This window comes from Cyanistes caeruleus, chromosome 4, assembly GCF_971803275.1.
Source record: "Cyanistes caeruleus chromosome 4, bCyaCae1.hap1.1, whole genome shotgun sequence".
Taxonomy (NCBI): domain Eukaryota; kingdom Metazoa; phylum Chordata; class Aves; order Passeriformes; family Paridae; genus Cyanistes; species Cyanistes caeruleus.
This window is the reverse complement of record NC_141704.1, coordinates 3,992,639-4,136,817: the sequence shown is the minus strand read 5'-3', so window position 1 is coordinate 4,136,817 and position 144,179 is coordinate 3,992,639. Positions and strand designations below refer to the sequence as shown.

The window sequence follows — 144,179 nt, the reverse complement described above, 5'->3', positions numbered from 1 at the left end:
TGTAGCAAGCAGCCAGCCTGAAGAAGAAATAAAATGAGGGAGCAAGATAATTTGGAACAAAATGTAAAAGACACACAAATCATTTAATAAAGGTTTTCCCTGGAGGAAACTTTCCAAGCAGCTGAACACCAGGACAGCTGAGAGAAATGAGGTCAATTGTGTTTAGACACAATGTGTACGTTTTATTTTTTAAAATGATCATCATTTGTCAAACTTTATGGGCCAGGTTCTTTCCTCAGATTAGGTGATACTGGAATTTAACTCATTACAATAAGGTTTTGTCTTTAGTAGACAGGAAGGTGGAGAGAGTGATTTATTTCAAGGAAACTGTAAAATATTCACTGAGGTAGAATGGTATTGTCTAGAACTGGGAAATAGAATTGGAGTGTAAACAGGCAGCAGGATGGAACAGCTCTGCTTTCCCAAGGAGAGCAGCAAACAAGCAGCAAATACCTGTAATTTTTAAGCAGGAGCCTGGATTAAAGAACTCTCTTGCACAGGTTCAGCATTACATATTTTACATTCCTCTCATTGAACTAATAAATCTATGTCCAGACACACATAATAGAAGCATTGGAGTCCAGAGGTACAAGAGGTTAAAGGAACAAATGCCCTCATTCTCAGAATGAAAATGCCTTTTCCATTTGCAGTGGAAATGCAGAATTTCAATTCTTGCTTTTATACAATGCTTTTATATTGCATTAACCTAATAATAAACTCTGATTAAGGAAAAAACCCCAACAACCAGAGCTAGAGTTTATTCACCCTCTCTGAAGCTGATATAACACAGTCTGCAGCAGAAAGCACAGTGGTATTCATAAGACAGCTCTGCTGTGAGATTCCAGCATGATTTTATCCTTTCTGGTGTGCATCCTCCTCAATTGCCCCTCCTCTACAATGAAAACAAATCAAATTAATTTTTGCCATCCAGAATATGGGGGATTATATCCATACTCATGCACTGCAACAATTATAGAATGTCCTTGTTCTGAAGGGACCTTGAAAATCATCCAGTTCTGCCCCCTGCCATGGGCAGGGACACCTTCCACTATCCCAGGTTGCCCCAAGCCCCATCCAACCTGGCCCTGGACACTTCCAGGGATTCAGGGACAGCCACAGCTTCTCTGGACACCTGTTCTAGGGCCTCCCCACCCTCACAGGGAAGAAATTCTTTGGTCTTGGCAAGAGACACTTGAGAAGTTTATGATATGGATATATGGATGGACTGGACCCCTCAACACCTATGAGAGGAATCAGGCCCTACAGTGGGATCTGCCCTTCCCAGCAGTAACCTGTCCCTGCACAAGTAGAGACATTTCAGCAAGGGAGTCCTCATGTCCCTGGAAATTGTTCAGCAGAGAGAGGAAAAGCTGTGAAATACAGAGCAGACAAAGCCAAAGCATGGCTGGGACTCATTTGCTGCAAGTTTTCCTCTTTTCTGGGCCACCAGGAAACAGCCAGTGAGAGTCACGTTAATTAAAGAGGCTTTGCTGGCCATAAATCACATGGACATTCCTGGGAAGGGAAAAACTCCTTAAGCAACCAAACCATGGTTTCTCCTGTCTCCTCTTGGAGCTGCATGGCCAAAGTGACATCAAGGTGAGTCTCTGTTTGGCAGAGGGTGAACTCTGATGGAAATCCATGGAGAAGGGAAGGGAAGAAACAAAACCAAACAGCATCACTCCAAACCCACATCCTCATGTTATCCTCTTGCCCACTGCCTTGTTGAACACATTGTGTGTGCATTTGTTTCCTCTTTGAGGCCCATTTTTATTTAATGCCACAAAGATGTGCTGCTTGGAGAGAGCACGAATCCTTTGAACTTTTAATTAGGGGTGAGGGAGGCACTCTTTCCCTCTGCCCGCAGACTCTCAGCTCACATCTGGGTGTGCCAGCTTCCCCAGGCACTGGGGGAAATAAGGATACCCTTGAGACTGTGAAATGAAAGCAAAGCAATCCAGGCAGCCTCAGATCTGCACCCACACCAAGCTCTGAGAAACAGCAGTTTAGCTATGCCAATTTTTTTTTTTTTTTTTTTTTTAATTGACACAGCCCTAGATCCTTTGATCTTTGAAGGGCATGTTTATCCAACATTGTTCAGTGCAGCTATACTGCTTCTGGTTACAAATTGTGAGAGTCATGTTCTGTTTCAGTGAAACAATAGGATTTAATTATTAGCAGCCTTCAAAGACAAATGCAGGGCTCAGTCTTCTCTGATTACAAGGTCAGAGCAGCAGAGCAGTGGTTGGGACCAACAGAGTTAACAGTATTGTTTACATTATTCTGGGAGAAAAGGCTTCACTTCCTAATTTTACATTCACTTTTCAAATTTTCTGTATTTGTAAAAACAAACAAACAAAAAAAATAATCAACACATAAATCTGAATCTTGATTAAATTTCACTTAAAGGTGAAATTTATTATAGGTTGGTTGTCCTTATGAAATGTAGTTCATTCAGTGACATAGAGTTTGGGTGCTAAATACAGGAATAGAGGGGACAGCTGCTGTGTTTTGCTCACAAGGTGAGCAAAATATTTATTCTGGGCTTTAAAGGTGGGGAAAATATTAGTTAAAAACTTGAGAAATTCTGCTTAAAGGGGAACATACTGACACGCTATATTCAGAGGAGTAATACACCACAAAATTATTGTAGGTATAAAGACACCACATGTGATGGATTCTCCATTACTGAAATTTTTAAGAACAGGTAAGGTAAAGATCTTCCAGGAGCAGTTTTGTAAGGGATCCCTCTACTGTGGGTGTGTGGGTAGAGATTTCTGCAGTGAAGCTTGGCTCAGGTTCCCCAACATAAACAGATTTTGCATGTCATGATAACCCAAGGAATATCAGCTTTTACTGCTAATAATTGTAGATCCTAATCATTTAAGCATATGTGTCATTCCAAGCACAAGATGTGCTCAGTTTATGGCCCAGTGAGACATTCAATTAAAGATAAATCATCTTAGACATCAGTCTCTGGAGAAGTATGTGTTTTCCCTGTGTCTGAGGCTATTAAAGATAGAGGTAGTCTAGAGTAAAATTCACTAAAGAAAGTGAAATGAATCTGAAACTTAGCTTTCAAATTGCTGCTTCCAACTAATTTTTGGCTTGAAAGTTTTCACAAATAATCTGTTAATTGCCTTTCATTTATTTTCTTTTTTTCTCTTAATGAAACAAGGCCTGAAGACACCAAACAAGGAGTGCAGAATATGAGATAAAGCACAGAAAGTAAACAAACAAAAAAAAATAAAAGTTCCTTAATTCAGAAAAAGGGCTATTTTAGATTAATATTTTACTTAATTTGAGTTATTGGAATAATTAATTTTGTACTTTGACCATCCTGCTGTGATAATAACACAGGGTAAGGGGAGAGAGGTGTCCTCTCCAGATATCAGAGTTCATCATCCTCATCACAGATCCCAGCAAGGATTTTGTCCATTGGTTCAGGAACCCCATACTAACCTGATTTTCACCACTGAGTGGCACCCAATACTACTCCTTAAAGGATAAGAGAAAAGCAAGACAAGAAACTTGCCTGGATAAAGCTGATGTAGAGTGTAATCAAAATGGGAAAAATAAGAAAAAAATGAGCAGAGTTATGGAGATCAAAGAATTTGCACCTTGTGCAAACCTAAGTTTCTGCACTGGTGACACCAAAGGTGTAAAGAATGGCAAGCATCAGGGAGAGGAAGGTGATAAAGCTTTGAAGTTCATGTGGTCAACTGAGAATTACTGTGTGTTTACACAGTTAGCTGAATTGTGTTCTCTCTTTATGAAGTTTGGACTTGATGATGAAGGTTAAACTTGATCTTAGAGGACTTTTCCAACTTTAATGATTCAATGGGTCTATGAAATTTTTGGTTTTGTTTTTTTGGTTGGTTTTGTTTGGTTTGTTTTTTGGGTTTTTTCTGTTTGTGGTTTTTTGTTTTGGTTTTTTGTTTGGCTGGTTTTGGGGGGGTTGTGTTTTGTTTTTGTGGTTTTGTTTTTGTTTTGTGTTATTGTGCTTTTGTTTTTGATTTTAATTTCTAGCTGAGAGAAATGAGAAATTGTTGATCTTGCTGCTTTTTTAGTTTGAATGAGAGCATGAACAGAGGTCTGGGCGTGAAAGTATTTGGAAGGAACAAGATCTGGTGTATCTTTGGGTCCTCAGGCTGGTAAGTAGCTAGCAAGATGTTATTTCTGTATTATCATATCAGGCAAGAGTGTCTAATTTCCACTGAGACAAGCACCTTTCCCCACTTCCTTCCTCATCTCTGGAAATCTTTGTACCTGTTTGAAGATATCACATAGCAGAGTGTCTTGTTCTGGGATTAGTCCCACTGACCTGCTGGGTTAGAGGAAATCAGGTTAAAGTAAATCAGGTAATTAAGACCCCAATCCACTGAGATTCTTTATTCATTAGCTGCCCAAAGCCTGGTCCAGCAATTAACATTGTATTCCCAATACATACACCAGAGCAAGCCATGCCAGGGATTTTATTTTAACACACTGAGACGGTTCTGCTGGCACACCCAACATCCACATTTCTGTTTCAGGAGGTGAAGTCCTCAAATCAGTATTCATGGCTTGGGCTGCAATTCTGTGGCAGAAGACAGGATAAAACTTGGAGATAAAGCAAAATCCCCAATCGTATTTATTGCCGTGAAACCACAGCTGGACAATGTCTGGCTTTTGCTTGGTCAGGCTTTTCTTTATTGTGTGTTTTGTCTTAGTGGAGTCCTGTGACACAAACCAGCCTCATTCCACAGAGCATTTCTCATAATCCCAGTCCCCAGAGACATTATCATAGTGGAGATTACAGCAACAGGCAGTGTTGCTGTTTCAAACGCTTCCAGTCACTTTCCCACCGTGACTTTTGATGCCTGTTGTTTGTGCTGGGATTGCTCTGTGTGTGTCAGGCTGTGGAATCTCACAGCAGGAATGATTATTCTTAGCTGATTACACCAGTTTACAGATCTGTGTTCAGCTCCTATCACATATTTGCCAAAAAGATCATGGGCACATGGATCAACTCTGTTGGCTTTTTCTTTTCAGTTACGTAGGTTCCTAAATCTCATTAATTTCAGTGCTCAAAAATCTTGTAAAATTTGGGTTTGGGGCACAAAGCACCCTATGGAATTTTAAGCACCTACCTGAGGATATTATTTCTGAAAATCCATGTCTGCTCCTGGAGAAAGCAGGTATTTTCAGAGGGCAGTGCAAACTGCCCAAGAGATCACTGCTCTCTTGGTCTGTGAGTGCACTTTGCACACCAGATATGCACCTACAGACTCATAAATAAAGTTAAATGGAAAGAAAATGTGGGTTTTTTCCTCAGAATTCATCCTACTTTTAGATTTCTGAAGGTTCTGGAGCACCAGGAGCAGGTGAGGGAGCTGGGGAAGGGGCTCAGCCTGGAGGAAAGGAGGCTCAGGGCGGACCTTGTGTCTCTGCACAACTCCCTGACAGGAGGGGACAGCCAGGGGTGTTGGGCTCTGCTCCCAAGAACAGGGACAGGAGGAGAGGGAATGGCCTCAACTAGTGCCAAGGAGGTTGGGATGGGATATTAGGAAGAAATTCTTCACTGAAAGAGTTTCCAAGCATTGGAACTGGCTGTTCAGGGAAGTGGTGGAGTCTCCATCCCTGGAGAATTGGTGCTTAGATATCTGGATTAGTGGTGGGTTTGGCAGTGCTGGGGAATGGTTGGACTTGAGGGTATTAGATGTTTTTTCCAATCTCAATGATTCTACGATTCTGTGAAATGGGAAGGCTGAGACATCACTGATGCCTCTTGCAGTCACTGAGAATGTGGAGGGGAGCTCAGCTCAGCTTGGACACTCATCCCCAACTCCTTTCAGGCAGTGAAGAGAACCCAACCACATGGCAATTAGTGCTTTAATTAGGATCAGCCCGATCAAATACTTAGGCAAAATACACTGCTCTGCCTGAAAGGCTTCAATCTGAGTTGGCATCAATATCAGTGTGCAGAATTGTTTGTGCTGGATCACGGACAAAGTTATCAAGAAGCCAAATTCAAAGGAATGAATGAAGCTGGGCTGGGAGCAGGAAGAAGGCAGTGAGTATTTTTGCAGGATAAAGAGGATTGCTTTAATTATACCCACTCACAAAAAAAAATAAAAAAAATAGAAACGTTGCTGAGAAACACTCTCTTTCAGGCTTCTGTTTTCCAAACCTAAATAATGATTTTTATATTCATTGACAAGCTTCATTAGCTGGAATTAGAGCCTGTTTCTTACACATTCTCCCATTACCCCATCCCCAGTACATGGTCCATCAAGAAACAAGGGGAGAGAGATGTTTGAGATTCCTGTGTCAGAATCTCAACAGGGGAAACAGAAGCGTGTTTTTCCTGGAGAATGAAAACCATGACAATAACTTACAGAAAAGAATAGCAAACACCCAGTAAAATGAACTAGAGAGAAGAAAGGAATATCCTGATATAATTTGATGCGGGGTGAGTTTAACTCAACAGCAGGAAAAAAAATGACTAATACCTTTGTCATAACAACGAAATGTGCACTGTGTCTAATTACAGCAACTTTGGGGTTTTTTTAAGGGGCTTTTTAGCCGGCATCCATCCCCTCGTGCTGACGACAGTTCACACTATCCCAGCAGCATCTATTTGTGGCAGGGAAGGGATTGCGATGCCAAACGCTGAGTAAAAGTCTGCTGCCCTCCTGTGTACATCCTCAAAAAGACACGAGGCCAGGATGCCCTGGATTTGTCTCCCGTGCGGCTCCCGGGGGAGCGGCTGCTGTGTATTTACCCCTGGTCTGTGCCCCTGATTCAGCCAAGAGTTGATGCAGATTCCTGCTAAAGGATGCTGGTCCTCGCTCTGCCAGCATCTGCTCGCTGTGTCCGCCGCTGTGTTTGGATGCCATTTGTTGCTCCATGTGTGCAGTGGGGAAAAAGGGCTGAGAGTGGGAGGAAAGCTGCTCTGGATTGTGTTCTGGGAGAGGGTGGGCTTGGGGCAGCCTCCAGTTGTGCAGAGGGGCTTTTCCCCGGGGGAATGGCCAGCATTTTCCATCAGGAGACTGACAAAGCACAGAAATCACCTACCCAAGGCAGTTTTGGCCGCTCCACTGCTGGAAATAAAGCACCTCAAGTCACATTTTCAGGAACCGCTTAAACAGAACTCGGACTTCCCTGGGGAAGCAGGTAGCTCACAGCATCACTGCCCCTCAGCCCTGTTCCCTGAGATTTGTCTGGGATTTACTTGCAACACAATTAAATGGAACCTGAGTGTTCTGTGTGCTCATTTCTGACTGCAAAAACCCTCCACAAAGCTCCCTCCTTACCTAAGCACGGTTCAGGGTTTAGGGTGAGTGCTTTGATGGTTACCATTTGGCATATTACTCTTACCACTGGCTGGCAGTAAGAGGATAATATGATGTCCAGAAATACTATGCCTTTTAATTTTTAAACTACAATGCCTTTTAAACCTTATTTTATATATTAATTTTCTGCATCCTTCCAGTGCTTAAATGGGGCTTATGAAAAAGAGAGACAGTGAATTTTGACATGGACAGATATAGGGGGAAGTAAAAGAGGAGAGATTTAGATTAGAAATTAGGAAGAAATTCTTCCCTGTGAGGGTGGTGAGGACTTGGAAGAGGCTGCCCAGAGAAGCTGTGGCTGCCCCTGGATCCCTGGAAGTGTCCAAGGCCAGGCTGGACGGGGCTTGGAGCAACCTGGGATAGTGGGAGGTGTCCCAGCCCATGGAAATTGGATAGAATTGGGTGATATTTAAAGGTATTTTCAACCCAAGTCATTCCATGATTCCATGATTTTTCTCAGGATAAACACACATACACTAAAAAAAAGTTTCATTACACTATGCCAAAGAAATTTCTTTGCTCCTTAATGTTTCCCAAACATGGGGGAAATTTATTTTATTCAAGACACCTCTGCATGGTTTCACCTTTGGAAGGTGAGCAGGTTTTGAAGAGTTAATTATAAACCTCCTGTTTGAGAAGTGTGAGAACAAATCTTGTTCTTAGATGGGCTAACCCCATTGGTTTCAACTGAATGGTTTCAATAGGAAATCCAGTCATGCAGGTGTAATCATGGAAAAGAAAAGCACAGCCTATAGGGTTCAACAGTCCTAAAATATCCTTAAAAATTATGGCAGGTAAAAAAAAAAAATCCCAAACCAATAAACCTGGGAACCTAGATTTTCCTGTTTGATACTGTGTGATTGAGATATATTCAAGTGTTTAATCACAAATACATCTAAAATGAAAATAAAACAAAACTTGCACTTTTATTTTACTTTACTTTGGTATCAAAATTTGTGGATTAGAGGGATTTCTTTTATAGAATTCATTTACATGGCAGAGCTCTGCAAAACACTGAGACCTGGCAGTTTGATCCATGAATTTCCTGAGCTGAAAAGCTTCCCTGTGGAATAAGATCAGGACAGAACAGCATGACATTACACAACTGTCTTGTAGAGTTAAATAAACAGTGTGGGGATTAAATGCCATTTCTCAGATAGGACTAAGCTGTAATGGTTCTGGCTGCTTTCATGTAGGGTTTTTTATGAGTTGTTGGATGGAGAACCCAGCTGACAAGGACAAGTTTCCAGCTCCATCCCATTTCCTATTCAGCTGCTTTGGCTGAGGGAGTGTGCAGGGCTCTGCTGGGGCAGAGTTATGGAGCTGACACTTTCTTGGCTCCATGTCCCTGCAGAAGGAAGGAAAAAAGAAATCAGTTCTGTGCCAAGACTTTGCAATCTTGTCACATCCAACTGGCACTTCTGCCAAGGGTGTCAGGGAGGAGAGGGGTGAATGGAGGGACCAAGGGAAGGCATGGCAGTGCCTGTCCATCTCCTCCAAGAGCTCACCCAGGCTCTGTGATCTCCATGCCCAAGCTGGGGGGTGAGGAGGAACTGTGAAAAGCCTTGAATAAAGCCCCCACAATTGAGGGAGGTAAAAGGGCAGGTCAGCTCCTCACACTGGCTACAACGCTTGGTCCCTAGAATGTCCTCAGAAGATAAAGTGACACTGCTTTGAGCTCAGAAAGGCACAGGGATTGCCTCTACCTCAGAAGATCTCTGCCTTGGTTTTTTAGGGGGTTTGGTGGAACTGGCTGACAAGGGTCAATATATCCTTCTAGCAGAATCTGCCTGTGTTGAACTTAGAATGCAACTGGGTGAAGCAAGCCTGGAATCTCCAATTTCTTCCTTCCTGCAGCAGTGCTCAAATTGAAATTCTGCTTTGAGGGAATCCATCCTGAAGGAAAATTCTTCTGTGGTCAATGTGCAGACTTGTACAAGGGAAGAATTAAAGTATTGCTTTTCTTCTCCCAAGTATACAAAAATGTCCATAGGGAGTTTTCCATGGAAAATAGCAGTAAGTGAACTCTAGGGAGTAAAATACTGAATTCAATGGGCCAGCATTTGTCATAAAAACCAAAGTTTTCATCAAGACATTAGATGTGGTGGCACTTGACCCTCTTCTCTATTTTTCAACCAATTTGAGATAATTCTGAATCAGAATGAGGGGAGTCACATGAGGAATTTGTTAAATGGCTCCAAACTGTTGATATGGCTACAGAAATAAGAAGGCTGTGTGGATTTCAGAAGGATTAAATTCTACTTATTTATCTCCTGCCTCCTCAGGAATGAAACATTTTGGTTCTGTTGTCTTCTCCTGCTCACTCACTGGTCCACTCTTTACTGGAAGGACCTTCCTATTACTTTTGGGTGTAGTTTAACATCTGCCACATAAAGGACCTCAATCAATATTTCAGGCAAGATTCTACCACCTTGGAAGGGAAGGAGCAAGGACAGGACAGGCTCTTCCACTCAGGGAAGTAGAAGGAGGAGTTGAAAACAGAAATACAGACCCAGGATGAATCCTAAAGAAATGAGTGGCTTCTCTCCTTGTCATGGGCATGATGATTGTTACTGTGGGTGGCCACACTTAAGCAATGGTCACCAGCCCAAAAGTCCTGGCTGTGCCTTCAGCAGTGGCTGCTTTCCTACCTACCTCATCCTAAACAAGTCCTTTTGTCACTTCTGGTTGCCTTTATTTCTGTTGGAGCTGGAAATACACGTATGGGATTCTATCACATCCACTGGGAACGTCCTGTGGGGGTAGGGTATAGCTGAACGCAATTCAGGTACTCAAAGGATGTTCCAGGCATGAAAATAATTCCACACATATGTTTTCTCAGGGTGACTCCTTCCTCTTCTCTCTCTGCTCTGGTTTGAATAAGAAAAACTTGCTGAACAGGCACCCCAGGGGGTTGATGTATTCCATGACCAATGGAAAACAATGCCAGAATCTTCCCAACAAATGCATTTTCCTGCACATGCAGCTTTTTCTTCCAGCCACTGGTTGCAAATAGGCTTTATTGCTCAATAGCTGGCTCAAGTAGACATTTAACAGGCTTTAATTCTTCATCAGGCTTCAGATTTTCCACCCAGGAAATCTTCCTCCTTTTTAGTGCCTCTCTTTTCTTTCCCTTTGTTAAAAACGGGACATGACAGCCTGCAGGGTGATGTCTATTGTTGTGAGTTGAAAGATCTAGCACACTCCAGAGTCTGAGAGCATGAATGAATTATTAACATCCTTCCCCACTGCTGTGGGTAATGTATGCAGCACTTGAAAACCTTTTCTTCCCGCTTAAAGCAGCGTAGATGTTTAGCAGCTATTCAAAACAGCCTGGCAGATGCTGTGTTAATATTGCTCAGCCAGGGCCTGACAGGGGTGAATTTTGGATCCTTCTTGCTGAACAGGAGAAGGACCATGGCCCAGGAGTAGAAGCAGCAGCATTCCAGCAATAATTAAACAGCTTGTCCCAACAGCCGTGCTAATTAGTGTGAGAGGAGGAAGGGCTGCACTACGCAGTTTTCAACCTTGGCTGCTGCTGTCCAACTTACCTCAGATGACCAGGACAGGTTAACCTACAGTCACCTGTAGATCACTCTGTGGTGAAAGTGGTGCTCATTTACAGAATCACAGAATCATGAAATGGTTTGGGTTGGGAGGGACCTTAAAAATCATCTTGTTCCATGGCAGGGACACCTTCCACTATCCCAGGTTGCTCCAAGTCCTATCCAACCTGGCCTTGGACAGTTCCAGCAGTGTGGCAGCCACAGCTTCTCTGGGCACTCTGTGCCAGGGCCTCTCCACCCTCTTAGCAAAGAGCTTCTTCCTCATAATTAATCTAAACCTACTCTTCTTCAGCTTAAAGCCATTCCCTCTTGTCCAGTCACAATATGCTGCTCTGCTTCCTGTAAGCCTCCTTTAGGTACTGGAAGGCAAATTAGCTCCAAAAAATTTGTATCATCCTCTAGTTTTATCTGCCCCTCTCCACTGAGAGGGAGTCTCATTGTCACAGCCTGCCTCCTCCTCCTTAGTGACCCTCTTGCACCACATCTCCAGCTCCTGCTCTGCTTGAACTGTGGGTGTCCCCTGTGATGCTCCTCTGCTGAGCACCCCTGCCTGTGGGGATGGTGATTCCAGGGAGCCTGAGCTGGGGACCTTTCCTGGAAGCAGTGGGATGAAAGCCAGCAGACTTAGGTTGGTTGATGTCCCTCCAATCAGGCTGCCATGCACAGCTGCAAGGTTGTCACGTCTCACGTGTTGAGGACAGAGGATTCCAAACATACTTAGAGCACTTTCTAGCACGTGTTTTGAAACCAAAACATGGCAATTGTCTCATACATCAAGAAGGGAAAAGGAAAAGGTTGACAAGTTTGTATTGCAAGGGATGAACACAAGTGTTATCCAGTAGGTAGCAAAAGAAAATACCATGAGAAAAATCGTCCCATGGGTTCTTTGTTCCTGAATTTCTAGGTAAATGTGAGATATAACAAAACAGCCATCATGATCTCTTCTGGCACAATATTCTGAATAAAGAAGTGTGATTTCTTGCAGTTTGGTGTCATTTCCCTCACATTCTCTCTTCCACAGTCAGCCCCATTTGCTGTCCAATCCTCTATAAACCTTCTTCTCCAAAAGTTTCTTGCCTACCCTCTGCTACCTTCATTTTCTTCCTGCATCACATTTTTCTCTGAAATACCTCAGCTCTCCTCATTTCCATGAGCTATTTAGTCATGGACTGTGAAGAGTGAGTGTGATGGTCAGGGGATGCAAACACAGTAGAAAAGCCAAAGTGTTTGTGTTCTTCTCTGTCCCCAGCTATGAATACCTACAGGACTGCTGAGGCTGCTGTCCTGGTGTTAAGATCAGTTCCACTGTGTTGGTGGTCTCAGAGTTATCAGAGAGGGATGGCAGCAGATATGTCCTTGACAGTCACTCTGCTCTCAACCACACCTCTGTCAGAGAGAGATTAAAGAAGTTGCATTTCACCCAGTTTGTCTCCCTGTGAGAGATGCTGTTAGCTGACCTGCTGGACCAGAAAGTTTTGTTCCTCAGACCTTCAACACTTCACTTAGCCGCCTGGTCAGAAGCATTTCTGCTCCCTGGGCTTTCCTTGTACATGGGAATAATTTAAACATTTTCTTGAGAGAAGAGGCTGGGAGTGGGAAAAGAAGAAATCACAAGCCAGAAACATCTGCATTTTTTTTCATGCTGTTTTTCATGCTGAAAACCAAATCCAGCTCTGCAGCAGCTGAGTGTTGACTTGGGCTGTGATTTCACCTTGAGGGCTGAATTTGTCAAGGCTCCATGAGGGTTTAAACCCCCAGGCTGAAAGCTCTTGTGGTAATGAAGGAGGATGGTGTCAGACAGCCCCTGAGCAGGTGATATCTAGAAGGTTTCCTATGTCCATGGTGCCATGAAAGAGGGTCTGGTCTGCACTGCCCTGTCCTCTCTCCTGTGGCACAATAAGAACAATCCAGTGTTTCTGGTCACAGACATGTGAGTCAGGAGTCACAGTGAGATGTGACACTCTCCATTTGTCCTGCTCCACACTTGATCCAGATCTCTGGTTTGAGAAGTACTGGGAGCCCCCCTCAACAAAACAAAGTTGGGCTCTCCAGTGCTTGCTCATGGCCAAGCAGGCAACCCCAACCCAGATATTCTTACACAGAATTGCTCTGGTCCCTTTCAATGTCCATGAAGGTGCAGTTGCTCTGTGCTGCAGGAGGGTGACACCTGGTGTCACCAGCTTCGTTGTGAGGGACAGTCTGGAGACACAAAGATAGACAGAGCTGGTGAGTGGGGACCCTGAAACACCTCCCTTTGGGAACCCTCTGCACACTCTGGAAGTTTGGACTCCATGCCTCACTGTGCAATGCCAAAAGTATTTCTTTCTCTTTCTAAAGAGGATTTAAAATACCCAGGATAATAGAGGGTTTTGTTCTTCAAACTTTCTAAGCCTTAAGTCCTTGTTGGATTATCACAAATTCTCCATCTCCGTACCCTGTGGACTTAAAGCTCATAACATGTATGAGTATCCACTTTGTTAACAAATATCCCATCCAGACTATGCAAATCATCAAGTTTCCTGAAGAAATTTGGATTTTTCCCTCTGCTTCAGGTCAAGGTAAAGCATTTGGTGGACACCAAGAAGGCTCTTTCAGAGTGCCCAGGCTGCATGAGATGGAGCAGCATGAAGCTGACTGAGACCAGAGTAAATATCTGCTTAACCAAGTTCTGCCTCCAGCAATGTCCAACAGAAAATGTATAAAGGAAGACCAAAAATATCCTGACATCAAGCAGCTCTGAGTCTTCAGCAGCTACCAAGATGGTAAGTCCTGAATTATGTTTTCTTGCCAGAATATATTGTATCACTTTTTGAAACCTTCTAGGTGTTCTTATTCCCTTGTCTTTTGGCAAAGTGCATCACAGCTGTACTTCAGCCTGCTACAAGAAATATGTCTTGTTTTTTCTGAACTCATCAGACAGCAATGCTATTTGATGCTCCCCTGGGGGTTAGTATTAGGAAAATTAGATACAAGTTCCTGTATTCATTTGTATCAGATGCCCCCTCAGCTACCTTTTTTTCAGACAAATAAGATCCTAGAGTTTGTAATTCTTCATTACAGAGAAACAATTCTATATTTTAACATTTTGTCACATTGACACTGTTTCCAGTCCCAGGATATTGTGCTCTCAGGTGGGGAGACAGGACAGTAACAAAAAATAACATAAGCTGAAGGCCATGGAAAGATTTATATAGTAGTGTAATGATGACTTCTGTTATTATTCTGTTAGCAAAGGCTGCATCACAATACAAAAATGGAATTTTCCTGATCACAAAATTTTGTCTTAGAACAAAACCCCAAATTACTCTCACATCCATCATGGACCTTGCAGAAGTGCCACAATTAGTGAGCAGGAGATGTGGTTGCCCATGAATTTCACTGGTCTATTTGAGAGTCCTCAGAACCCCAGATGGTTCATTCTCTGCCACAGCAAGAACTCTAGATGAATAGAAGTTCTCAGGCCAGTGCAGCTCTGGAGCCTGTCTTCCCTTCCTCCCAAAGCTAGTAAAAAATCTCTTTCTAATAAAAAAAAAAAAAAAAAAGGCATTTTTCATTAAAATACAAGCATCAAGCATGCTGAAGAGCATAGAATTAGAAATCCAGAGGACACATCTCAATACCTAGACACAGATATGCATAAGACAGTAATGATGTGACTCTATATTTTGTAAATCCCAAGAGCTTCATATTTTTCAGACAGTCCCATATTGTTCCTTTTGTCTGAAACCTCAACCTTGTGTCTCATCAGCTAAAATGGCTTCATTTTCAGAGACACTGGGGTAGAATTCATCCCACCTAATGTCATCTCTGTAGGTGTTAGTCACTCTTTCCCCACTTACAATTTAAGAAAAATATGGTCATTTTTAAAACATGATTCATCCATCCTGATTTCCACGTCTATGATTGTCTGAGTTTAATGTGTTCTGGAAGGGCTTGTCTTTCTCAGGATATAAACCCTGAGCTGCAGTGGATGCTGAGCACCCATCAAATTCATAGGCTGGCACTTGCATTCCAAATTTGAACATCTGCATCTCTCAGGGTTCCAAAAAGGGATGCATCATCTCCTTTTGCTCTCTGTATTATATCCATTTGCTTTTCCAGGTGGTTTCATCTTATTTCACCAAGATTTCTATGTGAGGGAAACAGTCTTCCCTGAAGCAAAAAAAAAAACAAACAACAAAAAATAAACCCAACTTCCCTCCAATGCCCAGACAGATTCCCTCAGTGCTAATGTGTGTTTTATGTCAGGCAGTAAAACTCTCGTGTGTCACTGTTTACACATCAACACAACGTACAGGATTAGGCTGTAAAAGGAACATGCTGATTTTGGCTCCTTTTGCCAACAGGGATAAATTACTCCATATGTCAAGTGGCAGTGAAGTCTTGGTGTAGAGCATTAGTGCAACTATCCTTTAATACCTGTGGGCCGTGGCCAGAAGAGGATAAACATTTGTTTCTTGATCGTCAGGCAGCAGCTGGGAATTAACAGAATTAATAGTGCTTGGAAAAAGAAATATTAAAGGAAATCACAGGGATAAAATGAACACAGGGATTTTAATGGTATTTTCAGCAATTTTTTTTAATTTTTTTTATGGTAGGATATAGAATCCAGAACAAATCCAAGCAGGAGCTGACATCAATCCCTCCCTGAGACAGCCACTGGCTCTTATCCAATGCCATTTATGCTCTGGTCTAGTTATGAGCCAGGACTAGTTAGGAGTGACTCAGACCCTCCCAGTACAAAGGTTTTTCAATAATTTTGAGCTACTGATGCATTACTCAGAGAACTGGGATAAACTACCACAAATTAGCTATGGTGGAAAATAAGATAAAAGCACAACTTCAACAATCACAGATCCAACATGTGGTTCTGGCTCCAGCATCACTGACATTCATGTTTGAAATTGTCCTTTTCCAATTTGCCAAAACTACAAGCCCACACCTCAGACTTATTTCCACTAGCCATTGGCTCCCAAACAGCCACAGAATTTCTTCTCAAAAATCTAGGAATAACTCTGGGAGCCCCTGTTGGGAAGGTTCATCCATCCAGATTGACATGAAGATGATAACCCAAAGGACAAAAAGCTTTGGAACAAAGTGTTCCTCTTGGCCTTCAGGAAAATCAGTCTAAAGGAAAGCAAACCACACACATTATTAGTATTCCTTTAAAAAGGAAAATAAAGCTGGCATGTTTTTGAGAAAATAAGCGACACCTAGGGAAGAACGTGTTCTCTTTTTCTCACTCTGAAGAGGAGGTGACTTCAGATTTTGATAGTACAATTTTCTGACCTGTGAAATGCAGCACATCAGATCTGTGGCACAGCTTTCCCTATCAAGTTCTCATTTTACAGGATGATCACTAACATTCCATCAGTTTGCTTGCATTGAAATTAAATATATGGCAATATAAGGTACATAACACCTTTAAACTTATCCCAGGCCATGCCTGAAGTGCAGACCTCTCTAGTTCATGTTATCTACTTTTGCTTTCATTTATAAAAGAAAATGTGACTGTGCATCAAGGAATTTACCTACATTGTCTTGATAAATACCAATTTTTTTATTTCTTTTGCTGAAACAGTGAGTGTCTGCAACAGAGTTGAATAGATGGACATAGATGGAGAAAAATCGAGAAGGTGGTCTTAAGAAATGAGTGTTGTGTAAGGAGAAAAACTGTTAATGCTCAGTTGAGCCCCACACTGGTATGAACTTCAAGCCTCCTTTTCTTTGGAGACATCACTGGGACATTGCAAGTACAGAGGTGTCCTGTGCGAGGGTAAAAGGAGATGATTCACTAGATCATGTTCTAAGAACGGGAATCTTGTACCCTGACAGCCAGAGAAGTGGCTCACACCACAACTACCCCCCCTGCAGACCTTCATCACCTCCTGGTGTATTTTTGGTTGGAGGCTGGGTCTGCTTTCTCTGTTCATGCCCTGCACTGATCAATCCACATCCCACACCAGTACCAGCCCAAGTATGCAGCCCCTGAGGCCAAAACTTCTTTAGGTAAATCGATTCCTGATGCACCTTTCCTCTCTTCTCTTCTCTTTGTGCCTCCCTGGCATCTCTGGGAATACAAATGCTTCAATTTGCCATGATCCTTTCATCTTTCAGCGGGTGAGGCCCTGCTATTACAACCCTCTGCATGTTGTGTAATTATTGTAACAGCTCCCTTCAGGCTCAAATCATTAGAGCTGTCATTTGATTAGGTTTTTGTCACGGGTCTTTTAAAGAATGGCTGTACCCTTCACATATAACATATGTTAATTTATTTCCACAAACATCGAAGTGTCTCTCCTCAGCTTGACAGTGACTTGATCAGATTTTGTGTTTCTTTTGCACATATTACTCTCTTTTAAATGCTGACCAGATGGAAAAGACAATCCCATGCTTGATCATATTTTTTGCTTATAATTTCATCTTATCAACAGATCCAACACATGAATTTAACTTACATATGTGAATCAGCATGGGTTCTTCAGACAGCTCTGTAATCATAAGATTAACATTTAACAACTAGTAATTTTCCTATAAAATTTTATTTGTAGGAAGAAGAAATTTCTCTTTCTCTTCTCTAAACTATGTCAGTGTGCTTTTACAGGATGTTTAAGTTTCCACTGGCTTCAGTAAGTGTTTAACTCTTTCAGCTGTGGCTGTCAGCGCTCTGGTGAATCCACACCTGAAACATCCGTAATCAAAACACACTCAGTTCCTACATTATCCTCTACCATGGCTGTTCTTGAAGAGCTCCATATGTTTGAGAAACGCTCATTTCTCTTATACCATCTGGGCAATTATTAACCTACTGCACTCTGACCACAATACTAGTCACTTAAAAGTTTTATAATATTCCTTTATCTGTGTTTGGACAATATTTGTTAGTAAGGTGGCAAATCCTTAAATATCTTGAATAGGATTTATGCTGTCCTGACCTGCAAACTCAAGTTATTTACCTGTGGGGAGAAATTGTTCCTATGTTCTGAGCTGTTGTGGTCATTCAATTTTATATAACTCTATTCAAGCAGCTGTTGCCCAAAACCAATTTGGATTAGTTTCTCAGTAGAAGAAAAATAAAAGGAACAGAACTAATACCCTCCAGCCATCACTGCTCAGCACCACGACCTTGTGACCATCACAGCCTGGTAAACAGCTAAACCAGATGGTTTGGGTGTCTGGTATCATTTTCACCTAAGGAAAATACAGGACCTTGCGACGTGACTGAGTGGCTCACAGGGTCAATAACTGTCCAGCCATTCAGAACCTGATGTTTCTGCACAAATGGACAGAATGGATTTGCCTGTTTTGGTGTTCTGCAGTGCCAGTGACAATGCCCAGTGTGACAAATACTCATAACTCAGGTGCATCTGCCTTTGGCTCCACGTTGTCCAAGCACACTGTATCAGAAACAGGGACATGCAGCAGGAATTTACAAAATGGTCCCCACTGAATCTTCAGGCCCCCAAAAGGGTTGAAGAAAAATGGTTCCTTTAACTTTTCTCACTGATGTGGATGGGTGAGGTGGCAGCACTGAGGGTTTTCGTGATCTGTTCAGCTGCAGAACAAAAATTGTGGTGGCTTCCTGTAAAGGAACTGTCTGCTGAGGCAGAACATGACAATCTGTGCCCACTTCAAACACCCTCTCTCCTGCAGTTTTTGTTCCAGACACCCAACAGCAAGTCAGGAGAAAATTTTAGGTTTTTGTTTTTTAAAAAGTGCTAATTTTATTTTCATTGACATATTTAGGAGAAACCCTTGCTGCATATCCATGATCTTAACCAATTATCACTGTTTGCTGTTGAAAGAAAACTTGAAGTATAGGACCCTTCTTCTGGGTCCTGAGTCATGTAGAGCCCCAATAAGGGAGCCAATTACAGGAAATAACTTAAAAGAGACCCCAGAAAGCCAGGACAGCATAAAAGCAAGGAATTATCAAGGTTGGAAAAGCCCTCTTAGGTCATCAATCCAACCATTAACTGCCAAGGCCACTATCAAACCACGGTGCCAAGAGCCACCCTAAGTGCCACACGTCCTTTGAACACTTCCAGGAATGGAAATTCCATCACTTCCTTGGCAGACTGTTCCAGTACAACTTGATGCCATTTCCTCTCTCCTCTCTCTGTTCCTGGGACCAGAGCCCGACACCCCCGGCTGTCCCCTCCTGTCAGGGAGTTGTGCAGGGCCAGAAATTCCCCCTGAGCCTCCTTTTCTCCAGACTGAGCCCCTTTTCCATCTCCCTCAGCTCCTCCTGGTGCTCCAGACCTTTCCCAGCTCTATTCCCTTCTCTGGACACTCTCCAGCCCCTCAGTGTCTTTCTTGTAGTGAGGGGCCCAGATCTGAACTGAACATACAGACCTGTACCTGTAGCAGCAAGAGAAACAGGTCAGGACACATTTTCTGCCCATTGGCACGGCCTGTCTGGTGTCTAAACCAAGCACACAAAGCCAGACCAACCCCTCAGGTGCTGGGACAGCACAGAGAACACCTGTTTGGGTTGGTGAACAGCTCTGCATGGAGGTGGAAGTTAAGGACCATGGTGGAAAGGATGTTCTTCTAGTCCATGTGCCAAAATAATTACAGACAGCTCATGCCTGTATCATGTAAACTGATTGTGTGCCAGACAGTGCTTATTTTTCTCAAACCTGCTTTGGTTTCACACATTAAAAAAAAAAAAAAAAAAAAAAAGAAAGACCAAACACTTCTTTTCCCTAAAAGCACAGTCAGAAAGTCTGATTTTTGGGAAGCTGCTTTGCTCCTGCTGTCTGCCCTGCTCCTCCAGCACCGTGGGCTGCACATCAAGGAGGAGAGATGCTTGAAACCCCCAAAGGTGGGAAAGTTTGCAAGTATCCCTCTTCAGGAGGCAAACAGCTGCTTTTGGGTGTTACATTTTTCCACCTCAAACCAGCCCTCGGTGGGCCAAGCAGATAAAGCTCCACCACAAGCTACAGTGCAGCTCATGTGACAGTTTTTTCTACTGAAGACTCGAAGGCAAACGTTTGACACATGTCTGGTTTTCTAACCACAGAGACAATATCTCCTTCCTCTGGGCTCCATGGGGAGGCAAGGGCTGGAGAGTTTCTCACTCTTCCCCCAAGTCCCCTGAATCATTCACCCTCAGAGATACCTGAGCAAGAGGAAAATAAACTCAAGAAGAAACCTCAGGGGCAGTTAGTTTGTAGTCTCCCATCCCAATCAGTCCCAGCTAAGTTCTGGGGCCTTGATCCATGGGACTCTGCAGTTTTCCCAGGTGCAGAAGTCCCAAATCCCAGTGAATCCACGGTATGGATCCATCTGCTGGTTTCCATCTTCCCCCTCACACCATCACCCCAGGGAATAGTAATGCAGTGCAGGAGAGGTTGTTGGGGTCTGGTAGGTGCTACTGAATCATCTTAAACAGGGTCCAAGAAGAACAATAAAAATGTGTGCCCATACTTCTTTTCTTTTGTTTTTACTTGCCACAGGAAATAGGCATCAAAGGGCTGCTCTGAGGAGGCAGAGTGAAAGCAGAACTGCTCTCGTAACAAAGGCCCTCTGTGATTCACAATCTTCTGCTTTTCCTAGAAGGAAAGTAATATATTATGGTACTTGTTTATGAAAAGTTAAAGAGGAATCACCCTTGTGGTGACCTGGTCAGAGGATTTGAACCCTGTGGAAAAGTCTGTGACTCAGGGTCTTCAGGCCCAAATTTGCCATAGTCCCACCGTGCCACCAGCTCTTTCATGGTCCCTGCACAAAAACATCAGGTCACATAATCTCAGAATATCCTGATTTTGAAGACATTTCACTTGGCTCTGGGAATTATACTCCTAAGGGAGTCTTGAAGAGTAAAGAATGGGAGATCATCATCTCAGGAGAGGCACTGACTCTTGGCCCCTGGACCAGGTCCCTCCAGACCTCTGCAGCCTCCAAGCCAGGTTGCACCAGTTCAGATTCATGATGAGTGGGACAAGAAGTGGTGACTGAGACTGATGGGGTGGGTTAACAAAAGATATGGAAATGGGCTCTGGCTGATGAGTGGGAGTGTGTGAGGAAGTAAACAAAAAAAGGGCAGGATTCAACAAAGAAACTCACCTCTAAAAAAGAGGAGTAGAAGTGTTACGATTTTGTATTTCTGCTTCTCTAAAAATGAAATGTTGGCACTCTGAGCAGCCTGTTTGCTCTGAGAAGTGGAGTTAACTGTGAACACAGACAGGGAGTTAAATACTGGGGAAATAAAAGAAACCACTGAACCTGGCAAGGAACAAAACATTTCAACCTGACTTAAAGAGACCTTCTCTGGGCGGCTTTGTTGATTTCCAAAGAACTCCCCTCAACAGCTTCCTTCTCTGAAATCACCTCTCACTCCCCACCTGTATTTTTATTTTATTAATTTCATTTACTAAGTCCAGACGTTTATGAGTGCCCTGCTTTTGTCCACATCTTAATTCAACTTGGGCTCCTATTTTTTGTCACTGGAGGGGCATCTGGGAGGTAAAAGCCCTTCTGCACCTCTTCAAAAAATACAATTCTGCATATATTCCTTTCCCAGACTCATATGTCCATAATACCAACAGAAGAATGACAAGAGTACCTATAGTCAGTACCAACAGAAAGCAGAACTTGGAGTGACCTCAGCTGGTTGTGGGGATTCATGATGTCAAGTTCAGGTGTCACAGTTATGGCTGTGTCTCCCAGCTTTTCCTTAATGTGTCCTAACCACACTGTCAAGGCTGAATTCTCAATCTGCCAATACTTTTTCTGATGTTTCAGTTCTTGATTACCACCACACTCTGAGCTCCTATCAAGGGACCTTGACTCCCACAAAACAAGAATTTCTCTTCAATTTTAGATAAGTCATAAAGTCTTCTGTGTTTTCGGCTTCTTTTGATAATAGCTGGTTTAAAGGATCACTCTCACATGTCTTGATGTGGAGTGCAACACTCCTCCCATCCCTGCTTCACACTTTTGTCGTTAATTTCCTCTGCCTGAGTTAGCTGAAAAACATTAAAAGAATGAAGTGTTTCACAGCCAGCTGCTGTCAGAAATGTTTTCCTTCCATGGCATGCTTACTTAGGTGATACAAAATTAAGCAGTCACTCTCCTCTCTCCCTGAAGATGCAGCTCATTTAGTGCTTATATCCAGGCTCATCTTCCAGGCACTGCATTACTCCTTTACATCACTTTAGTTAACTCCTTACACCATTAAATATTCATTAATCATGCTCAATGGCTGTGCCAGGACCCTGTTTTCTCCAGGGTCTGAGTTTCAGTTATTTCTCACTGTGGAACCAGGATGTTTTCACACTTGAGGATTACTGTACACCATCCTGTTACCATACATTAGCTGCTTCTGATTGATTGTTTGTGTTTCCACATTTTCCACTTATTGTGAGCTTGCCAAACCAGAGCTTTCCAAATGCAAGGCTCTTTGTTTCCTTTATTTAGAACCACTGAGCTGTCTTGCTCATACCTGGTGGTTTTTAGTTACTGTGATGTGGCTACATGTCCGTGTTCATCCTAGAATATTGATTCCAGGATAAGGGCTCTCATTGTTGGGAAAAACGTGTAAAACTCACTTGGTGTATTGATTGGCTCGTTACTGTCTTGTGAAATGAGATTCATGACCTGACTTCTGCTGCTGCATTCAATACACATGTGCATGAGACTGCTGCTGGAATAAAGTTTGAGCTGCCTGCCAGTCCTGTCAGACAATAAATCAAGGCCAGAAAAGATTTCAAAAGTTTGAAAACTTGAGAAGAGTTTCAGTCCTTCATTCCCAGTCCTTCAGTCCCTGCAGAGAATCCTCACAAGGACTCTCCTCCAGAACCTCTCCTAAGATCTGATAAGCTGCCAGTGTTTAGGGAAGCTTCATTTTTGGGTCCTCAGCAAAGACTTTTAAGAGAGCCTCGTTTTCAGGGCTTGATACTCAGCCTTTTTTGAAGCTTATCCCTATTATATACACAAAACCCCATCGGCAGCTTCAAAGTATTTCTGAAAGTCCTGTCCTAAGAGGACTGCTTGAGTTCCTACTTTTTGCTTTGACTTCCAGGACTGGAACTCTGGCTCTCCAGACATGTTCAGCAAGAATGAGTTTGACTCCAAGTGAACAAGTCTCTGACATTTCATGGTCAATCTATTTCAACGACAATTTCAGTGTGACCTTAGTGGTGCTGACCATGCCTGTTTAATGCTGCTGCTTCCTCTCTAGTGCCCATCTTTCTGAAACAGTACATCACTCATCATAATAAGATCAAAAAGGAGAAACTCTCCCTCATTGTCAGGAGAGAAACTTTATGAAGTTCAGAAAGTAAATGAGTCGTTTACATACTGCAGTAGATTTTTCATGCAGTGCTCCTTTGTCCCATTTAACTTTAGACAAGTTAAATATTACCAGTTTAAGGATTTTGAACTCAGGATTTACTGCTCACAAGCTAACAGCAAAATTATATTAATTGTAATTAAAACTTTTCTTAATTCACCATCCACATGTACTGGCAGTCTGCAAACATCTTTTATTTTCTGTGATGTTGTTTGGTCTGTAACTTGGATGCATAATTTCCATTAAATGTGATGTGGGTTGGAAACTTACGTTGCCCACTGAAACCCACTGAGGTTCCCATCTACAGTAATTGCTCTTATTTGTACTGTACACAAATATTTACAGAAAAATATAGATCCAAACTCAGGGGTGGTATGAGTGTGTTCAGAGAAATCACAGAATTGTAGTGAATTAGGATGTGAAGACATGATGTCTTCCTTCATCTGTCTCAGAGTGGGATTAACCCTACCTGTTCAGTTCTCTATAGCACAGAATCACAAAATGGGATGGGTTGGAAGGGACTTTAAAGACTCTCCAGCTCCACCACCTGCCATGGGCAGGGACAGCTTCCCATGTCCCAGGGTGCTCCAAGCCCCATCCAGCCTGGTCCTGGACACTTCCAGGGATGGGACATCCACAGCTTCTCTGGACAACTTGTGCCAGGGCCTTCCCACCCTTACAGCAAAGGATTTGTTTATGATATCTAATCTAAATCTCCCCTTTTCCACTCTGGAGGCATCCCCCCTTGTCCCAAGCCTGACCTTCCTTAATTCCCCATTGAAGGAAGTACATATTTCACCTCATTGAAGTTCTTGTTCACATGCAGGTTCACCTGACTTGTTCTTCAGACCTCAGGTGATGGTTCCTCCAACAAATCCAATGTCTGCCTTAATTCCCCTTTGCTGGAGCTTAAATCCATTACTGCCAGTCCTGTTCCTGTCATCGAAGCCAGTGAATGCAGCCCACAGCAAATGTCCTTTGGTGTTTTAGGGTAATAATTGCCTTAATGTGGGTCCTTTTTTACAAAAAAAAAATACATAACAAGGCACTATTTTTTTCTTCTTAAGCACTTGCTGTCAAAGAGAGATGGAAAGTGATACTCTGACAGCAAGGTGGTGTGTCATACATTACCCCATATGACTTCTTATTTAATTAATAGCTCCATCCTCCAAATATTTGCATAATTTTATTCCAGTAATCTTGTGGACACATAAATATTGGCAACATTAATTCAAAGAAACATCTTTCTTCATTTTTTAAAGATTATGTGCTGTTCATGCTGTTACAAATCAGGCCTGATTTGTAAGTCCAAACAGCTGAAGTCTGAACTGATCCTCATATTTCTGTAGAAGTTTGCTGTAAAACAGCCTTTCCTTGAATTATTGCATTAAAAAACAATTAAAAAGAAAAAGGAGAAGAATATACACACGTATACAAAACCCTACATGAATAATGGGTTACCAGGATGTGCCATTATCCAGTCAGTTTTAGAGATTGCATCATCTGTTTTATTTTGGCATGTCATGCTGTCAAACAATCTTCAAACTTTCACATTTGAGATCTATCTCAAACATAAATCCTCTTCAAGTGGTGCATTTCAAGAGTCTGTCAAAAACCCCCCAGGATTCAATGTATTTTATTGAAATTCAAAAGAAAGTACACATCCATACACATGCAAACACACATATATATGTATATGCATATAAATGTGTATATAGATATTTAATTTATGCAGTTTGAAATCCAGATTTAGCCATAAAAACTCAGTTCACTGTTCTTCTCTTTGTATGGGAAAAGATGAGTCAATCATCAACCCAGTGCTTGTGCCTGAATCTCTTCTCTCCAAATCTGGCTCAAACAGAAGTAACACAAATGAATTATTTGGAGCTATACCAACATGAAAGTATAGCAATGGTGGAAAGAATAATAACCCTCTGTGCATGAAGCTGAAGAGGTTTATTTTAGTTTCATTTATTCCCAGGCTTTTCAGCTGGGAGTGCTGGGGTTTTTTTAACTTCATATGGTGTAACTTGAGGCTGCTGTAAAAACTCCTTTATTCATTTAAATATTCTTTCTTCTTCCTTTGTAGCATCTATAACCCTCGACTGTCTCATGGAAAATGTGTCCCTCAAAGACTCCTCACAAAAGAGATGGATTCAAGGCTGGTTTCATCTTGACTGCATTTTGTAGGACAGGAAATATAAGCAACATTGACCTAATCCTCAGGTCATAACCTGAGGTATGAAAAAACAAATAAATTAAGGGGAAAGATTTGCATTTGGCTGTTTGCTCATGGGGTCAGTTTTAAGGAGTTAATGGCCCCACCTCCTGCAGGACCTTGGAGCAATATCTACACAACTTTTGCATAAGTCCAGGTCTGACTTATCCAGTTTGGATCTGATGCACCCAATGCAGATATCCAGAGCTCAGCTCACTCAGCACCCTGCTGTTACCTGGTTCATTAGCAAGTTCCAAAAAATACCCATCTCACTTTCCTCCACTTACATCCCAGCATTGTTTAAGGCCATTCCTGCAATTTCAGACCAAAATGTCTTGTCCTCAGCGGACACAGAGAAGGGATACGTCTCTTTCTTTGTTTCTATTGACTATTTTGAAAGAAGCTGGCGTATTATGCTTGCTACTCACTTCTCTTGACCTGAATATTGTTGCATAAATTGTAATTAAAGCCTTTCTTAATTCAACATCCAGATGTACAGGCAGTCTGCAAACATCTTTTCTGTGGTGTTGTTTTGTTCTTTTATGTTCTGTGGTGTTGTTTGGGATTAGGGTGTAGGGAACATGGCAGTGGAAGTAGATGGAAGTTATTCCATCTATTTCCATGGCCATGTTCCCTACACCCTAATCCCTGTTACCATCCTCTGGCCTCCTCAAAAAACACATTGGAGCCCACCTGGCACTCACTGCAGTCAAAGAGAAGATGACACCTAGATGGTCCAGTCTTTTAATACAGGTTTCCCAGCCTGCATTAAAACAGCAGTTTTTCCTTTCCATGGAGCCTGTTTCAGTGGGATTTGTCCATTACATCCAGCCTGGCTGGATTTTTACTGTTCAAGCTGCAAACTAATCTTTGGTTGGAAGTATTCCCCCAATATTTTGCTTTCCTCTTCTGTTCCTGATCCCTTCATTTATTTTGCTTAATTTACTATCTCAGGAAGATTCAGGAACTCAGAGGGGCCCAAGGGAATTCCAGCCACCACAACTGACGTGTTTCAGCAGCCCTGGAAGCAGCACAGAGCACCAAGCTGAGTGTTGTGCTGTGTTCCACATCCTGCCTTCTCTTCCTGCCTGTTGCTCTGTTTCCACCAGATATTCCCATCCCTGGGGCAGAGTTGGTGGAAGGAATGGCAGGACGGGTCCTTATCCTGTGACATCTGAAATGATGCCATCTATTCTAAAAATCTATTTAGTGAAAGCTGTGGGGTAGGATAGTAAAACCAGATGGAGTTTTTAACTTTTGAAAGGTTTATAATCATAGAATCACAGAAGGGCATGGGACCTTAAAGGCCATCTAGCTCAAAGCTCCTGCCATGGGCAGGGACATCTTCCACTAGACCAGGTTGCTTGAACCTGGTTGTTTTGATATAGCACACAGCTATAATTCATCTCAAACATCAGAAAAAAATGCCAAAGTGAAATCTCATTCCCAAGGAATGTGCACTTTAAGCAGATTCATACTCTGTGGATCTTTTTACTGTATTTTAAAATGACATTAATTTTATTTGCTTATCCTCTGACATGACATGCTTAGAGTGTGACATGCATTTATCTCATCACCACTTAATACTCATCAGTGCAGATCCACAGGTCCAAATTAGTCAGCATGAGGATTCTACTGTGTCACTGTTGAAGGTGCAAAGTGGAATCAACAGAGTAAAATCAGCACAAATTATGAAATGGACACTTATTTTTATGCAGGTACTCTCTGGCAGAGTAAATCCATGAGAAGAGGTTAATGACAACCCAAAATACATCAGCCTGTCAGTGAAAGACATGCACCATCCCAGCAGTTTGCATTGACATGAGTATGACGTTAATTAGCTTGGTAGCCAACAGCATTGCACAGCTTTTAACCTTTGCATTGAGCACCTTTTCTATGTGAAAAAAAAAAACAAAAACAAGCAACAACAACAAAAAAAATGTTGGGGAAAGATGTTAAATCTTGTATGGCTACAGCTAGTAACTGGAATATAGATAAGTTCATACTCACAAAAACCATTCTCAAAAGGGTTTTAAGCTGGTATGGTTTAATCTGGCAGGAAGCTGAACAGAGCTGCTCACTCACCCTCAGAGGCATGGGGGAGAGAATCAGAAAAAGGGTAAAATTATTGGTTAAGATAAAGACAGTTTAATAGCACAAAAAAGGGAGGAAAATTAATAAGAATAAGAATAAGAATAAGAATAAGAATAAGAATAAATACGAAACAAGTAAAGCACATTGCAACTGTCACCTCTTACTGACTGAGGCCCAGCAAGTGTTGGAGCAGCAGCTGCCACCCCCAGGACAATTCCCCCCTCTTCAGTTTTCCTGTTCAGAGAGATGCTGTATGGTCTGGAATATCCCTTTGGCCAGTTTGGGTCTCCTGTCCTGGCTTTGTCCCCTCCCACTTCCTTGTTCCCCCCAGACTCCTCACTGCCAGGACAGTATGAGAAGCTGAAAAGTCCTTGACTTAGTGGAAGCACTGCTCAACAACAGCTAAAACATCAATATGTTATTAACTCATCCTAAATCCAAAATCCAGCCCTGTACCAGCTACTAGAAAGGAAAACAACTCCATCCCACCATAACCCAAGAAATACATCCACAACTGGGTGGGTTTTTCACCTCTTTAAATCTATCCATTGCCCTAATAAAAACATTACCTCTCTCTACAAACCTCGTGTTACTGATATCCTCAGGACGTCAGGGCTACAGAAACACTTCTAGTAAAAAGTCAAATGAATAATACATTAAGGAGAATTTCTCTGTAAATATGTCTTTCAGGTCTTGTGTTTACTCACTTGTAAAAAAACATGAAAGAGAGAGCTTTCCTTTACAGCTCAAGAAAGGTGCAGAGAAAGATGACAAAGATGATAAAAAAATAACCTTGGACTCACTTCCAGACTGAGGAGGTGGCTGAGGAGTACAAGAAGGGTCTATCACACTTCTATCCCTCTCCTAAATGTTTTCCCTTGTTTGACATCAGACTGACACACTGCAAGGAGAACTCCCACAGCATCTCCCCTGGCCCTGCAGATGTTGCAAAAATGAAAGAGGGGCGGGGAAAAAGCTCAAGAATGGGCTGCTGCTTGCTAGCTTCATGCCCACCAATATATCCTCACAGCATATCCCAAGGGACAAAACCCTTGTTGACAGGTTCCTGCTGTGGAGTGTATCAGACTCCACTGTAGTCTGGTTGTTGTGATCTTGGCCTGAAAACAAGACCCTAAAGGGACATCTCAGAACCACAGGAACATAAGGCATGTGATGGAGATGAGCCAGACCCAGGTGCAATGCAGTGTGGACATAGCCAGGAGCATTCCCAGGACAGGCACATAGTGTCTGGTTTGGTTAGGTATTAATAAACATTTTTAGTGTTTCTGCACAGAGCAACAACCTCAGCTTCTGTCTGAGAAAGACCAGTTTCTGGCCAAAAAAAAAATACAAACCAACAACAAACAACATTCTACAGCAGAAAATACCTTTTATTCCCTTGCTTGTGGTCTGAAGACTCTGTTAGGTGCTGAAGTTGACTCCCAGCTCCTTCTTCCAAGACTCTGCTATTTCTTAAATGTTACTCTCCTGTGTTTCCAGACAATTCTATGTGTGCAACATTTTGGCCATGCAAACATTTTGCTTCCTTGAGACAGACCCATGGTCCTGGGCATCTGTTTTTTATTTCAGCTTCACAAGGGGACCTGTAATACTGCAGCAGTGGAAACAATTCATTACCACAATTAAATCAGTGTTTCATTTCTCAGTTTAATCTGATTTTTCCTGGCCTGCAAAGGCACCTCTGGGATTTATCTCAGTGTTGAACATGGCTGAGGAACATTTCTTTGCTGTGTCCCTGACTTACAGGGCAATAATTCCTCATACTTGAAGCCACACCTCAGCTGCATTCCATATAAAAATAGGGCTTGTAGAGCCATATCTTGTGTGTATACCTTGCTCCACACCTTTGGGTCAGTTTGAAGATCAGCCTGAGGGCTCTAAGAATTTCACACTTCACAGAAAGACACAGACAGTGGAAGATGGAGATCCATCCCTACCTACAAAGGTTGTAGCAGCAAACACAACCTTTATCAGATCTTGGAGAATCCACATAGACAAAACCTCTGTACTGCTCCTTGCACCTTGCAAGTGGGTGAAAGAAACAAGTTCCCTGCAGCAAATCCACAGGTAATTCATGGAATTACTTCTTCCCTCCTCAAACTGTCAGCTCTGAAATAACCCAGCCCACCAATGCATTCTACTTCTGTGGGAAAGGGGGAAATGGGAAAGAGGGAAACTGAGGCAAGGATCTTCCTTTGTGCTGTTGAAGGGAAGAAGACCCCAGATTTGCTGAGCTGCATGGTTTATCCCTCACCTCATCCTACTGTGCAACACCTTAGGCTGTACAATTGCCACCTCTTGCTTTTGTGGGACAGAGGAGCAGGGGGTGGTTACAGAGAACAGCCCCCAAAACGCCTTTTGGAAGATCTTGTGTCATCTGCCTGCACCAGGAGAGTCCTCAGCTTCCCCTGTCTGAAACAATTCCCCAGCAACATCAAATATTCATTTCCTTGAGCTGGGGGGAAGCCAGTTAACTTTTGTGGAGAGGAGGAAGGCAGTGCTTGGCTAGAATGTGGGAGAAGGCCAAATATGAAAGATCATGGTAGAAATTATGGGTGAAAGCTCAGAAGAAGACAGGATGTCATCTTCACCAGGTAAGGGCTTTGTCTGAATGTCAAAGAACTGGTCAATCTATTTCTTTGCCATCCAGGAAAATTGTGTGGCAGGATTTTGGTTTATACCTGAGAAAACAAACTGATTTCTAACTGCAGGTGTAAGAGTGTGAGGTGTGAGGAACATATGAACCCAAGTGATATCCTGCATATTCATGGAGCATCAGGGAGCCTTTCTGCCAGGGAGTTTGTGTCATTCCCTTCCAAGACTCTCTGAGGATCAGTGATGACAGGCTAGAATCAAAAAGTGTGGGGAAGCATCTGGAGGCTATAATTTCAATGAAGAACACGGATCATGCTTTAATTGCCTTTTTATTTCTATATTTCAGTGGAATGCTCCTAAAGCAATCACTGACAAATTGGATTCTCATGAGAAAGAGGCAGGGCCTTATTCACTGACCTAAACTTAGATGCCTGGAACCATCTGAGGATACCTGAGACATTCAGGTGAGGCTGGCTTCATCCAACCTGTGCCTTTTCAGAATTGGCACGCAGGCCCATCTGAAATTGCACCAGACACCAAAAAAAGAACAACAGTCTGGCACCCTTGGAGTCCAGGCCCCACAAAATCATCTCCATTTTCTGCTGAGGATGTGACATTTCAGTGCAATGCAGCAAGTGCTGAGCCTCTAAATGCCAAGGAAAGTTAAAGAGCAGTCTGGCACTTCACAGCCAGCCAGCAAATCCCTAAAGCAAAGTATTTTACTAACTTTCATTTTAAGCTTTTCTTTAGCAAACATAGCATGTCTGAATACAAATTATCACAAAGATCAAGATGTTCAGATCTGAAAATACCTCAAAACAACTGTCTGCTTTAACCTTTGCATATTTTACACATTTTTTCCTGATAATCAGATTCCGCCCACTAAAGGATTTCAGAAGCACTGGAAGGCAATGCTTCTATAGAGGGTATTTGCTGGGACATTATATCTCCTATAAAATGTAGCTGGGAATTATTAAATAGTATCCTGAAATAGATGTTCCTCATTAGACCTATGCTAATTTAGAGGAAGAGAGTTTAGAGAGAATATACCATTTTTAAACAAGATGGTATATTCAAATAACATCTGTCTCATCTCTAGAAAAAGGCTCCAAGCTTAAAAATTTGAGTCTGGATCTAGATATTACACCTCATGAGCTGTCAGGAGCTCCAGGCTTGGGATCTTGCTGAATAAAAGAAAAAAGAAATAGAGATAATATTAACACAGACACCCAAGGTCTCTGAAGAGCCCTGCAAGCAAGGCAGATGTGGAGTCACAGGTACGAGATAAATTTAGTGGTCAGTTCATTCACTGAGTCTTTCTCAGCTGCAGGAATTAATTGCAGATGTGCTGCACCCCTCTACTGGGTTTTTCACCACATAAGTGACATTTGTTCCCAGATTTACCAGAGATGAGGTGCTATGTGGTGAGGACAGCTAGAGGTGGATGACTACACCTTCCCAGGAATTGAATACCTGGTAAATTCACAGGACTCCAAATTCCTCTCTTTTCTCTCCCCATCAGCTTAAAAAAAACATCAGAAGGTGAGATAAACATCTTGTTTGTGATGTTTTCTTAGTACCCATGGAGGATGAAGGCCAGCCTAAAGCCTGCTCTTTGAGAAAGGAAAAGCTGGCACAAACACCTCAGAGGCTAAGAAAGCATCACCTACAAGAAAAAGTAGAATGAGTTGGAGCAATTCAGTGTTAAGAGAAGACAAATTCAGTGCAGGAAAGATGGTGTCCAGTCTCTGAAAGTTACTAACGCCCAAAGAAATAAGAAAAATTATAATAAGACAAACACACACATTTTCTTTGATATTTTCTGCCTCCAGGAACTTGCATTTCCAGCATTTCCTAAACCAGAGAGAGACTACTGGAATTTAATAACCCTCAATGAATTTTTATCTGTGCATTTGTCTAAGTGCTTTTTGAACCTGCCTAAGTTTTCAGTGGTCACAACATCCTCCAGTGAGAGGTTTCATAACTTAATTACAGGCCTTGAATGCTGCAAGAGGAACTGCATCTGCTGTTTATCTGAACCTATTTATTTCATGTAATTTGATGGTAATTTGGTATTCTTGTGGTAGAAAAGACTGTGGACAATCATATTTTACATGTTGTCTTGATGGCACTCGTGGTTTCTAGAGGTCTTCATCACAGGATAAGAAGTCAGAGGCTTATCATGATGGATTTGGATTGCATGTTAATGATAAATTGTCTTTTTGTGGTAAAGGGAACAAGGTGGTGAAATAGATTGTATGGTAGGAGGATAAGCTTGATTGCATGTGTCAAGAAGGCAGGCAATCAATGCTGTTCATGATGCAGTTTATCCCATTCTGAAGTAAATGTCCACATTCAGTCAATTAAATTGCACTTTAAATTCCACTGACTATTGACTGGGTCTTCAGTGACAACCATGAAGCTCCAGCAGCTTTACCTACAGAAAGATAACTAAAGTTAGAGGAGAAAAATATCACTCATTTGAGTCTACCCAGGCAAACAGGACTGACAAGCTTTCATCTTTAGCAAAACTGTAGAATTATTGGAAGCTACAAAAATGCCATGACGATGATTTGAGTTATTGCTACAAAAACTAATTTTTCTGTGTGTTCTTTGCCAGGCTCACAGCACCAGTTCAAAACCCATATATTTTGACTTTGCAAATTGTGCGGGGCAGCAGAAAACAGTGGCTGAGCTCTGCCAGGTCATGGAGTGGAAGTGAAGCCAAGAAACTGAACTATGGCACTTGAGCTCCTTGTTCCCAGCAAAGTCTGTAACAGGTATTTTTCCCATTGAGAGTTCAGTGCTGTGGCTCTGCACACCAGGATGCTCTTTCCTTTCCCAAATCTCCAGACTTGAGGGATCAGGAGTTGATCCCCCATCAAAAAGGCAGGCATTGACTTTGGATGGGCTTAACTCACCCAGAATTATGTCCATGGTGTAAATGACTAAAAGATGACCTTGGCTTTGACAGACACCACCATCTCAGCTATGACACAGCCATGAAGATCAGCACCAAAGACTGACCTGGATTCTACACAAATTCCTTCACATCCACACAAGTATTCAGGTTCCTAAATCAGGGCTACATTCACAGCAGCACAAAGGTGAAGCCTCCAGCCATCACTGTGGCTAATTCCATCCCAGCTGGTTAATTCACCACCTTTCCACTCCTTCCAGGTGCATTTCATTATCCCTGTATCTAATTAGCCAGATCTAAAGAAATGCTATTTTATTTTATTTTATTTTATTTTATTTTATTTTATTTTATTTTATTTTATTTTATTTTATTTTATTTTATTTTATTTTATTTTATTTTATTTTATTTTTTTTGTGAATAATGGCCACTTTTAAATCTATGTACCATAATAATGATAATTAATATGAGCAGGCCATTTAACAACCATTGTATTGAGCTCAGCACAAGCCCAATTGACATGCAGGAGCCTTTTACAACCAGGTACTCTCTGCACTACCATCAATTATCTCCTAATTAAACAACAAAATTCCCTTGAAATGCCCTGGTTAGACATCATTACTAAACATTTTGCCATCACTTAGCAAATTAATGTGTCTAATTAAATAACTTGCAGCGTGGAGGCAGGATCATGGCATGATACTTGAAATGAGGTGTGCAAACCTCTATAAATTGTTTGAAGTCAAAACCTGCTTGGCTTGTATTGACAGAAAGGATTACTTTAAAAATCAATAGCTTTCTTCTGTTGGTTTTTTTCCCCATCTGGGTGAATAAAAATAAAGAAGCTGCACACAAACTCCAGTGACAAATTGCCACTGGAAATGTTGGCTTTTCCATGCCCAGAGGAGAATGGCTCATTTGCTCAAAGTTTTCAGGGGTGGGAGTATGAGGATTTTAAAGCAAGGACTTGATAAAATTTTCCAATTAACTTTCCATCAGTGATGAAATCTGAATCTTGAGCTTCACCTATGCACCTTCTGGGATGTCACTCCATCCTGGAGCCTAACTTCATCTGTAATAGGGAATTCCTGCACTGTTCATACGATACTATGTACACCAGAAAGAATTTGGGGATGATCTTCTCCTGGGAGTGACCAAACCCAGGCTACTACTGCTGTGATTCCAAGAGTATTTATAGATCAAATCTACTTCCAGGAAACTTGTGGGTTTGCAGGTGCAGCTTCAGCTGTTGCCAGCTTTCCAGCTAGTGATACAGACTGTAAAAAAGCTCTTTTAGCATGAGATTACCCTTTGGAGCTGGGGACTATTCACATGTCACATTGACCCTGATGACAATGCTGACCCTCAAAAATCCATGACAGCAAAGGGCAAACTCAAATCACTCTTCCTCTACCCTAGGAAGCAATAAACCAACAGCCTGTTGGTGAAGAAAAAAAAAAAAACTGAGAAAAACATGATTAGGTGGTAAGATATTTTCATGTCCTGAAGATGTACAGAGGGTTCAGATTTGTATTCTGATAAAGTGATCACAGTGAAACTGAAACTCCCTGCATGGTAACTACTTCTGACTAATGTCAAGGATGTTGCCTGAATTATTATAAACTCTGAGGCACCTACCAGAAGCAAGTGTGTCCCAGATGCTGTTTGGCTGGATGGGGTCCTGAGCCACCTGCTCTATTGGAAGGTGTCCCTGCCCAAAGCAGAAAGTTGGAAGTAAATGATCTTTAAGGTCCCTTCAAACCCAAAGCATTCTGTGACTCTGTGATTATGTTGTTGGCTGGCACTCCAAAAATACAATGTGATGGCTTACACACTGTCCACCAGGAGGCAGACATTAAATCCCTTTTAATTTGCAGTTGATGACCTTGAATTTTCACTTAATCTGCCCTGTTGCGTTGAGCAGAAGCTCCTCTGTTCTTATCTTTATACCAAACTGAGAGCAGAAGGATTCAAAGTGAAAGTCACACACACACACACACATATGAAAATGATCCCTTTGGCTTTCCTGTGGTCTGCAGCTTGATCACTGAACTGCTTTGGAAAATTGACTGGCACACGAGTGCACCTCTGGCAGGTTGGAAGGAGATATCCTGGCTATCCCTCGCTGTTCTGCTGTGGTTTTTGTGTGCTCACTGCCCTAGGACACTGCTGCCTGCCCTCAGGCCAGTGTTGTCATAGGTCACATGAATTAGATTCAAACCTACTCATCTCCAAACAAGCACTTCCTGCCTTCCCTTCAGCCTTGCATGTGTCATCATCTTCTGCTTATTATAGTGCCCAGTGCTCCATCACAAGTGATCAGTTCCCCTTTCTCCCCTTGCACTGCAGATACCACACAAAGAGAAAACCAGAGGGGACAAACAGGTCACAGGGAGGCTGCATTTTATTTGGGCAAGAGGTAGAAGCTCTTGCTAGTGGGCCTAGTACAGCAGCCTGATAAAAAGTAGGCAAACAAATCTGTACAATGATCAAAGTGATGCCTCAGAGTTTAGGCTGGAGGAGGGAGGTCACATCCAGGCTGTGGCTGCTGAAAGGCTTGGCAGTGTCAGTGGCACAGCTCCTCCAAGGTGTAGGGGACAGCCCTCTCTTTAGTCAGCTGGAGAGACAATGCCACCTCTGCTGCAAGGAACCTGGAGAATAGAGTGTGAAAGAGAGCTGGAGAAGGACTTTTTGCAAGGGCTTGTAGTGATAGAACAAGGGACAATGGCTTCAAACTGAAAAAGGAGATATTTTGATCAGATATCAGGAAGAAATTTTTTCCTGTGAGGGTGGGGAGGCCCTGGCACAGGTTCCCCAGAGAAGCTGTGGCTGCGCCATCCCTGGAAACGTTCAAGGTCAGGTTGGATGGAGCTTGGAGCACCTTAGAATAGTGGAAGATGTCCCTGACCATGGCATGGGGTTGGAACAGAATGGTGCTTAACCCAAACCATTCTATGTTTGGGGACACTTGGGCTGGTTAGACAGGAGCAGCCACCTCCTCCACAGCCCCACAGACCTCAGCAGGAACAGCAAAAGGTAAATTACATCATCTCTGCCCAAGTGAGAAGAAAATAGCTGTGCAAGTCCAACCTGGAATAGAGCTATAGTTGTTGGTCGTCTCCACCTCCTGCTCCACATTGTCTAGATTATCTCACAAAAGCAGAGTCTCACCTTCTGAAGTGTCTCCTACATCATCTCTAGCAGCACATGGCTGTGCTCATCCCTGCATTTTTCTCATTTTCCCTTGTATCCATCAGTCTCCTCAGCTGAGGGACTGGAGCTGACTCAGACACTGTGCTGAGTTACTCAAGCAACGACTAAGGGTTCAAGCATGGAAAAGTCGGTCCATCCACTTCCACAATTCTTTCACATTAGAGAAAGGGAAGTGTCTGCAGAGGAATAAGAGCCTGGATCAGCTTCCCTGGCTCTGTCACTGGCATGGCACAGCACGTCCCCCTGGCTTCCAATATCTGGGCAAATGCATTGAGAAGATTTGCAAAATTAATAGTGAGAGTGCTGGGGAATGCAAATAAACACATGCATAAATACTCACATGGGCAGATGGGACACAAGACTGTTCTGTTCCTGCAATTTTCTTTATTCCCTAACTTGATGTCACCTCCTGCTTGCCCTGCTGCTGCAGGTGACAGGGCCCTCCCCTCAATTTTAGATGCAGTCTAAATTTTTAGATTTTTACTTCTAGATTTTTATGTGGTCATACCCTGGGGTGTCTGGGGGTGTGTGTTTGCAGGATCCTCTGATATTCTGTGTAGGTTATGCCCCTGTTACCCCCCTGCATCTAAACATTTCTGCAGAAATGTTCCAGTATATGGATACGGCTTGGCAGTGTTAAATTTGCAGTTGGACCCCATGATCTAAAAAGTGTTTCACCAACTTAAGTGATTCTATGTATGAATATGAATTTGCATGCATAAATACCTTGGGGTTTGTTACTTGTACACCTCTAGATTAATGCACAATGGTTTCAACATTCTGCTTTCTGGCTCTTAAAAAGCATGGTTTTTACTCTTAAATTAAGCTCCTGACCTTAACTCTTAAATTAAGATCTTACTCTTAGTTAAGCTCTTGACTTACTCTCCCAGCAAACCTCAAATACAAACCAGTCCATGTAACTCTTTGCTCCAGCACATTCCTTCTGTCCCCAGACTCAAACAAAACAAACCCTTCCACTGACACTGAGCTAAACTCATACAAATATTCCTCTTGATCCAGACTTCTAAAATGATTGGAGATGTTCCTGCTGTGGTTTAAATTAGCACAAACCTCCTCAAGTCAATGAACTTTTTCTGATTTACAAGGAGCTGCTTCTTTGACTTCACCTTGACAAGATGGATCTGAAGCTGACTGGCAGTTCCTCATGGAAGTGAAATTCTACATGAATTTCAGAAGGAAAAGACATAATTCCTAAAAGGAATATACACTGCCTCAGCATCACAGTTATTATTTAGCATTCCTATTTCACCAGCACCTTGGTTAAAAACCCTCATGCTAGGATGTGTCCAGACCTGGAGAAATGAAAACTGCTGCCCCAAAGGGCTCAAAGATCCAAATCAAAAGAAGTGGGGGAAGAAAGGCACACCACTGTAATGAAATTACAAAAATAGATGCATAGTCTTCATATCCAGCGCTAAGTGTAGTGACATTACAAAAAGTCAAGGCCCTGTGCACTTCATGACCTTCCAATTGCAATACAGAGCTGATTCCCCATTACTGAACGTGCAAAGGCATAAGAAATAACATAAATTAGGAGTTTGTGCAGTGACATTTTTAAACATTCACTGACTTTTAGGGGAAGCCCACAATGAATATTAAACAAGCCCCTGCCTTTCCTAGGGTTGGTGGGTAAGACCCGACTTTCTCGGTTATGTGCAGTGACCTTTCAAAATCATTTTTGTTGCTGCACTATTCCCCTGTTCCCCTGATTCTGCAGCCTTAAGTACTCTGGGACTTCAAGAGAATTAAGTCTCTTCGATTGTTAATAAATGGAGCCCTGCATTCCCTCACCTGGAAAAGGACTTTTGACAAATGCTGCTGTGCACAGAAGAGTGCTCACAAATTATAAGAGTATTTGAGTGCAAAGCAGAGGCACCAATGTAAAGAATTGCTGGTTTCAATTGTTACATTTAGTGCTACAGCACCTTGATGCCTTGCACAACACCCAGATTAAGTCCAAATCTGCAAGGCTGTACTCAAAGATAAAACACAAAGACTTCTTATCACCAAAGTCCCACTTGAGTCTTCAAAATAGATTTCAGGTACCACTGGAGTGCTGCACTCAACTCCTGTGTGGGACACCCTCTATAATACAGTCATTTAATTTCAGGGCATGTTTGAGCCTTTTCTTATGTATCCTGGAGGAAATCGTAGGATCAACCTCTTGGGATCAGAAAGCAAGAAACAGATTGTAGTTTTGTTTTTCCTCTCCATCTTTTGTTCCTCCTCTCATTAGTAGGCACTGCCAAGCAGGCTTCCAGCCACCTAATCCTCTCTGAGAGCTCTTTCTAAGAATCAGACAAAGCTGGAGGTAAAAGAAGATTCATAACAGATGTGTTTGTCATTGTCTGAAAAGCAAAATGTTCAAATCCACCAGAGACAAAACAGCCTTAACTGACACTGTGATGAACTACTTTTAATAATAAACAAAGTTTCAGGACTGTGTGTTTGGGGTAAATGTGTGAGGCTCCTAGGGCACAGCTAGAAGATATCCTACAGGAAGGATGCTATGGGATATTTCCACTCTTCAGGTCCTAGCCTTCTCCAGAAAGAGAAGATAATGCAGCAACACCATGGCTTTCATTTGTTACCAACATACAAGAGCACTGATGGACAGAGAATCATTAAGTCTGGAAAATACCCCCAAAACCATTAAGTCCAACTTTCAGTGAAGCAGCCCAGGATTTTTTTCATGTCAGGGGTCCAGAGTACTTGCAGCCAATTGTTAGGTTATCCCAAAGTTGCATTTTAATTGCTGTAGTGACAAGGACCATATACAAAGACTGTGATCCAACACACAGATATCAGTGATCAACCAGCCCTTCTTCCACATCTGTACTATCACAGAGCAGCTCCTTGAGCAGCCACAAGACCTCATTTCAGCTGAGCTCAGCTATTTCTGCACTGCACCGAGGACAGCAGCACTGGCATCCCCAAATCACTCTGAGTGAGGTGATATCCTCTGTGTTCACACCACAGCAGTGTCCCCGCTGTGTGCTGCCCCAAACCCTCACCTCCTGCACAGGAGCTCTTCGTGTGCCTCCCTCACAGCCCTTTGCTCTTCCCATGGCTTTGACAGGGTACTGAAGGTCACCTGCAGCAATAATCTGTCCTTAATTGCATTTTCCTTTTCTCCCCCTGGTCTCCTAACAGGAGCGTGGAGCTCTCGGTGCTTCTGTCCACACTGCAATACCCCCTGGCCACCATGGACATGAGTGTCACACCAAACTGTTTCAAAGGGGTTGATGGAGTGGCCTTCAGCCATTTCTAGAAAATAGTAATGAACAGTGAGCACCACAGCCATGAAATGCCTGGAGATGCCCCATGTATTTTTTATCTTTGCTGAAATCCCATTTCTACTCCAGCTATCGATGCTGCAGACACTTGGGAACCAGGTGGGTTATGATCAGTTGGCTGTGGACATTGACAGAGAGGATCATAGCTTACTTTATCTTCAGGTACCTTCCTAAAGCTGGAATTGCTCAGGACATTGCCCCAAGCATCTCCTTCTGAGCCTAGCTGAGAGCTCTGGAGCATCTACCTCTGAGGGACAGCTCTCCTGGCAGAGCTGGCCTGAGGCCACTTGGTTTCCAGAGGGAAAAACCATCTGACACCACCTTATTTTGCTCGTTTCCATGCTGCTGAAAATTGACTCCAGTTTATCTCTTTCTGTGTCCCAAAGCTGGGATCATTGATGGAAAAAGTATCCTGGACACACAGTGTCTTCCAGGGAACTGAGGTTACTGTGGAAAGTCATCATTTGGAGAATTTTATGGCCATAATAGAAGGGACCACAGAATCACAGAATCACAGAATCACAGAAATCACAGAATCACAGAAATCACAGAATCACAGAATCACAGAATCAATTATATTGTAAAAGACCTCTGAGATCATCAACCTATGACCAAACACCACCAAAAATCACAGAATCAATTAATGCAGAGTCACTGAATCGATTAAAATGTGTGGCAATGATGTGACAATGGTTCCCTTAACCAAACCCTGATATGTTTCCACCAGCCAGCCCTGATGGTAAATGCACTCACATCAGACATTTTCATAGCACCGAGAAAATGTTTTGACCTTTCACCTTAACCACTAAGAGAAAGCAAGCCAGCAAATCCATTCCTCACCCAAAATATTCACCACACAGAGGTCAGGTCTGAAATGTTACTGTCAGCAGCCTCTCTCACCCTGGCTTACGTTAACTCTGCAGCAGAGAGGGACAATTTCTGGGAAACCTTGAAGGAGCATGCAGACCACAGTACCAACTGACTAACTCATTATTAGCAAAATTTCACTGGGAAACAACACTGTCTGGCAGCACCTTTGTTTCTTGTGAACAGGGCACTTCACAAGAATTAATGAGCTTGCATGAAAAACACAGAATTCAAAGAAATACAACAAGCACCCTCACAGATCATTTTTGGCTCTCAGCTGCCCGTGGTGGGTTACAGAGGAGAAGTAAAACTCACAGAAGGGGCAGGGGTTCAGGTGGCTGGTCCTAGCTGAGGGGTGGCAGTGGTAAAACAAGCAGAAGGGGAAGATCAAAGCTCATTTTGCAGCACCAAGAAGCATGGCCTCAGCACACAGAGGGGCAGCGGGGTGGGAGTGGAGCAAGGGGCTGCTCAGCACCCTGTGTTGAGTTGGGGGAGACAGAATGGGCTGAGTCAGCTTTAGCACCTTCCAAACTCTGTCTCAGTTTCACAGACCCATTTCCTAAACTAATGATGACTTGTCTCAAAGCCTTTCTTGGAAAAAGCACTACTGAGCGTGAAGGCCTCTAATGAGTGCCTGATACAATTTTGGTGAAGGGGTCAGTTTGGTACTTACATCTTCATCAGTGCTGTGTCCACATCTACCAGCTCCTGCTACATCTCCTCAAGTTTTCCCTTGCTAAATCAGCTCTTCCTTTGCCTAAATCTTCACCATCTGCAGCAGTTTCCCTCATTCTTTAAGCAGCAGGTGGTGAGGCCCTGGAACAGGGTGCCCAGAGAGGCTGTGGCTGTCCCTGGATCCCTGGAAGTGTCCAGGGCCAGGCTGGATGGGGCTTGGAGCAACCTGGAATAGTGGAAGGTGTCCCTGTCCGTGGCAGGAAAGATCTTTAAGGTCCTTTCCAAACCAAACCATTGTGTCATTAACTTATGCCACACCTCAGGAAAGACTCCCCAGTGGGACAGGTCTTCACCTTTCTTCTGTCAGGCCTGACTTGTCAGTTCTCACCACATGCCTTACAGATATGTGCAAGTACAAAAGACAGCTGGAAATAAAATATCCTGGGACTTATAAGGTGGAGATGTGTGCTTGATTACACAAGATCCAGACATTGCCCTTTTGTGTCCCGAGGCTTTGATTCCTTGTCTGTAAAAGAGGGAAGGCTGATCCTTTCCAGGATCAGTGAGGATAAATGTGTGAAAAACTAGGAGATACTAATATAATGTATGTGGAAACCTTTGGTCCTGCCTTAAACATCTTGTTCTCACTGTCTTTCCCTATCCAGATTATTTGCTGTTAGAAGCTGGTCCCTTTTAGGACCCAGCACAAGGGGTTTTTGTATTGGACACTCAGCACTTCCCAATTATGAGTGATAAACTACTTTGATTTACTACAGTGTACAGCCCAGAATCAAAGTTATCATGCAAAACCTCTCACCTCCTCGCCATAATATGAGATGGGCAGGCACCTAAGATGTAAATTTACTATCTTATTGCTCTTTCTGGCCAATTATTTCAACTGTGTTTCTGCTGAAATTGTACAGATTAAACAAAAAGAAAAAAAATTTGGATTTGTGGGAGCTTTCAAACCTGCTGTGAGTGTACACACACTACATCAAATGCAAGAGCCCTTACCAGCTTTTAGTTTGAAGGAGGTGACTCCAAGGACCCCTTGTCCCACCTCTGCAAGCATCAGCAGCATCTTCCAGCCACGATGTTCATTTTGGATTTCAGTTATGCTGCAGATTCAATCTTGGCACAGACCTCAGTCATGGGAAGACATCATGGTGTGAGTTGTTGGCAGAAAGGGACAAAATTCAGGCAGCCAAATCTAAAACTGAAAATTAATAAAATAAAATAAAATAAAATAAAATAAAATAAAATAAAATAAAATAAAATAAAATAAAATAAAATAAAATAAAATAAAATAAAATAAAATAAAATAAAATAAAATAAAATAAAATAAAATAAAATAAAATAAAATAAAATAAAATAAAATAAAATAAAATAAAAAATCAGCCTCACAGTCGCCTTTCGAGTACCCTCTAGAGGGGTAAAAAGGATAACAAATGTAAGCATAGTGGAAATCTTGCTGATCTCTTAACCTCTGTGACCTCCCTGAGCAATGCCTTCTACTGACTCCAAATGAAACTAAAAGGTCTTTTAATTAGCAATACAGGGGCTGTATAAATACACAACAAAAAGAACCCAGTGTGACTCAGATGGACTCTCCATCCTTGGAGACATTCAGAGGCTGCCTGGACACAGTCCTGGGCACTCAGGTCTCTGTGGCCCTGCTTGAGCAAAGAGGTTGGACAAGGTGGCTTCCAGAGGTCCCTTCCAAGCTCAGCCATTCTGTGACTCTGTGATTTCTAAACTGATTTTTGTCTGTTGATTTTGCTTCGGATTCCCTGTGTTATTAGTTAATGTCATCAAAAGGGACAGAAATGGTCCTGCAGCCCTCAGACCAGGGACTTTGTCTCCAAGCATGGCCACGAGTAATGCCCAGTCCAGGTTTGGAGTGGCTTTCCATGATCCCCATTTCAGGAAGAATTCTTGAGGAAGAATTATCTGGGGTGGTGTCTCTGCAGGAGTCAGAGGGAGGATATTGTTTCCACACAAGCAATGGGAGACTGCTCCCCAGGACAAGAGAGGAGTTTTCAGTCCTTTCAGCAGTTTCAAAGCAGCTCACCTCTCAAGGAGGGTCACCTGCAGTGTACCCTCACACATCATAAACCTTGTGGAAATGTGGAGGTTTTCATCCACTCTCACCCCTCCAACTCTCTCCCCACATCACTCTGATCACTCAGCCCTTCACGTGGCCATTTCTTGTGAAAATGATGCCTCTTACAGGCAAAAGGTAACACCTATTTTTTTTTGTTTTATTTTGAGGTTTTTTTTGTTGTGTGGTTTGGTTTTTTTTTCATTTTTCAGTTTTGCTTTGCTTGTGTTTCTTACATCCAGGCTGTTGTGCTGCTCTGGCTGAGAGCACAGTGAGGTGATGGGTTGAGTCAGCAAAGTGAGGGAGCCACAGCCTGGAGTGGGGAGGCAGGAGACAGGCAGGAGCAAGGCAGAGTGTGGAAACCAGCAGGTGAAGATAGGCAGAGGCTTTGTGTCCCTCAACCTGTGCCCTAAAATTCATTTTATACACCTGCTTAAATTGATTATTTTGAGTGCTGCTGACAAACCAGAGTATTGAGCCCAAAATGACAGATAAAAAGCTTTGAAACTTTATAAAATCACAGATGAGCAAACATTATGGGCTGGGAAGACAGTTAGCACCATATGCTCAGTTGATCCTTGGCATGAGACTAATAAGCTGATGGATTTTTTTAACACCACCAGTGATAGGACCAGCACCACTGTTGATTTATTTGTCTTTATATCTTGAAAGAGACAACACATATCTCCAGTCAAGGAGTTCCAAGGAAGCAAAGTCAGGCTGGACCCTGTAAAAAGATTTACTCAATGTTTTCTGGTGAAGCCTGGGTGCTGGGCATGGTCACACAACATTTTGCAAGTGGTTTGATTTGCTCACTGCATTTCCTGTCCTCTTCTGGGCAGGCCAGGGAACCCCTGAGCTGGAATTGTGTAACCTCCAGCTGGGCAGACTTCTCATGGGAACAGGGGGGTTTGGGAAGTGCTGGACCCTCTCTATGGTAAAAGGGATGAAGTGACCTCTGTGATCCTTTCTAAGACATTTTTGTTGTCACTGCTAGAAGAGACTGGAATGTAAAATAAACCTGATGGTAACATGCAGTGCACACTTATGGAAGAAATAGAAACCTTTGAGGGTGAAAAGAAAAAAAACCCAAAAATACTCTGAAAATAGCTTGACCTGATATATTTTATTCTTTATTTTTCAAATACATTAATTCATTCATTTCAATGAATTCAAAGCCCAGAGCAAGAGGAATATTGAATCTGCTTTCACAGCAGTTATTAAATATGTTCCCTTGTTGTGTTAAATATGTCCCCTACTTCCTCCTCTAAATTAACAATAAATTGCAAACAACTAGCCTTAAAAAAACAAACAACAGAAACCAAATATTTTGAGAATGAAACTCTTCAGCTTTCTGAAGAGTTCGCCCACTACCCAGGCAAAATGCTCAATCAGTTTTGGATTTTTTTTATTTTACTTTTTTTTTTCTTACTGAAAATGTGGGTGGTTTTCAAATACAGGAAAGAAAACACGATGACTTGTGGTGATATTTTCCACCAGAAAGATGCAGCTTTAAGGGCTTTTGGTTTCCAGATACCTCCACCCACAGGAGTGGCCTTGTCTGTTGTAGAAAGAGACGCCTGATTAGTTTTAAGAGTCAAGTTAAATAACAATGCACAGCAGTCCGTGTGTGTTTCAGTGGAAGCTCTGTGTCAGCTAGGTAATTATCCTGAGTCTGGGTAATTAATATGGCAGCTGCCTCCCAGACCACAGAGCTTTTAAATATGATAAAAAGTTGCTGTGGAAAAAAAAAAAAAAAAAGAAAAAGAAAAAAAAGGAGTGGAAAATCTGTTCTCTGTATCCCTGGTGGACAGGATGGAGCAGAAGATGATCCTGATCATTGCAGGGGGTGTAGACTTGACAGCCTTCAAAGATCCTTTCCAATCCAAACCTTCCTGTGGTTCTGTGACCCCGCAAGAGTAAATGGGCTTAAATCCCAGCAAGGAAGGTTTAGGTTACACATGAAGGGCAGTGAAGGACAGCTTTGGGACAGGCTGTGGCAGGCAGGTGTGGAACTGTCACCAGAGGTCAGGAGTGACAAAATGGGTGAATGCCCCTTCAGGAAGGGCTCATGTAAGATTTATTTTCCCTTGCAGCAGGCATTGGAATCCTCAGCTTGTCTGGCCAACAGTTTTCCCTGATCTGAGATCTTGTTGCTGCACAGTCAAATGTTTTTCTGGGGGAGGATGTAGGCTCAAACCTTCTTCTGCCAGACTGGAGAGCTAAGTGGCCTGGTGCACTGTTTTTTGTGTGACACACGGACAGTAACCCTGAGCCTAAAAGTTTGCACATCTGCCAAGTTCCTACAGGCAAAGTGATGCTCACAGAACCACTTGCTGTGTCATGCTCTGCCCCCCCGATCACAGAATCACAGAATCCTAGGATGGTTTGGGTTGGAAAGGATTTTAAAAATCATCACATTCCAACCCCCTGCCGTGGTCAGGGACACCTTCCACTAGACCAGGTTACTCAGAGCCCCATCCAACCTGGTGTTCAACACTTCCAGGGATTGGATCTGATCTATGTGAGTGAAGCAATGGGGTCAGGGAATGGGGGACAGACCATGGGGCTACATCTCAGCTGTGGATGTGTGGATGTACACCTCCCAAAGCTTGTGCCCAGCCAAAGTGCAGGTGGTCATGGTCCTCTAAACACCAGGTTCCTGTGTAAATTTCAGCAACAGCATCAGCAACCAATAGGGCTGAAAGCTTAAGCTTGGGATGGGAATACACAGTTTTAATTATCTACAACTCGCCTTCAGTTGGGGTGAAAGATCCTACTCTATATACTTTTGGTATCAACAGCCCAGTATAATGGACTCTGATACAGACAGGAGGGATGGATATGTAAGTTAATGGGGTGTGAACAATTAAAATCCAAAATCATCTGCCTCATGAAATGTCTTTTTCTCTCCTGCCAGTGACAGGAATAGGCATTACAGCCATCTCAAATTGTCCTAGAAAATAGGAAAGAACAACTCTTTGAAAGCAATTAATTTTCCTTGATTTCCAAAATCCCAGCAGCCTTTCCCTTTGCCTTGCATCCCTTTATTTTAATGCACAATTTACATTTTAGAGATCAGCATCAATGGCAAAATAATCACAATAATATTCAAAGGGCCATCCCAGCCTGCTCAAAGTGAACATTTACAGGCCCTAAAATTTTTAGACACCTCATTTGGGTGATCTGAAACAAAACAGATCTCAAATCTCACAGAACTGACAGGTGTCCTGTTCTGTACATTGGCCTTTTAGAGAAACACTGTTTGAGATCCTTCACTAGAGCTGTAGGAGCCACAGAAGGTGGCTGAACATAGTCCCATATTTTCTGTGGGTACACCAGGGAGCTGAAGGAAATCTTTAGATCTCCTTGCTGTAGCTGTGACCATATTGATTTGTCTGTCAAATAAAGCAAAAGCCCACGAGTCTCACAGAGCTGGTGTGGCTCTGGAGGATGGGGGGATTTCTCACTGCCTTCTCCAGAATCCCTTGCCACCACATTTCTGGGGTTTCCTTTCCTTCTTATGACTCCTCTCCCATGTTCCTGGGCCAGCTTCCTGCTCCGGATCCTTCCACCCATGACCGCCAGCATCACTGAGAGCACAGGAATTGAGAAGATCTCCCAGGAAATATCCTGAGCACAACTCACTTTTGACACCCTGAAAGAGGTGCACCAACCAGGTACCACCCGTCCTTCTTCCACACAACAACCTGAAGTTTCTAACGCCTGTGTCCGAGAACACAACACAAAGGGAGAGAGGAATGAGGAAAGGACTTCCCTGCAGCCATTCCCTCTGCACCCCTCAGCAATCCCGCTGCTGCCAGCCACAACAACGCCTCGCAGCGTGCAAAAAACCCCAGGTTGTCCTATATCATTATTCTGGGAGAGAGTTTCACTGCAGCCGCTGCTTCCCTGCCGGCAGAGCAGGGTCCTGTGCAGGGCGGCCACCACGCCGGGCTCCCGGGATGCGAGGGGCAAACTCGGGAGGACACCGGGGGCGGGGAGGAGGTGGTGCCGAGGATGAGGAGGAGGAGGAGGAAGAGGCGGCCGGGGCTGCCCCGCTGGTGGCTGCGGAGGGCCCGGAGTGCGCTGCTTCCCTGCGGGGGCGGCGGGAGCGCTGAGCCGGGCTGAACTGAGCTGGGCTGTGCCGGGCGGAGCTCAGCTGAGCCGAGCTGTGCCGGGCTGGGCTGGGCTGTGCCGTGCCGGGCGGAGCTCAGCTGAGCCGAGCTGTGCCGGGCTGGGCTGGGCTGTGCCGTGCCGGGCGGAGCTCAGCTGAGCCGAGCTGTGCCGGGCTGAACTGAGCTGGGCTGTGCCGGGCGGAGCTCAGCTGAGCCGGGCTGAACCGAGCCGGGCTGTGCCGGGCGGAGCTCAGCTCTGCCAGGCTGAACCAAGCCAGGCAGAACAGAGCCGGGCTGTGCCGGGAGGGACCGGGCTTAAACCAAGCCGAGCTGAACTGAGCCGAACCGGACTGAGCCAAGCAGCGCTGCGCGGGCAGCAGGTACCGCCGGCGGAGCGGAGCGGGATGCGGAGGATGCTCGGGGGATGCGCGGAGGATGCTCGGGGGATGCGCGGAGGATGCCCGGGGGATGCGGAGGATGCCCGGGGGATGCGCGGAGGATGCTCGGGGGATGCGCGGAGGATGCTCGGGGGATGCGCGGAGGATGCGCGGGGGATGCGCGGAGGATGCGCGGAGGATGCGCGGAGGATGCCCGGAGATGCCCGGGGATGCGCGGGCAGGGCCGGGCAGGGTGCCCCGCTGCAGGGGGGAGTGCCGGGGCCGGGTGGGACCTCCGGAGGGAGAATCTGTGCAGCAGCACCGGGAAAGTTGAGGGCACTGCTTGGTGCAGTCGGCATTTCACTGTCCCTGAGCGCTCCGCTGCAGCCATCGGTTCTGCTGGTACGGGATTTTAAAGGTGGCAGCTTGACGTTTGTCCAGAGAGTTATGTTTTATTATTTTGCCTTTTTCCCCTTAAATAAGAGTCTAAATTACTTTCTGATGTCTCTAGCGAGTGTTTGTGGTTTCGCCATCAAATTTTCCTGCCTTTAGAAAGAGAGTTGTTTTCTTCATATAACAGAGAAAAGGGGAAAGTGAGAAACACAACGAAAACCGACTACAAACAGTTTTAGTCAACAGAATGAACAAACTGGGGAAAATAGAGAGGGAAAACCCTTTCTCCTGCTGGGCTCAGTGACGATTTGGAGGTGTTTCATGGTTACAGCACTATGTGATAAGACAGCCAGCCGGAAGTGGAGTTTTAGATGCGATGTTGTATCTTTGGGGTGCAGTTTGTAATGCTCTAGAAACGAGAGCTGCCATAAGTTTGAGAGAAGTTTTGGACAGTTAAAGAGACATGAACGGCCTCCATCCCTCCATCAAACTCCGCCGTGTTTGAGCTGCATTTCCTTTCGGAGGAGGGGGCTCGAAGCCCAGCCTGGCTGAGCTCCCTGCGGGCAGGCTGGACACGAGTGGAGTTAAACTCGTGGGTGTAATCGCATCCTTCCTAATTGCAGCTACAAGACGAGTAACCAACTTCTCGGCTGCACTTTAATCTCCAGGAGTGTGATACTTTTCAGTATCACAGATACTTTCTTTACAAGCTTCTTTTTTTTTTTTTTTTTTTTTTTCATTTGCTCCGATGAAAGAACAGTAGCAACAAAAAAAAAACTTCAGCAGCTGAAAGCCACTCAATTGAGTCATGCTAACAGCAGATTATTTAGTAGGGTTACTAGGGCAGGAAGAGATAAAGTTTCACTGAACTGGTTATTAAAAAAAAAAAAGGCGGGGGGAGCAGCAGAACTATTTGCAGTGAAAAGGGCAACGTTTGAACTTTTGTATTCTTGAACAGCCAAGTCCTTGAGGCCCTGCACACGTGTTTTGGGGTTTTTTTGTATTTCTCATTTTGTCCTTCTTTTTAATTGAAGAAAAAACTTCACATCCCTGTTGAGGCCACCTGGCATTGTGAGTTTCTAGGGAATGAGCTTTAGGAGCAGAGTTGAGGGACCAGCAAGGAGCATCTGCTCCAGGGAAGTTCTTGTCCCACCTGGTTGTGGTGGAGCAGGACTGCATTCAGCTGGGAGCATCAGATGGCCTCCTAAGCTGCTGCTTTCCTGGAGTTCACCATGCCTGAACCCCTGACATCAGAGCTGAATCTGCATCCCAGTGTTGTTGCCTCTGTCCCTTTTTTGCTGTCTCGTCTGAGCATGAGACTTTGGTGTCTGCCAGCCTTTACTTGTCAAGGCTCCCTGAACCCTGCTGGACCTCTCGTTTAACAAGTGATTCTTAGCCTGTGCAGGGGTTTTGGCCTGGATAGACTCTCTGCCTTGAGATAATGCCACAGCTGCACTGGCACAGGCAATGCAGAGTTTGGTTAGACTTTCCCCTCTCTTTGACATGTATTTTATGATTTTGTTTTTTAAGACCCTATTGAAGATTCAGATCTCCCTCTGCCCTGCAGCTCAGCAGCCCCTTGTACCCAGGCTGGTTTTGTACTCATGCTGCTACACTGGGGAAACCCTGTCATTTTTTTTCCACCCTGAGGGGAGCTTGTGAGGGTTATTACACTGCCATGGTGGAGCTAACTAAGCTGCTTTTTTTTTTTTTTCTCCCTGCCTCAAGTGTGTTTCCTTTCAAAGAAAGTCACTCAGAGCTTCTCACAGAAGCAGCACGTGGCTCAGTATCCCATCAGAGGTGAGGAGCTCAAAGGAAAGAGGAAGAGACAAGGAAGGAGAGATGGAGGGAACAAGAGAAGCAGCTTAGCTTTCCCAGTATGCCAAGTTTTTATTCTTCTTCCTTGGGATATTTTCCAGTTTAGTCTCTGTTTATCCTTCCACTTTGTTCTGAAGGAAGTGATATGCTGAATATAACTTCTGATGGCAACTTTTTGGTTTCTTCCTGTATTATTTGAGTTTAATTGCAACAAGTTCTGCTGCAGCCTGGGAGGGGTGTGGAGTATGAAGCACCTTCCAGGGCTTTGCCAGGAAGGCTGTTCTGCTCTTGGCTTTTTTAATGCATATGTTTGTGCATCCAACATCCAACAAGTTAAAACACTTGGCTGCAAGTTCTGCTGTTGCTTCCCATTTTGCTGAAGCCAGGATTTGTGTAAACAGAGTGTTGTTCTTTGCCTAAGCTTTGAGAAAGTGACTCTTAAAATAGAAAAGGAAGAGAAAGTCAACACAGGAGTATGAACTTCCAAAACCTGTATGTGTGAAACCATGGAAAGGATTAATCAGAGCCTTGAGCCTGTAGTTGCAGGTACCAGGAGCTTTGCACAGCTCCCTCCCAGGGTTGCTCATGTGTCTGTTCTCACACAGAAACGTTCCCTGGATCTTGCTGGTGATTGACATCAGAAGCAGCCTGCAAACACTCACTGACAATGTTTCCATCCCGTGCTGTTCTCTGTTTGCCTCCTTGCCTTGCATTCAGCTCCTGGTTGGGAGGAAAACATTGGCAAAGGCAGCCCAAACTGCAAACCCGTCTCTGTAGCAAATTGCACAGTGTTTTTATTGTATCATGGCTTGTTTGTGTCAATTTTGTGATTTATCTGCATCGTTGCTTCTTTGTGTTAATACTGTTATTTATCAGGCCTGTTGGAGATTTTTCATCTCTCACCACCAGCCAGATCACATCCAGCAGCAGAGATAATATTTATTAACTGTGGTGGTGACAGTGGAAGGGACCCAAATTATTTTTCAAATCACTCCCAGCTGTCTTAGCAATGGATAATTCCTCTGGTTTGTATTGTACCTTTTAGTAACACCATTGCTTTGGAGCAGTTTTCTGGAACAGAGTGGTGACATCCCTTTTGAGGATATTTTTGTCTCCACCTATGCATAAGAACATGTCCTGTGTTTGCTCCTTTGGGGCAGAAATGCTGAGTGGAGTAAGTGTATGGTTTTAAAGGATGTACCCAGGGTGAGATGAAAAGAAACTGGTGCAGCTTTGGTTAAACTGTGCCCCATCTCTGACACCACAGTGCCATAAGTACTGAGGATGTAGGGCTCTATTATCCCTCAAGTGAATTTCTTGATATTTATCTGAGCCGTAAAGACCCATGAGATGTCCAGGGGATAACTCAACATGACTTATTTCTATTAATGCCTTAATTTCATTTTTTGAACCCCAAAAACCCCCCAAAAAAGTAAAAGAGAGAGAATTGATACAGGGTGGCAGCAGAATTGTCATAGAACCATCGAATCACAAAATGGTTTGGGTTGGGAGGCTTCTTAAAGATTGTTCCAACCCCCCTGCCATGGTCAAGGACACCTTCCACTAGGCCAGGTTGCTCAGATTCTGGCCTGAAACACTTCTAGGGATGGGGAAAGAGATCACACACACATCAAGCTGGAGTGACTTTCCTGAGCCATGCAAGTGTGTCACAGATTTGCCTTGGTATAAGTGAAGCCCTGATTCAGCTTGGTCTTTTAATGACCACAGGATTTTTTAAATAGCAGGTATCAATCCCCAGGGATACTCAGGGACACCACAGCCAGCAGCAGGATGACTGTCACATTCCCATAGAGGCCAAGATTTGGGATCACCTGGTGCCATAAATCCCCAGGAACCTGACTCCAGATTGTGGTGGGAACAGAAGCTTTACCTCTCTTTTGTTTCAAATCTAAACTTATACATAATTCATTTTTCACCTGGATCTGAGCATTTTCCTCTGAGGAGGTTTTTGATGTGGTCGTTTCACTTTGCAGTTTCTGTGTGCTGGTGAGGCTGCTCCGCTTTCTCACCTAAATCAGCAGCAGAAGCCAGGGACAGCTGAGGTGGGAGGAGAACCCGAGTGAGAGGGGAGGCATTTTGGGGCTGACATGTCAGGAACAGAAAGACCAGAAAGAGCAGCTGAGGCTTATGGAGATCTGCTCTGACTTGTGAATGGGATTTGAACAAGGTGGTGCCCTGCTTATCCACAGAGAACAGAGACAAGTGCAGTTGTGGGAGTCACTGTTGCTTGTCTTGAAGGACTGTGCACGTGTTGAGGGCTGAATTTACCCAGGTTTTCCCCTCCCACCCTTACAGTAACATTTGCTATTTATGTTTTGATTTACAGCAGGGGTGAAATAATAAAAAACGTGCATCCTCCAGCTTTCGTTTTCAGCTCCCCTGTCCCTCCTCCCCCTCGTGCCGGGGAGGGTGTCAGGACAACTACAGCCATCGTTATTAAAACAATTAAAATATTGTTTAAGTAAATAAAATCTCCTGAAAACAGCTTTTCTTCTCCCTGCCCTCTTCCCCACCCCTCTCATCAAAACAAGGTGATTCTCTGCAATGTATTTTGTAATGAAATTGGAGAGGATGGTGCTTTTACCAAATCTCTCCATTAGAAAATTCAATTATACAGCTTCTGTCGGTTTTCCCAGTTCCTAGTCATTAGCACTGTCCTTCTGCCTTATTTATAGACCAGAGTCAAACACTGTGGAAAGTAAATAAAGGTTTCCGTGCATTTTGATTCAGTCTGTTGTTGGGAGAGCTGTAAACCATCCTGTCCTCAGCTTATTTGTCCCTGTCTGCAATACCTGTGATAACTCACGGGGGTTTCAATGCAGAAAAAACACCCATAAGCCCATCTCTGAATTAACTCAGCTTCTGGCAGGTGAGACCCCTCCATGTGGGAGCCATGCCCTCTTGTCTCAGAGGCTCCACCTGAACCAGGCTCCCCCCAGCCATGGGGGAAGGAGGCATTTGAGGTCACCAGGCATTTGACCCATTTCAGTCAGCGGCATGGAGATAATGGAAATTGAAAACCCAGCAGATCTCTTTCTTTCTGCTCTTTGTGAAGGGGCCCAGGGTGAACAGTCCACATGCAAATGTGTATGGAGGGGGTAGGACAGCTAATTTCTAAAGCTGGGTGTCAGGAATTGGTTTATTTGGGTGAAGAGGAGTGGGAAGGGGCCTTCAGTGTGTCCCATTTTGGGATTGTGAGTGCACCTGGACATCTGGGTGTGTGACCGAGCTTTTCTCTGGCCAGTGGTCTGTGAGGAGGGGCAGCACATTCCCTGGGCTCTGCTGAGCTGGGACAGTGATGCTGAGGTGAAGCAGATATTGTCTGCATGTTCATGATTTAGCTTTTCTCACAGTGTGAAGATGAATTCATGAAGGTTTGCTTAAGCAGCTATATGGTAATATAAAAAAAACAAAACAAAAAGTTCCCAAACCCCAGAAACTAAATTAAAAACTAAAACAACAGCAAAACATCCCAAAAACCTGATTCTCACCATTTTGGTCTAAAATTAATATTCTGTCTTTTATATTTCATTCTTCATCCCACTGTGTGTCCTCTATCCCTCCCAGGCAGAGAGACAACTAAGGGAAGAAGCACAGAAAGAAACTGGTGGATGAATGATAAAGTTGATGTGAGTGGAATGGGAAGATATGGAGAGGTGAAAAGTCTCCCAGGAATTGATCTGGAACTCCCAGGAACTCTGACACTGAGAATAGGACACCAGACTATAAATGGGAAGGGGACTTCCAGCATAACTAGAGCCAGAGATCCTTTATTTAAGTAGAAGTTCAGTTTTAAATTGGATATGACTGAAGAAGAGTAAGTGATATATCTGAGTTTATTCGAGTAGGTGGCTGGAGTCCAGAGGCAGTGGGAGTGGGAAAGATGTAGAAGGTGGGGTTGGGATGGTGTTGACAGGAGATGGCACAGATGTGGCACCTGAAATTGATGGAAACAACAACAACAAATTGGGGGTGATTGTGGTGAAGCCATGGCAGCAAAAATTGATAGAGCAGAGAATGAAGGCAGAAACTGTAGGTCTGCCAGCATCTTCTGTACAAAATAAATACTTCTGATTCTAATATTAATTTAAGTAATTATATTTAGCAGAATAAACATGAAACTGCAAAGGTGTGTGAAAGGCTAAATTACCTAAGATATCCCTGGTGCTGTTCAGTGTAAAATGTGAGCTGGGCAAGGTGCTCACAGGAGCAGAGGTTACTGCTGACTTCCTGGGAGGATTTCAGGTGAGGAGAAAGCAGCTCAGGCCTGTGGACCAGAGTTGGGTTCATGATGTTGGGGTGCCTAAAATGAATTACCTGGGTGGTCAGACATTTTTTGCAGTTCCTGTCTGCTGAGCCTGATAAAAAAAAATGTCCAGTGCTGCAGAGGAGTAAGGAGAAAACAGTGATTCTTTTTAAATAGTGGTGCAAGCTCTGGAGAAACATGAGACAATCCTAGATCAAAATTAGTTTCCTAAAATGCACAGAATCATGGAATGGTTTGGGTTGGAAGGGACCTTAAAGACCATCTCATTCCAAGCCCCTGCCATGGGCAGGGACACCTTTCACTATCCCAGGTTGCTCCAAGCCCCATCCAGCCTGGCCAACATCTCCAAAGTCATTTTGTCACACAGAAATCAGGTGTGCATGTCCAGTGGGGACTCCAGTTATTATCTGTGACTCCTGGGACAAATCTGCCCACTTTTCTGAGCCCTGTGTGGTGACACCAAGCACAGAAGAAGCTTCAGTGCTGACAGATGGCCAGACAGACACCTGAAGGATGAGGTAGACATGGTCTGCAGGTGGAAGAGGAGTGAGTGAAATGCCCTTTTCCAGCCCAACATTTCTGTAATCCAGGGTCCAAATACCCTGAGCAGATTTCTGGATTAAACAAAAACCTTAAATACCTGCACTGCTGAATTGGGTTCATCACAGCATGAAACTGCACAAGGAAGGATGTTCATAAATCTGTACCCCTCTCTGGGACTTTTCTCTTTCTTTTTAAAAGAAAGAAAATAAAAAATAGGTGCAGATGCTGGCACTGGCAGGAAGTCAGCGCATTAAAAGACGTCCTGGTACAAGATGGTGAAGTATTTAAGAAACACTCCACCTGTGTCATTAAAAAAAGCACCAAAAAAACCCCAAAAAGACAGCAAGATATCTGTGAACCTGTGCCAAAATCACGCAGAAATAGAGAAATTTCTGTGCTAATGAACAGGAGGCAAAAGGAAAGGATATCTTGTAGCTACATCTCAGTTCAGGATATTTTTTATTTTCCTCATTACATTAAAAAGCTCTTGAAAGGATTTTGTGTTTGGTGTTTGTTAATGTTCTGCCACTTCTGGTTTGGTCTGTCTTTGTTAGCATTGTTAGCAGACAATTAAAACCTGAAAATAGAGATGAAAAATTATAAACAGATATAATAGGGATTATTACTTTGAAAACATTTATTTTGAGCTTGTGTGGTCCAGGTGTTACAGAAATGAAGGGATACAGGAAAATGAATTAACCAGAAGTTTTCCAGGAAAATAGAGAAACAACATTGACAAGTTGCTCTTAATACACTGGACCCCAAAAATGCACAAAAAAAGGAGAATGTTTTAGAAAGGGGATTTTTCCAACAGTACAAGTCAGAAAGATTGCTTTGCTTCAGAACCACACGTGAAAAAATTCATTAAATGTGAGATAAAAAGGGATCTGACCTGTCTTTGGGGACAGGACCTGGAGGGGTTTAATCAAAATAAAGATTTGGTGGGTCTGCTCTGCTTCTCTTTCCAGTTTGCACAAATAACAAGGATTTCGGCTTTAAAAGCCCTGCCAACGTAGATAAATTCAATTGTCTGCTGGAAAACAAAAGGGATGTCTGAGATCCTTCTTTTGGTGTAAGAATTTGTCTCCTTGATGAGCAAATTAAAAAGTGCTCAGGGGTGTTCCTGTGCACAGGACCCTTTTTCCTTTTCTAAGCAGATTCCAGAGTGGATGGTTTTGGTGTGGCCCTCACACAGATGTTTTTCAGTCTCTCCAAGCTGTCATCACCATTAGACACGAATGCATCTGCTCCTGGATCAAACCCTAAAATCTGGGTTCTTTTCACTGGTCAGCTGAACATCAGTGCTAGGACTGACCTTGGCCACCTTTGTGGAGCAGAAACAGCAGTTCCAGGATGGGTTTGGCTTTATTTGAAATACCCTCTTTAGGATGGGAAGATGCACCCCCTACAAATGTTTCTCTGTCTCTACTGGATGTTCTGGGAGCTGGGCTGGCAGTGCACTGCAGTTGTCTCTGTACATTCCTCTGAATCCACCCTTAATCTCTTCACAGGCAGCCAGGCTAGGATTTCCCACTCTTTATCTCAACCAAAGGGCAGTTGCTACACACACCCCCACCCCCCCCATCATCATCATTATCATCACTCCTGCTTAGGACAGGCCTCATGTCCCTGCTGGGTCAGTCAGAACAGGGGATGGCTGCAGCTGCAAACTTGGCTGGTCAAGCAGAGAAAAGAGGGGTTGCTTTTAGAGAAATCTGCTCTTGAGAGACATCAGGCTTGACAGGGGGTGAAAAGCTGAACAAAATCCTTGGGCATAGCCTGTGTTTAGGTCATGTTGAAGGAACTGTTATGTGGAGAGCCAAGGGGATAGCAGAGCACAGATTGGTTTGAAGGCCCAGCTAAAAATGTGTCTCTAGAAAGAGAAGTCCATCCTAGAGTCCATGGGTGGATGTAGTGACCAGTGGCATTCCCAGCAGCTATTTCCTGCTATTCCCCAGTGGGATGGACACCAACCCTTCTGCAGGTGTAAATCTGTTCACCTGTGTTAACTCCACTGGGGCTTAATCATGTTTAAGATCTGAAAACAGACCTGAGGCTCTGGTCTTACCTTGTGCACCACAAATGCAACAAAAGAAAACCCCAGCTCACCAGAGTCCAGAGTTTGCAGGGTATACACAGGAGCTAGGTACCACCATACACCACTCACTCAAAACACAGCTTCCCAAGACATCCCAGAGAGTTTTAAAGAGAAATGCCCATCCCTGTGCCTGGCACTGGTCCTAGAAAAGCCTGCAAGCCTCATTTCCAGAAGGGAAGGAAATGCTTTGCCCAGGTCTGCCTCATCTGTAAGTGGTGGGAAAGGGTTTGTATGGAGAGCACCACCTGTTTTGAAATCAAATGGTTTCAGGAAGTTTTGGGAGGCTCTTCAGTTGCATGGAGTCTGGTATTATGCCAATCCCATCAGAGGCTGCTGGTCCTGGCTTGCCTCACTCTCTCCCTCCTCCTTTTTGTGAGATGTTGGAGACGGGGTGGCTGACTACAGAGAAAGGGAAAATCAAAGGGCTCTGCAAATTCCCTTCCTTTTCCTCCTCTGATCCACATCCCTATCAAAAGAAAGTGTGAGAAATGTTGGATGGCACCCAGAAGGGTTCTGAACTTCCTCCTTCATGAGCAGGCTGGTTTGATCTCCTTTGAAATAGCAGTTGATAGAGGCACCCAGAATGAGTCTGGGGAGTTATTTAGAACCCCATTCCCTCCTGCTTGGTCTGTGGGATAGGAGGACTCAGGGGGTGGAGAAAGGGACTTCAGCCATCACTGCTGGTGTTCAGTGTTGCTCTTGAAACCTGCAAGAAGGCCTTGAGGTGTGTAATGCTCATGTGCAGATCTCCACCAGCCTTACAAACAGATGGGTTAGAACCTGCCTTGGGGATGCCTTGGGAAGTGGGTGAAAGAAAGTTCATACCCTCCAGCTATAACTTCTGGATCCTTTCCCTCTTAGTGATGCTGATCTGGAGATTATGAACTCATTTTGCAAGCAGTTTTGCATGAAAAAAAAAGGAGAGACAGCTAGAAATATTCCCTCTGACCTCGAGAAAATGACACTTTGATGACATTAGGAAAGCAGCATCTCAAATCCAGAAATATTTCCCTTTTCAGTTGGCCCTTGTTCAGTAAATTGCCATCTTTACTGTGTCATACATGCATCCTTTTTCAGTCAGTGAAAGGCAAAAGCACAAATCCCATCACAGGCAGCTGTGCTCCATCCAGATCTTCTGCTGGCTGGGAGCAGGAGCTCATTTCTTCCTTTCTACTTAACCACAATTGATTAAGGATGTTAAGGAGTTTATTACTTCCTAATATCATCTGGCAATGATTTCCATATGTTGCATTATTCTCCAGAGTGGGCAGAGCTCCCCTGTGCCAGCAAAGTGGGGTGCAGCATTGCTGAACCCCAATTACTCTGTATTTAATGTTTCACTGTAGGAGAGGTTGCAGGTGGCCTCTTACAGAAAACTGCATTTCATCCTTGGTTTTCAGATTCCTCACAGTATCCTTTCCACTGGGAAATTAAGCAGACACTCTCCATATCCAGTGCAGCTGTTTCTGGTGTTAAATTAAACTGCTGCTATTACAGCGAGCCATGCTGGAGCTGTGTTGTTGCTTAATTGTTTATGGCCATGGATGCCAGCCAAGTAGCAGTCCTGTAGTGGCAAACACTGGAAATCTGACCTGGAAAACAGATGTTTGGGCCAAAGCCAAGGTGGTTTCAGGAAAGAGTGGGAGAGAAGCAGGAAACCAGTTATCTGTCTGATTTATTGGGCAGGGTAAAGAAATCCACCCCAGAGCAGAGTGCTCACACAAGGCTGGTATGGCAGTAAACTCTGGTTTTAGCAAGCTTGAGCCAGCCTTTGCAAAGCTTAGAAGGGCAGCTGTTGGTATCAGTGCTGACTCTGGCTGTGCCAAACCCACGTGCTTTGCAGCTGGTGAAAAATTCTCACCTGTTTGCTGGAGGCTGCAGAGCATCTCCTGCAATAAACTGGTTTGTGTGAAGTCCCAGCACAAGTCTTTTAGATTTGATACATTGAAGGGAACCATTGAAATTTTAATGGTTTGAGGAATCAGATCAAAACCAGATCTTCCAGTGAAGGTGCTTCCTGTGAACAGATCATCCCCAGATATTCCCACTGGCTCTCAAAGGAGGGGAATCTCACACAGGTGGTTCCAGCTCAGGATCTGAGGGTGCCAATTCCTCTCTCAGGAGTGCAGGTGACTGCCTGACATGGGGATGCAGATGCTGCAGACATCTGGCTCTTGGTGAGATCTATCCCACTGTGTCTTCACAGAAGCACGGGCTGTGTGAGCTTTGAAGTGACCTCTCTGTGTCCCACTCTCCCATCCAAACAGGGACACTGGGAGCTGCCCTGGATCCTGCCCAGATGGCTTTTGAATATTTCAGGAGTGAAGATTCCACAACATCTCTGGGATACCTGATCAGGAGGTGCTTGATTGCACAGAGCCAAAATGAAGTGTTGCACTGGAGGGGAGGGAGGGAACATCCAGCATTTAAGATGAAGGAAAATTTTAAATGTCACTGCTTGTGGAACTGATCCACAGACCTGAACAGGCCTTGTAGCACATCCAAGCAGTAATTTTTGGAACAGTGGTAGGAGTATTTAGCAGGACAAGATGCTTTCACAGTTCTACCTATGTTGTGAATACATTGATTTAATTGAAGTGTGATAAATTTCAACTCAGACATTTAGTCCTGATTTTATTTCTTTAGCACCTGAGTTGATAGTGTCACCACATTTTACTGCTGAGGAGCCATCAAAAGATCTTTGGATTCTTTTAGCAGCACTCATGTTCTTAGATGACCAGCATACTGACTAATAATTCTGACTGGCACTCTGAGCTTTTAAAGGTGAATTTGGAAAGTCCTGGTAAGGGAATGCTTAACCCCTTGCACTTTCTCCTGCTCTTGCTTGCTGAAAAACAGGTTCTTAAAGCCAGAAATAGGAAATAGGGATTTGGAAGAGGATCATAATTTTCTCTTGCCCAGCAGTGACCAGAATTGGTGGAGTATGGTAAAGGCAGAGAAGACATTTCTGTTCACACAGAGTTTCAATGAAGATGTTTTGCCTGTTGGTTTTAGTCTTTGGCCATCTTTAGCTTTCCACACTGATGCTATAGTATATACAGTTCCTTGTATTTCTCTTCTGCTGCCAGAAACCCTTTGATTTGTTTTTCCTTTAGTCTTTAGACTTCATAGGCTTCTTGTTTTTTGAAACAAAGGAAATGTCTAAGTAATAATAAATGTCTGCATCACACAGAGATTGAAAATAAACATGCATATATTTCTTTCCACTGAAGAGATTTTTTCTTTCTTAATTTGATCAGGTTTCTCTGCTTCTGACAGCTGAGGCAGAACTTCGAGCCTTTTCTTGCCATGGGGCACTCACAAACCACTCACTATACTTCTCTGCAGTGCCACAGGTCTCTGCTTGAGGATCTGTCTAAATGCAAGTGGCTCTCCAAAGCAGCTTCACCAGGCACTTGGCTAATGTGAAACATCCTTCAGTGATGCTGCCCTCGTCCAGAGGAGAACAGGATTGTCTTGATTGCCTATATCCAGCATCACCTGGTGCTTTGCCTTCTCCCCCAACTTCTGGGAATTTGCAGAAGCCTGATGTTTTCCTGGTCGAGGGCAATGCCACATGCAGAGATCCATGACCTCTGCATTCCTAGAGATACACAATGGACATGAGTCACAGGACATTTTCCTCTTTCTCTGCTCCATTGTCTCTTCCTCAGAATGATGGTTTTCTTCTCTTTTAAGTGCAGTATCCAAGACAGTTTGTGACTTTTTCCTGTTTTCCTGAAAACTCAGCCTGGTTGTTGGCTAACACATCCAGGAGCTCAAATGGGAATGAGAGTCTTCAGATGCTGTTTATCATATAAATTGGCCTGATGTAGAGTAGTAAATTCAGGAAAACCTTCTGGGAAGGCAAATTCTTTGTCAGAGAACATGGACAGTTGGCTTCATGAGCCATCTGTGTCGGAAAATGTTGGAATGTGAGTGCTCAGTGCTTATGAATACTCAGCCAGAAGATTTGTTGTTCCAGACCAAGCAATAACTGCAGCTGTTTGTTTTATAAAACAGGAAGGAAGGAGAAGATCTCATCAGATCCAGGATACAAGTGGAACAACAACCTGCTGCAACCTGGCCGTGCGCTGATGAAAAGTTGTTCTGGGTTTTGTAGCAGCCCCAGACTTTTGTACGAGGGGCTGATGGAAACTCATTGCTCCACACTGCTGGGGAGGAGAGAAGACACTCAAGCAAAGGGATTCCTCTTGTTTCCTCAAGTTTTCCTCTCTCCTTGATGGTCTTGCCTCCTGTGTCCTTGAACAGAGAGGCAGGTTTTGAAGTCAGCCTGGCCAGAGGAGCAGTTATTTCTTCAGCTGAGAAAAACCTTTCCATGGTGTCCACAACAGTGATGAAAAGAGAAGCCCCTCTTAGAGACTGAACTTATCTGTCAGGAAAATACCATTTACAGGTAAGAAAATGCTGTTCCCAGCAAAGAACATGGAACTTCTTCCATGTGAGGCTTAAGAAGCTTCCCTCCAGAAAGATCATTTTTATGTGTAAAATGCAGAAGAGACTTGGCTGCATCCCACACCACAAGTCATTCATCCTTTTGCTGTTGTGCTTGAACAATGTGTCATTGTCAATATATTTGACAGATAACAGCTGGTGATAGCACTGATGTCTTTTAACTCTGGTGGTCCAAGACAGACATCTGCAGCTGAGTTCAAAGTGCCTCTTGCTCCCCATTGATTGGAAGAGAATCCAGGAATGACAAGCTCAGATGATGAGACTAAAGTTGGGTGGTAAATCCCAGTTTTGGGCCCAGATGGTACAATGATGGGCACTAGCTGCAGCAGTTAATAATTTCTGGTTTCACTAAATCTTCTCTCTGAAGGCTTTGAAAGACCAGGCAGAGAAAGTTTTGTACTGTTTCAAGTCAAAGGTTTTTGTAGTGTTTCCTGGCACCTTGACTGTATTTGTTTCTGTTTTCAGCTGCTTAAAATAAATCCCAAAGTGCTGTTTTTTCTGGTGGGGTATTTTGTTTCACTGTCTATAGAACGTGGTTCATATGAGCTGAACTTTCTCTTTATAGCTTCACTTGTGAATATGGTTCAGCACCCAGGAATGCCTGAGCTCCTTTCCATGCTGTATATAAATAGTGCACAGTTATTTCACAGTTTCACATTCAGCTTGCAGGCTTCCAACAGTATTCCCAAACCTCTCTCTGTTCTCATAGCATTCAGAGTCTTGATGTGACTCAACATAAATTACAGCAGAGGTTTATCCCAAGCCAAGAAAGCTCTGATTTGTGACTCCTGTGCATTGTCATCCTCGTTCCCGACGGTCGGTGTGAAGTCATCAGTGCTCAGAGCTGCTCCTGTGGGTTTTTCCAGTCCTGTGATGAGTTCAGCTCTGTGGTTAAGCCAGCAGTTGAGTTTCAGTACCTTGGGCACGTCCAGCAGGGCCGGGTCAGTCGGTGGAAGGAAGTCAGAGAGGCTCCAGCTGGATGGATAACTAGCGGCCGGCGTCCCGCTGTCCGACGGAGATAAGGGGCTGGCTAAAACCAGGGCAATTTTTAGACCCTCTCCCAAGTGTTGCCTGTCTTTTGTTTGGCACAGGACTTGTCATGTCTCCCTTCCTGCGTATTGGTTTGTCCAACTATGACAGCGGCCCTTACCTGCCGTCCCAGGGGGAGGTGATTAACCCCTACTGTGCTGTGATGGTTAAAGAAGCCGTGGAGTCAGGTGAGTGGGGAGGGGTGAAGTGTGGATGGGGGCTTTTATAAGTCATGTCTGTGCTTTTCTGTCATTTCCTGTGTGTGGGTAATGCACTGGTAAATGACAGAATGAACCATAAAATAGGTTGGCTTGGAAGAGACCTCAAAGATCATCCATTTCTAACCCCACGTTAAAAAGATTTGTGAAGCCTTTTGTGGGTCCCAGCACAGTGCAAGTTTGGATTTGGTGTGGTCTACAAGGCAATCTGACTTTAAGATGATGCCAAACAAATCTGTGTCTTCAATTTGAGGATTTTATCAGCTGCATTACAAGCCCCAGCATGTGACAGAGCAGATGAGCTGTATTTGGTTTCACCTTTCCACGAGCAGTTGTTGGTTTGACAGTGGTACAAACCAGACAGGTGAAAACTGAGTGTGCTAAAATATTCTGGCAGGGCCATCTTTGTTAATCACCTTCTCAGGGGGAAACTGACAGACCCATCCACTTCCATAATTATTTAAAAAAAAAGGCACTCAAACAGCCCAGTCTCTGCAGAGAGAGTTAATTTCTCTGTGTAATTGCTGTGCTGTGTAAAAGGTTGGAAAATGAAACCTCCTGAAAAGCTGTTTGCTGTGTCTGGATCTACAGATTGTTGCACATTTATCCTGATGGAACAACACTGATGAGTCCTCCTTTGGAAAATATTTATCATATGTCTTATGCATGAGAATAATTCCAGTGAAAGGATGTAAAGTTTTCTGGTTGTGCTTTTGAAGAATCATGAAGAGCAAGACCTTCAGTGTTAGAGAATTACTCTGTTGGCTGATATTTAGCTTAAATCTTTGATAAATTTCTAATTTGACTGCTGTGATACTTTGAAAAATAAAATCCAGTCAGAAATCCCTATTTATTGAGAATCCCTATGACTGTAATCCCCAGAGGATGTTAAAGTAGTTTAAAAAAATTAGAATTTTAAAATAGTTCAGTATTTCACCAGGGTTCATTTTTTGTTTAAGAGTCAGGATTTATCACAATGAACTTTGTCTTGCCTTAAATGATACTTTAAATAATAATGGAAGATGTGGTGAATAGGAAATTCAAAAGGAAAGAAAATACTGCATGACAAGATATCCCTAAGATCTCACTTTTATCAGAAAATACGTTCTATTTTAGCTCTGTGCAGAGTTTGGCTGTTTGCTTTAATGAGGCTTTTGAAAGCCATAACTCAAATTGAAATCTCTGTCAGTTCAAAAGTGTATAAAACCAATTTGGTCAGAACAGACCTATATTTATTTGTCTGACACAGAGCTGAAAGTGTTTTCTGGTATCCAACAAGCACAAAAGTATTTTATGGGGGATGTTACTTTTGTGCTCCTCAGAGTCAATATCCATAATTATAATAATAATTATTGTTATTTTATTTATTACTGTAATAATTATAATTATTTTAATTATTATTCTAATAAATCCACTACCAAAAATAAATAAAAAATTGTGTTTGAGGGAACTTTTCCCCATTAGTGAGGGCTGAGTGTAGGAAAAGTGACTTTCTGCTATGAGGAGATTTCTGTTTGCTGGGATGTAATTTCATCTGGTGCTGGCTCAGAGCATGGTGGGACAGCCAGAGGGACTCATCTCATCAGTGAACCTCCTGGGACTGATTCACCTCTGACTCCCCTCCTAGGGTGGGCTGAAGACCCGTGGGAGGTGTTAATCTGCTGCTGCTGGAGGGTGTTTAAATGTGTGGATGGCAAACTTTACCTTAAGGGTGAGAAAAGTGAGGCCACCACAGAATCCATCCTCCCTGTAATTCCCAGGTGCTGATGCGTGAGCCATCCCAGCCCTAGGTGAGTGTGGTGAATCACACCTGGAAAAGCCCAATGCAGCACAGACCACTCTGAGGTCTGTGTCTGACCTGCAGGGAGATGAGCCTGGCTCTAAATGCCAGGAACGCTCTCAGCGTCACCATCCCAAGGAGCTGTCATGCTCTTAACAGGCTTCAAGAAGGCAAAAGGTCTCCAGACAAATATTAGCTAAATATATTTGAGGTAGAATCATGGAATCATTAAGAGTGGGCAAGACCTCCAAGAACATCAAGTCCAGCTGTTAATCCAACACTGCCAGTCCCACCACTAAATTGTGTCTTATCCCTGCTTCATGATTATTATTCTTTTGGTCATAATTTGCTCTCCAGCTCCCTGGTTTGACCAAGCACTTACTACTCAGTTGTAATGGGATTAAAAAAAAAAAAAAAAAAATATATATATATATATATATATATATATATATATATATATATATATATATATATATATAGGCTAAAAATTTGGCATGACCAAGGAGTAGGAGTAGACCAGCTGCACAGCTGGAGAGAGATGCAAATCATCCTGACCACCAGCCTTGTGCTCTGACACTTGGCCATGAAGAAGTTTTTCATAGCAGAAATGACTGCTGAGCAGGGCAGGACATGCCTAAGTGTCCAAGGCCAGGTTGGACAGGGCTTGGAGCAACCTGGGATAGTGGAAGTTGTCCCTGCCCGTGTCAGGGAGGTGGAACTGGATGGCTTTTAAGGTCCCTTACAAAATGAACCATTCTGTGGTTCTATGTTTAGCACTGGCAAAGCGTGAGGTTTTTTGGTTTTGTTTTTTGTTGGTTGGGATTTTGCAAACAGAACAATGGCAGATGATAAATGTATATGGTTTCCAAAATCAGGGAGTTTGACTTTGGGTTCATGCCAAAGGCTGTCCCTTGTCAACCAGCCATAGTGACAATGTTATTGGGACAGAAGTCCCCAGGGATCCGGGAGTTATGAACATCCTCTGTGGGCACAAGGATGTCACAGCAAAACCACAGTGAAGAATTTCAGAAGTTCTGGATAGATCTTGGGCAGCCTTTTACATGTTTATTTTGTAAAAGAGACCCTGGCACATTATAATACAATCTGAAAAAAAAGCCAAACCAAAAAAACCAACAAAAGAAACTCCAAAAAACAAAACATACCTCCATACAGTTGGAGGTCTTACAGTAATTTATAACTGACGACAAAATATTTCAGAACTTATATGTGCCTCTGAGATATAAAAAGAGTCTGCCCTTTAAAAGTGGCTTCTGCCTTCACAAGCCACCTGGCCGAGTGCCATTTTGCCACCTGCCTTGGTGACATTTGCTTCATGAAGGATCCTGCTCTGGGTTTGAACTCAGCAAAGCCTCCAGGAAAAGCGCTCCCAGCTACAGTGGAAGATGCTCCCCAGGAAAGACAGTTGCTATTTCATTTTTCAGGAACCCGGGGTTGGATTAATCCCTGGCAGAATTCCACAGCCGTCAGCGGGGACGCATCAGGGGTGACTGTCTGATCCCATCTATCGGGCAGCTCATTCACATTCCAGGGTTTGTTTATTTAAGTCTGGTGTCCTGGAGTGCAAGGCAAATGAAAGCACTTGTTTTGCAAGTACTGTGTCTCACATCTGTGGCTTTTTCACTGATGCATTAAAGAAATAATGGTCCTTTACTGAGACTTCTGTTTCCTGGGATGCTGGAAAGTTCATGTCTCATTTTTGTCTCTGATATTTTGTGAATTAGTCCTCTCATTTAGGGAAAGATTTTCTTCAGCACATGTCACATTCCAGGCTATCAGCTGCATGTTATTTTCCATCTGGGATTATTGGAAATAGAAGCAGGGTCTTTAGACAGGGATCACAGGTTGCTGCTTTTTTTTTATTCCTTCAGCTTCAGCATTTGATGGGTTGGGCATTTGCAGAGGGTAACTGTGATATAGAATTTACCTTAACTAAGGTTTTTACTGTATGAAGTAAACCTGGCTCTGTGAGATAAATAAATCTGGCTGAGACTCTTCAGAGAGACCCAGTTACAAAGAATCTTCTGCAAACTTCAGAGATATCCATTTTTTTACCTATCACCATATTAAGATGCTGTGAAGGAAGAGGAATTAAAGCATTAGGGAGAGTTTGTTTCATTGAAAACTCTACATCCCTGAGGGATGGTTACAGGTCTTCAGGACAGTTCATGTTTTAACATCCCTTAGCTGGCTACTGGACTGGACATTAATCCCAAAGTGCACCCAGCTTTTGGGGGATTTGAAGCACATCTGTCATTTTGCAGTGCCTTGGGACAGATAAATGTTGTGGTTTTAAAGCAGCAGCTAAAAAATCATTAGAAAACTTACTTATTTTTTGCTGTGAGATATGGATTAGAACAAGACCAAAACAGGCTTAAAACTCAAAAGGAATAAAGAAAGTTTATTAACAAAACTACAAGAATAAGAAAACCAGAATAAAACTTCCAGAAAATCCTTTTTCCCCTCACTACCCAACCATTCTCTTTTTCACATGACAACATAGAGACAAAAAAACTTTGGTGTTTACAAGAGTCTCAATTCTTACTATAGTCTTTCCATCAGTTTTTGTAGAGAAACAGAAGTCTTATTCTGCTAATCTATGGAGTTTCTCACAAGAAAACTATTTCTGTTATAGCTTTCTATTTCTCTGATGCCAGCTGCCCGGAAAAATCTTCCATCAGTAGTCTCCTCCCATTTCACATCACTCTGAGGTGTGTTATGGGTCAAATGAGTCTAGGGATGTAATTTTTTAAGGATGAGTTATTCAAAGGCAAAAGTTCTCTTCTTCTGTCTCTGTGAGCCTCCCTGGAAGCAGAAGTTTTCTCTTTGCCTCTACAAAGGTACAAATCTTCAACTTCTCTCTGTTCCAGCACTTCAGTGTATCACAATCACTTTACTTTTTGCTCAAAATCCACACTTTGAACTACTCTATTCCTCCCAGTATGCTCTGTCATGAATTAAAGGAGTTTTTTCAGAACACTATTGTCCATTTCCATAGCTTTAACAGAAAAATATTTCAGCTTATTAAAGCATCTCCTTATTCTCTACCTCTTCTGAAGCTTAATTTCTTTCTTTACTGTCTCTGATAGTTTATAAAGTCTCTTTACATGTTGATTACTCTCTCTTTCTCTCTATGGAAAAAAAAGGATTAATCTGCAAGTCTCATCTGGGTAGTGAAAGAGTTAAAATCTTGCTCAGGCTTTGTAGATGGTTCTGTGATCTCTGCCGGAGCAGCGTCTGGAGCTATCTGCAATGGAAGATTGTTCATGGCTGCTCTGGAGAGTGTGGTCACTACCTCAGCCCACCGCAGGTCAAGAGCGTTTTTCTTTCTTTACTTGGCAGTCTCTGGTGAATTGAGTCACAGCAAAATCTGCAGCTGAGCCAGGGACTGGCCGGCACCGGCCTGGCTCGGCCTGGGCCTGGGGCAAGCCCCGCAGGCCCCATCTCCGGGCCGGGAGCCACAGCAGGCCCAGCCCAGCCCCGGCCCAGGCCACATGGCCTGGGCAGGGAACGGGAAGCCAGCTAAAGCTCAGTTACCTTTCACAGCCAGGAAACAAAGAGACAAATTCCCAGGCTTAGGGCTTAAGGTGGTGTTCATAGGTTGATCTCACTTTTCAATGGTCAAATCTGCTGTCACTTCTTAGAAGTGGCTAGTTGTTGGCTGGGAGAAAACTCCTACCAGACTCCAGCAGCTTTAACTTCCTTAGGTGTTTCTCTTTGTTTTCTTAAATGTTAATCTATCACAATGATAAACAAGGGAGTGGTCTGGGATGGAGTTTACCTGATTAGAAGTGGGTATTTATGGTGTTGGATTCAGCATTAGAGATCTCCTCAACAGAACTGATGGAAATTACTTTCTTTAGGGTAAGTATCTGTATTTGGTCTCATGAACCACCCTCACTGCATGGATTTGTACTCTCCTTCTCGACAGAGAATGGCCAAGTGTACGTGCAGAAGAAGCCCACCATGTACCCACCCTGGAACAGCACTTTTGATGCCCACATTAACAATGGCCGGGTCATGCACATTGTGGTCAAGGACAAAAGTGCTGAAATGGTCTCGGAAACCACAGTGGAGCTCAAGGTGCTGGCAGAGAGGTGCAAAAAGAGCAATGGGAAGACAGAGATATGGGTGAGCATCACTCTCTCCTCCTGCAGGATGTGCTGGGGAGCTGCTGCAGGGTAAGGGCATGTGTTCTTGTGCCCATGCCAGGCTATGGCTGTCACCAGTGGGGACTGGCTGGAATAATGTTTTCAGACTACTTGGGTGTGATTTGAGGAAGAGACTTGTCAGAGGAGAAGAGCTTGGCACTTTTATTTTAATTGAAACCTACCCTATGCTAGTGAGGATCCTGCTTCAGGTGAGCTGTGCCCACGTATTAATCTTTGCTGAGGAAACCCACTGGGAATAAGTGCTAGTATGACTGGCTGAACATGAGTCATTTTATATTCTCTGGGGCAACAGCTTTAAAAATTTTATCTAATATCAAGTAGCTGATTCACAGCTGCCTGAGTTCAGAGTTATGTCAGAGCAACTCCTTAAAAATCACTGAAGTTATGGTGGCGTAAATTTGAACATTCTTCACAAGAATGCTAAGTGCAAAGCTGTGTTCCCTGGTAGTCCAAGCAAGAAAGATCTTGGCAGAAATCTTTAAACTGTAGCATCCAGATTATGCATAATCCGGTGGATTCAGATTTGCAAAGGTACTTATGGATGATAAGTCAGGCAGGTGGGAATTGCCAAGTCCCAGAAAGTGCCTGAATAAGCTTGTAGCATCCCTCAGGTTGACTGTAAAGAAGTTAGGCTTGCAGAACTGAGTGCCTAAAAAATTTCAGCATCACCTGTCTGAAACTGGCTGGGGTTTTTGAACTTCTCCCACTTTCCCCTTACAGAATCCATTGGGAACAAGTGTTCTCTATAGATAGTGCTGGTCCTAATTTGGTGTCTAAAAAGCTGCCTACATCTTCTGTGGTTTAATCACATTCATCTCTCCTATCATGCTGCTCTGAGTGTTTGATATGAGGTGATCAGCCCTCCTCTCTCTGTAGTTGCTCCTACCCTGCCTTGTTGCCTCACATGGGTATGAGCAACCTGAAAATTAGCATTCATTGCTATTCATCAGCTCCCACTGGGAAAAGGAGATCGCTTGAAAGTCATCTGAAATGATTTTTCCTTCTCTGAATGACTGTTTAATGGACTTTTTTTCTTATTTTTCACTTATCTCAACCAGCTAGAACTGAAGCCTCAAGGGCGAATGCTGATGAATGCAAGATACTTCCTGGAAATAAGTGGCAAGTGATTCTGTTTGTTAATTTATAGCTGTGATTTTTGGGCTGTGGGGCAGACATGGTTTCTTCACTAAAAGCAGTGCCTATGTTATTACTGACTGATCCATAAGAACAAACACAACTGTTTGAAAAGAAAACTCCTGAAAAGTAATTTTTATTGCATGGTGACTATTCTTCTGAGATTTGCAAGGCAGATTTTTTGGCTGGTTTACCATTAAATGGCAGATATTCCCATTATGCTAAACAAGACAGAAGAGATACAGAAGCAGCTAGCTCTCTCTGAAATCATTCTGCTTAATGTACCACAAGAAATACATGGAGGTGCTGGAGCATGTCCAGAGAAGGGAATGGAGCTGAGGAAAGGTCTGGAGCACCAGGAGGGGTTGAGGGAGCTGGGGAAGGGGCTCAGCCTGGAGAAAAGAGGGATTGGGGGACCCTGTGGCTCTGCACAACTCCCTGACAGGAGGGGACAGCCGGGGGTCAGGCTCTGCTTCCAGGGGACAGGAGGAGAGGGAACAGCCTCAGGCTGGGCCAGGGGAAGGTTAGGGCTGTTAGGGAAAATTTCTTGTCTAAAGGGCTGCATTCTGCTTTGTTGAAGAGAACGGGTTTAATTCAAATGCTTGGTCTTATTCTCCCATCTTTGTTGCAAAAATTCTCATATCCTCAGGTGCAGGGTGAAGCTGTGAGATGCAGACATCTGGAAGGCTCTTCTGTTTATAGAAACAGAGAAGCACTGAAAGCAGCCATGGCCATGCTGATATTTTCTTAACTATCCCTACCTTTAATATAGATTGGACTGCTGTTTGTATGTTATAAGGTGTTACAGAGGCCAAAGCACAGAAAATGCAAGCTGTGCTTCAATTACAAATATCAAGATCAGCATCAGATCACACAGGGGGCCAGTTCCCACAGGTCACCTGTGTGACTCACTGTGCAGTGCAGGAGTGAAACAGACACCGTTTTCCTGCATGAATATCAGATTTGTTGGCACGAGTGCATGTAGCACGTGAAGTCAGAATTGGTTTGTTTGCTGTCCCAAAAAGTTTAAATAACTGTGAATAACAGCAATGGCACAGCAAACAGCAAAGTAAGTGTTGGCATGGAAACATAACAAGGAGAATATCCTAGGGACATAAATATCTGCTTAGTGACACATGTATGTGCACACAGAAAGGATTCTGTTATATATATATATATATATATATATATATATATATATATCACACAAGTGTGTTTGTGCCCATATATCAGTAATAATTAATTTTTATGTAATTTCATCCTTTTTAGGGTGTGCTTCTTCAGTGCCATACAAAGTTAGAATTTTATGTTTAAATTACCTCTCCTTGGGAAATTTTCATTCTGCGTTCCAAAAGCAGCATTATTAATAGTCAAGGGAGCTCAGACACTCAAATCTAAAGTCATTTTAGTGTAGGAATGGTGGATAAAAACCATCCAAATGAGACTTTTGTGGGTTTCATAAAATGGTATTTCTTTGAGTATTCATTACTGTGAGTGAATCATCAGCTTCAGTCATGTTGTATTTGGGCAACTGCATTTTCTCAAGGTGCCTGATCAGGACAATGTGCACTTAACTATCTTTTTTCTCCTCCCAGATGCGAAGGACCTGGCTGACTGCGAGACTGAAGGCTTCTTCTCCTTGCACCAGCGCAGGGGAGCCATCAAACAGGCCAAAATCCACAACGTCAAGTGTCATGAGTTTACAGCCACCTTCTTTCCACAACCCACTTTCTGCTCAGTGTGCCACGAGTTTGTGTGGTAAATAGAAAAGGATCTGTGCTTCTTCTTGCAGCCCTAGGAAGCAGTTCTGGTGTCAGTCTGGCACTTGGGAATGTGATTTAGTGTTGGATATGGCAGATCTGGGTTAATGGTTGGACTCGATGACTTTAAAGGTCTTTTCCAACCCAAAAGATTCCATGATTCCCTGATGAATATCTGTGCTCCTCCTGTAAGACCCTTGGCATCTTAAGTGTAGAGTTATTGCATCACTTAAAGGATGTGGTTTGCAGCTGCAATTCCAACAGTGACAATTCCCCTCACTTTTTAATTTATTGTGTACCAATATTTTTGAGTTTGGAGAAATGCACAGGCATTTCTTATCAGTCCAGTTTGCTATTAGGATATCGTGAAATTCAGGACGTGAATGTGTGCTGAAAAGGCTATGAGAACCACAGAGAATCACTCCACCATTAGATTGAATGAAGATAATGAAATTAAATAATCTCTACAAAGAGTGATAGAAAGCAAAGTGATTTTGTTCTCTTTCTTTGATAATTATTGCTCTCCTTTATTCTACTGAGGCTGTCAGACAACTCATCTAACCACTGCTCTATTCATTTCAGGGGTCTGAATAAACAAGGCTATCAATGCAGACGTAAGAAAGTTTTTGTTTTTTATTGTCATTATTTACTTCATCTTTTCTTACGGAATTTCTTTATTAACACCATGACACACTTGCTGTTGCAGAATGTAACGCTGCCATTCATAAGAAGTGCATTGACAAAGTAATAGCCAAGTGTACAGGATCAGCAATCAATAGCAGAGAAACAATGGTAGGTGGTGCTATTACTATTATTATTATTGCTGTTATTTTATTTTATTATTATGATTCCTTTTTAAAAAAACTTGAGTGTCATTCAGATCTCTCCTACATCACTGCAAAGCAACTTCTGATGAAGCAAAAAGGTCCTTCTGAGCTAAGGACTCTGTGATCTGATCTGTGCCCTGTGCTTTTTATGTTTCCTGTGATTTCATTACCTCCTACTTAAGATTTACTCAAATGCAGCTGCAAAATAAGCAGTTGCTGAATCAGAACTGACATTTTTCTAATTCATAAAGTATAACTCAGAGGAAAGTCATGGACACAAGGTGGAGATTTACTGGAGAAAACTCTTCACTATCCAGTGTTAGGCTGGACATCAGATTTTCAGATTTATGCTTAAACATCCCATTCTGTGTTATCTGAAACAGTCAGTGAGAGATCTGATAACTTTGCTATTATTTGCTTTATTTTTCTCATGTCAGTTTATTCTAAACTTTTCTTTTTGGTAGGCAAAAACAGACCTTAAACTCCTGATAGGACTATTTCCTTTACTTTGTGTCCTACAGGTTCTGTTCACTCTCAGTCCCACCCTGTTCTCCTTCTACAGTTTTTATAGATGAGATTGCTCTCACTTCTCTTCTGACATCTCCAGGGTAGATGTAACCAACTTTGTCATCACCTTTTGTACTAAAAGAATTACAACAGGCTCTTCCAAGGAGTGATTCATGATAACAAATGTAGATATCCATTGCAGGATGAGGTGAATAATGTTTAAAAGTATCAATGTTTTCCCATTGAGGATTAGGGGAGCCTGGGTATGTGAATGAAGCACAAGCAGTCCTTTGGTCAAGGCCAGGGAGGAAATGACCCAATTCCCTCTGAACTGCAGTTACTATATATCAAAATTTGGGTTTGTGTGCCTGATAGACAGTTTCTGACTGGCAGTCATACCCGAGGATAAGAGGGCAGTGGACAAACCAACATTTGTGGCACACGTTTGGTTTTCCACGTGGAGCTGAGGTGGAAATGAGGGTTTTCAGCCTGGCTTTTGTCTTGCAGTTCCACAAGGAGAGGTTCAAGATAGACATGCCTCACCGCTTCAAAGTCTACAACTACAAGAGCCCCACCTTCTGTGAGCACTGTGGCACCCTCCTCTGGGGCCTGGCACGGCAGGGGCTGAAGTGTGATGGTGAGTCCCTGGAAAAGGTGGCACCAGCTGAGCATGGCACTCATGAGAGACCCTTTGTTGTCTCTGGAGGGTGGCAGTCTGAAAATCCAAATCTCATTTATTGCTCTTCTCTGCAATACCAGTATGAGGTGGCACCCAGGAGGGTGAAGGAGTGGTCTACAGGACTGTCCTTTAAGGAGGATCATTCTTCAAGAGTGAGGACAACTGTCCATATACTGTGAGATATTTGATCCAAAAGGACGATGAGTTGCTTCCCAGAGAGACAAAGAACATCACAGTGACACTGCTGATCTTCCCAAATCACTCTCAGTATGAACTTGCAAGCTCTATTTCCCCTATCAGGCACAAGATATTTCACTGTCTTCATAATCCTAAACCAATGGGAGAATCCTATTCTGTGATTACAGTTTATCTCTGAGGTAATGGCTTGTAGTTTTGGTAGCCTGTGCTTGCAAATGCTGATGGATGTGGAAATGCAACCTCTGGCCAGAAGAAAATACAAAACTAGTCTCCATAGGGAACCAAAAAATCACCTGAGTGCCATTTCAATAACTCTAAAGGTGGCTGATCTCTGCCCCTGACCAACAGCAGCACTTGCTCCCACCCAACCCTTTACAGCCTTCACTGTCCTGACACCTCATGTTCTTTCTTTCAGAGTGTGGCATGAACGTCCACCACAAGTGCCAGACAAAAGTAGCAAATCTTTGTGGAGTGAACCAGAAACTAATGGCTGAAGCTCTGGCAATGATAGAGAGCACTCAGCAGGTAAATGGTTTAAGGATTTTTAGTTGCTTTTCTCATAAGCAAAGACCTCTTCTAGATCTTGGTTTTTGTGAGTCACGCTCAAGAAGTCATGGTATTGTTCATAAGCTCAGCACGAGACTTTCAGCTCAAAAATTTGCTGCTTTTTGTGCCCCAGGCTCGCTGCCAGCGTGACAGTGAACAGATCTCCAGGGATGGACCTCTGGAAATCGGCTTCCCTGTCCCTGTGAAGGATGTGACACCACTTCAGGCCTTGCCAGCATCCACAAAAAAAGGTAATTCCTCCTGGTAATATGGAGCAGCAGCTTTATTGTTGTTTGGTTGGTACGTGGTTAGTTGGAGGGGAGCGGGGAATTTATTACTGATCTCTAAACAGAATATTTGGAATTCTTCTGATCACCATGGAAAATTTTCTTTCTGATTTCATATTTTTGGGTGGAGGTTGACTTCTGGTAGCTTTGAAAATCACTGATAGACCTCCACTCACCCAGGAGCTGATCTAGGTGTCACAGCTCTCTATGCTACAAGAACAGATGTGTAGGAGGGTACATGAGAGACTGTCTCCTTTGGACCCCAAGGAGAAATAAATGATGTCCCCATCTCTGTTTCTTTTTGTTCTGTTCAACAAGTAGAATTGACTATGCTGGTGTGAAACAGTAAAGCCTCAGGTGGCTTCACAACTGTTTCACATGTTCACTGTTTGTCTCCTGGGTAGTGTTCTGTGGTTTAGAACAGTTACAGCAATGGGATAGATCCAGTGGGGGACAAAGTCTCTTACAAGTTCTTATAAATCCAGGCTAGTGGAGTATTGAAAAAACTCTGAGTGATTCTACTCCAGGATGGCTGGAATGGTTGCTCTGGAATGCTTCACATCCAGAATGCCATCCCACCTTTTCATCTAGCTTTGCCTAGGGTTTTGAAAAGACCTTGAAGAAATGGAACCACATTGTAATGGCAAGCAGCAAGGACTGGCGAAGACAGGTGGCCAGAAATTAAGGATTTGGTGCCACAAAACAGAAAGACAGATAAAGGAGTTTATAAAGTGATTTGTAAATTTTAAAAAAGCTACTGAAGAAGATGCAGTTTCCACTGGAGTAAAGCTTCCTCTGGAGAGAAAACAGTGTGGGAGCAGAGCCAGTCTACTTAGAGATGGCCACCACACTTCCATTTGATTGAAATACCCTTTTAAACCTCTAAGCAGAAAACCTGTGAATATTCTGGGAATTTTCTGCTCCTGTCCAGGGGTTTATGTGTGTGCTTTGATGTGTGTTGCAGAGCCACAAGGCATCTCCTGGGAGACTCCAGTGGAGGGCACAGTGAAGGGGGAGTCTCTCATAGAGTCAGACTTGGGAGGACAGTCCCAGGAACAGCAGGAGCACCAAGTGCAGTTAAAACTGACCATTGAAGATTTTGTCCTGCACAAGATGCTGGGGAAGGGCAGTTTTGGCAAGGTAAGCACTGGGACTGGGACACTACTGTGTGCTTTCACATGTTGCTTTGTGTGGCACTAAATAACATCTGGTTTGAAGGGACACTTAGGAAAAAGCATGGAATCATTTAGGTTGGAAAAGACCTCTAAGGTTATTGCATCCAACTGCTAAGCCAGCACTGCCAAGTCCACCACTATACTGTGTCCCCAAGTGCCACATCCATGTGTTTTCTGAACACTTTCAGGGAAGGTGACTCCACCATTTCCCTAGTCAGCCCCATCCAATGCCTGATCACTCTCCTAGCAAAGAAAATTTTTCTAATATCCCATCTCAACCTCCCTTGGAACAACTTGAGGCCATTTTGTCTTGTCCTGCCCCTGTTCCCTGGGAGCAGGGCCTGACCCCTCCCTGCTGTCCCCTCCTGTCAGGGAGTTTTGCAGAGCCACAAGGTCCCTCCTGAGCTTTCTTTTCTCCAGGATGAGCCACTTTCCCAGCTCCCTCAGCTGCTCCTGGTACTCCAGCCCCTTCCCCAGCTCCATTCCCTTCCCTGGACACACTCCAGCACCTCAGTGTCTTTCTTGTAGTGATAGACCCAAAACTGAATACAGGATATGAGGTGTGGCCTCTCCAGTGCCCAGTACAGGTCACTGCCTCAGTCCTGCTGCCACACAATGGCTGATAATTCTCCAAGTCTTCATAAAATCCTTGCTCTGGCTGAATCCTGAACTCCATCTTCTCCTCACCTTGTCCTTCTCCCTGTCCCATTAGTTGCTCTCTCATGACTATCCATGACAGGACAGGAATGCCCCAGGTAGGGCTTCAACTTCCCCTTCTGTGCAGGTTGATGGATCCTGGATGTCCCCAGAGAGCTGGTGGGAAAGGTGTCTATGCTGTCCCTCTTCACAGGGAGGTGGCATCATGAGCTGAGAAGCTGAGTGTGGATCACCTCTGCTCTCCAGAGCAGCAGGTCCCCAGCTGGGAACAGTAACTGCTCTTTCGCAGCTCTGATCTGTGCTGGAGCCCAAAGAAAATTTTGCAACAGCCAAGAATTTGTGATTTTGAAACAAGAATGTTCTGTTTTCAGTGGATTCATTAATCCTGATGAATTGTGGATTGTTCTTCCCTGCTGCAGCTATCCCCTGCGAGGGGACTCATGTTACTCAGTGCCAGCACAAGGCTGTGAGAAGTGATTTCAGAGGGACTCCACGTTGTATTTTCACAGCCAATAACAAGAAGGAGTATGGATCACATTGCTCGCATCCCACACCTTTCCAAGGGGGAAACTGTGCCTTGACAAAGGGCTGCTTTTTGCCTGCTAAATGATCTGGAGCAATTGCTGCAGCCAGTTCTTCAGCTGGTGGAATATTTCCTGTGTTGGCCTTTCATACTTGAAAGTAATAGAATCATAGAATGCTTTGAGTTGAAGGGGACCTTAAAGACCATCTAGTTCCAACTCAGTGGACATAGAAACTTTCTACTAGAAAGTGTTGTGTCTACTTGTTATGTCCACAGTTTGCATGGGAACCAGAGCTGAGGCATCTCACAGCTAAACCAGAATTTCCCAAACCCACATTCCAGATGATCCTGAAACCAAGAGCTCAGATATAATAGAAGCATTTTTATTGGAAGGAAAGCATCTCTGGAGGTCTTCTAATCTAAACATTCCTCAAAATAGGTCTATGAGATGAGGTTGCTCAGGTGTTCATCTATTCAAGTCTTGAATTACATTGAAGAACATTCTGTACCTTGTTTTAGCCCTCATGCTGCATAGACTCTCCAAGTCTGCAAGCTTCTGCATCTCTCTAAAGTGCACATTGTGGGTGTGGAGAAGATGGGCCATTTCATGCCTTTCTGCAACAAAAACTCACCCACAGGTTTCCTGTGTTGGTGTCACTCCTGGTGCCCTCATTTGCTTGGAGCGAGATTCACTTCCCCATAGAGGGGACAAGATGTGCAGATCTCAGTGCCCAAGGAGTCTCTCCAGCTCTGGGTGATCCTTGGAGGTTGAGGGGAAGATCCATGAGGATATCTCCCACTACCACCTCTGTACATGATCTGGCATTGCCTATCTGCTCCTTGGGAGTCACAGCACAGGTCACAAATGCAGCACATTCCCCAGTTTCCCCAGGAGAGCAGTGCCCAGCACAAACATCAGGGTAAAAAGGGTGCCTGCAGCATCAGCACTGTGAGCATTTCTGGTCATTCAGTGCAGAGACAGAGGGAGGCTCTAGGCTCTACTCTCTGTCTGGTGCTACAAAGTGAAATGCAGCAGTAGCCAAAAGGGTAAATAAAACTTTTGTCAGGGCTAAAACGTGTCCGAGCTTACTCAGTAAATAACGTCTGGTAGAGAACTTCAAAGACCTCTTTGATGAATCTTATACATTTATTCAGTCTATAGAAACAGGGTCAGCGGGCTGTTAGTGTGAAGATCAGGGCTGTCACTGCCTTCCAGCAGAGATCTCTTTGCTCTGTGGTCTCTAGAAAACTCTTTGCTGCTCCAGGGCTCATTTTCCCTGTCTATAAAAATAGACAGAGGTCATAACTCCTCTGGGATGTGTTTTCCCATTTTCAGAGAACTCCTGCAAAAGCATGGGAGACCCAGCCTGTGTGTTCAGACCTGAAAACTGGGAGGAAGGAGAGAAAGACATCTTATATAAAACCAGTCTAGATACTGGTGGACATTATTTTCCAGCTGCTGAAGATCTGGTGCAGGGTATTTGCATTTCAAATGCTGACAAAGCAATAATCTGTGTTTTGTTATTTGAAGTCAGAACACAGGAAATGTATCTCAGGAGCATTTGCATGAAGATGGTTTTTGTTATCAGAGGTGTTTGGCTCTCTGGCATGTCCTGTCCATCCAAGCATGGAGGACCCTGCTCCTGTAGTTGCCAAGAACTTCTCGTCCTTCTCCAGGAGTTCATAAAACTATTCTGGGTCTGGGGAGCAAACCCAAAGTCTTCAATGGCAGAATGGAGCCTTAAGGATCAAGGTTTTTAAGGTGTACCCCAGTGAATTCCCAGGAGCTCAGCTCCCACGCTCACATGGCTGTTCTGAGAGGAGATAATCCCTCTTTCTGAGCAGCTGTTTCTATTTTAGGTGTTCCTGGCCGAGCTGAAGAGCACAGACCAGTATTTTGCTGTGAAAGCCCTGAAGAAGGATGTGGTGCTGATGGATGATGATGTTGAGTGTACAATGGTGGAGAAGAGAGTCCTCTCCTTGGCTTGGGAGCATCCATTCCTCACTCACGTCTTCTGCACGTTCCAGACCAAGGTAAGACAAGGATCTGACACTTTCTTCCACAGGCTGAGAATGCTTTACTGAAATACTTAGTGAAGGGCTTCATCCTGCTGGGGTCCACCTGTGACATGAAGTGGTGCTGAGGGAAGGGATCTTCAGATTAATCACACAAGAAATGTCTCCAGAAATTTAATCTACTTTCCCAACATCAATCTGGGGATGGGATGGTGTATTTGAGGATTATGGCATCCAAGACTCATTGAGGTAAAATCTGCTGGTAAAATCTGCATCCTGGTACCCTGGGCTAAGGCTGCACCTACAGCCAGGGTAAGGTGCCCACGCTGATGTGTTATCTGAACCTCTTGGACCATGAAGCATTGTGCTGCAGCTAGCCTAGATCAAAGCCAACTCAAGGAACACTAGTTTTGGAGGATAAACACGCTGCCATTCACTTCTTTGCCCCCAGTTACTCTTAAGTGGTGTCAACACTGGTGGTTCTGCAGTTCACAGGGGAAGCACAGAGCACCACCCAAAATCTCACTTGTGACTCCAAACCAAAACCAATTAAATAATACACATATTTTCATGGCTCTACATGCCAACAACCACCAACTGTTTAGCTTCCCAGAGCCACAACCAACAGCCTTAACACCAAAGCACACACAAGGCATAGAAAGAAACAATGGAAGTTTGTCTTCTCTGTCCAACCTACTCAATCCATTCCTGAGACGTGATTGATATCTCTTAGCTCAAATTCAGAGCAGCACTGCCTCATGGCTGCTTGTTCAGGGTTTTGTTATGATGTTCCCAGTCCCTGCTCAGCCCCAGGATTTAGTGGCACAAAGCACTGCTCAGTGTAAGGCTAGGACCTGCTCAGTAGGAGCTTCTTCTGCAAGGTCAGGGTCTCTGTGGTAGATCCCAGTCATCTGTGGGATGTGTAACCTGTTTCAAGACAGGTTAAATTTATAACAGGGAGAATCTAGGAAGTGCTGTGACACTGAGCCCAGGCATTCATGTTTAACACCTTTGGGACTGATAATGAGGATAACGTGTCCTGGGAATGGATCCTTGCCTGGCAAGGAAAGGAATTAACTTCCTACTTGGGAGAAGGAGGGGGGTGATGACTAGTTTTCAGAGGAAAATACAAGTGCCACAACTCCAAAAGCAAAGCAAATCAATATTTAATTGAAGAGATAAAACATTCACAACAGTCACAGCTCTAAGAGGGAGCTTTTCCTCCAGGGATTGCTGCCTGTATCTCCAGAGGGATACTGGCTGAGGCCAGCAGCTGAACTATGCTGTCTGTAGTCCAGCCTGGCCTGGAAGCTGTAGATCAGGCTCAGGATGGACACAGCAGGGACAGTATGCAGCTTTAGGCTCAGGCAGTGCAGGCAGGCAAGTGTCCCCTTCCCTCATTAGACCATGGCAAAAAGAGGAGAGACCAAATGGAGTCATGTCAGGATCCAGGTGGGATTTACTGTCTGTTCAAGGGGGTGCTTCCAGCCACTGAAAACCTGAAGGATGGAAAAGCAGTGAGTGTCTGAAAAATTCATGGGTGCCAGGCTCAAAAAGCCAGATTATTTTTCTTCTGCACTTCTGGGCAGCAGAACAGCATTGCCCTCCTGTCATGGAGGAAGAATGTCCATCCATCTCATCCCAAGCCGTTGTTGCCAGTATAAAGCTGTGTGATCTCCCCATCTTGATTTCACAGAGAGACAAGCTGGAATGGGGCTGCCCAGGCCAAAGGTGCTCTGGGCTCTGATTGATTTTCAGCTCCTGTTTTTTCTCCTCTGACCTTTGCAAGCCAGCAGAGATCACTCACTGTGGGAAGGTCACCCAGAGCAGGGGAGCTGTGACAACCTTGGATGGTTTTCCACGGCTCAAAGGACAGTGTGGCTGTCAGAATGTCTTTTATGGAAATCATTTTAGGATTATGGAATGGTTTGGATTGGAAGGGACCTTAAAGATCACCTGTTTCCAACTCCCCTGCCATGGGCAGAAGCCATGGCACCACTGTGTAGAGTCCCTCTACGGATTTTAATATTGAAGAGATGACATTTTTTGTTTCTTCAAGTTTCACTGGATAGATAAGGAGTTTCAAGCAGAAACATATGGGCTGGTGCCTTTCTGAATCCCTCATGCTTTAGCTTACCTGAGCTGCTCCAGGTGCCAAGTGGCTCTGCAAAGAACAGTAAAAACAGGAATATTCCTACACCAAAACAAGGACCTTGATAGTCCACTTGTTTTCAGAGGGGGAAAAAAAAAGTCCTTTAATCTACTGACAATTCTCTGAGCTGTGGGATGAGTTTCATCCTCACTTCCACCCAGGAAATGAGTGACTGCTCAATTACATAAAGCTGGATAGCCCTTCAGAGAGGTTTTAGATGGCACCAGGCACTTAATGCCCCACCCTGTTCCAGTGGAGTCTGAATGATCAGTGCTTTCAAAACTCAGAATACTTTTCTTGTTTTATTGCATGAGAATAAATGCAAGCCCATGGTGTTTGGAGTTTTTTGTCCAATCTCTTTTTGAATTATTCTGTTTTATTTTACTGTAGTCATCTTTGTATCCAGATATTCAGCTGACATAACTACATAGTGTGAATTTTAGCAATAAGCTCAGAGAGCTATTCTGCTATATTAGATTTAAAGGGACGCTGTTATGCTAAAGAGGAGGAAAAACATGTTTATAATTCTGTGAAATCCCAAAATCAGTAATGCCAAAACAGTGACTAGCATCCCAGTGCTTATGTTTTATTCTTCTTTGCATTTCACTGATCTTCTGCCATAAAAATAGGCTTTCCCTTTTTGAAAGTCACTTTTATTTCTGTTTCTTTACTTCATTGACCAAGTTTTATTAACACCCTTTACCTAAATGCAAATTAAATCTTGAGGCAGTTTGACTTGCAGCACAAAATAGCAACAGAGAAGACTATCTCAACCCAAAAGAGAAGTAACGTTACTGTAATTTAAAAGAAAATATTACAGAAATGTTTATTTTCTGCTTTACTCTTGTATTATATCTCTTCTGGTGGTGAGCCTTTTTCACATGCTCTGTTGATTTTGTGTGCTTAATACTGACTGAAAAAATATCTTACACTAGCAGGAAGGAAAAAAGAATTGTGAAACAGGAGTGTGGTCCTAATTTGAAAATTCTTAGGCTCTGTTTTACCTGAGTATTTTCAGATTTCTCATTCAAATATCTCCTCAGAGGTTATTTCAATTCCTGGAATTACTTTTTTTCCCAAGTGCAATTTCGGTTTTCTTCTCTCTCTAACTGGCTGTTGAGGGGCAGGGCTGATTTCTTTGCCCTGGATCAGAGCATGGGGTTGGCATGTGAGCATTTCACACCTTTTGGATGCTCACCTCCACTGCCTGGTTGTGCCATGGACCTCCTGAACAGCCCTAGCTCCATCCTCCTACTTCTTTTGGGGGTGATACATCAGCTTGGAAACATCTGTCCATCCTCGTAGTATTTTGAGTACTTTGCGCTTGGGAAAAGTCTGATTCAAGGCCAAATTTGAAGCAGCTGATGGGAACGTTTAGGAAAGCATTGAGGATTTTGCCTCTTGCAACCAACAGGCAGGAAAACTGGCAAGGTCTCGTTCAATCCTGGCCAAAATTGCAACGTGGTTTAGCAGAAATAGCAGCATCTCAGAAGAGCTTTGGGATTTCTACGAGGTTGTGCCAGAGAAGGTGTGAGCATCTGTAATTATAACATCAAATATATGAAGTTTTTGCAAGACACTTCTAGGTGATGTCAGCCCATGTGGTGTGAACAGGGGAAAGGCATTGGCCAGGAAAAGAGGAGGGCAGCTCACAAGTGGGAATTTTTAAGTAAAAGATGATTGCCATATTCAATACACATATTGTCATTGCCTCCTCATTGTTCAGCCTGAGGAAAATCAGTCCAAAATACATTCAGCTTTGTCTGAGGTTTCTAAAAATCTGCAGTCTACCTGCACTTTATCCTGAAAAAAAAAAAAAATTACTTCCTAAAATAAAAACTTGAACATTTTTTCTGTTTTTCAACTGCTAAAATATTTACGTTTCAGGGATTTGGCTGCTTTTTGTTTAGTTTTTGGTCTGGTGATTTTTTTTTTTTTTTAATGTGCAAAACTTCAGACAAATCTTTCTCTAGCCTTGAGAAAATTAATCTCTCTCCAAGATTCTGCTGGACACTGATAGGGAAAACCACTTCCTCTTGGAAGACATGGGCTGATAGTGCCTCAGTTTATCAGTAAGGGATGGACTCTGTCTGCTCTGAGTGTGAGTAAAAGTCTTGGGATCTCAGAGCTCAGAGTGGAAGCCAAATCTGCACCTTTATCTCTGCAAATGTATTTTATTTATGTGTATAAATATATTCCTATGCTTTGTAGCAAGCAGATGGGCACACCACGCTGAGCATCCCAAATGAGCAGCTCAACCCACAGCTAGAAATGCTGACAGTGCAAGAACAAGGAATAAACAGTGAGAGCAGGGACTGGACAGGATTATTGGACAACTGTAAGAAATGCTGCCATCTCCAGAAGATAGGCTGATATTACACAAGAGGGAGGTAAAAGTCTTTAAACCAGAGAACAGAATTAAAACATGGATTGCCCTGCAAATTTCAGTGCAGGTGAACTGTAGTCACCTCCTAGAATGGGGTAACCCTGTGTTAACTGTTTCTTGTGACAGGAGATGCAGTGAGGAGTGCATTGCCCTCTTTCCCACTGGGTGGGATGCTCTGATGGGATTGCAACACGCAGGGATGTGGTGGAAACGGCTTGAGAGGCTTTTGGCTGCCAACTATCCCAGGAAATAAAATAGATCCAAAGTGTGAATCAGCACCCAGACTGTGCTGAGTTCCATGAAAAGTTGAGACCAGAATCAGCTGCAGGAATTGCATCAAGTCCAGCCTTTCTCTTGGCTAGGAACAGCCTAATTCAATGGGAATTAGAATTAAAAAGGATTCAATCACTTAATCTGGAGCCTTTTCCACTGGAGACATTTGTTAGGGTACCTGCTCTAAACACAGGTATAGCCACACTGTCCTGCAGCATTAATTGTTCTGACATTTATCCTCCTGGAATCCCTGGGAAGAAGAATTTTTGCTCCTCAATAAATGGTGTTAAATTGTCTATTTGTATGTATGCAAGCGCTTTCAAAGTGCAAAGAAAACAAAATCTGAAAATCTCTGCAGAAAAGTGCTCTGGAGGGCTTCCAGCTGGTTAAAGGATTTTAAGAGCCTGTTAAAGGATGTACCTTCAAAAGATCAATTTAAATGCTGCCTGCTTTATACTCATTGTTTATAAAGTTGAAAGCATCTTTGATAGTGACTATTCATTCTCACAGCAGTCGCCCAGAGCAGGAGCAGGTTGGTTTAACTCCATCCCTGCCATGTCCTGGAGAGGGAGAGGGAGCAGGTGGCTCTGTAGGGAGGAGCTCAGCTCAGGCACTGAGGGATTGAAAGGGCAGGAAATTGAGTTCTTGCAGTAATCCAGGCTTTCAGCACCTGACAGGACTGGCTCAGGTGGGGAACTGTTATTTTGTGTGCAGGAGTTCTGTTATTTTGTGCAGGACACAGCTTCCATGTCTGTGTGCTGAACACCCTCCTGTTGTAAAGCTCTGTCTGCTGTAGGAGCAGCACTTCACCCTCCCACAGAAGCGTTTGTCCTGTTCCTCATGCTGCAATGGAAAAAGCCCCTGGAAGATGGTCTAGAAGAAGGGAATGGCTGATACATGGATGTTCTTAAGACAATGTGTCAAATGCATCAGGAAGTGTTTGGACAATGCTCCCAGGCACATGGTGTGATTCTCAGGGGTGTCCCGTGCAGGGCCAGGAGTTGGATTTTGATGATCCTTGTTGATCCTTTCCAACTCAGATGTTTTTATGATTTTATAACTATCCTGGTGCAGTGACCATCCCTGAGTGCAGTAAGTGCCTTTCCAGTCCTCCTTAAGCTCTGTGGTTGTAAAAGATGCTCCCGAGGTCTGCCACGAGACCAAACATTTTCTGTTGTGTGAGTCCAGAGCCATGACCAAAAGTTTGGCTTGAGCATTTGCCACACAGGGATGGTCCTGCAGGTGCTCAGCAAGCTGTCACCTGCCTGCAGGACAGAGGGGCAGGGCACTCTTTCCAGGCCTCCTGCAGAGCTGTGGGGGTCTCACCACTGAGAAACAACACTCCTGCTTGTTTGCTCAACATCCACAGGCAGGACCATTGCAGGGGATAAGGGCATGGCAGAGCCTTGAGAATCAGAGAATGGTTTGGGTTAGAAAGGATCTTTAAAGGCCATCTAGTCCAACTGCCCAGCAGTGAGCAGGGACATTTTCAACCAGATAACACCCTCTTAACTCCCCTTGCCTGCTCCGAGTGCTGACAGACTCCAGAGTCTCTCAGCAGCAGGCAGGAGCCATCAGTGAGCTTTCCCAGGACAAGAGGAAGTGGAGCTGGAGCCTGTCTGCAAGAACATCCTCTGCACCACTCTGACCCTTTGACTTCTATAACTCTCTTGAAATTTTGGTGGTTTCAAGAATGGGTTTTGCCACTTCCCATATTTAATGTGCTCTGTGGCTCTGTAGATCTCAGACATAGGAACCTGACTCCAATAAGTTGTTGCACTTTGCCCTTCTTGGTGACACCTCCCCACTCATAATGGCGTAGGGCTGCTCTCAACCAGTTCTCCTCCAGAAGCTCTTCCAGACATCTGCTGCACTTCTTAAGAACCAAGAGGGACTTCCAAACCCCAGAGCAGGAAAGTCAGAGTGATCCTGTCTGTCTTTTCAGTAGGGTTTATGTACCACTCAAGAGCACCTGATACATTACAAACTTCAGTACTAAACATTCCTAAGTTTGTATTCTCCAGCCTCATAGCTAAAGGCAATTGAGCAACAGGATTTGTATATGTGGATGTAAATTAATCTGAGGGGTTGCTCCATCTTTTCTTCCCTCGAGGATGCTGCCAGACTCCGCAGTTTCAAGTCAGAGTCCCTGGGTTCAGTTAAACAACTGCATCAGATGGTTGCTCAAACTCATGAACAAGCAGAGCGTGACTGCTCATTCTACTGGATAAATATGGATATCAAGTTACAGTTAGAGATGTGCGATAAAGTGCAGCCAAAATCAGTGGACTTTACAGAGGAACTGAGGAGTTTTCTCTGTCCCAGCCCACTAAAGCTGAATCTGGCCCATTTCAAGACCCATGAGGTTTCTTCAGTCCCAGCAGGACACATGTGGTTGCTGGTGTGTTGTTGGCTAAACCCCATCACCTCCCTGTGTGCCCTCCCAAAGAGCATCTGTTCAAGTATTTTCCTGAATGGGCTTGTGAGCTTGCACTGCTTCCAAGATTTATACATGTCTTCAGTAAGTTTCCCACCTTTCTTTGGTCTTTTTATTTGCTGGAACTCATTTATGTGCACAGCCCCCTGCAGATACAAAAAAATACTGAAAACCTGCACCCTTTTGGTTTAGTGATGGAATTTGTATTCTTTCCCCAGGAGGCCAGATCTGGCTTTGAGCTTGTTGGATGACAGGTGGGGTTTCCAGTGAGTCCATTTAAATAAGAGTGCTGTAATTAAGAGGATCTGGCTAAAGAAATTGCACAAATTAGAGCAGACAGCTGTTGTTTGAAAGGAACAAGCACTTTTGTGGTTTTTCAACATAGCCAGCTCTTGGCTTGCTTCCAGAGATACTTACATTAGGTCTTACGGATAAAAACCTTCGACTGTTAAAAATATAAGTGAAAATAACCCTATTTCCCCCCCAGAAAAAATGTAATGGGCAATAGGCAACACAAGGAAGATAGTCATAACCTTTATAGCACAGCCTAGAGATGACTGACTTCAGGTGTGTACAGAACTGAGAGAGGTTTTTGAGGGGAAAAAATACCGCATTCATTTTGTTTTATTCCTGCATTTTTGCACAAAAGGTGAGATTCCCAAAACAGAAGTTTAATCTGCAAGCATATCTCAATGTGCAGATCCTTTTCCTCCAGAAAAAAAAACCTGTCCTTTCTGCTTTGTAGAGACAATTCAGCATGGAAGGGATCAATCTAAACCAGCTTCTACAGGGTTCTGGATGTGAAGTTTTGGCTGATAAGCTGTGAGAGGATCAGTGTGATGTCATGAGCAGCCTGGTCTAGTGGGAGGTGTCCTTTCCCATAGCAGGGGATTGGAACTTTAGGGGTCTTTAAGGTCCTTTCCAACCCAAACCATTCTGTGATTCCATGATTCTGTATCAAGGATTGGAAAAGAAACCTCAGTGATCAGTTCTGTTTATTATATAGAGAGAGATTCTGTCATTTCTATGTACCAGGAGAGATTTTCACTGCCCTGGTCGAAGAACTGATGGTTGCATGCAACCAGGGACAAGAACTCAACTTTTTCCCAGGTTTCTCTGAGCCTGGAAAAATTGCAGGATGCAAGTTCTCAATTGGTATCTAGAAATATGATTAATTCATTACTTTTCCCACCAGCGAGTTACACAGAGCAGCTTTCAGGCTTAAAATCAAGCATGTGCTTAAAACAAATTGCTTTGCCTGGTCAGTGTCTCTGATAATTTGAGTAAGTCAGACCCAGGTGCCTCCACAGAAGCTGTGCAGGAATGCAGGTGACACCACTGGATGGATATTGTACTGGGATGGGGACCAGAGGAGGGATTTTTGCCTTTTCCACTAGTCCTTTGCTTGTCCACCTGTCCTTCCGCTATACAGGCACTGTAAAGTTACTGATCCCTTTCTGTGAGCCTGGAGCTCTGCTGGTGAAAATCCGCGGCTGCAGCTGGTTATGAAGTGGCTTTGTAGTGTTTGCTAATGGTGTTTATAGAAATCAGAGCAGGGAGTGTGAGTATGGGCTTAGGGAACTAAGAGGAGAAATGAGGAATCTAAAAAAGAAACTGTTTTCTTTTGAACACCCTCACAGTAATACTTTCCTTCCTCTTTTTGAGTGCTTTCTGAGCAATTTTTTTTTTTTTTGAGTATTTGAACTTTTACCTCACTCTTCACCACTCCTTATTTATTCTCACCTTATCTCCTTCTCTAGGAAAACCTCTTTTTTGTGATGGAATACCTCAATGGAGGAGACCTCATGTTCCATATCCAGAGCTGCCATAAGTTCGACCTTCCCAGAGCAACGTAAGACATTTATCATTGCCTTTGGGTCTGCAGGGTGCACACGAGACAGGAGCAAACCGAGGACTTGACTCCTCTACAAGGCATTGTAGAGGAAATCTTGGGCAGATTATTTGACCTCTCTTCACCTTGCCCAGCTGCAAAGTGGGGATGATGCTTGTGCTGGAAGCCAAGTCCCTCTCTGTCCCATCTGTCTCCAAACTCAACAAAACCATACAGGCCATCCTCCCAGCTCAGTGAAGGACCTGGAATGAGTCACTTCCCATCCTCTTTTCCCTCCCACAGAAGGCTTTTAGACTCCATCCACACAGTTGGTTTCTCTCAGACATGACCTTGCTTCTTTACAACACTCTGTAGCCAAGCTGCAGGACCTGCTTAAGCTGAGGTTCCCAGCCCAGTGGTCAGAGGTGAAACTGTTGTTTGTTAGAAGTAATGGGATTTTCCCTTTTTTCCCCTTAAAGTTCAAGGAGGTGGAGTGAAAACTATCAAAAGCACAAAAGGTAAATTTAAACAAAAAATTAATATACCAGCAGGGAATTAAAAATGTATTTAGCTTTGATTAAAGTAAATACAAGAATTAGAATAAATGAAAGGTGCTTTTGATCCTTCTGCAAGCAAAAGGTATTTTGAAAGTCAATATTGAAACCCCTATAGGAATTACTTTATTTAATAATTTAATAATAAAACCCACACTGTCATTTAAATCAATGTTTGATGATTTTTTTTCAAATGCATTTGAATGTCCAGAACTTAGGGCCAATGCATTGAAGAGTGAGGGAGCAGAGCTGTGCCACACAGGGAGGGGATATGATCCTCTGGTTTCATTCTCTTCTGGGACAGCACTTTCACTCTTCACACTGATGCAGCCTCTTTGCAGCAGGGTATGGTGGTGTCCTTTAGGTAAAAATGTGCTGAGAACAACGACTTCAAGCTCAAAAAAACTCCAGAGAAAGGCCACCAACCTGCTGCATAGTCCATATTATGGATAAGCTTTCAGAATCAGAAAAAAATTTCTTCACTGAGTGTGTGGTCAGTCACTGAACAGGCTGTCCAGGGAAGTGGTGGAATCACTGTCCCTGTAAGTGTTCAAGAAATGTGGCACTTGGGGATGTGGTTTAGTGGTAGTTTTGGCAGTGCTGAGTTAATGGCTGGACTCAATGCTAGAGGGGTTTTCCAGCCTAAATAATGCCAGAATTTGGGGATTCTTTGGAAAGCAGGTCATAAATCTGGGCAGGGAAGAGGGCAGTTCAACAAGCCAGGGAGTGAGTCTGTGCTCCCCATCCCAGACTCCCACCTGCTTTTGGGAATCTCACATCAACCATCAGTAAAACACAGTCACTCCAAGCCTTCTGGAGATACTCCAAACCTTCTGGGAACCTAAAAAAATGAAATTTTGGCTCTTGTCGACACAAGGTTTCCATCTTTTTCAGTCTATTTGAAAAAAACTTTTGGGAAGCTCCTGTTCTAACGTGTGCCTTCTGTCATTCAGGTTTTATGCTGCTGAAATCATTTGTGGGCTCCAGTTCCTCCATTCCAAGGGCATAATATACAGGTAATTTTAGTCTTTAGTGTAATTAATATGCTAAATGCTAAGCCTTTTCTGCTTTCCTCTGCAAGCACCAATGGCAACAGAGAGGCTATTTCTTGTCTGTACTTACTGGCATTCTCTGCAGATTTCCCTTTTACAGAGTTTGGGTGTTTTATTTTGAAGAGAGAGTATAGAAAAGGCAGTTTTGGTCCTTGTTTCAGAACCCAGTCCTATTTCATTTAACATTAAAACAAGTCCTTGGATGCATTTACAGGGAGTAAATGTAAATACACCCAGTGTAAGCACCTTGTTTAAGCTTTCAATTATCTCAAGGTATATTAAGGTCAAGTCAGACACAAGAAATTTGGTCCATCTGCTGTGCTGGTTACTTTGGGACAGTGGTGACAAGCTCAACTCAAGTAACAAAAGCAGGGAGACAGTGATGTATCTTAATTTTGGATTAATCTTGTGCACAATGGGGAGATGAGATTCATCTCACCATCATGAATCTGAGTTGTCTGTTAAGTTCTTCTTGTAGCAAGCAGAGAGCAGAGAGCATTTTTAGATTCATTAAGCCTGTGTTAAAATGTGTATGGGAACTACCCAGTTCTACCAGAAATTAGGCCACAGTCTGATTTCCCATGGCCAAAAGGAGGAACTGAATTTCTGAGGAGCTCTGGTTAAGCTGAACTTCATGACAAAATTCAGTTACTACATTGCAGCCTTCTTTAAAAGCAGAAAGGAAATAACTCATCACAAATAAATAAGAAAGCTCCTTACAGCAGTGATGTTTGCCGAACCCAAAATAAGCTTGTTCAATGTTTTTCATGTAGTGTGAACATTAGAGCAAATGCTGAAAGTTGATGACTTGCTCTCAATCCATTCTTCCTTTAAAACATGAGCTTTGATTCTTGTTAGTGCTCATGGGGGAGCCATTTATAGTCTTTATTGACTGATAATGGTGACTGCATAAACATGAGATCAATGTCAGTGGCATTAAGCTAAGATGATCTCAGGGGCTTCAGCAACTTTTCTGGCTGTAATTATTATTCTCCATGAATGATGGGAAAAAATTTCTGAAGTGCCCAAATCACTTGCCCGTGTCTGTTATTTTTAGTCAGTCTTCTCAGAAAATCTGATTAAAAATATCTGCAGGACATAGTGACTTTATGGCAGGACAGCTAATGCTGACATTTTATTTATAATTCACATTTTTACTTGGAATCACTGCAGCAGTGCTGTGTTTGGGTTTGGGACCCATTTCCTCCTGAAAGGAGAGGGGTGTTTAGAGTCTGGAGCCTTGGGAATTGAGGGAAAACTGGGATATCTGGGCACTGGGTAGCATGTGGATAGGAAGAAATACCTCATTCCCAGGAGTTGGTGATATTGCTTTGGGTATCAAGCATTGAGAGAAAAGGTTTAACCAGTCCTACTTTCTTTTCCCTTTTTCACTGAGGACAATGACAAGGAGGTCAGCTGCGAACACAGAGTCATCAGTATCTTTGTCAGAGCAAACTAAGCACTTAGAAAAGTGAATAGTAATAATTTTTGAAACTACATCTTGTGATGTCGTAAGGATAATGAATCCAGCTGTTCTATCTCATGCACCCACGTTAGGAAACATTGGCTTAAATTTTAACAAATGAGCCAAGGCATTTTTTGGCAGAAACTCCAGTCCCTGGAGCCAATGAATTTGAGACTCATCAAAATGATGAAAGCAAACTGTAGGTGATGGGTTTTTTTGTTTTGCTTCGATCTACTGGATGAATAAAAGCAGTGCTGGCAGCCTGAGATTGATCTCAACGTTGTAACTAAAATAAGTCATTCCAGCTGGAAATTGTGACAACATGAGTGTCTGCCACTTGGAAGGCAAATGTCTCCGTTTTCTCTGTATTTCTCTTTGATTGATGACTCCCATTTTGTCTTGGGCCATATTCTTGCAGCAGAGAACAATTTCCCCATGACAACAATTTAGTGTATAAACACTGCAATGTCCCCCCGCCCTGATGAGGAACTGGCCCAAGCAAGACAAGGAGCTTTGCACAGAGGGAGGCTGAAAAATCATCTTCCCTGCAATTGCAGGCCATCATCCCAGGAGCATCAAGCATTAGATGCCTTCTTTAAGGAATATTTCTGAAAAGAACTCCGCATCATAAAGCAGTTGTCGGCAGGAGGGTCCGTGTCCGTGCAGTAGCCTTGTGGTTAGGCCTCTTGCCTGAGATGTGGAAAACCACAGAATCACAGATTCATGGAGTGGTTTTGTTTGGGATTACCCTTAAAAATCACCTGGTTCCAGCCATGGGCAGGGATGGCATCCACTGGATCAGGCCCCATTCCACTTGGCCTTTTGGCCAAAATATGTGTAGGCTGTGAATTAGCATGAATAATGAAAGTTACATCCTCAGCTGTGGCTACAAGCAGATGTGTCTGGATGCCTTGGGAGCCCTGAGAAGGAGCAGTGATTGACAGCACAAACCAGGCAGTGCAGGAATGTGTGTGCTCATAGACCAGATGACCCAAATTCTACCCACATCCTTGGTTAAGTGCAGCATCACTGATACAAACATTTTACCTGGATCATTATCTTAGACAAAACCTTTAGGTGACATTTAACAAAATTAACATGGAAACCATGCCAGCCTTCATTTCTCTCTGCCTTTTTCTTCTTTACAAGCTTTTCTCTCCTTTCAGAGTTAGTTCCCACTTGAGGACCTCTTTGTTCTCCACCAATGATCATGATTCATCGGCTCATTTGCTTTTATTGCAAATGAACAATAAATAATATAATAATTGCAAATAATATTTGCTTTTATTTTATATTCTTCTTTGAGCATTTCTGTTTTCTTCTTCTCTCTGGGCTCTTTGCTTCCCAGAGTAGCTCAGAGCCTGAAAGCTCAGGCAACAGCCTGGCAGCTGAGTGTGAAAGGCTTTGTAAATCCTGGGGTTCAGATGGTGCAGCCCAGCAGTGGTGAGGGCTTTGCTGATGACTGGGATTCCTCTGACCCTTTACAGGGCTTGTGGATCCCTATCTCTTGTGACATTTGTAGATCCCGCACTACGAGGGAGATCTGGCAGCAGCTTCAGAGAGAATATTGAGATTCCCAGGGGAGGAGAGAGTGAGAGTTACCTGCTCTCATTCTCCAGGCTGTGTTAGGGCAGAAGCACCACCTGGCACAAAGACATGGTTACATGCAGCCTGTTGTCTGTACTGCCCTCACTATTCTGCATCCTCGAAGGAAACAGCTTTTAGAAGATATCTTGGGTCATGTGATCCCTGGAAGTGTTCAAGGCCAGGCTGGATGTGGCTTGGAGAAACCTGGTCTAGTGGGAGGTGTCCCTGCCCATGGCAGGGGGTTGGAACTGGGTGATCTTTAAGGTCCCTTCCAAGTCAAACCATTCTGTGATTCCATGATTCTGTGTCTTCTCCAGCAGATAAATCAGTGCTGGGACAAGAGAAATGCAGAAGAGGGAAGCTGAAGCCCAAGGGAGCAGTTGGGAGCAGCTGATTTAGCCCTCAGCCTTCCTTTGTATTTCCAGTATGTAGGCACTACATAGAGGCAGAGAACAAGTGTAGTAAGTGTAACCTGCTAAAATAACTTGTGTGCTTTACACTTCAAAGAATGGGGTTTTTTTCTCTTCCTCCACAGAGACTTGAAGCTGGACAATGTCCTCCTGGACAATGAGGGACACATCAAAATTGCTGACTTTGGGATGTGCAAGGAGAACATGTTTGGAGATGCAAAGACAAGCACTTTCTGTGGGACTCCTGACTACATTGCCCCTGAGGTAGGTGTGGGGCACAGGGCGGTCATCAAGTGCTGTGGGACAGGAAACATGTCTTATGTAAGACGTGACTGTTGTGCAGTGGTGGAGGTTGCAAAGAGTAATAACCTGGTTTGGAGCAGTTCCAGGCCAGAAACTGTATTTCAGCATGGCTTGGAGTCTGTGTTGCTGTTAGGCATTGCTTATTTTTGTGGCTAATTCATTTTTTGGTGCAAGTGGAACTTGATTTAAACCAAGAAAGAGAATGCTTAACAGAAATTATTTCTGGGACACAGCAGAAGAAACTCCAAGGGCTCCTGCAATTGAGGGACAGACACAGCATGAGGAATGATGACTGTGCCCTTTCCCTTATTTCTTTCAGTTTTTAAACAGACAGAAACTTGGTTGTTGGTTTTTTTTTCCCCAAGAAATTTTAGAACTAGATCCTTCCAGAAAAGAGAAAGTTTCCCTAACCTGATGACTTCACACAATGATAAATCTTACTATGGAAAAGCTTTGACTAATTAGATGGCCAAAGAAAATATTTTTTAGCTCAGAGAAAAACCTGCAAGTCATCCATGCATCATGTCTGACATAAGTCTGAAATCCATTTATTTACCTTTCAAGATCCCATTTCATAATTTTAGTGTTTTCATGATGGATATTGTATTTTCCAAAGAGCTGTCAAAGCCTTTAGGGTTTTTTTCTCTCTACTGTAATTCATTGGTCCTTCACTGTGCACTAAGGGCTCGATTCTGGCTGAGGTTACACCACTGCTGGCTCAAGGGTCTCTTCAAATCAATTTGATTTCTGTTGCCTAAGAATGGGTGTAAGTGTGCTTTGCAATCAAACTGCAATTGTCTTTTATCCCACTTCAATATGCCTTTATTTAAGAAAAAAAATGCTGGTTTTTGGTCCTAAAAAAAAAAAAATAGTCAACTGTTGATCCATTATCTGTGATTTTATTTTATAGAGAAGAGAGAAACTGAAATAGCTCAGAGTTTCATTTCTGCACCTTGTTTATTTTAGGGATTCAACGAGTACATATAAAACATTTTACCTCTAAATTGAAAGCACTTCTAAGTTTATGGATCATCTCTCCTACCATAGGCAGGAGCACTGGACTCTGTCAGTATTTCACTGCAATTGCTACCACTGTAATTTGTTACAGACCCAGCACCTTGGCCACAGCCATGCAGATAAGAGGGAGCTTGGGTCAGTAGACAAGCAAATTTTTTTCATTTCGAAAACTACCTGGCAAAACAAAACAAAAAAAAGCCTGAAATTAAATTGCTGAGTTTATTTTTTTTTCCCAGAGAACCGCAAATAAAATAAACCTTTTTCTTTCTGACTGCCATAAAACACTTCAATTTCAATTTCCAGATACTTTAGACTTTAAAAGATAAAGCCTTATAAAATAATTTCTCTTTTCAGAAGGAAAGGCTGGGATGATTTTGTTTGTAAGTGATCCAGAAAAAACATATTAAGGGGTCTTGCTGATTTATTTTTTTGGCTCTGAGTAGAACTCATTGCATATATTACATCATATATTCAAATCTCTTTTTTGTCTTTTTGGCATCTCCTCTTTTGGAGACAGATGTAGTACAGATTATCCCATTGCAACCAAGATGTGGGCTCAAGAGTAAAGACTGTGCCTCAAAATTAAATTTTCCCTTCTACAGCTCTCAAATTCTGGTAAGAATCCTACACACCACAGTCATCATGTGAACCTTTAGATATCTGCAACACAAAAATCTATATATGAGCAAGTTTTTGAGGCTCTTTGAGAACCAAAGGAGACAAACAGGGGTTATACTTTACAGCAGGTAGATATTTATCTGAATGTTTAAAATTGGGCAAATTGCTTTCCTTGGCTAGGAGCTAGTGATAGCTGATTCAGCTCTAGATATCTTAACAACAGATATCTAAAGGCAGGTGAGATTAATTTTGTTTCTTCATAGAGGAAGTTTGAGAACTTGGTGATGGTCCTTTAGACCCTGGGGAGGTCGTCCCTCCAGCTGGATGTCATTTTATAGGTGACACTGAAAGGCAAAAACCAAGGGACTGACTGAGGACAAATTCCCATTCCTCCATCTAAAGCCCAGTTGGTCTCAAGAGGACAGATCAGCAACCCCTTTCATGTTTTTCCTGGGTGAACATTTTGCTGGGGTAGAGTCACACCGTTTTAAGTGACTGATAGTCCTGAAGTACCTTAATGCTGCCACATTTGTCATTTTGAAACTCAGCTTGTGTCACTGGAATCAATCCCAAAATGCAAATACCTGGCCATTTGCCTTCTTGGACTTCACAAGCCTGATTTGAACCCTTGGAGAGAAGGCTAAAGATGACTTGTCTCATCTTTTAAATTTGATATCTCTCTGGTAGCCAAGGATTTGTTCAAGTAACTTAAGGGTTACATGCAGCCTGTTGTCTGTACTGCCAGGCACTGTTTTGGCACCCAGGCGTGGCTGTGCCTCGTTGCTCCAGGAGCCACAGACCCTGTACCACTGGCAGATTTCTGGCTCCTGCTGCAGGCAGTGGGAAGCACTCTGAAAGCCCACTCTGCAGAGCAGCTGTTGCAAGGCCATGGTCTGGGCCCTCTCCTGAAGTTGAATAACTCATGTCAGATATTTTACTTCTGCCTTTGTGGCTCCTCTTTCTGGGCAGATACTGCTGGGGCAGAAGTACAACACCTCCGTTGACTGGTGGTCCTTTGGTGTCCTCCTGTATGAGATGCTCATTGGCCAATCCCCTTTCCACGGCCAAGATGAGGAGGAGCTTTTCCAGTCCATCCGTATGGATAACCCCTTCTACCCTCGCTGGCTGAACAAGGATGCAAAGGACATTTTGGTGAAGGTAAGAATCACCACCCACCAAATGAAAAGTCTTTCTGCCAGAATTATTGTCTTCAATTTGTTTATTTTCAGCTGTTGTAGAGAGCAACAGATTTAATTTAGTCACTGTCTTTCCTGTGGGCATCAAACCACACCTCTCCCATAAGGACGTCTGTGTGTCTTCCTTCTGATTTGTGATGGTGGCTCCTCACAGACACCAGCAGAGATCAGTTTCTTTGCAGAAGAGTCCCTAAGGTGCAAGGCTTATTAACTCCCAGAAAAAACCTCAAACTAAGAAATACATCAGACTGAGATGTTGAACATCTCTTTTTGGGGCACATGCTGCCATCTTTCTGCCCAAACAGCCTGTACTTCTGTCAGAATTGGAAGTAGTAATCATCTTTATACCAATCAGTAAACTGCCTGGTTTAGGAAAAAAAAAATCCCAATGTTTTCTCCATTATGGCCTCTTCCCATTGCACTGAGTCTGGATAATTACACATTCCACCCTGCTTTATGCTTGTATTATCATCAGAGAATTTAACCTATGGAATCAACATTCCAGCTTTTTGTAAGAGAGCCTGAGAGGAGACTGGGAGCAAGAGGGAACATCCGCCAGCACGCCTTTTTCCAGGAAATCAACTGGGAAGCTTTAGAAGAGAGAAGGATGGAGCCTCCTTTCAAACCGAGAGTGGTAAGGATGGATCTTCTTTCAGTTCCACCCATCTCAGGTCTTCTAAACTCTGCATTTCTACTGGTTGCCTGACCTGATCCTCGCACTACAGCTTTGTGGTGGCTGCAAGCCCAGGTCTGGCATGCCCATACCTGAGAAACCATAAATTACTTATTGCTTTCTCAGTTACTGTAGCAGGGTAACACCTTCCCTTCACCACGTAACTGCAGCCCCAAGGGATTATCTTTCATAGCACTGCAGAAGGTAAAACAATTCCAGAACCAGGTGTTTGGCAAAATCAGAATAATTCTGACTATTAGTCTTATTAAATTATTAAAGTCCTATTAATAACAGTAATAGAACTTAATTTGACAAGCACATCATACTTTCATTTTACAGTCTTCTACAACTGTTATACAATTGGTGTGTTCAGTCTGCCATGTTACAAAGCTGTAACATTGCTGCCTGGCAGAATTCCTGGATCACAGGCTCAGTGCCTCCTTTATTATATATATTTATATTTATATTTATATTTATATTTATATTTATATTTATATTTATATTTATATTTATATTTATATTTATATTTATATTTATATTTATATTTATATATTTATATTTACTGGCTCCCAACTAAAGGTTGAGCTGAGCCCATAGGAAGCAGCCTGACAGGGCCAGTACTATGGTAATAAAGATCTGACTATTAGTGGTTTGACATCAATTTTTTTTACTTTTCTTGAAGAAATCTCCAAGTGACTGTAGCAACTTCGACAAGGAATTCCTAAATGAAAAACCCAGACTGTCCTGTGCTGACAGAGCACTGATTAACAGCATGGACCAAAATATGTTCAGCAACTTCTCTTTTGTGAACCCTAAAATGGAGAAAATATTTTCCTGAGATCTGCCTTACTGAAGGAATTCTCTGTAATGATTTGAGTAGCACTTTGTCAACTGAAGACTGTGCATGGTTATTTTTATCAAGAACCCTCCAGAAAGAAAGCACCTCAGTGGAAGTTTGTACCATGCCTGGAGGCTTCTGATTTATTCCAGTCTATAGCAGAAGCCAGCCCACTCCTCATTGATGATAAAGTTTCTTTGTGGTATCTTTTGGTCTCTCTTCTCTCTCTTCCCAATGCTCTCAAAATGTGGAGGTGCCAAAATGTGTTCCTCACTGCTTGTACACAGAACCAACAGGTTTCTCTGTGAGGAAAAATAAGTATATTTGAGCTTCTGGTGATGTCAGTGCCTATTTCTGCAACTCTGACCCAGACCCACCTTCTTCTGAAGGAAAAGTGGTTTGCTCAAGGACAGAGGGTGTCAGGGGAGACTCAGGTTGGATGTTTTGGTAGCCCCCACTTGTACACGTGCAGAATTGTCAAAGTGTGCGCAGCTTTGAAGAAGAAATTTGCTCCCTACATCCTTTAAAAATGCTGTTCACAGGTGTTAGGACTCAATTTTTCTCCATGGGATGAAGAGACTTTTTTCAGGTGCCCCATTCCACCATCTGCACCTCTCAATGGATTGCTACCAAAGGAAGTGCCAAGTTTGGTACAGAAAACCAGAGGTTTACACTTAGTGCCGCCTGAGCAGGAAGAATGAGAGGTTGCACAATGCTTTGAGAACCGTATTCTAAAGCTTTAAGTGTCTTCTCACACACCAGACTCAGGGCAAGATCTCCATGGGGATTTCTGGCATTTTAACCTAAAACCACATGAGAAAAATGCAATATGTTTTCTCAAACCATTGTTTAAGCATTGTAAAAGTGGCCTTCCAGTCACAGAATTGGGGTATTTCACTTGAAATTTCACTAGTGGGTCCTCCAAAGGTTGATTTAACTTTCTCTAAATGATGTCCCAGCTCTATGGCACAGGTCACTGAGCTGCACACGATGGTCACAGAGCAGGAGACGCATCAGGTGAGGGTGGCCCTCACCTCCACCTTGTGACATTTTGCTGTGTGTCCTATCCCTTTGAAGTCTGTGGGAATGTAGGTGGGTTTAAAAAAAAAGTCTTTCCTGTGATCCTTTCATCATGGGATCCTTTTAAATAAAGATGCACTGTTTCCTGTGGCTGGAGATTTGTGAAACCACACAGTTACTGCTTGTCACTGAGATATCCATGAAAAATTGTCAAAATCATGTCAGAGCTTAAAAAGAAAATTTTGTAACAATTTAGGCTTAGGCAGTCACTCGAATTGGTGTTCGGATCTATTTGAAGGTCATACATTTGAAGCATTCTTGCATCAACCTCCAGTCCATGGAGAAGAAAAGCTCCAGAAGGTAAGTTATCCCAAAATCAGGTTCCCTTCAGAGGTGCCTTCCTGGTTCTGCTGGTTCAGGCTGTCAATTTGGACCTCCCAACAGGATGAATGCAGCCTTGAAAGCAGTGCTGGGATATCAGTGGCAGTGACTGCAGGCATAGAATCCAGAAGGAGCAAGGGCTGAAGTGCCTGAAGTTAACAAGAAGAGCAGAACACCGTGAGAAAGGTTTCAGTCCAGTGACTCTGATGAAATCCTTGTTTGTGCTCTATGAAATGCAGGAGGGGGCATCTGTGCTTGCAGTTTGTGGAGCTGGTCATCATGTTTAATTAGAATGGTTAACATGAACTTTTTAAATGCCAGTGCTGTTTGTACAGTTTAATAAAATGTTGTGTCTAATTGGGAAATGGGCATTGAAGTGATTAAATAGGGACAAATAAAAGAGGTGCTTAGAAAAGCCATTAAAATGGCTTTGTGCTGTCTGGGGAACATCCCCCAGGGGAATTTCGACCCCCAAATACATAGCAGCAGCAAGCACTTGAACAACTGTAACTATTCCGCAAGGCAGTATCTAAACCAAGCATTTGGTGCTGTGCAAAGGTATCCAGGAAGAGAGTGAAATGTTCCTTTTTACTACTAGAAGGTGACACAGCTCTGAATGAGGTCTGGTATCTCAGAGGGGTTGCAGAGGAGATGTGCAGAGGTCATTATTGAAAGACAGTGAGTTAGGACATCTTCCTTAGACACCCAAATGAGGCTGGGCCAGACAAGTCCTGTGAGGGCCTGAGTGTGTCTATGACTCTGATGGAGTCTGGCCAGCCTGATCCAGACTAGAGACTGCATTTCTAAGTGTTTGAATACTGGCAGTATCTCTGAAGGACTATTAGGGATGTTCTCTTTGCAGCAGCACAGCAGTTTGGTCTTGACACCAATTCAGGGACAGCCCAAGAGACTAAGGAAGTAGGGTGCTGGTTCACCTCTCATGGATAAGTCACTGAAGAGAAGCAGGTTTTAACACCTCTCTGATCAGAAGGAGGGCTCTCTGTACTCCAGCTGTAGTCCTACAGAATCACAAGTAAGTATGACTTGTGAAGGAACTCGTTGAGTAACTGCTAGAGCAGGCACAGCATTAGGATTAGTGTGAAGCTTTTGATACAAACCACAAGAAGCACCTGCTTCTCTGCAAGGCATCTTCAGCTTGAAAACCCAAAAAACCCACTGAGGATGGGGGCAGGGAGATGGGGGGAGGTGGGTACAAGCCACCACAAACATGCTCACTGTACGTCCCAGCTGTGCCTGTGGGGTGTGAAGGGTGACGTGGAAGTAGCAAACGCTTTCCTGTGGTGACAGTGATTGGGAGATAACAGCCAGGGAGGGCTGAAAGCCAAACACCCATGCAGAAATGAGCAGCCCAGGTACCCAGAGATGATCCTTTGCCTTAGCTGAACCTGGCACCTCCATTCCCATCTTATTTTTCTTTATTTCTCTTCCCTCTGCCATAAAATTTTCATTTTATGAACATTGGCATAGTAGATGGGGCTTGACAAGTTTGGTTATTCGTTTGCTGAAGGCTCAGTCCTGTTCTGGAGCCCCATGGGATCACAGTACTACTGCAGGACCACGGTACCAGCAAACATCAGGGTTTGACTTCCAGCACCACCTGCTTCAACTCAAGTTTTGGGAGACCCCAGCACCCAAGCGTTTCTTCCTCAATCTTGCTGCCTCACTTGATGGATGTATGAATTCCTACTTGTTAGCATCCACCAAATCAGGATGAGTGGGAGTTACCTGTAAATGACAGCCCTGATTTCAGCATCTTCCTGCAAAGACTTCCAAGAGGAGGTGGGTTGGTCTCACAGCTCCTCAGCATTCAGAGAAAACCAAGCTCTGTCCTGCACCCCACCATGCTCCTTGCAGCCTGTGCTGAAAGACAACTTTGCCCAGTTGTTACAGGACAGTCTTACAGTACAGAGGTGTCACCAAAAGTCCCTGTCTGACAACACAATCTTGAAGAGTGGGTCCTGGCAGTTGAAACGCTCCTCTGTTTGTAATTATATTTCTACTTTAGACATCTAAAACCCACATTAGAGATCCCAACTGGGACCTAAGCTGCTCCCTCACTCCAGGGATGCCACATCACCTGCAGCCACCAGATCATCATCAGTGTGTGCCTCAAAGCGTGCCTTGTGGTCTGAAGCCAGCGGAGGTCTCAGTGCAGAGCTCAGGAAGCTTTTCTACCTTCCTTGCTTACAGAAATTTTATCTCTGGTACACACAGCACAAGTAGAGCTGGTGAAATACAGGAAGTAAGTGTCTTTTTGGCTCTGCTGTAACTGGCACTGGGTGTAGTGTAGTGACTGTACCTGCTGTAGTGGGGTCCATTCCACTGTTGTTAACAGGCACTGTGGAGTCCTTTATCTTCTACATCACCTCAATGCTTATGTATGCAAAGACAGAATTGAAAAATAGATGAGATGTGAAACAAAAAAACAGCATTGAGTTGAGGAAGGTGAAGCAAGTGCAGAAAGGGCAAGTAAGTAAGAAAAGAGGGATATAGGTTGGTGTAAAGTTATGTAATACTTCCCTTCATCCACTGGTTTCAATTAGAGCTCTACTGTTTTCCTTCAAAGCCATCAGTACCATCCTAGAGTTGCTTTTCTAGCCAAAGCACAGAACTTTTGAAGATTTTGGATGGGACAGTCTGAGACCAGAATGGCTCTGATCTGGCCTCCCAGTGTCATGGGGTGACTTTACCTTTAAGATAGCTTCGGGAGCTGGGAGGAAGTTAAAGCTGTGAGAGGCTGATGGGAGTCTTTTCTTGTGACCAATTATTAGTCATTTCTAAGAACTGACAGCAGTTTTGACCATTGAAAAGTGAGATCAACTTGTGAACACCACCTTAGGATATAAAGCCAGGATTTTCTTGTTTTCTTTGGTTTCCGGCTTCTGAAGAGGTAACAGGCTCTGTCTCGGCCTCCTCCCCCGCTTCCAGGCCGGACAAGGCCGCAGAGGGTGGGGGGAGAAACGGAGCCGGCCGGCCTGGCTTGGTTTGTAGTTTCTGCTGCTGGACTGAAACCTGACACCATGAACACCTGCAGCTTTCCAAGACTTTTAATTCTTTTACTACCTGGATGAGACTTACAGATTACTTCTTTTTCCCAGAGAGACAGAGACAATCAACATGAAGAAAACATCATAAAACCATCAAAGACAGTGAAGAAAAGAATTGAGTTTTAGATGGAGAAGAGAAAATAAGGAGATGCTTTATAAGCTGAAATATTTTTCTGTTAAAGCTATGGAGATAGACAATAGTGTTCTGAAAAAACTCCTTTAATTCATGACAGAGTATATTGGGAGGAATAGTGTTCAAAGTGTAGATTTTGAGCAAACAGTGGAGTAGTTGTGATACAGCGAGGTGCTGGAACAGAAAGAGGGAAGTAATAGTTGAAGATTTGGGGCCGCTTGAGGCAAAGAGAAAACTTCTGTTTTCCAGGGAGGCTCACAGACACAGATGAAGAGAACTTTTGCCTTTGAATAACTCATCCTTGAAAATGACATCCCTAGACTCATGACCCATACACACTTTAGAGTGATGTGAAATAGGAAGAGTGAACTGATGGCAGGATTTCCGGGCAGCTGGCATCAGAGAAATAAGAAACTATAACAGAAATAGTTTTCTTGTGAAAGACTCCATAGATTAGCAGAGGAAGACTTCTGTTTCTCTACCAAGACTGATGAAAAGACTCTAACAGGAATTGGGACTGATTTAAACACCAAAGTTCCAAGTTTTTTGTCTCTATATTGTCATGTGAACAAAGATTGTGGAATATGTGAACAAATGGTTGAGTAGTGGGAGAGAAAGAGGTTTTCTGGAAGTTATTCTGGTTTTCTTATTCTTGTATTTCTGTTAATAAACTTTTTTTATTCCTTTTAGGTTTTAAGCTTGTTTTGGTCTTGTTCTTATCCATATCTCACAGCAAGAAATAAGTAAGTTTTCTAGTAATTTTTTAGTTACTGCTTTAAAACCACAACATTTATTTGGTGCATTGGCCGTGAAACAAAATTGGCAAAACTAAACCACTACACCCAGGTAGCACAGAACTGCGATTCCTCCTCTGACATCTCCCCTAGAAATCCAAATATTTCTGCTTTGAATCTGGATTCAGGTCCCAATTCAAGTATTTTAATTAGGCTGTCTATAGCAGAGGAATGAAGTTTAACTGCTTGCTTTTAGTCAAGTTGCATGTCAGAGACACCTTGGGCTATCCTGGAGGACTTTTGCTAAATATGGGTCTGTCCTACAACCTGTGACTTACCCTATAGCCCTGTTTCCCCAAAATACCCCCAAGCAGCCATGGGCACCTCTCTGTAAACAGCGAATCAGGCCTAGAGTTCATCCTCCAGCAGGCACCTGCACTCAACCAGTCAAGTCTTGTAAGAAGAAACATCAAAAATTAGTTATCACCATGTTTTCTGCAGTTGCTAAAGAAACTTCATGAAGGAAATCCTCCAAACTCCTGGTACATCTTCGTTAAGGGGGACCAGAGGGCACTGCATTCATTTTCACTGGCAAGCATATTCCCTTCTCCCATACTAAAGAAGTGATGAGAGAGACACCACGCTCAGTAGTTATGGTGTTTTGAGAAGTGTTTTGCTCTTGAAGGGAAACAAATTTAAGCTAAAAGAAGGTAGGTTTAGATCAGATGTTAAGAATTTATTTTTTTTTCACTCAGATGGTAGTGAGGCCACAGCCAAGGCTGTACCTGGATCCCTGGAAGTGTCCAAGGCGAGGCTGGATGGGACATGGAGCAACCTGGGATAGTGGAAGGTGTCCCTGCCCATGGCAGGTGGTGGAATGAAATGGGCTTTAAGGTCCTTTCCAACCCAAACCATTCTGTGATTCAAGCAGAGGAGATAGATCATAGGAGATGCTCAGCTACGATTAAGCTCAAGGGCATCAGCTCTTTCTCATTCTGCATTTTCACATGTTGAATTTAAAAAAAACCCAACCCTTAATCTCTGTTCCAAGAGTCAAATGGATTCTGCCTGTCTGGGACCCAGCTATTGCCCAACTCCTGCTGCTCCTCTGCCTAAACAAAAACCTGCCAGTGCACAGCAGCTGGGGAGGTGAATCATTATTTTAATAATCACCTAGAGGAAAACATGCTGCTTGAGTGGAGAGAAAATAAAAGTTAAGTATCACATTTAATTTATGATGTGGCCTTTTATTTTAAAGGAACATAAACCGAAAATATTCAGACATCAAAGGAAGAATCTTAGCTTTCAGTTCTAAATTCTATTTTATTATTGTTGTTAGCCTCCCAGTAGCAAAGGGAATGAGTTCTTCAGTAATCATTTCCATTTAATTTTCATCTCCCTTCTGTTGATAGCATCGTGTGTAACCTTTTTCTAACAGTTACTTTAAATTGTGTATTTTCATATTCCATTCAGTTGGTGGAGAAAGAAAAATCAGTTCTAAAAAAGCCATTTTATCTCTGCTGTACATGAGCTCAGCAGGATAATGTGATGTCTCAGTGAGCATATTTATTTTAAGTTATTGGTATTTTCCACCAGGGTGAAATTGTTCAAGATATAACCTCTCATTGCCTCCCCTATTCCTGCCCAAAAAATGTCATGGGGCCAAAGCAGTGGAGAAAAAGGTACAGAATAACAATGATCATTGAAAAGGAACAATAATCCACCCAGCAAATCAACTCAGTTCTGGTAATTCTGGGCAGAATGAAAAGAGTGAAAAAAACCTGACAAAATGGGGGAAATGGAGCACACACTCATCATAGGGATAATAAATCCCTGGGCACAGTGGCATTTTTGAGATAGTGAGGTAGAGGTCAGCAGTGACACCAAGTGACCTTTCTCATAAAGATGTTAAAGCTTAATAATGTGGTTTGGTTCTTCAGGAGATCCAGTGACACTGGAATTCAGATGGGAAGAGGAATGCTAGTTTTTCCCTTTGTGCTGAGCTGTCTCTACACTAAATCAGAGACTTGATTCTTATTCTTTGGGTGTACTGAAAAGAAAGGAATAAATAGAAAACCTCCACAAAAGACCACAGCAGCTTTGGCTGAAAAAAAGCAAAAAGCAGGGCTTGAACTTTCTGAAATGAGGACTAAGTGCATTAATATTTCAATTAAATGCCTTGTTGAGAATCAGCAACACTTGCAGAGAGTTATGTGGAATATCCACTAAAGAGAGACAGCTCAAGCCACTGCTTTTAGGAGCAGCAACCACCTTGCAGCACTTCCCAAGTTGCAAATTCAGGGTCTCCAATGGAGCTCTGGGCACAGGAACATATGGGAGATTAAGATCTTGTGCTTCCAAAGCCTTCCAAAGTCTTATATCTAGACATAGCTGAGAAGGTGACAAGGAGAATTCAAGGCTGAAGCTACAGAAGGACACTGCAGGAGAAAATGTGCATTTTTTCATGGTACAAAGAAATAAAGACTGGTCACTGTGGAGTCACTCTCTGAAATACACATTTCTTCCCTGCTATCAGTGCTCAGCCAAACACTGAAAAGTGGTGAAACTGTGACCGAGTTCTTCATTTTTGGAAGAAATAACTCAGCACTCCTGTGGAGGCAGCTTTCCACCTTGAGTTACCATAGGTGTAGCTCAGTGTCCCTGGCACAGTGCCTGATTTACACCTGAGAATCAGCCCCAAACTTCTGCCTGTTCATTTGATTTGAGATTTTGGACTAATTTTGTGCTTCTGCTGCTACAGAGGAGAGGCCTGGAAAGTGTTTTTATTTGAGCATGATTCTGCAAACTATATAAACCTTGCTTAATGTGGTAAGGTTCCCTTTTCTTCACAGTCTGTAGATCTGAATTGGATTTTAAGTTTGGAATCTATTTTCCATGGTAGGACAAGCCTTATTTTTTTCATCTGTCTTTAGCTGTAGGGATCATGGAATCACAGGGTTGTTTAGATTGAAAAAGACCTCTAATGCCATGGAGTCCAGCCATTAACCCAATACTGCCAGGTACTCCAAGGGTCCAGCTCAACAAGACAGGGAGTTTTCCCACAGGATCAGCAGAGGCACAGGGAGAGGAAGGCTGATTCCATCCCTAACAGGGGATCAACAAACAACTCCAATGAAACACTCCCCAGCTGCCTGTGGACCAACACCAGGACTGAGACAATATTGTATCTGTGACACATTTGCAGCCCAGGTAACATTAAAGTGCTATAGAAATCAAGTCTGTGATTTATACTTGTACTAGAGTGTGTATAGTGTAGGTGTTTGTACCTGACTAAGCAGAACCTCCGCTCCCTCTACAGTCTCCAAGGACTAATTATTACTGTCAGAGAAACTTAAAACCCTCTTACAGCCTGCCCCTGGAGTCCTAAGTGTTTATTACCTTGATAGCAAGCACCAGAAATGCTGTGAAGTAAACCCAGGTGTGATCCCTGGTATGTTCTGGCTAAGTTCCTGGTGACAGTGTCAACAGGCTGAAGATGCTGCCCTGATCCCTCTCTTCCTAGACCTGCTATGTCCAAATAAGGAGAAATCCTTAATCCAAAATAAGAAGTAACTGCATCCAAAAAATTCAGTGTTATTATTCCAGATTTACACCACTGTTAAAATATTCCAGATATCTGCTGAGTCCTTGACAATGGCAGGGCAGCAATGAGCTGACCTCTTCGCTTTGGCTCAACCCTCTGCTCTTCTGTACCCCTCTGCACTTGTATGTGTTCATCCTTACTTCATATTTCAGCTCACAGAGAGGGGATTTCATCTCCCCAGATTTATTTCAGAAGTTACTTTGTGCCAGTTGTGCACTTGGAAATGCCTGGTGAAGCCTCTGGGTCTGTTCCAGGGCAAAGAAAACAAAAATCCAGACACCTCAAAAAATTAACTTGAAATAAAATTTATTCAAATAGCTTTAATGAGTATCAAAATATTTTTCCTGCATGGGAAAGAAACCACTTTTATCTACTCTGATTCCTAGCATCTTCCTTCAATGCTCTCAGCCACATCCTTAACAAGTTGAGGATTTGGATCCACAATTCCTGCATGTCTGGCCATCTTTGGTCATGGAGATTTAGTTCATCTCAGTCTCTCTTGGGCTCTTTTTTTCTCTCATTCACTCACTGTGTTTAAATTATTCTTTCCTTTTCACTCCCTCAGCAGAGTACTGAAATTTGCTGATGTCAGGATCTTGGAACAGATGGGAGAGCAGTATTGATTAGGCAGTTGAGAGTAGGACATAAATAGCTTGCTAAAAGTAAATAATAATAGTTTAAATGCTGTGTACAAACCTTTATAAAACCTAGTGAAGCAGATCAAGTGTTTTAGCAAGGTGATGAAATTCAAGAGCCTTTTTCACTTACTTATGTTAGAGCTGATGTAAGAGCTGATTGAATCAACAGTCTGGAACTGCCAGAGATGAGCCTGCCATCAGCATCCCAGCCAAATGAGATATTTGCAGCTGATGTGTGAAAGGGAAAAGAGAATTGATGAGGAAGAGAGAGCAGGAGGACAGGAGCTGCAGAGTGTGAGCAACTTTTGTTCAGAGCGGGGAGGGAAATTTATTTTTCATCATAAATTCAGAGTCTGGCCCAAACTTACTGCTGTGTGTGACATCCAAATTGGGGTCTAAGGCAGGGTATGGTATAAAGCCATGGATGAGATGTATCCTTATTGATTTTGGTTAGGGTTTGGTATGTACAAAGCCCTTCAGAATTGGGACTTTTGTGAAGTCTGTGCTTAAAATCCATCTGTTCCTCCATCCACAAACCACACTCACTCACACTGTACTCAGCTGGTTGTAACTCCCAGTTATCATGGTAGATATAAAAAACAGATCAAAATTCTAAGGTTATGTATCAAAGAGGAGATGTGGAGAAAAAAAATCATTTTGAGCTTGGGCTGCTATTCTCCCTTATCTAAATGCTGTGTTTTCCTGATCCATGTCTCTGCTGATAAATCAGAATCAGGACAAAGCCTGCAGCAGAGACTGAGTCACTTCAGGAGAAGTGTTAAAAATGATACAGCTCAAGATGAGGGACAGGATGTTTAAAGAAAAAACAAAAAGCCGGGGGGGTGGGGGAAGAAAGGAAAAAAATCATCTCAATTTCAAAGTTATTTGTTAGGGAGAAAAGAGGATTTTCCTGTGGACCCATTCCCTGATCCTGTCGATCTATTTCAGCCAAGAAGGTGCACAAGGATGTGGTGCACCCACACTGATGGCAGGGCTAGCCCTGGAATGCTGGAGATGCCTCCTCTGAAAGGACATTGCTTCCCTCGTGTGTTCATCAGTGTTGCTGCAGAAGGAAATGCTGGAGTCTCACTGCCTTCATCCCCTGAGTCCTGAATTTCACCCTCCATGTGAGGCTGGACACCATGAAGTGGGTCCCTGCCTTTTTCCCATCCTTGTGCAGTGGGCCAGGAGAAAAATCTCTCCTTTGCACTTATGGCTCCTTCAAGGTTTTCAGTGATTTCAGAAAAACTGAAATGCCCTGAACAGATTCTGTTTGGATGTTTTCAGGTGAAATTTCTTAGATTCAAAGTGCTTTGGAAAAAAATTCCCATTTGAAGAAAAAGTGAGAGATCCCAATGACTTTTAAAGCAGATTCCACCTCTTAGGGTAGAGATAAATTAAATATCTGGCCCCAGGACTTTCAGCAGAAGTGACAGTGTAGGAATTTGAGATATGGGCACCCTGGAATACACAGCACTGCAGGGAAGCAAAATTTCTTACACAGCCTCAGAGCCAAAAAGATAAATCAATTAAAGATTTTGAAACAGCTACATGCAATGAATAATTAACTTGTGGAAATGAGTGCTGAAGGATAATGTGGAGTTTAACAGAACACCAAATGCTTTAATAATCTTGAAAAAAACACTTGTAGAACAGGAAAAGAATAAGAAGAGAAAACTCACAACTGGGTCAGATCAATAGAACTCATGGTGCACAATCAGCTTCCCAACCATAGTGAGGTGTCCTTGTACAGGGAAAATCTACGAAAAAAAAGAATCTTCCAAATTTCCCCTCCCTTTCAGCTCCAAATTAAATGTAAAGAAAGAATAGAATATAAGCAGAAAATAAAATTTTTTGGCAATGGCAATACAGAAGAGACTTGGGTTTAATCACATTTTCCAGATCTGCCTTTTCTAAAGGGCAAATATTACCTCTGCACACTTCCTTTCCTGTGAAAAAGAGATTACCACTCTTCCTTAAAAAGCAGGTGTGGTAATAAAGAGCCAAAGCATTTTAGAGATTATCTGCTGATATGATTATGAAAAACACAGATATCAGATAAAAAGACCAATAAAAGGAAAGATAAATTAGGTTACTCTGATTCACATGAAAAAAAAAGACAAAAATTCCCAGAGTGAACAATTTTCCTTATGAGCAGAAGGTTGCTGTGTAAACACTAAGGCATCACAGCAAAATTAAAGACAATTGCTGCAATAAACAAGTTATTTGATGTATTGAAAATGTTTTGTTTGCCTTAATTATTCAAAAACAGGTGGTATTTTTACTAATTTCTTTTTTGTGGAACATATTTTTCTGTTCTGTTTGAACATATTTTTGTCTCTTCGATAGCACATCAGTAGTGCTCACATTAGTCCTTCCTGGATATTTGTGTCATGGTAGGATATGAAATCACAAATCAGAAATTATGATTTTGCCACTACAGCATAAACTGCATCAAAAAAATATAAGAAGAGGCAAAAAATGTCCGTTCCCTTTTTGTTGCCCAATTATCTGCAAAAAGTTCAGCATTGTTTGAATAATAAAAAAAACTTTTACATTTGACAGCAAAAGTGCTTGAAACGAAACTATTCTCATGAATTATTATTCTCAACAATTCTCCTGACAACATAACTTTCTATACACATTCTTACAAGTAAACAGTCTCCAAAAAGCAAATAAAAAAGATTTGCACATAAATACAAAACTCACAGATTTTCCTTTAGCAGCAGAATCAGGAAATCCCACTCAGAAGAAAACCACTTGTGTGTTCACATCTACAGAGGCACAGATAAAAAATCAGCTCCTTACAAGAGAGCGAGGTCTAAAAGCACAAAGCAAAAAAACACACAAATGCTGTCCTAATCTTCCAAACAAGGGAGACAAACATGAAAAAACCAGGCCCTGTAGCAAGACACAGAAGCCACACCACAAAAACAAAAAACAAGTCATACGTTCCTACACACTCCAACCATTCATCAAGGATGGCAAAGAAAAAAAGGAACCACAAGTTCAGACATAGGGACGCAGCAAAAAAAGGCCCAGAGCACGCACCCACCACCACACCAGAAGCCGCAGCCGGACCTAACACCACACCGACCACACGAGGCACAAAAAGCCACACCAGGCAAGGCACACAAGGCCCACAACCACGCATCAACTCGCCCTCCTCCTGATGGCCAAGATGGCGATGCAAGAAGGAGAGGCTTTAAGCCCGGTTGACAGCGCGCAGCAAAAAAAGGCCAACAGAACCTGAAATTCACGGCCGCTCTCCCATCTATCACAGACGGGATCGGGCGTTCTCAGGGTGCTATGGCCATAGGCACCAGACTCGCCTCCAGCAGCACTCTCGAGCACAAGCCACCACCTTCCCGCCCTCACTCATTCGGCACAGGAACCAGAGGCAACCACGACTAGCCCAGAACCTGGAGCCGCACCTAAAAACGCACAAGCCACGCAGGCAAAAAAAAAAAAAATAAAAAAAAAGCCACACCCGCAAAGGCACGCAGGGCCCAGAAAGCACGCAACACTAAAGGCATACAAGCCACGCGTGCCCACGCTTTACTCCCGCTAGCCAAGGCTCCGCAGAAAAAAAAAGGCAACTTTCATTCCCGCCGCCACCATGCAGCAAAAACAGCCTCCTGGCAACCGGGTTTTCCATGGCGGTCACCCATCCATGTACTAACCAAACCCCACCCTGCTTAGCTTCCAACAGCCGCAGGCATGGGGCGCCACCAGGCCGGTCTAGCCGGAGGCACCAGAGTTGCCTCCGGCAGCCCTCTTGAGCGTGAGGCGCGCCACCTTCTCGCCCTCACTCACTCGACACGGGTACCGCACGCACCCACCACCACACCAGAAGCCGCAGCCGGACCTAACACCACACCGACCACACGAGGCACAAAAAGCCACACCAGGCAAGGCACACAAGGCCCACAACCACGCATCAACTCGCCCTCCTCCTGATGGCCAAGATGGCGATGCAAGAAGGAGAGGCTTTAAGCCCGGTTACCAGCGCACAGGAAAAAAAGGCCAACAGAACCGGAAATTCACGCCCGCTCTCCCATCTATCACAGACGGGATCGGGCGTTCTCAGAGTGCTATGGCCATAGGCACCAGACTCGCCTCCAGCAGCACTCTCAAGCACAAGCCACCACCTTCCCGCCCTCACTCATTCGGCACAGGAACCAGAGGCAACCACGACTAGCCCAGAACCTGGAGCCGCACCTAAAAACGCACAAGCCACGCAGGCAAAAAAAAAAAAAATAAAAAAAACAGCCGCAAAGGCACGCAGGGCCCAGAAAGCACGTAACACTAAAGGCATACAAGCCACGCGTGCCCACTCTTTCCTCTCCCTCGACAAGGCTCCGCAGAAAAAAAAAGGCAACTTTCATTCCCGCCACCAGCATGCAGCAAAAACAGCCTCCCGGCAACCGGGTTTTCCATGGCGGTCACCCATCCATGTACTAACCAAACCCCACCCTGCTTAGCTTCCAACAGCCGCAGGCATGGGGCGCCACCAGGCCGGTCTAGCCGGAGGCACCAGAGTTGCCTCCGGCAGCCCTCTTGAGCGTGAGGCGCGCCACCTTCTCGCCCTCACTCACTCGACATGGGTACCGCACGCACCCACCACCACACCAGAAGCCGCAGCCGGACCTAACACCACACCGACCACACGAGGCACAAAAAGCTACACCAGGCAAGGCACACAAGGCCCACAACCACGCATCAACTCGCCCTCCTCCTGATGGCCAAGATGGCGATGCAAGAAGGAGAGGCTTTCCGTCCGGTTGCCAGCGCGCAGCAAAAAAAGGTCAACAGAACCTGAAATTCACGCCCGCTCTCCCATCTATCACAGACGGGATCGGGCGTTCTAAGGGTGCTATGGCCATAGGCACCAGACTCACCTCCAGCAGCACTCTCGAGCACAAGCCACCACCTTCCCGCCCTCACTCATTCGGCACAGGAACCAGAGGCAACCACGACTAGCCCAGAACCTGGAGCAGCACCTAAAAACGCACAAGCCACGCAGGCAAAAAAAAAAAAAAATAAAAAAAAAGCCACACCCGCAAAGGCACGCAGGGCCCAGAAAGCACGCAACACTAAAGGCATACAAGCCACGCGTGCCCACGCTTTACTCCCGCTAGCCAAGGCTCCGCAGAAAAAAAAAGGCAACTTTCATTCCCGCCACCAGCATGCAGCAAAAACAGCCTCCTGGCAACCGGGTTTTCCATGGCGGTCACCCATCCATGTACTAACCAAACCCCACCCTGCTTAGCTTCCAACAGCCGCAGGCATGGGGCGCCACCAGGCCGGTCTAGCCGGAGGCACCAGAGTTGCCTCCGGCAGCCCTCTTGAGCGTGAGGCGCGCCACCTTCTCGCCCTCACTCACTCGACACGGGTACCGCACGCACCCACCACCACACCAGAAGCCGCAGCCGGACCTAACACCACACCGACCACACGAGGCACAAAAAGCCACACCAGGAAAGGCACACAAGGCCCACAACCACGCATCAACTCGCCCTCCTCCTGATGGCCACGCTCAAGCAGGAAAAAGGAGAGGCTTTCCGTCCAGTTGCCAGCGCACAGCAAAAAAAGGCCAACAGAACCTGAAATTCACGGCCGCTCTCCCATCTATCACAGACGGGATCGGGCGTTCTCAGAGTGCTATGGCCATAGGCACCAGACTCGCCTCCAGCAGCACTCTCGAGCACAAGCCACCACCTTCCCGCCCTCACTCATTCGGCACAGGAACCAGAGGCAACCACGACTAGCCCAGAACCTGGAGCTGCACATAAAAACGCACAAGCCACGCAGGCAAAAAAAAAAAAAAATAAAAAAAACAGCCGCAAAGGCACGCAGGGCCCAGAAAGCACGTAACACTAAAGGCATACAAGCCACGCGTGCCCACTCTTTCCTCTCCCTCGACAAGGCTCCGCAAAAAAAAAAAGGCAACTTTCATTCCCGCTGCCAGCATGCAGCAAAAACAGCCTCCCGGCAACCGGGTTTTCCATGGCGGTCACCCATCCATGTACTAACCAAACCCCACCCTGCTTAGCTTCCAACAGCCGCAGGCATGGGGCGCCACCAGGCCGGTCTAGCCGGAGGCACCAGAGTTGCCTCCGGCAGCCCTCTTGAGCGTGAGGCGCGCCACCTTCTCGCCCTCACTCACTCGACATGGGTACCGCACGCACCCACCACCACACCAGAAGCCGCAGCCGGACCTAACACCACACCGACCACACGAGGCACAAAAAGCCACACCAGGAAAGGCACACAAGGCCCACAACCACGCATCAACTCGCCATCCTCCTGATGGCCAAGATGGCGATGCAAGAAGGAGAGGCTTTCCGTCCGGTTGCCAGCGCGCAGCAAAAAAAGGTCAACAGAACCTGAAATTCACGCCCGCTCTCCCATCTATCACAGACGGGATCGGGCGTTCTCAGGGTGCTATGGCCATAGGCACCAGACTCACCTCCAGCAGTACTCTCAAGCACAAGCCACCACCTTCCCGCCCTCACTCATTCGGCACAGGAACCAGAGGCAACCACGACTACCCTGGAAGCTGGAACCGCACCTAAAAACGCACAAGCCATGCAGGCAAAAAAAAATAAAATAAAAAAATAAAAAAAAAGCCACACCCGCAAAGGCACGCAGGGCCCAGAAAGCACACAACACTAAAGGCATACAAGCCACGCGTGCCCACGCTTTACTCCCGCTAGCCAAGGCTCCGCAGAAAAAAAAAGGCAACTTTCATTCCCGCCGCCAGCATGCAGCAAAAACAGCCTCCCGGGAACCGGGTTTTCCATGGCGGTCACCCATCCATGTACTAACCAAACCCCACCCTGCTTCGCTTCCAACAGCCGCAGGCATAGGGCGCCACCAGGCCGGTCTAGCCGGAGGCACCAGAGTTGCCTCCGGCAGCCCTCTTGAGCGTGAGGCGCGCCACCTTCTCGCCCTCACTCACTCGACACGGGTACCGCACGCACCCACCACCACACCAGAAGCCACAGCCGGACCTAACACCACACCGACCACACGAGGCACAAAAAGCCACACCAGGCAAGGCACACAAGGCCCACAACCACGCATCAACTCGCCCTCCTCCTGATGGCCAAGATGGCGATGCAAGAAGGAGAGGCTTTAAGCCCGGTTACCAGCGCACAGGAAAAAAAGGCCAAGAGAACCTGAAATTCACGCCCGCTCTCCCATCTATCACAGACGGGATCGGGCGTTCTCAGAGTACTATGGCCATAGGCACCAGACTCGCCTCCAGCAGCACTCTCGAGCACAAGCCACCACCTTCCCGCCCTCACTCATTCGGCACAGGAACCAGAGGCAACCACGACTAGCCCAGAACCTGGAGCCGCACCTAAAAACGCACAAGCCACGCAGGCAAAAAAAAAAAAAATAAAAAAAACAGCCGCAAAGGCACGCAGGGCCCAGAAAGCACGTAACACTAAAGGCATACAAGCCACGCGTGCCCACTCTTTCCTCTCCCTCGACAAGGCTCCGCAGAAAAAAAAAGGCAACTTTCATTCCCGCCGCCAGCATGCAGCAAAAACAGCCTCCCGGCAACCGGGTTTTCCATGGCGGTCACCCATCCATGTACTAACCAAACCCCACCCTGCTTAGCTTCCAACAGCCGCAGGCATGGGGCGCCACCAGGCCGGTCTAGCCGGAGGCACCAGAGTTGCCTCCGGCAGCCCTCTTGAGCGTGAGGCGCGCCACCTTCCCGCCCTCACTCACTCGACACGGGTACCGCACGCACCCACCACCACACCAGAAGCCGCAGCCGGACCTAACACCACACCGACCACACGAGGCACAAAAAGCCACACCAGGAAAGGCACACAAGGCCCACAACCACGCATCAACTCGCCCTCCTCCTGATGGCCACGCTCGAGCAGGAAAAAGGAGAGGCTTTCCGTCCAGTTGCCAGCGCACAGCAAAAAAAGGCCAACAGAACCTGAAATTCACGGCCGCTCTCCCATCTATCACAGACGGGATCGGGCGTTCTCAGAGTGCTATGGCCATAGGCACCAGACTCGCCTCCAGCAGCACTCTCGAGCACAAACCACCACCTTCCCGCCCTCACTCATTCGGCACAGGAACCAGAGGCAACCACGACTAGCCCAGAACCTGGAGCCGCACATAAAAACGCACAAGCCACGCAGGCAAAAAAAAAAAAAAATAAAAAAAACAGCCGCAAAGGCACGCAGGGCCCAGAAAGCACGTAACACTAAAGGCATACAAGCCACGCGTGCCCACTCTTTCCTCTCCCTCGACAAGGCTCCGCAAAAAAAAAAAGGCGACTTTCATTCCCGCTGCCAGCATGCAGCAAAAACAGCCTCCCGGCAACCGGGTTTTCCATGGCGGTCACCCATCCATGTACTAACCAAACCCCACCCTGCTTAGCTTCCAACAGCCGCAGGCATGGGGCGCCACCAGGCCGGTCTAGCCGGAGGCACCAGAGTTGCCTCCGGCAGCCCTCTTGAGCGTGAGGCGCGCCACCTTCTCGCCCTCACTCACTCGACACGGGTACCGCACGCACCCACCACCACACCAGAAGCCACAGCCGGACCTAACACCACACCGACCACACGAGGCACAAAAAGCCACACCAGGCAAGGCACACAAGGCCCACAACCACGCATCAACTCGCCCTCCTCCTGATGGCCAAGATGGCGATGCAAGAAGGAGAGGCTTTAAGCCCGGTTACCAGCGCACAGGAAAAAAAGGCCAACAGAACCTGAAATTCACGCCCGCTCTCCCATCTATCACAGACGGGATCGGGCGTTCTCAGGGTGCTATGGCCATAGGCACCAGACTCGCCTCCAGCAGTACTCTCAAGCACAAGCCACCACCTTCCCGCCCTCACTAATTCGGCACAGGAACCAGAGGCAACCACGACTAGCCCAGAACCTGGAGCCGCACCTAAAAACGCACAAGCCACGCAGGCAAAAAAAAAAAAAATAAAAAAAACAGCCGCAAAGGCACGCAGGGCCCAGAAAGCACGTAACACTAAAGGCATACAAGCCACGCGTGCCCACTCTTTCCTCTCCCTCGACAAGGCTCCGCAGAAAAAAAAAGGCAACTTTCATTCCCGCCACCAGCATGCAGCAAAAACAGCCTCCTGGCAACCGGGTTTTCCATGGCGGTCACCCATCCATGTACTAACCAAACCCCACCCTGCTTAGGTTCCAACAGCCGCAGGCATGGGGCGCCACCAGGCCGGTCTAGCCGGAGGCACCAGAGTTGCCTCCGGCAGCCCTCTTGAGCGTGAGGCGCGCCACCTTCTCGCCCTCACTCACTCGACACGGGTACCGCACGCACCCACCACCACACCAGAAGCCGCAGCCGGACCTAACACCACACCGACCACACGAGGCACAAAAAGCCACACCAGGCAAGGCACACAAGGCCCACCACCACGCATCAACTCGCCCTCCTCCTGATGGCCAGGATGGCGATGCAAGAAGGAGAGGCTTTCCGTCCGGTTGCCAGCGCACAGCAAAAAAAGGCCAACAGAACCTGAAATTCACAGCCGCTCTCCCATCTATCACAGACGGGATCGGGCGTTCTCAGAGTACTATGGCCATAGGCACCAGACTCGCCTCCAGCAGCACTCTCGAGCACAAGCCACCACCTTCCCGCCCTCACTCATTCGGCACAGGAACCAGAGGCAACCACGACTAGCCCAGAACCTGGAGCCGCACCTAAAAACGCACAAGCCACGCAGGCAAAAAAAAAAAAAATAAAAAAAACAGCCGCAAAGGCACGCAGGGCCCAGAAAGCACGTAACACTAAAGGCATACAAGCCACGCGTGCCCACTCTTTCCTCTCCCTCGACAAGGCTCCGCAGAAAAAAAAAGGCAACTTTCATTCCCGCCGCCAGCATGCAGCAAAAACAGCCTCCCGGCAACCGGGTTTTCCATGGCGGTCACCCATCCATGTACTAACCAAACCCCACCCTGCTTCGCTTCCAACACCCGCAGGCATGGGGCGCCACCAGGCCGGTCTAGCCGGAGGCACCAGAGTTGCCTCCGGCAGCCCTCTTGAGCGTGAGGCGCGCCACCTTCTCGCCCTCACTCACTCGACACGGGTACCGCACGCACCCACCACCACACCAGAAGCCACAGCCGGACCTAACACCACACCGACCACACGAGGCACAAAAAGCCACACCAGGCAAGGCACACAAGGCCCACAACCACGCATCAACTCGCCCTCCTCCTGATGGCCAAGATGGCGTTGCAAGAAGGAGAGGCTTTCCGTCCGGTTGCCAGCGCACAGCAAAAAAAGGTCAACAGAACCTGAAATTCACGCCCGCTCTCCCATCTATCACAGACGGGATCGGGCGTTCTCAGGGTGCTATGGCCATAGGCACCAGACTCGCCTCCAGCAGTACTCTCAAGCACAAGCCACCACCTTCCCGCCCTCACTCATTCGGCACAGGAACCAGAGGCAACCACGACTAGCCCAGAACCTGGAGCCGCACCTAAAAACGCACAAGCCACGCAGGCAAAAAAAAAAAAAATAAAAAAAACAGCCGCAAAGGCACGCAGGGCCCAGAAAGCACGTAACACTAAAGGCATACAAGCCACGCGTGCCCACTCTTTCCTCTCCCTCGACAAGGCTCCGCAGAAAAAAAAAGGCAACTTTCATTCCCGCCACCAGCATGCAGCAAAAACAGCCTCCCGGCAACCGGGTTTTCCATGGTGGTCACCCATCCATGTACTAACCAAACCCCACCCTGCTTAGCTTCCAACAGCCGCAGGCATGGGGCGCCACCAGGCCGGTCTAGCCGGAGGCACCAGAGTTGCCTCCGGCAGCCCTCTTGAGCGTGAGGCGCGCCACCTTCTCGCCCTCACTCACTCGACACGGGTACCGCACGCACCCACCACCACACCAGAAGCCGCAGCCGGACCTAACACCACACCGACCACACGAGGCACAAAAAGCCACACCAGGCAAGGCACACAAGGCCCACCACCACGCATCAACTCGCCCTCCTCCTGATGGCCAAGATGGCGATGCAAGAAGGAGAGGCTTTCCGTCCGGTTGCCAGCGCACAGCAAAAAAAGGCCAACAGAACCTGAAATTCACAGCCGCTCTCCCATCTATCACAGACGGGATCGGGCGTTCTCAGAGTACTATGGCCATAGGCACCAGACTCACCTCCAGCAGCACTCTCGAGCACAAGCCACCACCTTCCCGCCCTCACTCATTCGGCACAGGAACCAGAGGCAACCACGACTAGCCCAGAACCTGGAGCCGCACCTAAAAACGCACAAGCCACGCAGGCAAAAAAAAAAAAAATAAAAAAAACAGCCGCAAAGGCACGCAGGGCCCAGAAAGCACGTAACACTAAAGGCATACAAGCCACGCGTGCCCACTCTTTCCTCTCCCTCGACAAGGCTCCGCAGAAAAAAAAAGGCAACTTTCATTCCCGCCGCCAGCATGCAGCAAAAACAGCCTCCTGGCAACCGGGTTTTCCATGGCGGTCACCCATCCATGTACTAACCAAACCCCACCCTGCTTAGCTTCCAACAGCCGCAGGCATGGGGCGCCACCAGGCCGGTCTAGCCGGAGGCACCAGAGTTGCCTCTGGCAGCCCTCTTGAGCGTGAGGCGCGCCACCTTCTCGCCCTCACTCACTCGACACGGGTACCGCACGCACCCACCACCACACCAGAAGCCACAGCCGGACCTAACACCACACCGACCACACGAGGCACAAAAAGCCACACCAGGAAAGGCACACAAGGCCCACCACCACGCATCAACTCGCCCTCCTCCTGATGGCCAAGATGGCGATGCAAGAAGGAGAGGCTTTCCGTCCGGTTGCCAGCGCACAGCAAAAAAAGGCCAACAGAACCTGAAATTCACAGCCGCTCTCCCATCTATCACAGACGGGATCGGGCGTTCTCAGAGTACTATGGCCATAGGCACCAGACTCGCCTCCAGCAGCACTCTCGAGCACAAGCCACCACCTTCCCGCCCTCACTCATTCGGCACAGGAACCAGAGGCAACCACGACTAGCCCAGAACCTGGAGCCGCACCTAAAAACGCACAAGCCACGCAGGCAAAAAAAAAAAAATAAAAAAAACAGCCGCAAAGGCACGCAGGGCCCAGAAAGCACGTAACACTAAAGGCATACAAGCCACGCGTGCCCACTCTTTCCTCTCCCTCGACAAGGCTCCGCAGAAAAAAAAAGGCAACTTTCATTCCCGCCGCCAGCATGCAGCAAAAACAGCCTCCCGGCAACCGGGTTTTCCATGGCGGTCACCCATCCATGTACTAACCAAACCCCACCCTGCTTAGCTTCCAACAGCCGCAGGCATGGGGCGCCACCAGGCCGGTCTAGCCGGAGGCACCAGAGTTGCCTCCGGCAGCCCTCTTGAGCGTGAGGCGCGCCACCTTCTCGCCCTCACTCACTCGACACGGGTACCGCACGCACCCACCACCACACCAGAAGCCACAGCCGGACCTAACACCACACCGACCACACGAGGCACAAAAAGCCACACCAGGCAAGGCACACAAGGCCCACAACCACGCATCAACTCGCCCTCCTCCTGATGGCCACGCTCGAGCAGGAAAAAGGAGAGGCTTTCCGTCCAGTTGCCAGCGCACAGCAAAAAAAGGCCAACAGAACCTGAAATTCACGGCCGCTCTCCCATCTACCACAGACGGGATGGGGCGTTCTCAGAGTGCTATGGCCATTGGCACCAGACTCGCCTCCAGCAGCACTCTCGAGCACAAACCACCACCTTCCCGCCCTCACTCATTCGGCACAGGAACCAGAGGCAACCACGACTAGCCCAGAACCTGGAGCCGCACCTAAAAACGCACAAGCCACGCAGGCAAAAAAAAAAAAAATAAAAAAAACAGCCGCAAAGGCACGCAGGGCCCATCAACTCGCCCTCCTCCTGATGGCCAAGATGGCGATGCAAGAAGGAGAGGCTTTAAGCCCGGTTGCCAGCGCGCAGCAAAAAAAGGTCAACAGAACCTGAAATTCACGCCCGCTCTCCCATCTATCACAGACGGGATCGGGCGTTCTCAGGTTGCTATGGCCGTAGGCACCAGACTCGCCTCCAGCAGCACTCTCAAGCACAAGCCACCACCTTCCCGCCCTCACTCATTCGGCACAGGAACCAGAGGCAACCACGACTACCCTGGAAGCTGGAACCGCACCTAAAAACGCACAAGCCATGCAGGCAAAAAAAAATAAAATAAAAAAATAAAAAAAAAGCCAAACCCGCAAAGGCACGCAGGGCCCAGAAAGCACGCAACACTAAAGGCATACAAGCCACGCGTGCCCACTCTTTCCTCTCCCTCGACAAGGCTCCGCAGAAAAAAAAAGGCAACTTTCATTCCCGCCGCCAGCATGCAGCAAAAACAGCCTCCCGGCAACCGGGTTTTCCATGGCGGTCACCCATCCATGTACTAACCAAACCCCACCCTGCTTAGCTTCCAACAGCCGCAGGCATGGGGCGCCACCAGGCCGGTCTAGCCGGAGGCACCAGAGTTGCCTCCGGCAGCCCTCTTGAGCGTGAGGCGCGCCACCTTCTCGCCCTCACTCACTCGACACGGGTACCGCACGCACCCACCACCATACCAGAAGCCACAGCCGGACCTAACACCACACCGACCACACGAGGCACAAAAAGCCACACCAGGCAAGGCACACAAGGCCCACAACCACGCATCAACTCGCCCTCCTCCTGATGGCCACGCTCGAGCAGGAAAAAGGAGAGGCTTTCCGTCCACTTGCCAGGGCACAGCAAAAAAAGGCCAACAGAACCTGAAATTCACGGCCGCTCTCCCATCTACCACAGACGGGATGGGGCGTTCTCAGAGTGCTATGGCCATAGGCACCAGACTCGCCTCCAGCAGCACTCTCGAGCACAAACCACCACCTTCCCGCCCTCACTCATTCGGCACAGGAACCAGAGGCAACCACGACTAGCCCAGAACCTGGAGCCGCACCTAAAAACGCACAAGCCACGCAGGCAAAAAAAAAAAAAATAAAAAAAACAGCCGCAAAGGCACGCAGGGCCCATCAACTCGCCCTCCTCCTGATGGCCAAGATGGCGATGCAAGAAGGAGAGGCTTTAAGCCCGGTTGCCAGCGCGCAGCAAAAAAAGGTCAACAGAACCTGAAATTCACGGCCGCTCTCCCATCTATCACAGACGGGATCGGGCGTTCTCAGAGTGCTATGGCCATAGGCACCAGACTCGCCTCCAGCAGCACTCTCAAGCACAAGCCACCACCTTCCCGCCCTCACTCATTCGGCACAGGAACCAGAGGCAACCACGACTAGCCCAGAACCTGGAGCCGCACCTAAAAACGCACAAGCCATGCAGGCAAAAAAAAATAAAATAAAAAAAACAGCCGCAAAGGCACGCAGGGCCCAGAAAGCACGTAACACTAAAGGCATACAAGCCACGCGTGCCCACTCTTTCCTCTCCCTCGACAAGGCTCCGCAGAAAAAAAAAGGCAAATTTCATTCCCGCCACCAGCATGCAGCAAAAACAGCCTCCCAGCAACCGGGTTTTCCATGGCGGTTACCCATCCATGTACTAACCAAACCCCACCCTGCTTAGCTTCCAACAGCCGCAGGCATGGGGCGCCACCAGGCCGGTCTAGCCGGAGGCACCAGAGTTGCCTCCGGCAGCCCTCTTGAGCGTGAGGCGCGCCACCTTCTCGCCCTCACTCACTCGACACGGGTACCGCACGCACCCACCACCACACCAGAAGCCGCAGCCGGACCTAACACCACACCGACCACACGAGGCACAAAAAGCCACACCAGGCAAGGCACACAAGGCCCACCACCACGCATCAACTCGCCCTCCTCCTGATGGCCAAGATGGCGATGCAAGAAGGAGAGGCTTTCCGTCCGGTTGCCAGCGCACAGCAAAAAAAGGCCAACAGAACCTGAAATTCACAGCCGCTCTCCCATCTATCACAGACGGGATCGGGCGTTCTCAGAGTACTATGGCCATAGGCACCAGACTCACCTCCAGCAGCACTCTCGAGCACAAGCCACCACCTTCCCGCCCTCACTCATTCGGCACAGGAACCAGAGGCAACCACGACTAGCCCAGAACCTGGAGCCGCACCTAAAAACGCACAAGCCACGCAGGCAAAAAAAAAAAAAATAAAAAAAACAGCCGCAAAGGCACGCAGGGCCCAGAAAGCACGTAACACTAAAGGCATACAAGCCACGCGTGCCCACTCTTTCCTCTCCCTCGACAAGGCTCCGCAGAAAAAAAAAGGCAACTTTCATTCCCGCCGCCAGCATGCAGCAAAAACAGCCTCCCGGCAACCGGGTTTTCCATGGCGGTCACCCATCCATGTACTAACCAAACCCCACCCTGCTTAGCTTCCAACAGCCGCAGGCATGGGGCGCCACCAGGCCGGTCTAGCCGGAGGCACCAGAGTTGCCTCCGGCAGCCCTCTTGAGCGTGAGGCGCGCCACCTTCCCGCCCTCACTCACTCGACACGGGTACCGCACGCACCCACCACCACACCAGAAGCCGCAGCCGGACCTAACACCACACCGACCACACGAGGCACAAAAAGCCACACCAGGAAAGGCACACAAGGCCCACAACCACGCATCAACTCGCCCTCCTCCTGATGGCCACGCTCGAGCAGGAAAAAGGAGAGGCTTTCCGTCCAGTTGCCAGCGCACAGCAAAAAAAGGCCAACAGAACCTGAAATTCACGGCCGCTCTCCCATCTATCACAGACGGGATCGGGCGTTCTCAGAGTGCTATGGCCATAGGCACCAGACTCGCCTCCAGCAGCACTCTCGAGCACAAACCACCACCTTCCCGCCCTCACTCATTCGGCACAGGAACCAGAGGCAACCACGACTAGCCCAGAACCTGGAGCCGCACATAAAAACGCACAAGCCACGCAGGCAAAAAAAAAAAAAAATAAAAAAAACAGCCGCAAAGGCACGCAGGGCCCAGAAAGCACGTAACACTAAAGGCATACAAGCCACGCGTGCCCACTCTTTCCTCTCCCTCGACAAGGCTCCGCAAAAAAAAAAAGGCGACTTTCATTCCCGCTGCCAGCATGCAGCAAAAACAGCCTCCCGGCAACCGGGTTTTCCATGGCGGTCACCCATCCATGTACTAACCAAACCCCACCCTGCTTAGCTTCCAACAGCCGCAGGCATGGGGCGCCACCAGGCCGGTCTAGCCGGAGGCACCAGAGTTGCCTCCGGCAGCCCTCTTGAGCGTGAGGCGCGCCACCTTCTCGCCCTCACTCACTCGACACGGGTACCGCACGCACCCACCACCACACCAGAAGCCACAGCCGGACCTAACACCACACCGACCACACGAGGCACAAAAAGCCACACCAGGAAAGGCACACAAGGCCCACCACCACGCATCAACTCGCCCTCCTCCTGATGGCCAAGATGGCGATGCAAGAAGGAGAGGCTTTAAGCCCGGTTACCAGCGCACAGGAAAAAAAGGCCAACAGAACCTGAAATTCACGCCCGCTCTCCCATCTATCACAGACGGGATCGGGCGTTCTCAGAGTGCTATGGCCATAGGCACCAGACTCGCCTCCAGCAGCACTCTCAAGCACAAGCCACCACCTTCCCGCCCTCACTCATTCGGCACAGGAACCAGAGGCAACCACGACTAGCCCAGAACCTGGAGCCGCACCTAAAAACGCACAAGCCATGCAGGCAAAAAAAAATAAAATAAAAAAAACAGCCGCAAAGGCACGCAGGGCCCAGAAAGCACGTAACACTAAAGGCATACAAGCCACGCGTGCCCACTCTTTCCTCTCCCTCGACAAGGCTCCGCAGAAAAAAAAAGGCAACTTTCATTCCCGCCACCAGCATGCAGCAAAAACAGCCTCCCGGCAACCGGGTTTTCCATGGCGGTCACCCATCCATGTACTAACCAAACCCCACCCTGCTTAGCTTCCAACAGCCGCAGGCATGGGGCGCCACCAGGCCGGTCTAGCCGGAGGCACCAGAGTTGCCTCCGGCAGCCCTCTTGAGCGTGAGGCGCGCCACCTTCTCGCCCTCACTCACTCGACACGGGTACCGCACGCACCCACCACCACACCAGAAGCCGCAGCCGGACCTAACACCACACCGACCACACGAGGCACAAAAAGCCACACCAGGCAAGGCACACAAGGCCCACCACCACGCATCAACTCGCCCTCCTCCTGATGGCCAAGATGGCGATGCAAGAAGGAGAGGCTTTCCGTCCGGTTGCCAGCGCACAGCAAAAAAAGGCCAACAGAACCTGAAATTCACAGCCGCTCTCCCATCTATCACAGACGGGATCGGGCGTTCTCAGAGTACTATGGCCATAGGCACCAGACTCGCCTCCAGCAGCACTCTCGAGCACAAGCCACCACCTTCCCGCCCTCACTCATTCGGCACAGGAACCAGAGGCAACCACGACTAGCCCAGAACCTGGAGCCGCACCTAAAAACGCACAAGCCACGCAGGCAAAAAAAAAAAAAATAAAAAAAACAGCCGCAAAGGCACGCAGGGCCCAGAAAGCACGTAACACTAAAGGCATACAAGCCACGCGTGCCCACTCTTTCCTCTCCCTCGACAAGGCTCCGCAGAAAAAAAAAGGCAACTTTCATTCCCGCCGCCAGCATGCAGCAAAAACAGCCTCCTGGCAACCGGGTTTTCCATGGCGGTCACCCATCCATGTACTAACCAAACCCCACCCTGCTTAGGTTCCAACAGCCGCAGGCATGGGGCGCCACCAGGCCGGTCTAGCCGGAGGCACCAGAGTTGCCTCTGGCAGCCCTCTTGAGCGTGAGGCGCGCCACCTTCTCGCCCTCACTCACTCGACATGGGTACCGCACGCACCCACCACCACACCAGAAGCCACAGCCGGACCTAACACCACACCGACCACACGAGGCACAAAAAGCCACACCAGGAAAGGCACACAAGGCCCACCACCACGCATCAACTCGCCCTCCTCCTGATGGCCAAGATGGCGATGCAAGAAGGAGAGGCTTTCCGTCCGGTTGCCAGCGCACAGCAAAAAAAGGTCAACAGAACCTGAAATTCACGCCCGCTCTCCCATCTATCACAGACGGGATCGGGCGTTCTCAGGGTGCTATGGCCATAGGCACCAGACTCACCTCCAGCAGTACTCTCAAGCACAAGCCACCACCTTCCCGCCCTCACTCATTCGGCACAGGAACCAGAGGCAACCACGACTAGCCCAGAACCTGGAGCCGCACCTAAAAACGCACAAGCCACGCAGGCAAAAAAAAAAAAAAATAAAAAAAACAGCCGCAAAGGCACGCAGGGCCCAGAAAGCACGTAACACTAAAGGCATACAAGCCACGCGTGCCCACTCTTTCCTCTCCCTCGACAAGGCTCCGCAGAAAAAAAAAGGCAACTTTCATTCCCGCCACCAGCATGCAGCAAAAACAGCCTCCCGGCAACCGGGTTTTCCATGGCGGTCACCCATCCATGTACTAACCAAACCCCACCCTGCTTAGCTTCCAACAGCCGCAGGCATGGGGCGCCACCAGGCCGGTCTAGCCGGAGGCACCAGAGTTGCCTCCGGCAGCCCTCTTGAGCGTGAGGCGCGCCACCTTCTCGCCCTCACTCACTCGACACGGGTACCGCACGCACCCACCACCACACCAGAAGCCGCAGCCGGACCTAACACCACACCGACCACACGAGGCACAAAAAGCCACACCAGGCAAGGCACACAAGGCCCACAACCACGCATCAACTCGCCCTCCTCCTGATGGCCAAGATGGCGATGCAAGAAGGAGAGGCTTTAAGCCCGGTTACCAGCGCACAGGAAAAAAAGGCCAACAGAACCTGAAATTCACGCCCGCTCTCCCATCTATCACAGACGGGATCGGGCGTTCTCAGAGTGCTATGGCCATAGGCACCAGACTCGCCTCCAGCAGCACTCTCAAGCACAAGCCACCACCTTCCCGCCCTCACTCATTCGGCACAGGAACCAGAGGCAACCACGACTAGCCCAGAACCTGGAGCCGCACCTAAAAACGCACAAGCCATGCAGGCAAAAAAAAATAAAATAAAAAAAACAGCCGCAAAGGCACGCAGGGCCCAGAAAGCACGTAACACTAAAGGCATACAAGCCACGCGTGCCCACTCTTTCCTCTCCCTCGACAAGGCTCCGCAGAAAAAAAAAGGCAAATTTCATTCCCGCCACCAGCATGCAGCAAAAACAGCCTCCCAGCAACCGGGTTTTCCATGGCGGTTACCCATCCATGTACTAACCAAACCCCACCCTGCTTAGCTTCCAACAGCCGCAGGCATGGGGCGCCACCAGGCCGGTCTAGCCGGAGGCACCAGAGTTGCCTCCGGCAGCCCTCTTGAGCGTGAGGCGCGCCACCTTCTCGCCCTCACTCACTCGACACGGGTACCGCACGCACCCACCACCACACCAGAAGCCGCAGCCGGACCTAACACCACACCGACCACACGAGGCACAAAAAGCCACACCAGGCAAGGCACACAAGGCCCACAACCACGCATCAACTCGCCCTCCTCCTGATGGCCACGCTCGAGCAGGAAAAAGGAGAGGCTTTTCGTCCAGTTGCCAGCGCACAGCAAAAAAAGGCCAACAGAACCTGAAATTCACGGCCGCTCTCCCATCTATCACAGACGGGATCGGGCGTTCTCAGAGTGCTATGGCCATAGGCACCAGACTCGCCTCCAGCAGCACTCTCGAGCACAAACCACCACCTTCCCGCCCTCACTAATTCGGCACAGGAACCAGAGGCAACCACGACTAGCCCAGAACCTGGAGCCGCACATAAAAACGCACAAGCCACGCAGGCAAAAAAAAAAAAAAATAAAAAAAACAGCCGCAAAGGCACGCAGGGCCCAGAAAGCACGTAACACTAAAGGCATACAAGCCACGCGTGCCCACTCTTTCCTCTCCCTCGACAAGGCTCCGCAAAAAAAAAAAGGCGACTTTCATTCCCGCTGCCAGCATGCAGCAAAAACAGCCTCCCGGCAACCGGGTTTTCCATGGCGGTCACCCATCCATGTACTAACCAAACCCCACCCTGCTTAGCTTCCAACAGCCGCAGGCATGGGGCGCCACCAGGCCGGTCTAGCCGGAGGCACCAGAGTTGCCTCCGGCAGCCCTCTTGAGCGTGAGGCGCGCCACCTTCTCGCCCTCACTCACTCGACACGGGTACCGCACGCACCCACCACCACACCAGAAGCCACAGCCGGACCTAACACCACACCGACCACACGAGGCACAAAAAGCCACACCAGGCAAGGCACACAAGGCCCACAACCACGCATCAACTCGCCCTCCTCCTGATGGCCAAGATGGCGATGCAAGAAGGAGAGGCTTTAAGCCCGGTTACCAGCGCACAGGAAAAAAAGGCCAACAGAACCTGAAATTCACGCCCGCTCTCCCATCTATCACAGACGGGATCGGGCGTTCTCAGAGTGCTATGGCCATAGGCACCAGACTCGCCTCCAGCAGCACTCTCAAGCACAAGCCACCACCTTCCCGCCCTCACTCATTCGGCACAGGAACCAGAGGCAACCACGACTAGCCCAGAACCTGGAGCCGCACCTAAAAACGCACAAGCCACGCAGGCAAAAAAAAAAAAAAATAAAAAAAAAGCCACACCCGCAAAGGCACGCAGGGCCCAGAAAGCACGCAACACTAAAGGCATACAAGCCACGCGTGCCCACGCTTTACTCCCGCTAGCCAAGGCTCCGCAGAAAAAAAAAGGCAACTTTCATTCCCGCCACCAGCATGCAGCAAAAACAGCCTCCCAGCAACCGGGTTTTCCATGGCGGTTACCCATCCAGGTACTAACCAAACCCCACCCTGCTTAGCTTCCAACAGCCGCAGGCATGGGGCGCCACCAGGCCGGTCTAGCCGGAGGCACCAGAGTTGCCTCCGGCAGCCCTCTTGAGCGTGAGGCGCGCCACCTTCTCGCCCTCACTCACTCGACATGGGTACCGCACGCACCCACCACCACACCAGAAGCCGCAGCCGGACCTAACACCACACCGACCACACGAGGCACAAAAAGCCACACCAGGCAAGGCACACAAGGCCCACAACCACGCATCAACTCGCCCTCCTCCTGATGGCCAAGATGGCGATGCAAGAAGGAGAGGCTTTCCGTCCGGTTGCCAGCGCACAGCAAAAAAAGGTCAACAGAACCTGAAATTCACGCCCGCTCTCCCATCTATCACAGACGGGATCGGGCGTTCTCAGGGTGCTATGGCCATAGGCACCAGACTCGCCTCCAGCAGTACTCTCAAGCACAAGCCACCACCTTCCCGCCCTCACTCATTCGGCACAGGAACCAGAGGCAACCACGACTAGCCCAGAACCTGGAGCCGCACCTAAAAACGCACAAGCCACGCAGGCAAAAAAAAAAAAAATAAAAAAAACAGCCGCAAAGGCACGCAGGGCCCAGAAAGCACGTAACACTAAAGGCATACAAGCCACGCGTGCCCACTCTTTCCTCTCCCTCGACAAGGCTCCGCAGAAAAAAAAAGGCAACTTTCATTCCCGCCACCAGCATGCAGCAAAAACAGCCTCCCGGCAACCGGGTTTTCCATGGCGGTCACCCATCCATGTACTAACCAAACCCCACCCTGCTTAGCTTCCAACAGCCGCAGGCATGGGGCGCCACCAGGCCGGTCTAGCCGGAGGCACCAGAGTTGCCTCCGGCAGCCCTCTTGAGCGTGAGGCGCGCCACCTTCTCGCCCTCACTCACTCGACACGGGTACCGCACGCACCCACCACCACACCAGAAGCCGCAGCCGGACCTAACACCACACCGACCACACGAGGCACAAAAAGCCACACCAGGCAAGGCACACAAGGCCCACCACCACGCATCAACTCGCCCTCCTCCTGATGGCCAAGATGGCGATGCAAGAAGGAGAGGCTTTCCGTCCGGTTGCCAGCGCACAGCAAAAAAAGGCCAACAGAACCTGAAATTCACAGCCGCTCTCCCATCTATCACAGACGGGATCGGGCGTTCTCAGAGTACTATGGCCATAGGCACCAGACTCGCCTCCAGCAGCACTCTCGAGCACAAGCCACCACCTTCCCGCCCTCACTCATTCGGCACAGGAACCAGAGGCAACCACGACTAGCCCAGAACCTGGAGCCGCACCTAAAAACGCACAAGCCACGCAGGCAAAAAAAAAAAAAATAAAAAAAACAGCCGCAAAGGCACGCAGGGCCCAGAAAGCACGTAACACTAAAGGCATACAAGCCACGCGTGCCCACTCTTTCCTCTCCCTCGACAAGGCTCCGCAGAAAATAAAAGGCAAATTTCATTCCCGCCACCAGCATGCAGCAAAAACAGCCTCCCAGCAACCGGGTTTTCCATGGCGGTTACCCATCCATGTACTAACCAAACCCCACCCTGCTTAGCTTCCAACAGCCGCAGGCATGGGGCGCCACCAGGCCGGTCTAGCCGGAGGCACCAGAGTTGCCTCCGGCAGCCCTCTTGAGCGTGAGGCGCGCCACCTTCTCGCCCTCACTCACTCGACACGGGTACCGCACGCACCCACCACCACACCAGAAGCCGCAGCCGGACCTAACACCACACCGACCACACGAGGCACAAAAAGCCACACCAGGCAAGGCACACAAGGCCCACAACCACGCATCAACTCGCCCTCCTCCTGATGGCCACGCTCGAGCAGTAAAAAGGAGAGGCTTTCCGTCCAGTTGCCAGCGCACAGCAAAAAAAGGCCAACAGAACCTGAAATTCACGGCCGCTCTCCCATCTATCACAGACGGGATCGGGCGTTCTCAGAGTGCTATGGCCATAGGCACCAGACTCGCCTCCAGCAGCACTCTCGAGCACAAACCACCACCTTCCCGCCCTCACTCATTCGGCACAGGAACCAGAGGCAACCACGACTAGCCCAGAACCTGGAGCCGCACATAAAAACGCACAAGCCACGCAGGCAAAAAAAAAAAAAAATAAAAAAAACAGCCGCAAAGGCACGCAGGGCCCAGAAAGCACGTAACACTAAAGGCATACAAGCCACGCGTGCCCACTCTTTCCTCTCCCTCGACAAGGCTCCGCAAAAAAAAAAAGGCGACTTTCATTCCCGCTGCCAGCATGCAGCAAAAACAGCCTCCCGGCAACCGGGTTTTCCATGGCGGTCACCCATCCATGTACTAACCAAACCCCACCCTGCTTAGCTTCCAACAGCCGCAGGCATGGGGCGCCACCAGGCCGGTCTAGCCGGAGGCACCAGAGTTGCCTCCGGCAGCCCTCTTGAGCGTGAGGCGCGCCACCTTCTCGCCCTCACTCACTCGACACGGGTACTGCACGCACCCACCACCACACCAGAAGCCACAGCCGGACCTAACACCACACCGACCACACGAGGCACAAAAAGCCACACCAGGCAAGGCACACAAGGCCCACAACCACGCATCAACTCGCCCTCCTCCTGATGGCCAAGATGGCGATGCAAGAAGGAGAGGCTTTAAGCCCGGTTACCAGCGCACAGGAAAAAAAGGCCAACAGAACCTGAAATTCACGCCCGCTCTCCCATCTATCACAGACGGGATCGGGCGTTCTCAGAGTGCTATGGCCATAGGCACCAGACTCGCCTCCAGCAGCACTCTCAAGCACAAGCCACCACCTTCCCGCCCTCACTCATTCGGCACAGGAACCAGAGGCAACCACGACTAGCCCAGAACCTGGAGCCGCACCTAAAAACGCACAAGCCACGCAGGCAAAAAAAAAAAAAATAAAAAAAACAGCCGCAAAGGCACGCAGGGCCCAGAAAGCACGTAACACTAAAGGCATACAAGCCACGCGTGCCCACTCTTTCCTCTCCCTCGACAAGGCTCCGCAGAAAAAAAAAGGCAAATTTCATTCCCGCCACCAGCATGCAGCAAAAACAGCCTCCCAGCAACCGGGTTTTCCATGGCGGTTACCCATCCATGTACTAACCAAACCCCACCCTGCTTAGCTTCCAACAGCCGCAGGCATGGGGCGCCACCAGGCCGGTCTAGCCGGAGGCACCAGAGTTGCCTCCGGCAGCCCTCTTGAGCGTGAGGCGCGCCACCTTCTCGCCCTCACTCACTCGACACGGGTACCGCACGCACCCACCACCACACCAGAAGCCGCAGCCGGACCTAACACCACACCGACCACACGAGGCACAAAAAGCCACACCAGGCAAGGCACACAAGGCCCACAACCACGCATCAACTCGCCCTCCTCCTGATGGCCACGCTCGAGCAGGAAAAAGGAGAGGCTTTCCGTCCAGTTGCCAGCGCACAGCAAAAAAAGGCCAACAGAACCTGAAATTCACGGCCGCTCTCCCATCTATCACAGACGGGATCGGGCGTTCTCAGAGTGCTATGGCCATAGGCACCAGACTCGCCTCCAGCAGCACTCTCGAGCACAAACCACCACCTTCCCGCCCTCACTAATTCGGCACAGGAACCAGAGGCAACCACGACTAGCCCAGAACCTGGAGCCGCACATAAAAACGCACAAGCCACGCAGGCAAAAAAAAAAAAAAATAAAAAAAACAGCCGCAAAGGCACGCAGGGCCCAGAAAGCACGTAACACTAAAGGCATACAAGCCACGCGTGCCCACTCTTTCCTCTCCCTCGACAAGGCTCCGCAGAAAAAAAAAGGCAACTTTCATTCCCGCCGCCAGCATGCAGCAAAAACAGCCTCCCGGCAACCGGGTTTTCCATGGCGGTCACCCATCCATGTACTAACCAAACCCCACCCTGCTTCGCTTCCAACACCCGCAGGCATGGGGCGCCACCAGGGCGGTCTAGCCGGAGGCACCAGAGTTGCCTCCGGCAGCCCTCTTGAGCGTGAGGCGCGCCACCTTCTCGCCCTCACTCACTCGACACGGGTACCGCACGCACCCACCACCACACCAGAAGCCACAGCCGGACCTAACACCACACCGACCACACGAGGCACAAAAAGCCACACCAGGCAAGGCACACAAGGCCCACAACCACGCATCAACTCGCCCTCCTCCTGATGGCCACGCTCGAGCAGGAAAAAGGAGAGGCTTTCCGTCCAGTTGCCAGCGCACAGCAAAAAAAGGCCAACAGAACCTGAAATTCACAGCCGCTCTCCCATCTACCACAGACGGGATCGGGCGTTCTCAGAGTGCTATGGCCATAGGCACCAGACTCGCCTCCAGCAGCACTCTCGAGCACAAACCACCACCTTCCCGCCCTCACTCATTCGGCACAGGAACCAGAGGCAACCACGACTAGCCCAGAACCTGGAGCCGCACCTAAAAACGCACAAGCCACGCAGGCAAAAAAAAAAAAAATAAAAAAAACAGCCGCAAAGGCACGCAGGGCCCATCAACTCGCCCTCCTCCTGATGGCCAAGATGGCGATGCAAGAAGGAGAGGCTTTAAGCCCGGTTGCCAGCGCGCAGCAAAAAAAGGTCAACAGAACCTGAAATTCACGCCCGCTCTCCCATCTATCACAGACGGGATCGGGCGTTCTCAGGTTGCTATGGCCGTAGGCACCAGACTCGCCTCCAGCAGCACTCTCAAGCACAAGCCACCACCTTCCCGCCCTCACTCATTCGGCACAGGAACCAGAGGCAACCACGACTACCCTGGAAGCTGGAACCGCACCTAAAAACGCACAAGCCATGCAGGCAAAAAAAAATAAAATAAAAAAATAAAAAAAAAGCCAAACCCGCAAAGGCACGCAGGGCCCAGAAAGCACGCAACACTAAAGGCATACAAGCCACGCGTGCCCACTCTTTCCTCTCCCTCGACAAGGCTCCGCAGAAAAAAAAAGGCAACTTTCATTCCCGCCGCCAGCATGCAGCAAAAACAGCCTCCCGGCAACCGGGTTTTCCATGGCGGTCACCCATCCATGTACTAACCAAACCCCACCCTGCTTAGCTTCCAACAGCCGCAGGCATGGGGCGCCACCAGGCCGGTCTAGCCGGAGGCACCAGAGTTGCCTCCGGCAGCCCTCTTGAGCGTGAGGCGCGCCACCTTCTCGCCCTCACTCACTCGACACGGGTACCGCACGCACCCACCACCATACCAGAAGCCGCAGCCGGACCTAACACCACACCGACCACACGAGGCACAAAAAGCCACACCAGGCAAGGCACACAAGGCCCACCACCATGCATCAACTCGCCCTCCTCCTGATGGCCAAGATGGCGATGCAAGAAGGAGAGGCTTTCCGTCCGGTTGCCAGCGCACAGCAAAAAAAGGCCAACAGAACCTGAAATTCACAGCCGCTCTCCCATCTATCACAGACGGGATCGGGCGTTCTCAGAGTACTATGGCCATAGGCACCAGACTCACCTCCAGCAGCACTCTCGAGCACAAGCCACCACCTTCCCGCCCTCACTCATTCGGCACAGGAACCAGAGGCAACCACGACTAGCCCAGAACCTGGAGCCGCACCTAAAAACGCACAAGCCACGCAGGCAAAAAAAAAAAAAATAAAAAAAACAGCCGCAAAGGCACGCAGGGCCCAGAAAGCACGTAACACTAAAGGCATACAAGCCACGCGTGCCCACTCTTTCCTCTCCCTCGACAAGGCTCCGCAGAAAAAAAAAGGCAACTTTCATTCCCGCCGCCAGCATGCAGCAAAAACAGCCTCCCGGCAACCGGGTTTTCCATGGCGGTCACCCATCCATGTACTAACCAAACCCCACCCTGCTTAGCTTCCAACAGCCGCAGGCATGGGGCGCCACCAGGCCGGTCTAGCCGGAGGCACCAGAGTTGCCTCCGGCAGCCCTCTTGAGCGTGAGGCGCGCCACCTTCTCGCCCTCACTCACTCGACACGGGTACCGCACGCACCCACCACCACACCAGAAGCCGCAGCCGGACCTAACACCACACCGACCACACGAGGCACAAAAAGCCACACCAGGAAAGGCACACAAGGCCCACAACCACGCATCAACTCGCCCTCCTCCTGATGGCCACGCTCGAGCAGGAAAAAGGAGAGGCTTTCCGTCCAGTTGCCAGCGCACAGCAAAAAAAGGCCAACAGAACCTGAAATTCACGGCCGCTCTCCCATCTATCACAGACGGGATCGGGCGTTCTCAGAGTGCTATGGCCATAGGCACCAGACTCGCCTCCAGCAGCACTCTCGAGCAGAAACCACCACCTTCCCGCCCTCACTCATTCGGCACAGGAACCAGAGGCAACCACGACTAGCCCAGAACCTGGAGCCGCACATAAAAACGCACAAGCCACGCAGGCAAAAAAAAAAAAAAATAAAAAAAACAGCCGCAAAGGCACGCAGGGCCCAGAAAGCACGTAACACTAAAGGCATACAAGCCACGCGTGCCCACTCTTTCCTCTCCCTCGACAAGGCTCCGCAAAAAAAAAAAGGCGACTTTCATTCCCGCTGCCAGCATGCAGCAAAAACAGCCTCCCGGCAACCGGGTTTTCCATGGCGGTCACCCATCCATGTACTAACCAAACCCCACCCTGCTTAGCTTCCAACAGCCGCAGGCATGGGGCGCCACCAGGCCGGTCTAGCCGGAGGCACCAGAGTTGCCTCCGGCAGCCCTCTTGAGCGTGAGGCGCGCCACCTTCTCGCCCTCACTCACTCGACAAAGGGTACCGCACGCACCCACCACCACACCAGAAGCCGCAGCCGGACCTAACACCACACCGACCACACGAGGCACAAAAAGCCACACCAGGCAAGGCACACAAGGCCCACAACCACGCATCAACTCGCCCTCCTCCTGATGGCCAAGATGGCGATGCAAGAAGGAGAGGCTTTAAGCCCGGTTACCAGCGCACAGGAAAAAAAGGCCAACAGAACCTGAAATTCACGCCCGCTCTCCCATCTATCACAGACGGGATCGGGCGTTCTCAGAGTGCTATGGCCATAGGCACCAGACTCACCTCCAGCAGCACTCTCAAGCACAAGCCACCACCTTCCCGCCCTCACTCATTCGGCACAGGAACCAGAGGCAACCACGACTAGCCCAGAACCTGGAGCCGCACCTAAAAACGCACAAGCCACGCAGGCAAAAAAAAAAAAAATAAAAAAAACAGCCGCAAAGGCACGCAGGGCCCAGAAAGCACGTAACACTAAAGGCATACAAGCCACGCGTGCCCACTCTTTCCTCTCCCTCGACAAGGCTCCGCAGAAAAAAAAAGGCAAATTTCATTCCCGCCACCAGCATGCAGCAAAAACAGCCTCCCAGCAACCGGGTTTTCCATGGCGGTTACCCATCCATGTACTAACCAAACCCCACCCTGCTTAGCTTCCAACAGCCGCAGGCATGGGGCGCCACCAGGCCGGTCTAGCCGGAGGCACCAGAGTTGCCTCCGGCAGCCCTCTTGAGCGTGAGGCGCGCCACCTTCTCGCCCTCACTCACTCGACATGGGTACCGCACGCACCCACCACCACACCAGAAGCCGCAGCCGGACCTAACACCACACCGACCACACGAGGCACAAAAAGCCACACCAGGAAAGGCACACAAGGCCCACAACCACGCATCAACTCGCCCTCCTCCTGATGGCCAAGATGGCGATGCAAGAAGGAGAGGCTTTCCGTCCGGTTGCCAGCGCGCAGCAAAAAAAGGTCAACAGAACCTGAAATTCACAGCCGCTCTCCCATCTACCACAGACGGGATCGGGCGTTCTCAGGTTGCTATGGCCGTAGGCACCAGACTCGCCTCCAGCAGCACTCTCAAGCACAAGCCACCACCTTCCCGCCCTCACTCATTCGGCACAGGAACCAGAGGCAACCACGACTACCCTGGAAGCTGGAACCGCACCTAAAAACGCACAAGCCATGCAGGCAAAAAAAAATAAAATAAAAAAATAAAAAAAAAGCCACACCCGCAAAGGCACGCAGGGCCCAGAAAGCACGCAACACTAAAGGCATACAAGCCACGCGTGCCCACTCTTTCCTCTCCCTCGACAAGGCTCCGCAGAAAAAAAAAGGCAACTTTCATTCCCGCCGCCAGCATGCAGCAAAAACAGCCTCCCGGCAACCGGGTTTTCCATGGCGGTCACCCATCCATGTACTAACCAAACCCCACCCTGCTTAGCTTCCAACAGCCGCAGGCATGGGGCGCCACCAGGCCGGTCTAGCCGGAGGCACCAGAGTTGCCTCCGGCAGCCCTCTTGAGCGTGAGGCGCGCCACCTTCTCGCCCTCACTCACTCGACACGGGTACCGCACGCACCCACCACCATACCAGAAGCCACAGCCGGACCTAACACCACACCGACCACACGAGGCACAAAAAGCCACACCAGGCAAGGCACACAAGGCCCACAACCATGCATCAACTCGCCCTCCTCCTGATGGCCACGCTCGAGCAGGAAAAAGGAGAGGCTTTCCGTCCAGTTGCCAGGGCACAGCAAAAAAAGGTCAACAGAACCTGAAATTCACGGCCGCTCTCCCATCTACCACAGACGGGATGGGGCGTTCTCAGAGTGCTATGGCCATAGGCACCAGACTCGCCTCCAGCAGCACTCTCGAGCACAAACCACCACCTTCCCGCCCTCACTCATTCGGCACAGGAACCAGAGGCAACCACGACTAGCCCAGAACCTGGAGCCGCACCTAAAAACGCACAAGCCACGCAGGCAAAAAAAAAAAAAATAAAAAAAACAGCCGCAAAGGCACGCAGGGCCCATCAACTCGCCCTCCTCCTGATGGCCAAGATGGCGATGCAAGAAGGAGAGGCTTTAAGCCCGGTTGCCAGCGCGCAGCAAAAAAAGGTCAACAGAACCTGAAATTCACGCCCGCTCTCCCATCTATCACAGACGGGATCGGGCGTTCTCAGGTTGCTATGGCCGTAGGCACCAGACTCGCCTCCAGCAGCACTCTCAAGCACAAGCCACCACCTTCCCGCCCTCACTCATTCGGCACAGGAACCAGAGGCAACCACGACTACCCTGGAAGCTGGAACCGCACCTAAAAACGCACAAGCCATGCAGGCAAAAAAAAATAAAATAAAAAAATAAAAAAAAAGCCAAACCCGCAAAGGCACGCAGGGCCCAGAAAGCACGCAACACTAAAGGCATACAAGCCACGCGTGCCCACTCTTTCCTCTCCCTCGACAAGGCTCCGCAGAAAAAAAAAGGCAACTTTCATTCCCGCCGCCAGCATGCAGCAAAAACAGCCTCCCGGCAACCGGGTTTTCCATGGCGGTCACCCATCCATGTACTAACCAAACCCCACCCTGCTTAGCTTCCAACAGCCGCAGGCATGGGGCGCCACCAGGCCGGTCTAGCCGGAGGCACCAGAGTTGCCTCCGGCAGCCCTCTTGAGCGTGAGGCGCGCCACCTTCTCGCCCTCACTCACTCGACACGGGTACCGCACGCACCCACCACCACACCAGAAGCCGCAGCCGGACCTAACACCACACCGACCACACGAGGCACAAAAAGCCACACCAGGCAAGGCACACAAGGCCCACAACCACGCATCAACTCGCCCTCCTCCTGATGGCCAAGATGGCGATGCAAGAAGGAGAGGCTTTCCGTCCGGTTGCCAGCGCACAGCAAAAAAAGGCCAACAGAACCTGAAATTCACAGCCGCTCTCCCATCTATCACAGACGGGATCGGGCGTTCTCAGAGTACTATGGCCATAGGCACCAGACTCACCTCCAGCAGCACTCTCGAGCACAAGCCACCACCTTCCCGCCCTCACTCATTCGGCACAGGAACCAGAGGCAACCACGACTAGCCCAGAACCTGGAGCCGCACCTAAAAACGCACAAGCCACGCAGGCAAAAAAAAAAAAAATAAAAAAAACAGCCGCAAAGGCACGCAGGGCCCAGAAAGCACGTAACACTAAAGGCATACAAGCCACGCGTGCCCACTCTTTCCTCTCCCTCGACAAGGCTCCGCAGAAAAAAAAAGGCAACTTTCATTCCCGCCGCCAGCATGCAGCAAAAACAGCCTCCCGGCAACCGGGTTTTCCATGGCGGTCACCCATCCATGTACTAACCAAACCCCACCCTGCTTAGCTTCCAACAGCCGCAGGCATGGGGCGCCACCAGGCCGGTCTAGCCGGAGGCACCAGAGTTGCCTCCGGCAGCCCTCTTGAGCGTGAGGCGCGCCACCTTCCCGCCCTCACTCACTCGACACGGGTACCGCACGCACCCACCACCACACCAGAAGCCGCAGCCGGACCTAACACCACACCGACCACACGAGGCACAAAAAGCCACACCAGGAAAGGCACACAAGGCCCACAACCACGCATCAACTCGCCCTCCTCCTGATGGCCACGCTCGAGCAGGAAAAAGGAGAGGCTTTCCGTCCAGTTGCCAGCGCACAGCAAAAAAAGGCCAACAGAACCTGAAATTCACGGCCGCTCTCCCATCTATCACAGACGGGATCGGGCGTTCTCAGAGTGCTATGGCCATAGGCACCAGACTCGCCTCCAGCAGCACTCTCGAGCACAAACCACCACCTTCCCGCCCTCACTCATTCGGCACAGGAACCAGAGGCAACCACGACTAGCCCAGAACCTGGAGCCGCACATAAAAACGCACAAGCCACGCAGGCAAAAAAAAAAAAAAATAAAAAAAACAGCCGCAAAGGCACGCAGGGCCCAGAAAGCACGTAACACTAAAGGCATACAAGCCACGCGTGCCCACTCTTTCCTCTCCCTCGACAAGGCTCCGCAAAAAAAAAAAGGCAACTTTCATTCCCGCTGCCAGCATGCAGCAAAAACAGCCTCCCGGCAACCGGGTTTTCCATGGCGGTCACCCATCCATGTACTAACCAAACCCCACCCTGCTTAGCTTCCAACAGCCGCAGGCATGGGGCGCCACCAGGCCGGTCTAGCCGGAGGCACCAGAGTTGCCTCCGGCAGCCCTCTTGAGCGTGAGGCGCGCCACCTTCTCGCCCTCACTCACTCGACAAAGGGTACCGCACGCACCCACCACCACACCAGAAGCCGCAGCCGGACCTAACACCACACCGACCACACGAGGCACAAAAAGCCACACCAGGCAAGGCACACAAGGCCCACAACCACGCATCAACTCGCCCTCCTCCTGATGGCCAAGATGGCGATGCAAGAAGGAGAGGCTTTAAGCCCGGTTACCAGCGCACAGGAAAAAAAGGCCAACAGAACCTGAAATTCACGCCCGCTCTCCCATCTATCACAGACGGGATCGGGCGTTCTCAGAGTGCTATGGCCATAGGCACCAGACTCGCCTCCAGCAGCACTCTCAAGCACAAGCCACCACCTTCCCGCCCTCACTCATTCGGCACAGGAACCAGAGGCAACCACGACTAGCCCAGAACCTGGAGCCGCACCTAAAAACGCACAAGCCACGCAGGCAAAAAAAAAAAAAAAAAAAAAACAGCCGCAAAGGCACGCAGGGCCCAGAAAGCACGTAACACTAAAGGCATACAAGCCACGCGTGCCCACTCTTTCCTCTCCCTCGAGAAGGCTCCGCAGAAAAAAAAAGGCAAATTTCATTCCCGCCACCAGCATGCAGCAAAAACACCCTCCCAGCAACCGGGTTTTCCATGGCGGTTACCCATCCATGTACTAACCAAACCCCACCCTGCTTAGCTTCCAACAGCCGCAGGCATGGGGCGCCACCAGGCCGGTCTAGCCGGAGGCACCAGAGTTGCCTCCGGCAGCCCTCTTGAGCGTGAGGCGCGCCACCTTCTCGCCCTCACTCACTCGACATGGGTACCGCACGCACCCACCACCACACCAGAAGCCGCAGCCGGACCTAACACCACACCGACCACACGAGGCACAAAAAGCCACACCAGGCAAGGCACACAAGGCCCACAACCACGCATCAACTCGCCCTCCTCCTGATGGCCACGCTCGAGCAGGAAAAAGGAGAGGCTTTTCGTCCAGTTGCCAGCGCACAGCAAAAAAAGGCCAACAGAACCTGAAATTCACGGCCGCTCTCCCATCTATCACAGACGGGATCGGGCGTTCTCAGAGTGCTATGGCCATAGGCACCAGACTCGCCTCCAGCAGCACTCTCGAGCACAAACCACCACCTTCCCGCCCTCACTAATTCGGCACAGGAACCAGAGGCAACCACGACTAGCCCAGAACCTGGAGCCGCACATAAAAACGCACAAGCCACGCAGGCAAAAAAAAAAAAAAATAAAAAAAACAGCCGCAAAGGCACGCAGGGCCCAGAAAGCACGTAACACTAAAGGCATACAAGCCACGCGTGCCCACTCTTTCCTCTCCCTCGACAAGGCTCCGCAAAAAAAAAAAGGCGACTTTCATTCCCGCTGCCAGCATGCAGCAAAAACAGCCTCCCGGCAACCGGGTTTTCCATGGCGGTCACCCATCCATGTACTAACCAAACCCCACCCTGCTTAGCTTCCAACAGCCGCAGGCATGGGGCGCCACCAGGCCGGTCTAGCCGGAGGCACCAGAGTTGCCTCCGGCAGCCCTCTTGAGCGTGAGGCGCGCCACCTTCTCGCCCTCACTCACTCGACACGGGTACCGCACGCACCCACCACCACACCAGAAGCCACAGCCGGACCTAACACCACACCGACCACACGAGGCACAAAAAGCCACACCAGGCAAGGCACACAAGGCCCACAACCACGCATCAACTCGCCCTCCTCCTGATGGCCAAGATGGCGATGCAAGAAGGAGAGGCTTTAAGCCCGGTTACCAGCGCACAGGAAAAAAAGGCCAACAGAACCTGAAATTCACGCCCGCTCTCCCATCTATCACAGACGGGATCGGGCGTTCTCAGAGTGCTATGGCCATAGGCACCAGACTCGCCTCCAGCAGCACTCTCAAGCACAAGCCACCACCTTCCCGCCCTCACTCATTCGGCACAGGAACCAGAGGCAACCACGACTAGCCCAGAACCTGGAGCCGCACCTAAAAACGCACAAGCCACGCAGGCAAAAAAAAAAAAAAATAAAAAAAAAGCCACACCCGCAAAGGCACGCAGGGCCCAGAAAGCACGCAACACTAAAGGCATACAAGCCACGCGTGCCCACGCTTTACTCCCGCTAGCCAAGGCTCCGCAGAAAAAAAAAGGCAACTTTCATTCCCGCCACCAGCATGCAGCAAAAACAGCCTCCCAGCAACCGGGTTTTCCATGGCGGTTACCCATCCAGGTACTAACCAAACCCCACCCTGCTTAGCTTCCAACAGCCGCAGGCATGGGGCGCCACCAGGCCGGTCTAGCCGGAGGCACCAGAGTTGCCTCCGGCAGCCCTCTTGAGCGTGAGGCGCGCCACCTTCTCGCCCTCACTCACTCGACATGGGTACCGCACGCACCCACCACCACACCAGAAGCCGCAGCCGGACCTAACACCACACCGACCACACGAGGCACAAAAAGCCACACCAGGCAAGGCACACAAGGCCCACAACCACGCATCAACTCGCCCTCCTCCTGATGGCCAAGATGGCGATGCAAGAAGGAGAGGCTTTCCGTCCGGTTGCCAGCGCACAGCAAAAAAAGGTCAACAGAACCTGAAATTCACGCCCGCTCTCCCATCTATCACAGACGGGATCGGGCGTTCTCAGGGTGCTATGGCCATAGGCACCAGACTCGCCTCCAGCAGTACTCTCAAGCACAAGCCACCACCTTCCCGCCCTCACTCATTCGGCACAGGAACCAGAGGCAACCACGACTAGCCCAGAACCTGGAGCCGCACCTAAAAACGCACAAGCCACGCAGGCAAAAAAAAAAAAAATAAAAAAAACAGCCGCAAAGGCACGCAGGGCCCAGAAAGCACGTAACACTAAAGGCATACAAGCCACGCGTGCCCACTCTTTCCTCTCCCTCGACAAGGCTCCGCAGAAAAAAAAAGGCAACTTTCATTCCCGCCACCAGCATGCAGCAAAAACAGCCTCCCGGCAACCGGGTTTTCCATGGCGGTCACCCATCCATGTACTAACCAAACCCCACCCTGCTTAGCTTCCAACAGCCGCAGGCATGGGGCGCCACCAGGCCGGTCTAGCCGGAGGCACCAGAGTTGCCTCCGGCAGCCCTCTTGAGCGTGAGGCGCGCCACCTTCTCGCCCTCACTCACTCGACACGGGTACCGCACGCACCCACCACCACACCAGAAGCCGCAGCCGGACCTAACACCACACCGACCACACGAGGCACAAAAAGCCACACCAGGCAAGGCACACAAGGCCCACCACCACGCATCAACTCGCCCTCCTCCTGATGGCCAAGATGGCGATGCAAGAAGGAGAGGCTTTCCGTCCGGTTGCCAGCGCACAGCAAAAAAAGGCCAACAGAACCTGAAATTCACAGCCGCTCTCCCATCTATCACAGACGGGATCGGGCGTTCTCAGAGTACTATGGCCATAGGCACCAGACTCGCCTCCAGCAGCACTCTCGAGCACAAGCCACCACCTTCCCGCCCTCACTCATTCGGCACAGGAACCAGAGGCAACCACGACTAGCCCAGAACCTGGAGCCGCACCTAAAAACGCACAAGCCACGCAGGCAAAAAAAAAAAAAATAAAAAAAACAGCCGCAAAGGCACGCAGGGCCCAGAAAGCACGTAACACTAAAGGCATACAAGCCACGCGTGCCCACTCTTTCCTCTCCCTCGACAAGGCTCCGCAGAAAATAAAAGGCAAATTTCATTCCCGCCACCAGCATGCAGCAAAAACAGCCTCCCAGCAACCGGGTTTTCCATGGCGGTTACCCATCCATGTACTAACCAAACCCCACCCTGCTTAGCTTCCAACAGCCGCAGGCATGGGGCGCCACCAGGCCGGTCTAGCCGGAGGCACCAGAGTTGCCTCCGGCAGCCCTCTTGAGCGTGAGGCGCGCCACCTTCTCGCCCTCACTCACTCGACACGGGTACCGCACGCACCCACCACCACACCAGAAGCCGCAGCCGGACCTAACACCACACCGACCACACGAGGCACAAAAAGCCACACCAGGCAAGGCACACAAGGCCCACAACCACGCATCAACTCGCCCTCCTCCTGATGGCCACGCTCGAGCAGTAAAAAGGAGAGGCTTTCCGTCCAGTTGCCAGCGCACAGCAAAAAAAGGCCAACAGAACCTGAAATTCACGGCCGCTCTCCCATCTATCACAGACGGGATCGGGCGTTCTCAGAGTGCTATGGCCATAGGCACCAGACTCGCCTCCAGCAGCACTCTCGAGCACAAACCACCACCTTCCCGCCCTCACTCATTCGGCACAGGAACCAGAGGCAACCACGACTAGCCCAGAACCTGGAGCCGCACATAAAAACGCACAAGCCACGCAGGCAAAAAAAAAAAAAAATAAAAAAAACAGCCGCAAAGGCACGCAGGGCCCAGAAAGCACGTAACACTAAAGGCATACAAGCCACGCGTGCCCACTCTTTCCTCTCCCTCGACAAGGCTCCGCAAAAAAAAAAAGGCGACTTTCATTCCCGCTGCCAGCATGCAGCAAAAACAGCCTCCCGGCAACCGGGTTTTCCATGGCGGTCACCCATCCATGTACTAACCAAACCCCACCCTGCTTAGCTTCCAACAGCCGCAGGCATGGGGCGCCACCAGGCCGGTCTAGCCGGAGGCACCAGAGTTGCCTCCGGCAGCCCTCTTGAGCGTGAGGCGCGCCACCTTCTCGCCCTCACTCACTCGACACGGGTACTGCACGCACCCACCACCACACCAGAAGCCACAGCCGGACCTAACACCACACCGACCACACGAGGCACAAAAAGCCACACCAGGCAAGGCACACAAGGCCCACAACCACGCATCAACTCGCCCTCCTCCTGATGGCCAAGATGGCGATGCAAGAAGGAGAGGCTTTAAGCCCGGTTACCAGCGCACAGGAAAAAAAGGCCAACAGAACCTGAAATTCACGCCCGCTCTCCCATCTATCACAGACGGGATCGGGCGTTCTCAGAGTGCTATGGCCATAGGCACCAGACTCGCCTCCAGCAGCACTCTCAAGCACAAGCCACCACCTTCCCGCCCTC

General features: G+C 46.6%; 1 protein-coding gene and 1 long non-coding RNA gene across 7 annotated transcripts; one reads left to right on the top strand and one right to left on the bottom strand.

The window, feature by feature from the left end:
- Positions 1 to 47,235: 47,235 nt before the first annotated feature.
- Positions 47,236 to 99,414, top strand: PRKCQ (protein kinase C theta). 6 transcript variants are annotated; one of them, XR_015286055.1, is made up of 20 exons: positions 47,236 to 47,717; positions 60,878 to 61,271; positions 62,422 to 62,547; positions 68,307 to 68,506; positions 69,606 to 69,666; positions 71,277 to 71,439; positions 72,024 to 72,055; positions 72,148 to 72,233; positions 73,283 to 73,412; positions 74,068 to 74,177; positions 74,332 to 74,449; positions 75,450 to 75,625; positions 78,701 to 78,874; positions 87,865 to 87,956; positions 89,443 to 89,505; positions 93,129 to 93,267; positions 95,911 to 96,099; positions 96,643 to 96,771; positions 97,493 to 99,028; positions 99,113 to 99,414. XR_015286055.1 is itself a non-coding variant. In XM_086886435.1 (20 exons), exons 4-20 carry the CDS (start codon positions 62,430 to 62,432, stop codon positions 97,646 to 97,648), a joined length of 2,136 nt encoding a protein of 711 aa, XP_086742561.1. In that variant the 5' UTR covers positions 47,242 to 47,380; positions 47,592 to 47,717; positions 60,878 to 61,271; positions 62,422 to 62,429; the 3' UTR covers positions 97,649 to 99,414. The 6 variants fall into 6 exon arrangements, 4 of the variants coding, with proteins under 4 accessions (XP_086742560.1, XP_086742561.1, XP_086742562.1 ...); XM_086886435.1 differs by having other exon boundaries at positions 47,242 to 47,380; positions 47,592 to 47,717; positions 97,493 to 99,414; XM_086886436.1 differs by having other exon boundaries at positions 47,341 to 47,395; positions 47,502 to 47,717; positions 97,493 to 99,414.
- A 7,463-nt stretch (positions 99,415 to 106,877) lies between these two features.
- LOC147653393 (uncharacterized) lies at positions 106,878 to 107,454 on the bottom strand. Its single transcript, XR_015286057.1, has 2 exons — positions 107,357 to 107,454; positions 106,878 to 107,183 (listed from the first exon to the last, which is right to left on the bottom strand). It is a non-coding gene; the product is annotated as an uncharacterized LOC147653393 (long non-coding RNA).
- Positions 107,455 to 144,179: the final 36,725 nt, after the last annotated feature.

Excerpts from the sequence above, each read along its gene's own strand:
- PRKCQ (XM_086886434.1), top strand. The coding sequence starts at position 62,430 with ATGTCTCCCTTCCTGCGTATTGGTTTGTCCAACTATGACAGCGGCCCT. Across the intron at positions 74,178-74,331 it reads TGATAGAGAGCACTCAGCAG|GCTCGCTGCCAGCGTGACAG; the intron begins GTAAATGGTTTA and ends TTTGTGCCCCAG. Across the intron at positions 75,626-78,700 it reads GGAAGGGCAGTTTTGGCAAG|GTGTTCCTGGCCGAGCTGAA; the intron begins GTAAGCACTGGG and ends TTTCTATTTTAG.